This window comes from Podarcis liolepis (assembly GCF_965112155.1).
Source record: "Podarcis liolepis genome assembly, chromosome: 1".
Classification (NCBI taxonomy): domain Eukaryota; kingdom Metazoa; phylum Chordata; class Lepidosauria; order Squamata; family Lacertidae; genus Podarcis; species Podarcis liolepis.
The window spans coordinates 135,636,616-135,761,113 of record NC_139554.1 but is presented as its reverse complement, the minus strand read 5'-3'; the positions used below and the strand labels follow the sequence as shown (position 1 = coordinate 135,761,113).

Sequence of the window (124,498 nt, the reverse complement as noted above, 5' to 3'; positions counted from 1 at the left end):
GTTTTTTGAGGTCATGCTTGCTGGACTGTATAAGATTATTGCATTTTCACTATATGTAATGTTTGTTTATACTACAATTACTAGCAGCCCTATGCATTTTACCCAGAAGTCCCACTATGCTCAGTGGGTTTACTCTTAACGTGAATCTCTGTAGCCTTGCACCTTGCAGTGTTCTTGCCTATTGTTATTCCTGCCTAGCCTTCTTTGGGATGCTGTCTCCGTCCCTGCTCCCTCTAGCTGGTGATCACCAGCAGCCACTGTGTTGAATGATTTGGCTGAGGTGTGTGTAAATCTAAACTAAATATGGGCAGGGCCCATGGCTCAGTGGTAGGGCATTTGCTTTGCCTGCAGAAGGTGCCAGTTCAATCCCTGACATCTCCAGGTAGGAATGGGAATTTTCCTTGCTTGAAATCTTTGAGAACATAATCATGTTCAAATGAATGAATGGTTTTAGAAAGCCATTCCTTTCATTAAGCCTGACCTTTCCCTCTCTACCCTCTCTTTGTCAGACAGACCTCTTCAACCCTCAAAAGTACTTCACTGTTGCATCAGTTGACATTTCCTGCAGATGGAGAAGGGGGTCCATGTATGGTTGTCCCTGCCCACTTGCTCCACTGCACAGGAAGAAGTAAATTGAGAAGAGGTCATCTGAGTGGATCAGGAGACCTCTCCCCAGTTTGATACCATCGACCATGACAGCCTTCTGGACCGTCTAGAGGGGCTGGGAGCTGCTCCTTCCTGAAAGTGTCCAGAAAGTGGTGTGGGGGGATGAGTGTTCGGACCCTTGGGCTCTCTCTTGTGGGGTGCCTCGGGGTTCTGTTCTCTCCCCCATGCTTTTTAACATCTATATGAAGCTGCTGGGAGAGACCATCAGGGGGTTTGGGCTCTACCTCTCTTTTAAATCAGAACCAGTGAAGGTGGTGAAGGTCGTGTGTGAGTGTCTGGAGGCGGTTGGAGGATGGATGGCAGCTAACAGATTGAGGTTGAATCCCGACAAGACAGAAGTACTGTTTTGGGGGGATGGGACATGCAGATGTGGAGGACTCCCTGGTCCTGAATGGGGTAACGGTGCCCCTGACCAGGTGTGCAGCCTGGGAGTCAGTTTGGACTCACTGCTGTCCATGGAGACATAGGTCAATTCTGTGTCCAGGGCAGCTGTCAAGGAAATAAACAACTATCTGACTTTTAGAAGACATCTGAAGGCAGCCCTGTTTTGGGAAATTATGAATGTTTGATGTTGTATTGTGCTTTTAATTCTGTTGGGAGCCGCCCAGATTGGCTGGGGAAACCCAGCCTGATGGGCGGGGTATAAATAATAATAATAAAAAATTTTTATTTAGTTCCTTACTTCCTGACCAACTTTACAGCAGGTTGCTCTCTGCATAGCTCTAAGATAGCCTTGAGCTTTGATCCCCGCTCCAAATTTGGCCACCTGGCCTTTCTCCTGCTTCCCACCTTAGGACTGCACTGCAGTGCTTGTGTGTGTGTGTGTGAGAGAGAGAGGGAGAGAGGGAGAGGGAGAGGGAGGGAAGAAAGAAAGAAAGAAAGAAAGAAAGAAAGAAAGAAAGAAAGAGGAAAGAGTGGAGGAGAATGGAAGGGATTGGAGGGCTGAGGCATTGGAAAGCCTGACCTCGCCACCATCTTTGCTAACTCATCTGCTGACATGGAGCGGCCTCAGGTTGCATGCGGAGGGGGCTGTGGGGCTCCCTGCCCAGGTGCGCCTCAGTGGCGGCTCTGGCAACACAACACCTTGCTTTGGTAAGCAGGGAACTTGGGAGAGGGGGTCTGGCCATGGTATCCCTCCCCTCACATAGGAGCCAACTCCTAGGGGCTGAGGGGTCTTTGGTCCTCCCAATAAACTATTGGGGGGCTGCCCCCCAAGTTGATGGTGTTACCATTCAAATGGTGTGTGTGGCTGCATGCGCCGCATCATGTGGTCAATTATGCAGGGTGAGGCTTACCTCCCCCCCTCATTTTATTCAAGTTGGCATCCCTGCTCCCAGAAGAAAAAGGCCTTGTCCTAGAGCTGCTTAGATGTCTCAGCCAGGGCCTTTATGCCCGTGGCTTGGCAAGTGCCCCCTGCTGTAGACAGCAGTACAGGTTGTGGACCCTTCCTGGGCATCCAGGTGTATGTGACCCCTCAGACTGCAGCCCCGTGGATGTTGTGGAGCTGGGAGGTGATGAACAAAATCAAGCCTCCTAGCAAAGTGGGAAAATATCCCCTCACTTACCCGGTTTAGGACATTCGACACCTTTCCTCCGCAGAGTATGTTTTTCTTTGAGAAAAATAAGTGGCTTACTTAAATGTAAACTAAGCTTTAATAATAAAGAAAACTATAACAAAATAACATAATGAGAGAAATTAAATACAGGGTGTTGGACTCGATGGCCCTTGTGGTCTCTTCCAACTCTATGATTCTATGATTCTAAATACAACAACATGAGATAAGTATGAGGCAAGAAACAAGAAGAGGCTGTTGGTCCCTCTTAGCTGAAACTTAACGGAACACCCTGAAGGGAAGGCTGATTCTGGAGCAGAACACACAAGCAGAGCCTACCAGATCCCAAACATTCTACTGATCAGATTAGGCCCCCATGTTTTTCTTACTTTGGCCACCATCTTGGGGGGGGAATGCCCTCTTCTGCTACCTTCTATTTTTCCTCCCCCACTCCAGTGGCAAAGTTCCAGAGGGTGCTGGAAAGTCTTTGAGGTATATAAGTGCCACCATACAAGTGCAGGTCCTCCGTCAAAGCCCCACAAGAGTTGGCTTGGTTTCACATCTCAGGCAAACAGTTTTGGCCTTGAGAGTGAGGCTGACCACACACCTTTCAGGCATGAACCTAAACAACTCTTCCCTTCCTCTTTGCACAGGCTCTCATATCGGAATTTCCAGTGCTATTCCCAGGAATTTCCAGTGCTGTTTTTTCTAGAAAAAGAGGTGCTGGAACTCACCATGAACACCTCCCTCATTCTTTTAGAATGGCAATGGCACCCAACAGAGATGCCGGAACTGAGTTCCTGTGAGTTCCCCCTGGGAAAAAACCCTGGGAATTTCTATATGTGGATACAGTCAAACCTTGGTTGTTGAACATAATCTGTTCTGGAAGCCCATTTGGCTTCCAAAATGTTCAACAACTGAGACGTGGCTTCCGATTGGCTGCAGGAGCTTCCTGCATTCAAGTGGAAGCCGCGTTGGACGTTCAGCTTCTGAAAAACGTTCGAAAACTGGAGCATTTACTTCTGGGTTTTCAGGATCTGAGGTTTGTCTGCACCCACTTACTGCAGGAGCTGTGCAAACGTGCCATACTTCAGTGGATGCACTACCGTCCTTTGTCGGGGCCATAATCATGGATGTAGCTGTGCACAGGCAGCTATGACTAAATAATTGGAAAGCAAAGGTAAAGGCCTAGAGAAGTTTTCCAGTGACCCCTTAAATGAGGGCACACTTTTTGGGGATGGGCTTGGTTATGTCTTGGTGGAAGCTAGTCACAAGAAGAAAGCATTGCTCCAGGGACCAAAGAGATGATTGGAGGGGAAGCAAGGGCACCCTTTCCTCCTTTCATTCTGTTAAGATTTGCTATGCTCCCAGGGATGGCAGAGGTTCTAGGCCCTTCTAGGGTGGACAGGGCTTTGCTGCATGACAGCAGTGGTAGAGCTAGACTACCTTCTCCAAAGCTGGTCAGGCAGGCAGGCTGGCAGTTTGGCAGGGAAGGCAACAATAGTAACAGCAATAGGCATGACCAGGCACCCGTACCAGTGGTTGGCTTCCACCATGGAGCAATGGATTCTGAGCATCATCAGATGGATACTTCACCACTTTGCTTCTTGCTCCAAGGCCTGCAAGTGTCAAAAACATCAATTGACGCTACAGGTCATCAAGCATATTCAGGACATCAAGGCAACAGAAGCTGTGCCATATTCTCAGATTCTATTCACTATTCCCAGTAAGTTGGGGGACCAGAGTACCATATTGAATTTGAAGTGGGTCATTGGATTGTTGATAAGAAAGTTCTGGATGGAGACTCTCCAGACATTACTGGAGAACGTTGAGTCTGGGGACTTCATGTACTTCCAGGACTTGACAGATTCACCCATTGCATTTCCAGAAGGTGTGCTCTGTCTACCCGAGTAGATGCTACCAATTCAGCTCTCTCATTTGGTTTAATCATTGCTCCAAGCATGTTTACAAAGGTATAGGTGGCAGTGGTACTACATTTGAGAAGGCAGGGTATCCACATGTTCCTTTACCTGGTTGGCATTCTTGTGTGCTCAGACTCTCTCCCACATGCCCACAATCAGGATGTCACAACAACACAGGATTGCCAGCATGATTTCAGATAAATATGGAAAGGAGTTAGCTAGGAGCTTTACAGGAGATGACACATCTAGCAGCAGTGATCAGCACCCAGATGGCGTGGTGAGTCTGCCAAGGAAGCACATCTCCATACTGCATAAGGTGGTGGGAGTAGTTCTTGTTTCACAAAGGCTAGACATCTTCCATTTAGCCCAGGGAGCAATAATTGCTTCCATAGGGTGCATCCCATGGGTGCGGTTCCATTCAAGTCTGCTCCAGTCGGCTTTCCTCCCTTTATCAATAAGAGATTGTAGACCACCACTATGTTAAAAGTTCAACTGAGCAAAAGGGTGAGGTGTTCTCTCCTCTGGTAGCTCTCTGCAGCTCTCTACAGGGAAGTCTCCTTCCAGGAGGTGCTCCAGATCACTGTGGATGTGTGGCTCTCAGACTAAGGGGCACATACATATGGGCAGTGAAAATCATTTGGGGGGAAATCCATTAAACTTTGGGCCTGGAAGAGGCAGAAAGACTGATAAACTATCTGGAGCTGCAAGCAGGAAGGTTGGTCCGTCTCCATTTCTTACCTCTGGTAATCCACAGATGTCCATGTTCTCATGGGCAATATGACCACTAAGGCCCCAGAGATAAATAGACAGGGGTCCAGATATTACTCTCTTCTCTGGATTAGACAGAGAAGCATCTAGAATCCCTGTCAGCCAACCACATCCTCCAATGTGTAAGTAGAATGGAGTCTACATCAACAGGTGTGTCTACAGATCACAGACATGTTCTGAATGCCTGTGGTGAACCTGTTTATAAGTCTGGAAAATAGGAAGCTGAGCATGTTCTTTTCTCTCCTCAGGACCCAAGGGGCCTTGGCCATGGATGCCCTGATGTCAGAATTGCCGTATAGTTGTATGCCATTCTTTTCTTGCCTCTTATCCAAAGGGTACTTAGGAGGAACAGGACAGCAGAGAGGGAGGAGGGGATTGCTGTGGCCTCCTGCTGGGTTTAAAGGGCCTGGTTCTTAGACCTAAGCACCATAATATATATGGGGAGGCTAAGGAGAAAACACCTACACCAGAGCTTTCCAAACTTTTCATGTTGATGACAAACTCCCCCCATTTTATAATTTTATTTTGCCAAAGTAATAATAATAAATAAGAATAAAAATGTGCACCCCACCGCCAAGACCATTCCATTGTAACTATCCAACCTCCGAAAAATTTAACACCTCTTGCGATAGTTTGATCCCTTTCTATTTTAACAGTACAGATTCTACAAACACCTTCCATATCTCTTCAAAATAATTTCTCCTGCATATTCCCCGTCTTACCTTAATAGCACATGTTCATTTATCATTAATATTTATATCCCACACTTCTTTATACCATTCTTCCATTTTATATTCACCTTGCCCCTTCCACTTCCTAGCTATAATAACTTGTGCAGCTGTCAATAAATTTGTAAGCAAGTCCTTCTTAGCCTGCGAACCTTCCACCCCATCATAAATTGATAATAATGCTACCTCTGGACTTTTGGTCAGCTTTAAACCAGTGATTTCTGTTATCTCTTTAAACACCCTTTGCCCCAAAATTTGTAAATATTTACACACACCCCCCACATGTGAACATAAGTCCTGGTTTCCTGGCATCCCCTCCATCATAACACCAAATAGTCATTGTTTATTTGATTTAATCTGACTGGTGTTAAATACCATCTCCAAACTACCGTAAGTCTATCTGCCCTGTTGTCTCCTTTTCCCACACCTCTTTTAATTGATCTTGCTGATCCTCCATTTCTACTTACATTGTATACATTTCACTGGTTTCATCTTTTATAACTATATTTCTTCTTTATCTCCCCTTTTTATAATCATTTTTTTTCAAATTTTGTCTATTCTTTGCAGTTCCTGTTTTTGCTTAACCACTTCCTTGACCATTGCTCCAGTTGTATACAGCTAAACCAAGTTATTTTACTTCATGCAGTTAGAGCTTCTCTCAATTGTTCTTTGCTTCTCATTTTCTCCACCCATTCTTTTATTTTAAATTTTCTCTTTTGCTTCTTTTTCAACTTCCTTTTTAAAAATTTCCTGGGAAATCTTCTATCATCACCACCAGAGTTAGTGGGGAATTTGCTGGTATCAGTTTTCCTTTATATTTCACCCATATCCCAATGATGTTTCTTAATAAGGGATTTTCAATATTCTGCTACCATTGCCTATTTGGTTTGAAATATATTCACAAACTTCTCTGTCACATTTCTGTGTACCACTCTCTAACCATTCTAACTCTCCTTGTTCTGCTATCCCATCTATGATATATCTTAGCTGATTTGCTATATAATATAACTTTATGTTGGAGACGCCCATTAAACCTGTTTTCTGGGGTTTATACCATCTTCCATTCTAGTTTTCTTATCCTCATTGAAAAATTTATTAATTATACTTTGCCAACCCTTTATCTCTGTCCCCGATATCTTAATTGGTAACGTTCTGAATAAAAAATTTATTGTAGACAAAATTTTCATTGTAATTATCACTATTCTTCCAAACCATGAAAGCTTAATTTTTTAATGAAATCATTTTTATTTGGTTTTACAATACAAAATTATATTTTAAAAAAATTCAGATGCATATCCATATACAGAGATTTCTCTGAATATCAGGACTTTCCCCCTCTCCCTCCCTGGAGTCCCATTTTAAACATTAAAACTGCATCTTCTTCCATACTCTATTACATGGGTAGGCAAACGAAGGCCCGGGGGCCGGATCCGGCCTAATCGCCTTCTAAATCTGGCCTGCAGATGGTCTGGGAATCAGCGTGTTTTTACATGAGTAGAATGTGTGCTTTTATTTAAAATGCGTCTCTGGGTTATTTGTGGGGCATAGGAATTCGTTCATTTCCTCCCCCCCTCCCCAAAAATATAGTCTGCCCCCCACAATGTCTGAGAGACAGTGGACTGGCCCCCTGCTGGAAAAGTTTGCTGACCCTTTATTATATCAATCCATATTTTCCATGGTAATTATTACACTACAAGTGGAATCAAAATCCTGCTAGTATTTCTATCTGCTCACAGTGGTCTTTTAAGTAACAAAAATTTCCCTCCATACTTTTGTAAAGTTTTTGTCCTCTTGGTTCCTGAGTTTTCCAGTCTGCTTTGCCATTTCGGCATAGCCCATCAGCTTGGTTTGCCATTCTTCTCTGGTAGGGACTTTGTCTTGTTTCCATCTCTGGGCTAGTAGCATCCGCCCGGCTGTTGTTCCATACATAAAAAGTCTTTTCTGGTCCTTTGGGATGTCAGTACCTATAATTTTTAATAAAAAAGCTTCTGGTTTTTAAACAAAATGTATTTTAAACATTTTTTAACTTGCATTATATATCATCTCCCAGAAAGCTTTTACCACCTTACAAGTCTACCACATATGTTAAAAGGTACCCTCTTTTTCTTTACATTTCCAGAAGGTATTTGTATATGTCCTATATATTTTTGCCAACTTAAGTCAGAGTCAAATACCACCGGTACATCATTTTCATGCAATTCTCTTTCAAGTACAACAGGCTGTAAATTTCAGGTCTGTTTTCCATAACCTTTCCCAATCTGCCATCTGAATATGTCTCAAGTCTCTCGCCCAGTGTATCATTACCGACTTGACCTGTTCATCTTTTTGTTAATTGTTAATAGCTTAATTTTCGTATATTCCTCCAGCTTTTCCTTAATTTCCCTCTTTAATTTGCTAAGATTCTCTTTAAATTTTCTAAATTTAATGTTATATTTATTCCCAAGTACTTTATTACATTTCTTAACTTTAAAACTATTTTTATTTCTTTCAAAAATTTTCGTTTTTCATCTTCATTGTAGTTAAATATTATCATCTCTGATTTGGACCAATTAATTCACAACCCTGTTATTCCTTCAATTTTTTTCAAATGTGCCTCTATTACCTGCATGTTTTCCAATGGATTTTCGATTGTTAGTGAGGTGTCATTTGCAAATAACACCTTGGTGACACACTTGTAAGACATTCATCATTTTGTGACACAGTACTTCTGTTTTACTAGCAAACTGGAGGTTAAACTCACCTTTTTCCAGCCCCAAGAGGAGCATGGGCAGCAATCGCGTGAAACACAGACACCTTGCAGCTGACATACTATTGTGTCACGACACCCAGTTTGGAAAGCTCTTCCCAACAGAAATCCAGAGTGGAGTCTTGTATGCAGTACATGTGAAAAGGATCTAGGAGTCTTGGTTGACCACAAACTTGACATGAGCCAACAGTGTGATTAGGCAGCTAAAAAAGCCAATGCAATTCTGGGCTGCATCAATAGGAGTATAGCATCTAGATCAAGGGAAGTAATAGTGCCACTGTATTCTGCTCTGGTCAGACCTCACCTGGAGTACTGTGTCCAGTTCTGGGCACCACAGTTCAGGAAGGACACTGACAAACTGGAACGTGTCCAGAGGAGGGCAACCAAAATGGTCAAAGGCCTGGAAACGATGCCTTATGAGGAACGGCTAAGGGAGCTGGGCATGTTTAGCCTGGAGAAGAGGAGGTTAAGGGGTGATATGATAGCCATGTTCAAATATATAAAAGGATGTCACATAGAGGAGGGAGAAAGGTTGTTTTCTGCTGCTCCAGAGAAGCGGACACGGAGCAATGGATCCAAACTACAAGAAAGAAGATTCCACCTAAACATTAGGAAGAACTTCCTGACAGTAAGAGCTGTTCGACAGTGGAATTTGCTGCCAAGGAGTGTGGTGGCGTCTCCTACTTTGGAAGTCTTTAAGCAGAGGCTTGACAACCATATGTCAGGAGTGCTCTGATGGTGTTTCCTGCTTGGCAGGGGGTTGGACTCGATGGCCCTTGTGGTCTCTTCCAACTCTAGGATTCTATGATTCTATGCCTCCTTCCAGTTTGGCCAAGCTGGTGCCAAACCTATTGCTCTGCTTTCCTTTGGACCACCTCAGTGAGGCTGAGAGCGTGGTCTTGTCTTCTGGGCACCCCAGGACTTCAAAACACTCTGTCGAGACTTGCACCCCAGGGAGGTCACTTTGGTGCTGCTAACACAGCAGTTTGACTTCACCCCCAGAGGCGCACTCCGTCTCTTGAGACAGATGGATGCTAACAAGCCTATCAATGGCTGCTTTCCACAGTGGCTATCTCCATGCTTGGAGGCCATATGTTCTGAATACTAGTTGCTGAAAACTGCAAAAGAGGATAGTGCTCTTGTGCTCAAGGCCTGCTTGCTTGCTTCCCATAAGTTGGCCACTATGAGGAGGAGGAGGAGGAGGAGGAGAAGAAGAAGAAGAAGAAGAAGAAGAATTTGGATTTGATATCCCGCTTTATCACTACCCCAAGGTGTCTCAAAGCAGCTAACAATCTCCTTTTCCCTTCCTCCCCCACAACAAACACTCTGTGAGGCTGTGTGGAGGAGCAGGGAATCGAACCCGGTTCACCAGATTACAAGTCCACTGCTCTTAACCACTACACCATTAGCCATTGGCCTAATCCTACAGGCTCTTATTCCTCCCCACCCGCGTGCCAGTTGATGGTTTGCTTCCATGGCAAGGGTTTGAGGGTGCTTGTGCTGCAAGCTTCATCATTTGCTTTTTTAAATATTGGATGACACGTGTGTCTTCAGGTATCTAGCAGAACAAAGTGTTGGATATTTGGAGTGGACTTCAGGCGTTGTTACAGTCTTTCAAGTTCACAGTGGTTTAGTTAGCAAAGCTTCCTAATTTCACTACAATTGTAACTCGGCTTCCGAACACCTTGGGAGTCTAATGTTCCGGCTCCTGAACGATCGAAAACCAGAAGTGAGTGTTCCAGTTTTCAAACGTTCTTCTGAATTCCGAATGTCTGACGGGACTTCCGCGGCTTCCTGCAGCCAATCAGAGGCTGCGCTTTGGAAGTCAGAATGGATTCTGTTTGACTTCCGAGGTACAACTGTAATTCTCTCTATCATCTGGTATATCATCTGTCATGGTTGTTCCCATTTTGCAGATGTAGAATGGAGTTCAAATCAGGATTTGTAAAGATTTATTGTACACATTAAATGTAAACTGTACTAATACATTGATAGCCACCTTCAAAGGTGTATTAATAGTAAAGCTTCTGTAGCTTCTGCTGATCTTTGTTCAGAGTAAATAACCTACACAAAGCTTGTACTTCAAGCTGTTCTGACTGAAAACCCTGCTTAAAATGCAATGCATGATTTCTGAAACACACATCTTATTTCTTGTTTCAATACATATTCTAAGGGTTGGTTGGTGCAAGGAAACAGATTGCTTTTCTATCTGTACTGCATACCAGACCATGGGAGTGTGTATCAATGCCTGGTTGTCACAATCTCTCTACTTTCGTAAAGGGGGTGGGAAAGGAACACGTAAGAAGTGCATGTGTCTGCTTCTTGCCACATGTTACACAGGGTGTGCTGTGGTGTGTGCATACCTGATTGTATACAGTGGTACCTCAGGATGCGAACGGGATTCGTCACTTCTGCGCATGCGCGTGACATCATTTTGACTGTCTGCACATGCGCGAGCTGCGAAACCCAGAAGTAACGCGCTCTGTTACTGCCAGGTCGCCGTGGAGCGCAACCCGAAAGCGCTCATCCTGAAGCATATTCAACCCAAGCTATGACTGTACAATACACAGCTTTCCAAGCTTTTCAAGTTGGCGACACACTTTTTGGACATGCATAATTTTGTGACACAGTAATTCAGTTTTACTAGCAAACTGGAGGTTAAAGCTAACCCTTTCCAGCCCCAGGAAGCGTGTGGGGAGCATTCATGTGACACACCTACACACTGCAGCTGACACACAGTTTGGAATACTCTGCTTTAGGATATCAGATGGAGGACAGTTCACCCAGTCTTCTAAAACTTTGTCAGTTTTTCTAAGTAGCTAGCTGTAATTTGCAGACAAACATTTTAACTATAGTAATAGTAAGGTATTTGTATCGTGAGTTTGGTTATTTCCCCTGTTTTGTAGAATATCATGATAGATTGTTTCAACAACCCCCCCCATCAAATAAGAACAATAGTAAACCCATTGACATTAACGAGCCTATGTAACTTAGTTCTCTTCATTAATTTCAACAAATTATGAGTAAAATGCAGTTGAATACATTCTACACTGCTATGTATCCATATATATGCCTCCCAGAGTGGCTGGGGCAACTCAGTCTGATGTGCTGGGTACAAATAATCAGTGTTAGAAACTGAGATAGGAAAGCTAGGAGCTAAATGGCACCTTAAACCTGGGTAATGGGCGCAACAACGGAATATCTAGGCACACATTTTTTTTACAAGAATACAAAGCTGAAAATGTATATAGCAGTGATCTATAATAGAATAGCTCAAGTTGGAATACCTGCTACTCTGCCATTTTCCATGTTATTCTTGCAACACTACGAAGTTTGTTAGTCTGAGAAAAAGTAACTGGGCCATATTCGCTCAGTGGAGCTTTAAGGCTGGATGGAGATTTGCATCCAACTCGCCCAGTCCTCACTGACTGCTGCACCACAGTACTTGCCTGAGACCGTTCTTTCCCCTGTTTGTTTTACTATGTTTTGAAATTAATATTTTGTGCAGTGAGGGTGTGCAGTCTGCTTGCTTTTAGTCTGTGGCAATCTTGTAAGAAATTTCTATGTCTGGATTTTATCTGGATAGCACTTTAAGCTAGTTTCTGAGTGTTAATACTCTGCGATGCACTACAGGAAGACATGTGGTAGCATTTGGAAGAGTGTGAGCCTCATTAGTTTATAAACTACGAAAAGTAAAGCTCTGTCACTAACAGTAATAGAGCTGCATGATTTGAAATTATCTGTAAGTTTTGTGTTGGAATTTGTCAGCAGAGATTACGTGTAACCCTTTGTATAAAGTTTTGCATGAATATGCTTTTAAAATTTCATTCTGAAGTTACATCATGACTGTTTGGATGTCCTCCTAATCTGACATTGGATGGATTTGCCTTAAATTTGCAGCTATTCAGCAGAACCAATGGGTGTTTATTTGGGGCTTGTTACCATCAGAATTATTGATCACCTTTTCTTGTTCGGTTATGAATGAGGCATACTTGATTACTAGTTTTTCAATAAACAGCTCCACAGGGGAGAGTGATGGTTCTGTAAGGTACTTGATTTGCATTTATTCTGTCAAGAAACACTTCACTACTGTGGCAGCAACCGTCACGGTACCCTTTTGTCTGGTGTCTTCTATAAGTCACAGAAAAATATATCACCAAAGTGGCCCCAATAAGGTGTATAGATATAGAAATATAGGTGTAGTCTTTTTCTCTACAATCACTTGAATTTGATAGGAGTAACATCAATTCATAAGTCAACACCCAGACATTGTTCTGGTAAACTCAGTGTTTCTTCCCACAAAGGGGCTTAATCATTGAGCTGATAAGATAGAACAAGATATATCGTCAACATCTGTTTCCGTGTGGAATGGTTACATTTCAGTGAGAATACATACATTATCTATTACCTGTACAATGAAGTCTAAGTAGTAAGCAAGCAATAGCTTAGGAAACAGGACATTATAATGAGTGAAATAAGTATTTGATCCCTTTGCAAAAGATGACTTAGTACTTGGTGGCAAAACCCTTGTTGGCAATTACAGAGGTCAGATGTTTATTGTAGGTGACCACCAGGTTTGCATACATCTCAGGAGGTATTTTGTCCCACTCCTCTTTGCAGATCCTCTCCAAGTCAGTAAGACCGAGGGAGGTTGACAGTTATTTTGTGTTTCTTCCATTTGCGAATTATTGCACTAACTGTTGTCACTGTCTCACCAAGCTGCTTGGCAATAGTCTTGTAGCCCAGTCCAGCCTTGTGCAGGTCTACAGTCTTGTCCCTGACATCCTTGGACAGCTCTTTGGTCTTGGTCATGGTGGCTACTTTGGAATCTGCTGGATTGATTGCTTCTGTCGACAGGTGTCTTTTGTACAGGTACTGTAATGAGCTGGGATTACAGGTAAGATGTCTCCCTTACAGCAGGTTCTTCTAATCTCAGCTCATTACATACAGTGAAGACACCAAGTAGCCTGACATCTGGCTGGTTGATAGGGGATCAAATACTTATTTCACTCATTATAATGCACATCCACCTCTGACTTTTGTCTTCTGGGTTTCTGGGGGTTTTCCTGTTGTTATTCTGTCTCTCACAGCTACAATAAACCTACCATTAAAATTATGGACTGATCATTTTTTGGTCAGAGGGCAAACAGGCAAATTTGGCAGGGGATCAAATACTTTCCCCCCTCACTGTATTTACAGTTTTTGAGTCACTCAGAAAAGTAGATGGCAGCCACTGCCTTTGATATGTGGTTCCATTTTTTTAGTGACCAAAATTCATAATTCCATTGTGGAAGGATTCTTGGCCAGGTGGTGGAGTCCCGTTGCTGCTATTAGTATTGGTTTTGGGGGTGCTAATGGAGGACCCCCTCCCATATTCTCCAGTGTCTTTGGTTCCTTGTATCTCCCTTCCCTGGATTTTGGATCTTAAGTGCCATTGCTCCTTTTATGTTTACTGTGCAATCCTATACACCTCTTTTTGGAAGTATCGTAATTTCTTATGACTTCAATGGAGCTTACTCCCAGGTACATGGGTGTAGTGTGGCCTGGTTTCTGGGATGAATGAGTGCGCCATTCTTTGCTCTGCATTTATTTACATTGGTAACACACTTTGTTGAGGGAGCTTCTGCTACGAAAAAACTGGGGAGAAAAACCCAGGATCAAAAACAGGTTGCTGTTTTTGAGTCTTAAAAGGGTGGTGAATTAAGTAAGCTCAGCTGCTTGTATACAGGCATCAAGCCATTGCAAGGCAGTAGTTATTGTAGAATTCCACTGTAGCTATGGCAACGTTCACTGTGCTACATTTGGAAATCCAAAATGCCACCCAGCAAGAAGAGATTAAGTTTTAGCTGGATTTTGGTGCAGTCAAAATTAGTGCAAGGCAACCTTCTAGATTTGCATAGTCTTTTTAATTTTTATATTTTGAGTCTGAGATTGCTATGGGAAAAAGAAAGTATACCCTTGTTGAATTCTGTGGTTTTACAGGACATAATAACAATCACCTGTTTCTTAACAAGTCTTACAATACAACCTCAGATGAACAACAACACAGGACATATTACACTGTGTCAAGATTAATTTAACAAAAATAAAACCAAGATGGAGAAGCCATGTGTGAAAAACTAAGTACACCTTATGATTCAATAGAACCACCTTTAGCAGCAATAACTAGAAGTAATCGTTTTCTGATGACTTTATCAGTCTCTCCCATTGTGGTGGAGGATTTTTGGCCCACTCTTCTTTACACCATTGCTTCAGTTTGTTGGGTTTGCTGGCATTTGTTTATGCACGGCTCTCTGGTCTGGATTTTGACTGGGTCATTGCAAAACCTTGATTCTTTTCTGTTTCAGCCATTCTGTTGCAGATTTGCTGATGTTCTTGGGACCATTGTCCTATTGCATGACCCAGTCTCAGCCAAGCTGCAGCCTTTGGGCAGATGGCCTCGAGTTTGACCCTAGAATACTTCTCTGTACAGAGGAGTTCATAGTCGACTCAATGACTGCAAGATTCCCAGGTCCTGTGGCTGCAGAGCAAGCCCAACTCATCACCGCTTTGCCACCCTGCTTAACAGTTGGTATGAGGTGTTTGTGCTGATATGCTGTGCTTGGCTTTGGCCAAATGTGGTGCTGTGCATTTTGGCCAGACAACTCCACTTTGGTCTTGTCTGTCCAAAGCACATTGTTCCAGAAGTCTTGTAGTTTCTTCAGATGCAACTTTGCAAACCTAAGCCGTGCTGACATGAAGAACTCCAGGCATGCCTGGAGGATGCGGACCATTTGGATCCCTTCCAATCAGAATTCAGGCCTCATCATGGGACTGAAACTGCCTTGGTCACGTTGGTTGAAGTTCTCCGGTGGGCTAGGGACAAAGGTGAAATCTGTCTCCTAGTTCTTCTGGAACTCTCAGCAGCCTTTGATACCATTGACCATGGAGTAGGTCAGTTCTGTGTCCAGGGCAGTTGTCTACCAGCTCCATCTGGTACGCAGGCTGAGACCCTACCTGCCCACAGACTGTCTTGCCAGAGTGGTGCATGCTCTAGTTATCTCCTGCTTGGACTACTGCAATGCACTCTATGTGGGGCTACCTTTGAAGGTGACCCGGAAACTACAGAAGTACTGTTTTTGGGGGGCGGGGGCAGGGGGGCAGGCAGGTTGGGGGGCTCCCTGGTCCTGAATGGGGCAACTGTGCCCCTGAAGGAGCAGGTGTGCAGCCTGCGAGTCATTTTGGATTCACAGCTGTCCATGGAGGCGCAGGTCAATTCTGTGTCCAGGGCAGCTGTCTACCAGCTCCATCTGGTACGCAGGCTGAGACCCTACCAGCCCGAAGACTGTCTTGCCAGAGTGGTGCATGCTCTAGTTATCTCCTGCTTGGACTACTGCCATGTGCTCTATGTGGGGCTACCTTTGAAGGTGACCCGGAAACTACAACTAATCCAGAATGTGGCAGCTGGACTGGTGACTGGGAGTGGCCCCCGAGACCATATAACGCCAGAAAGACCTACACTGGCTCCCAGTTTGTTTCCGAGCACAGTTCAAAGCATTGGTGCTGACCTTTAAAGCCCTAAATGGCCTCGGCCCAGTATACCTGGAAGGAGCATCTCCACCCCCATTGTTCGGCCCAGACACTGAGGTCCAGCTCCGAGGGCCTTCTGGCGGTTCCCTCACTGCAAGAAGTGAGGTTACAGGGAACCAGGCAGAGGGCCTTCTCAGTGGTAGCATCTGCCCTGTGGAACGCCCTCCCATCAGATGACAAGGAAATGAATAACTATCTGACTTTTAGAAGACGTCTTGAAAGCAGCCCGGTTTAGGGAAGTTTTTAAAGTTTGATATTTTATCATGATTTTAATATTCTGTTGGGAGAAGGGATAAGATAAAAGTTAACTGAAAAGAGAAGGGGAGGAGAAATTACAGGTGATGAGTAACGATAGTTTGAGAGGCACCAGGGTGGGGTGGAGGAGGGTTGAAGGGAAAACATAAAATAGGCCTTCTGCTTAGAGTGTCTGGAGCAGCAGATTCTCCCTAAATTGGGAGGCCGAGTCAGCATATGTGCACAATTAATATCTGAATTTAGCTAAAAACCTGTATTTCAACCAGTGCTGCTTGATAGGCGAACAGCTGAGACTTTCTGTTTGATGCATTTATTAAAAAACCCTTTCCTGTTGCCCTGAAAAATGACTGCGCAGTGTGAGTGAGATAAGGCAAAAGGAGAAATTCTGGGAGAGGTGCATAGGGGTATATCATGATCTGTTGTGTCTTAAAATGTAAGATGATAACAAGCAGTAAAGTATGGGAGCATGAGCACTGTATGCAAGAAACCAAATTCATTTGACATTTTTTTCTTTACAGGATTACGTTTTGAAAACAACTTGAATAGTCTACCGTCTTGCTGGATTGCATTGCTTCACAACATAGAATGTCTTTCTGATCTGGAATTTATCTGGTGGCTATGAATGTGTTTCCTCCTGAATTTACGTTCTATGTTCCATTGGAACACTGAAGCTCTCCAGGACTGTTGTCTGCTCAGAAGCTAGCCTCTTTTTCTCACACTTGTTTAAATTCTGCTAGCAATGAGTTCTCAAAGCCATCCAGGTAAGGTCAAAAATCCTTTCTATCTAGAACAAATTGTTACCATGGGAAACCAGAAGTGATAGATGATGTGAGTTTTAAGGCTACTTACACAATATGGAGCAAGTTAGGAAACCTACCGTCTCTGAATTTTAATCAGGATCTTGCAAAGAACGAGGGATGTTAGACATGTAGCAGGATCTGGGACCAGGTATGAATAGAGAAATCTAACAGGGTACTCTGGGTGAAAATGACAAATGGAAGAATTTGAGGAATTATGAAGAGTTTTAAAGTAGTGGGGGTAGATGGTGGTGGAAGCTGAAGCAGTGGGTCATTGTAGTTGTCCCTGGTAAATTGCAAGATCTGCCCCATTCCCTTCTGATACCAGCTTCTGCCAACCTAGCAGTTTGAAAGCATATCAGTGCAACTGTAGATAAATAGGTACTGCTGCGGCAGGAAGGTAAACAGCATTTCCATGTGCTCTGGCACTTGTCACAGTGTCCCATTGTGCCAGAAGTGGTTTATTTATTTATTGTAAATGTATTTATTAAATTTCATAAACAAATTTTAAACAAGTTTTAAACATAAAATACATAGCACAAAATTTTTCAGGAATAAGAAAAAATACAAAGCAGAACACATATTCAACAGAAAGACAGTTACAAAAAAAAGAAGTCATAACAAACGCCAACCCACCCCGAAAAAGAAGAAAAATTATACCTCCAGATATTATATCTTATTCACTAGTTTCTTGACCTCCTCACACCTCCCTTTTTGTATTCCAATTCAAATATTTAGTTCAGCAAGTTCTTACCCTCTGTCATTTAACCTTATTCAACATCTTAAACTATGATAAAAATATAATTTCCGTCATTATCAATCCAAATTTACATATTCTTATTAATCTTATTACTAACACCACTTAATTTCAATCCAATGTCCTTTTAACATTCATTAATTTTACAGTATTTCTGTAAATAGTCTTTAAATAGTCCTGCTGGCCACATGACCCGGAAAGCTGTCTGTGGACAAACGCCGGCTCCCTTGGCCTGAAAGCGAGATGAGCGCCACAACCCCAGAGTCGCCTTTGAATGGGACTTAACTGTCCCGTTATCATTACCTTTTACCCTTGGAGAAGTATGACTAAGTGTTCTGTAAGGATTCATAAAGCTTCCACAAACAGAAACTTAGGAAGATGCCTAGAATTAAAGGAGCCGTGTCTTCAAAACTTCCTGCAGGGGCTGGATAGGCTTTGTCTAGCTGACTTACAGAATCTGCTGCCCCCAAAGTATTGGGACACTGGAGTGCCTCTTGTATTACAGCCTTCAATGTGCTTCAACTGGGCCAGCTTGGCCAGCTGTTGCTCTAGCTTTGTGCATACCAGCTAGACTTGGGGTGGCATCTCATACCTCCAGCCCCTGTGCCTTCTACTTACTGTGATCTGAGGGCTGGGAAGTAAACATGAACACTGTCTTCCCCAAAACTTTGCTTTGTGCTGATTCTGTGTATGTCGGGTCTCTTTTTACTGATGTTCCTGTTCTTTGAGCCTGTGCCAGCTTCAGTCTCTCAAGTTTCTCAGCACATCCCTCAGCTTGGGCCTTTCCAGGCTTTCATCATGTGGGTACATGCTCTTTTCAAAACCTGGACTTTTCAAAACTTGGAGTTCTGAACTCCCAATTTTTGATATAATTGCTCCTTTAATAGCTAGGAAGTTACCACATATTGACAGGCTTATGTATATCTTGGTCTGTGACATTTTTGCTAACCCCCCCCCCCCGGTAGTGTATCTTCTGTGCTTTAATTAACACAAATTGCTGTGTGTTTAGCTACTCAATGCAGTCTTGTGGAGATGACACGTTATGAATAAGATGTTGGCATGAAAGAGGCCTCTACATTTTGTCCTGCATAGATGAGACCAAGAAACACCACCCATGTAGTAGTATTGGGTTCAGAAACAGGATATAGTGATTTTTATGTGCTAATGTGCTAGCCACCAGTAATAACAGATGAAAATGTTAATAGTTTTGTGAATGCTATCATAAAATAATGAATTATTTTATTCTCTGTATTTTGATAGTGTGGAGGAGTTAACTTTTCCTCCACTTACTTTGACTGCCGTGTTGCTATTTTGAACCTTAGATATCCTCAAGGGCTATTCATATACCGTATTTTTCGCTCTATAACACGCACCCGACCATAACACGCACGTAGTTTTTAGAGGAGGAAAATCCGTAGCCATGCCACCCGTAGGCATTCCCTCCATAACACGCACAGACATTTCCCCTTACTTTTTAGGAGGAAAAAAGTGAGTGTTATGGTGCAAAAAATACGGTACTTTTTATTTTTATTGAAGTGCCATGCAGTAAAATATAATTTTCACATTTGGGAAGTAAATATAAATTAGTAGTAGCTGGTTGTTTTGTCCTGAAATGAATTCAAGTTGAAGTAAAAGTTGAATTATTGCACTTTTCTTGCTGCTTTTAAAATAACCTCAAATATTGGTGCTCTTTGTTCATTCTAATGTCAGAGGTCACCACACTGAGGGTGCCATACTTCCATTTTATCTTAACTACAAAAGCTTTTTTATTCCAGAGAAACATTATTAGAGATTGCAAGTTAATATGCTTTCATAAAGGTTACGACTGATTTTTTTAACTTGAAAATTTGGGGCACAAAGTATTGTGCGCCATTGAAGTATGTATTTTTTTTTTTTAAAATACGCTGTTTCTGTCAGTACTTAGCATCCTGAGATACTTTCCTTACTGGACCTATACCATCATGTTTTATTTGTGGTGTTCTAATAAACCACTATGGGACGCGGGTGGCGTTGTGGGTTAAACCACAGAGCCTAGGACTTGCCAATCGAAAGGTTGGCGGTTCGAATCCCTACGACGGGGTGAGCTCCCGTTGCTCGGTCCCTGCTCCTGCCAACCTAGCAGTTTGAAAGCATGCCAAAGTGCAAGTAGATAAATAGGTACTGCTCTGGTGGGAAGGTAAACGGTGTTTCCGTGCGCTGCTCTGGTTCGCCAGAAGCAGCTTAGTCATGCTGGCCACATGACCTGGAAGCTGTACACCGGCTCCCTCGGCCAATAAAGTGAGATGAGCGCAGCAACCCCAGAGTCGGCCACGACTGGACCTAATGGTCAGGGGTCCCTTTACTTAATTGAGCCTCAAACTCCATCATAGTTCCAAGGCACCATGCATTTAAGTGAAATCACATATATTTGAAAATCTATTGTAAAAGCCTGCAAAAACCCCACTCCTGCCCTGCCCCACCCCATTTTGTGACTTTTGGGTCACTTCTGGGTTCAGTGCGCCTGCTTGGTCATACACATATAAAGGTAAAGGGACCCCTGGCCAGCATGACTAAGCCGCTTCTGGCAAACCAGAGCAGTGCACAGAAACACCGTTTACCTTCCCGCCGGAGTGGTACCTATTTATCTACTTGCACTTTGACGTGCTTTCAAACTGCTAGGTTGGCAGGAGCAGGGACTGAGCAACGGGAGCTCACCCCGTCACGGGGATTTGAACCGCTGACCTTCTGATCAGCAAGTCCTAGGCTCTGTGGTTTAACCCACAGCGCCACCCACATCCCCATACACACATATAGGACACGCCTAAAACAGTCACTGCTTGTAGTGCATTTTAGAGTGTAATTTACCACGCTTGCTTTGGCAGCATATATACTAAAATATAATAAAGTGTTATTTACCTTAGACTCTCACAGTGGTGCTTAAAAACAAAACAGATGTTGGAGTGGGGGGATTGAGGGACACCAAACTGGACTCTCAAGGTGGGTGTCTCTGCCATCAGTTGTGCAGGCTTGTAATATGTGTTGGCAGGGGCACCAGCTACAGTAGACGGAAGGGGCTTCAGCCCCCTCAATATTTGTAGGCAGGGAGCTGAGCCCCTCCAACAATCCCAAGCTGCCCCCAGGCAAGCACTCGAGCCCAGCCTCAGCTCTGCTCCTGAGTCAGGTCTGGCCCAGTGGAGGAGAGGCTGCGGCAGTAGCGTTGCCGGGCCACCCCCCCTCGTCTGTACAGGGCTGCAGGTGCAAGGGAGCTCCTGGGTCAGGTCAGCTGGGCAGCGCCGTGAGACGGTGCTGCTGAGGCCGCATTCTCGGGCAAGCGCTGGCCCGCCAGGTGGGTGCAGGAGGCGTGGAGGGCGTTTTTCACCCTCCCCGCACACTGCGGTGATCACCAGAGCGCTTTCTGGGAAGGCGCTCTGGCGCTCCTCAAAGGGACGCCCATGCGTCCCAGCAGGCCTGGCTGGACTGGGGCGGGGGTGAGGCATGTGACGTCATGCACATGTGACGGCCTCCCTAATGTTGGGCCCAACTCAACACGCCGGTGTGTGTGCTGTTGTTAGTACGGAATCAGGAAATGGTAGTTACTCTGGATTAATTTGCCCAAAATACAATGGTATGGTTTGGGATACTTTTGATGCTTTCTTTTTGGAAATATTAATTGCTTCTGTTTTTCAAAAGGCCACAAAATACACCTGAAATAACCAATGGGAATCAAAACAGAAGCTAAAAAAGTGGGAAAACCACATTACGCTTTTTGAATTTTATTGTGTTAACAATATATACAATTCATTTTCAGCTTTGCAGTAGCTGTAACCTAGGTTTAAGGGGCAATTTGGGAAGTAGCTTAGGTATCTGAGTTTCTCACACTGCTCACCTCCTTATTCTCGAACTATGAGGGAAGAGTGAGGGCATTGCTGGTTGCATGGCATTTTGGAAATGTCTCGCAAGTCCAGAGCAACGGGTGGTGATATTCTGCTTCTCGCCATCCACCTGCTGTGTTTGTGATGCATTTGGCTGGCCACTTTGGTAGGCCGGATGCTGGGCAAATTGAGGGCATGGAAGAGACCATTACTCTTCAAAAGATTTGAAGCATTTCAGGATTTGGACCAAAGACTCATAAATGATTTCTCTAACTGTGCAGAGCACCACGCCAAGAGGGTATATTCAAACCTTTACATTACTAAGATGTGCTTCCAAACTGTGTCATCTTCACATGTTTGCTTTGGAAACTGATCTGGAAGCCTTGCTTGTAGAAAAGCAGCTGTATCTTTGGCATTTGTTAGGGATGTTTCATGGGGATAAGCATCCTTTTCATTTAATATCGCTCCCAAATTGCTGCCTCCCAATGTACATTTGCGGTACAAAAATATTTATCAATGTTTGGGATTGTGATTCGGCTGTATAATGTCTTCCAGCCCCTGACAAACAGTTGAATTATTTTGAGTAAAGCTAGTACTTCAAACTTTTTCATAATGGCTGGTGACTTTTGTCATTCAACATGCATGGGTTGTCTGTGATATTGTGCTCTTCAGGAATCTGCTGAAGGAACAATTTCTTTACATTTTAGTGTATTGCACGTATTTCAACAAAAATGTATTACAATTTTTCACTTACTCTGTCTATCAGGCAAGTAGGCAAGTTTTTAAAAGGCATAGAGCACTGGGAAATGTTCTGGCATGAATAGAAAATGGATCTTGTTCTCTCAGACAAGGGCATCTGCTCTACATGCCTGGATGCGCTTTCCCTCACATTTAATTGCCTTTAGAAAGCCACTGTTCCAATGTCTGCTCAGCAGTTGAGCTGAAAGGCAATGAGTATCTTGGATAAAGAAAGCACACTCCTTCTGTTTTGAGGCAACATGCCCACCACATCCATGAATTACTTTGTATTTTTATATTGTGATCTTCGGATGAAGGGCAGTATACAAATTTAATAAATAGTAATAGTAAATGAAGCCATCACTTTCAGGACAGAGGAAGGAAAGGATAACAGAAGTAATCATGCAGTCTGGCATGGATGTGATGAAAACAAGTTCTTTGTGTGTATTAGTGGTGTTGCAAGTACAGATCTGGGGCAGGTGTACTGTTAAGTATTGCTTATAGAAAAGTAGTACTTCTTAATTATTATCAAGGCTTCTATTCTTCCTTACTCAACCTCAGTCCCACGGAGCAGGATTCAGATGACTTCTGCTTCCACAATGGAGGCTTCCCACCTCATGTGCCCTTGAGAACAGTGTATGGGGGAAGGAGGGGGGGGGGTTGTTCTGTCTGGGAAGCTGATATGCTTTCCTGGATTGAAGGATCAACATAGTACAGTACCGTTTTTAATTCCTCACATGACTTTTTGGCTGCATTCACAACTGTGTGGCTTTTTACATTTCTGCGTTCACAAGAGATGACCTGCTACAAGCCAGTTCTCATTGTTTTCTGTAAATGGCACCCCTCCCGCAGGACTAAATATTTGTTGCACACACACAGCAAGTCAACATGAACAAACACACATACAAAATTCTCCCATTCTCCTGTCCAGGCAGATTAGATTGCTGGGGTTTCTGGCCTTTTGGGGGGAATGTGGTGGTGTTCACCCAGACCACATAGTCCTCAGGCTTCGAGTAAAATTGATGTTCAATAGGGAATCATGCCCACAATCAAGTGGTGGGGGGGAGTGAGTTATTATTTTTGTTTGTTACTGTAGTATGTATTTTTGTGTCTTTAAATTTTAAACCGCCTTGTGATCCTCAGATGAAGGGAGGTATCGAAATTTAATTTATAATTATAATAGAGGGGTGGTCACATCCACATCCTCTTACAGGACATATGTAGAGTGGCCTTGTGATTTCACCCCACCACATTTAATGAATTCTCCAAGGTGGATAAACATGTTTTCATAGAAAACATAAAGGAGAAGGCAAAAAGGCAGGAGAAAGCAAACAGCTTCCTCTTTTCAGTTAACCCATCCATTCAGTCTGAAAAGTGGAGAGGCTGGAACTTTAGATATCCTGAGATCGCCATCCACGTGAATCCTAGTCTTCCTTGGGATGGGGGGGGGGAGAGAATAAACAACTAGAAATGAATGAATGAATGATAGGTAGATAGATAGATAGATAGATAGATAGATAGATAGAAATAATTTTAAAAGTAAGGTGCACTTAAAGGAGAACTGGGGAGCCCAATACAAAGACTCCTCCTCATAGTCAGGCCCTGCCTCCTACTGGTGGGAGATGACAATCCAAAATGACTGAAAATGCTCTCTCAGAGAAAAATAGGAAACTTTTGCCTGGTTATAATTTGTGATGATTTCACACTCAATCACTGCAAAATACACAGTGCTCAAAAGCAAGGTACAGAAAATCATAGAATTGTACAGTTGGAAGGGACCCAAGGGTCATCTAGTCCAACCAGCAATGCAGGAATTTCGGCTAAAGCGCCCATGGCAGATGGCCACCCAATCTCTGCTTTGGTGAAAGTATCCTTTGGCAGGAGGATCTTGCAACAAGTTCTGTGAATATGGGTTCTCCTGCCCTCAGTGGACATTGTCGACATGCAGAGGGCTGGGAGGCCAGCTGGCTAGCCCCAGCTCGGCCGACTCCTTCCAGCCGTGAAGACCATTGCCTTTGCTCTGACATAAATCAGTGACCCGGGCTTCTGAGCCACGGCACACTATCAGCAGATCGAACTACGCATACAGAATAGGCATGTGGCTTGTGGAAGCATACTACAACTACAGATTTATTAATCATAAATCAGGACAAAGAAACATCGTCTCTCTCTCATGTCGTCTCAGAGAGAACAGGTAAAAGCAAAAGCTATACACACAACGGAAGTTCCCAGCATATTGTGTTGGAATGTAAACAGACACGTGACACGTAACAATTCCATGTCCGTTCCTTAAGGTGGAATGGAAATGTATGCTCTGCTGAAGGAGGACCAGAAAGTTCAGCTAACCATAAACAGAAAGTTTGACTTGTGAGGTTCCCTTCTATATAAGAAGCATAGCCTCAGTGAACCCCCATTTTATCCTGTCCTCTTTGCCTTTTACTTCAGTTTTCCTTGTTCCGTTCTTCCGAATTATTCTTTGTCGTTGGGAATTGTAGGTGGTTGCCGTGTAATGTTTTGTATCTTGCTGGCCAAGTCTAGCGACTGGAGGAAGGTTCCCTTCTCTTCTGGCTGGCCACTAGCAGAGTTCTTTTTTCTTTAGTGGGTCATTGAAGCCATTAGTAATATGAGATAGTCAAATCTTTTTCAAAGAGAGCACAGCATAATAGCTACTGAATAAGAACTATTCTGACATTTTACCTCACAATTGCCAAATTTATATCTCGATGTTCTATGACCTGCACTGTTCTAGTCTGCACTGTACACTCCTGGCCAATGACTGTAGAAATAGAAATGTGATTTGCCTTCAGAATGTTGTATTTGCTGTCTTTTTCTCTACTTTTTTAGTTGGGGAGTATCATTTTCAGCTACAATGATATAACTTATTCCTCTCTAGTTAGACCCAATGTGTTGTTTTTCTTTACTAAATTATATGTGAGATGTGGTAAAATGGGGTTCTGAACTGGTGCTTCAAGGTTCTCATTGTGAAGCTCAGTACAAGACAGATGTATTCCTGGTCAGGAGGGAGGGAGACTGTGGATTAGGAGTTGAAGGGAGATGTACTCAACTTGAAAAATCAGCTTAGGGGTCAGCTTTATATCTGGATGATCAGATAGTGGTAGCAGCTGGAAATGACTTTCTGTTCCTGAGGAAATCGCGTATGGCTATGGCCACACATTGTAGGTGGGAACTTCTGGCCTGTGGGCCAGTCTGGGCCCACTTGGGGGGGGGGTCCAGTTTGGCCTGTAAAGCCATTCCTCCAAACCATGCCCACCTGCCCATCTGCTTATGTTACTAGTGATGCCAGCTGATGGGCAGGACCTTCTTGGAAAGCCGCCTTTACACTGATCTCTTCAGCATCCCGAAAAGATCAGCAAGACGTGGGTCAATGGCGTAGTGTGTGGGGGAGCTGTGGGCACTGTGGTCTCGGGCATATTTTTTTTTGAGGGGGCATGACCAGGTGCCTCCAACAACAGGCTCCCTCATCGGCCCTACACTGCCAGCTGTGTCCAGCCTGACCCCCCGGGGGCAGAGAGAGGAGAGTTGCAGCAGTGCTGCCCTCCACTTTTCTCCGCTGTGGTGGCCGGCCGTGGCAGCTCCTGACCCAGGGGCACAGTGGGCTCCCTTCACAGTGGCCCAGAAAAATTATAACCAGGAAAGTGCTTTGACAGCATGAATTTCTGCTTATACCATTTAAAGTAAACCTTTCTTAAAACATTGTCTTCTTCACATCTCAGTTGTGTGTTGAAAAACTTATTTTGTCTTTTTTTACAATTGAATTTAATTTAATTGCTGTATTGGACTGTTTAATATACAATAAGGATTTATAAGAAATATATATATTTCTCATAATATAATAATTCTTATAATACAATCCGTATTTTGTATTATAACAGCAGTGAAAAGCCCCCAGACAGTTCCAGATTGTAGTTTCATTTCATGCACTTAATAAAAAGGAACCCAAAATTCTCAGAATTGTTCATTACTTTGCGCAGTGTGTTTTTATTACCGGTAACTCTATAATAGCTTCTTTTGCAACTTGCTATTAAGTATGAACTTAATAAAGTTTCTACAAATCATTTACCAATAACTTAACCAAACTGTTAGAATGATCAATTTGTATTGTATTAGGTATCATAGGCTACAACAGTTGCTTACAATTTAAATGCAAGGTACAAAATGCCAGTAATATAAACACACTGTGTAAAAACAACCATGTTCTTACATAAAATTTAGTTCAATACAGTTGAATACTGAAACAAAATATATTGTAATGTAAATTGTACTTATACCTGAAAACTATATATATATATTTTGAGAACCGTAGCTCAGTTTCTTTGCCTCTATTTTTTCATCAGGTCATGTCTTCAGAACCTCTGGTGAACTTTAACCTGCTGGAGCTACTAACACTAGGTGGGTTTCTCTCTTTTTTTCAGATGGACTTTCTGGCAGGGACCAGCCAGTAGAATTGTTAAATCCAGCCAGAGTAAACCATATGCCAAGTTCTGGTAAGAGATAAAGCTGTTTAATATTATGCCATATGTGAGAAGTATATGGTACATAACATTCTGTAAGGGGTGGGAGATCTGTAACTTGATACTTTTGGAATCATTTGGAGCATAGATTATTTGTAATATTTAATGTCAACTATGGAAAAATAATACTTAACAATGGAAACGGGAAGGATATTGAAGGAAGTAAACAAAGCAAAGCTGCGGCCAAATAGTTTTACTAATTTTTATATCAACCTTTGAGTTTTATGTTGATGCCTCATCTGTGTAAATATGGTCTGTTAGGGCTGATTTCTTTATATGCCTGTCCCTGGGTTTATGAAATGGTGATTATTCTTTGGAATGAGTAGATATGACAGAAATTACCTTTTTTTGGAAAAAGGTTAACTATCCATTATAGGTAATATTAAGTTATATAATATCATTAGATCTATTTGTGGTGTTAGGTTATGTCAGGGAACTGACATCGGAGCCAGAGGCGGAGGGAAGGCTCTCAAATGATGCTGGAGAAGGGCCCAGCAGGGAGAGAGGCAGCTCAGCGGGGGAAGGAAATCAGCGCAACACCAGGGACAAAGGGGGGCAGATGGGGGAATCGGCGAGAGGGCTCCAGGACTCTTCGCTGGACACCAGCGGGGAGAGCACGGGTCCTCTGCTACCCACACCCTCCCTGCGCAGAAGACTTCCGCGCAGGGAGAGTAGGAGGAGACTTGGCGTCAAACAGCTTTTATGCTGGAAAAGGTTTAAGAAACGCCCACTGACGGATTCTGCTAGCGACTGAGGCAGCCACGAAGTGAAGGGCTGTCCAGACAGAAAAGGTTTAACAAGGCAATATAGCAGGAGTGGCGGCAACTTACGCATGAGCAACCCCTATATTCTTTACAGGTTATTTGAATAACATGGTAAAGAAAGAATATTATGAGCTAGAATGGAATAGATATGGGTTAGATATTAATTGCAGAATTTATTCAAGCTAATTAAAATAGTATTGAGATAATGTTTGTATTTATAATCTTGGCCTATGCTGCAATTGTTATATATATGTTATCATTGTAATCTGCTTGATTATATGTGATGCTATTGATTGGTACTAACCTATAATTAATTTGTATAGGAAAATAGGATGGAATGATATTTGGTAACTAAAAGGATGGCCAGGTTTTTGAATATTGAGTTGATTGTAGAAATATTATCAATCTCCATCACTCTGTCACATGCACACACATATACAACTCTCATACTCGGTATACAGATTTATTGAACAATTCTTTGTGTTTGCACATCTGTGGGGAAAGGAAGCATAATTACATATGTATGTTAAGGGGAATTTTGTATGTATGTTAAGTTGCTAATGTGTATGACAAGTGGTCGCTGCAAATTCTTGCCTTATAGAGAATGTGTTCATAACCCGGGGAATTGTGTACATCTCCTGGTCATTATTTTCTGGTCATTTCCTGGTCTTCATCAGGCATTGGGGAATGTGCATATATTGACTAACGTTTCTGCATTCTCCAGCCATTATTAATAATCTCCCACAGGCCTTGGAAATGTACATACCTTGACTGCATTCCATTGGTTCTCCAGGTAGTATGCACATATTCTGATCTGTACACGTAGTCTCCAAGATACATGACATTTTTTTTCTATTTCTCATTCAGAAGTGTGCAGTCCACCCCACTCCCCTGGCCAACACTGGCCCACTGTTTAATGTTACATGGCCCACAAAATACCCTCCCACTAATCAACAGGAAATGGGGGGGGGGGGCTCCAGATACAAATTAATTTATTTTTGTAGTCCAGCCTCGTTTTCACTATGCTTACCTGTTCCCCAGTCAACTCAGCAGCAAAAGAGGAATTGCAGAGAGGGAAATGGTAGACCTTTCCTTCCACTCTCACAACTCTAATGGAAATTCTCACCACTCCTGCCACTGCTGTTAGCTTAGGAAAAAGGTCAATAGCAGCATAGGGTCAATCATAATGAGAAACACGTGGCGGGGGGGGGGGGGAAGAGATTTAACCAGATTAGGAAAGGTTACTCAGAAGGGAGAAGAGGGCTAAGAAGAGGAATCCACAACTGGGGTAACACCACTGAGAACGCTCAGCTGGAATCCTTATGCCCTCCCCAATCTCCCTGTGCAAGTCACCCTCCAAGTCAATTTGAGTTCTGAAAGCCGGCCGTAAGGGATCTAGATAGGGAGAGGCAACCTAGGGCCTTCCAGATATTCTGAAGCACAATTCCCATCATCATGGCCAAAGGTTAGCAATGATGGAAGTTGTAGTCCAGAACATATGGAAGGCAGTATATTGCTTACCACTGCTCTAGATAATCAATTCATGGAACTAGCTAGAATTTATATGCCTCTCCATGTTTTTAAATGTTGTCCCCAAAGGGCACATTTGATACTATTTTGTGTCTGGTATTGGCGGATGGGCAGTAGTACATACCGAGTAGCCAAAGAAGGAAAAGATAAGCTTTGGGTCAGGAACATCTCCCCACCTGAACACTGTTACTCTAAAGGCCTTTGTGGCCTGATGCCTGTTCTGGCTTATCCTTCATTTACTGTGTGCCAATAGCTGAGAGCCTTCTCTAGCTTTATTATAAAGCACACTCTGGTTTGTTTCACAGCAAGTCATTGCTAAACCATGGGTTATGAAGCTTGTATAATCAAGCATCCAGTTTGTTTTTAAAGTGTGATCTAAGAGGTGGTGGAAATTGAATGAAATTCCAGAAGTCACTTTCCCAGTTGTGCAGCAAAAGAAGGGGAAGCAAACAAGCCTGAGGCTTTGCTCAGGTTCATTCTAAACTGCGTGTTGTGCTAAACATTGGTTTATATTTATTCATGAACCAGCTCTTGGTTGTGCTTTGGGTTTTTGGATTCCTCTTTGTGTGTAGCTGGAGGTAGTGTGGGAGTGATAAATTGGTTAATGTTCACCAGGCTTTGCTTAAAGGAAGCAACTTCAAACCATTCCATTCATTGTAGTTAATTTTAAGCACAGTTCTGGGTCTGGATGGCATGGCAAGCTGTGGTTAACCAAAACTGAAAGTAAAAGCTTCCGAAAGCATCCTGACTTGGGTGAGGGAATGTGGCAGCCTAAGGGTTGCTGAGGCTCATTCCTGTTCATTCATTGTGCTAAACCACATTTTTGCATGACATGTGAATGAAGCATAGTGCTCCCAATCTTGTAACCCTGATTGGAAGTGTTGTAAACAAAAATCTGCCCTTTTTCCCTTATGGGGTATCCAAGAGCCCATATAGAGTCCTTACATAGGTTCCCTTTTGGTAGGAGAAAATAACAGAGGCCAACCCGAGAATATTGAGAAGCAAAGCAGCTAGTAAGCTTGATCTTTATTGATCTGTTGCAACAGGGTTCTCCCCTCACACGCAGGAGAGAGGATGAACCCAGAAAAATGGCGTGCAAGGCCTTATAAAGACTTTTGAAATTGCCACCCTCTAGATCAAGACCACCCCCAGAAACATCATACATACATCACAGAAGGGGTGTAACCTAAGACCACCCCCCAGATACATCATACCTACATCACAGAAAAGGTGGTCTAAAACAGAAATTTGAATGTTGTTTTTCTCCTGTCATTGTTTATCTCCTGTCTGGCAGGTTACTTGATTGGATTGCCTGGGGAGCCTGGCCAGTCTTTTGTAATGATAAATACTTAGTTCCTGGGCACAGGCTCACACCCTATTCAAACACAGACATACCCTTAAGACAGGATTTGTGAAGGAAAAGACAATGGGGAGGCTTTTCCATTTTCCTTTGACCTTGCAGAGAAAACATTTGGTCAGTTTGGGACAGTTTGGGATTCAAAATGGTTCCAGGTCAGGCTTCCTGTGCTGATCTATGTACGTGCTTGGTTGGTACACTTATGAACATTTAACATATACCTATGATGCTGGAAGATGAGCCCCTCAGGTCGGAAGGCATCCAACATGCTACTGAGGAAGAGCGGAGGACATGTACAAGTAGATTCAGAGCTGATGAAGCGGCTGGGCCAAAGCCGAAAGGACGCTCAGTTGCGGATATGCCTGGAAGCGAAAGGAAAGTCCAATGCTGTAAAGAAAAATATTGCATAGGAACCTGGAATGTAAGAACCATGAACCTTGATAAGTTGGATGTGGTCAAAAATGAGATGGCAAGAATAAATATTGACATCCTGGGCATCAGTGAACTAAAATGGACGGGAATGGGCGAATTCAGTTCGGATGACCATCACATCTACTACTGTGGGCAAGAATCCCGTAAAAGAAATGGAGTGGCCCTCATAGTCAACAAAAGAGTGGCAAAAGCTGTACTGGGATGCAAACTCAAAAATGATAGAATGATCTCGATACGAATCCAAGGCAGACCTTTTAACATCTCAGTAATCCAAGTTTATGCACCAACCACTGGTGCTGAAGAAACTGAAATTGACCAATTCTATGAAGACTTACAACACCTTATAGAAATGACACCAAAGAAGGATGTTCTTCTCATTATAGGGGATTGGAATGCTAAAGTAGGGAGTCAAGAGATAAAAGGAACAACTGGAACAACAGGGCAAAGGCTAATAGACTTTTGTCAAGAGAACAAGCTGTTCATCACAAACACTCTTTTCCAACAACACAAGAGACGACTCTACACATGGACATCACCAGATGGGCAGCATCGAAATCAGATTGATTATATTCTCTGCAGCCAAAGATGGAGAAGCTCTATACAGTCAGCAAAAACAAGTCCTGGAGCTGACTGTGGCTCACATCATCAGCTTCTTATAGCAAAATTCAAGCTTAAACTGAAGAAAGTAGGAAAAACCACTGGGCCGGTAAGATACAATCTAAGTCAAATCCCTTATGAATACACAGTGGAAGTGAGGAACAGGTTTAAGGATTTAGATTTGGTGGACAGAGTGCCTGAAGAACTATGGATGGAGGCTCGTAACATTATACAAGAGGCAGCAACTAAAACCATCCCAATGAAAAGGAAATGCAAGAAAGCAAAGTGGCTGTCCAACGAGGCCTTACAAATAGCGGAGGAGAGAAGGCAAGCAAAATGCGAGGGAGATAGTGAAAGATACAGGAAATTGAATGCAGATTTCCAAAAAATAGCAAGGAGAGACAAGAAGGCCTTCTTAAACGAGCAATGCAAAAAAATAGAGGAAAACAATAGAATGGGAAAAACCAGAGATCTGTTCAAGAAAATTGGAGATATGAAAGGAACATTTCGTACAAAGATTTCCATAATAAAAGACAAAAGTGGAAAGGACCTAACAGAAGCAGAAGACATCAAGAAGAGGTGGCAAGAATACACAGAGGAACTATACCAGAAAGAAATGCATGTCTTGTATACCCCAGGTAGTCTGGTTGCTGACCTTGAGCCAGACATCCTGGAGAGTGAAGTCAAATGGGCCTTAGAAAGCACTGCTAATAACAAGGCCAGTGGAAGTGATGATATTCCAGCTGAACTATTTAAATTTTTTAAAGATGATGCTGTTAAGGTGTTACACTCAATATGCCAGCAAATTTGGAAAACTCAGCAGTGGCCAGAGGATTGGAGAAGATCAGTCTACATCCCAATCCCAAAGAAGGGCAGTGCCAAAGAATGCCCCAACTACCGCACAATTGCACTCATTTCACACGCTAGCAAGGTTATGCTTAAAATTCTACAAGGCAGGCTTAAGCAGTATGTGGACCGAGAACTCCCAGAAGTGCAAGCTGGATTTAGAAGAGGCAGAGGAACCAGAGACCAAATTGCAAACATGCACTGGATTATGGAGAAAGCTAGAGAGTTCCAGAAAGGCATCTACTTCTGCTTCATTGACTATGCAAAAGCCTTTGACTGTGTCAACCACAGCAAACTATGGCAAGTTCTTAAAGAAATGGGAGTGCTTGATCACCTCATCTGTCTCCTGAGAAATCTCTATGTGGGACAAGAAGCTACAGTTAGAACTGGATATGGAACAACTGATTGGTTCAAAATTGGGAAAGGAGTATGGCAAGGCTGTATATTGTCCCCCTGCTTATTTAACTTATATGCAGAATTCATCAAGCGAAAGGCTGGGCTGGATGAATCCCAAGCCGGAATTAAGATTGCCGGAAGAAATATCAACAACCTCAGATATGCAGAGGACACAACATTGATGGCAGAAAGTGAGGAGGAATTAAAGAACCTTTTAATGAGGGTGAAAGAGGAGAGCGCAAAATATGGTCTGAAGCTCAACATCAAAAAAACGAAGCTCATGGCCACTGGTCCCATCACCTCCTGGCAAATAGAAGGGGAAGAAATGGAAGCAGTGAGAGATTTTACTTTCTTGGGCTCCATGATCACTGCAGATGGTGACAGCAGTCATGAAATTAAAAGACGCCTGCTCCTTGGGAGAAAGGTGATGGCACATCTAGACAACATCTTAAAAAGTAGAGACATCATCTTACCAACAAAGGTACGTATAGTTAAAGCTATGGTTTTCCCAGTAGTGATGTATGGAAGTGAGAGCTGGACCATCAAGAAGGCTGGTCGCCAAAGAATTGATGCTTTTGAATTATGGTGCTGGAGGAGACTCTGGAGAGTCCCATGGACTGCAAGAAGATGAACCCTATCCATTCTTAAGGAAATCAACCCTGAGGGCTCACTGGAAGGACAGATCGTGAAGCTGAGGCTCCAATACTTTGGCCACCTCATGAGAAGAGAAGACTCCCTGGAAAAGACCCTGATGCTGGGAAAGATGGAGGGCACAAGGAGAAGGGGATGACAGAGGACGAGATGGTGGGACAGTGTTCTCGAAGCTACAAACATGAGTCTGACCAAACTGCGGGAGGCAGGGGAAGACAGGAGTGCCTGGTGTGCTCTGGTCCATGGGGTCACGAAGAGTTGAAAACGACTAAACAACAACAAGACCTCAGAATTCCTATTACAGAAGGCAGGAACTGTATTGTGTTTCCCTTTTAGGACTTGGATTTCTCCATCTGATTCTGTTTTTGGAGATAAATTTGGTGCACATGTAATCCTGACCATGGTTACCTCTCTGCCTATCCCACCCCCACCCACCCCCCAAAAAACACAGGGAAAATTCTCATAGTTTGGAGAAAGGACTGAATTTTCTGACATTAAGACCTGTTCAACTGTGAAACAGACTCACACAAGAGGTGGCAGACATTGGAGGTTTTTAAGCAGAGATTAGATGGCCCTCTGTCATGGATGCTTATTTGAGATTCCTACATTGATACTGGGGTCCCTTCCAACGCTACAATTCTGTAGTTCTATTATTCTAACATGGGAGCATGTTCCAGATCGCCTTATCAGCGTTGAGAGACTAGCACATATTGTCTGTGCTGAGCTCATCCTAGTGTCTTACTGTGAAGGACTTCCAGTTTGAATATGGTTTGCAATATATAAACCATATTACTTACATGTTATGCTTTAAAGTTCTGCTTGATTTTTATCTTCTGGTTTGAATCCTTAGTCTAGCTTCATAGTGTTCAGCATATTATATTATTTGTGACTAAAAAGGCTTTTAAAACAGAATGGACAAATATCTGGTGATATATGCTATAGCTTGCTATTATTCCATGTTGAGGTATGTTCTACTACAGCTTCAATAAAAATATCATTCCTGTATCTTGGCACTGCAGTCAGATACTGCAGAAGCTTGTTTCTATAAATAGCTATGATCTCACTGTCTCTTAGTGTTTCAGCAAATTTTGACATTTACTGAAGTGTGGACTGTGAATAGAGTGCCATGCATATACAGTGCAATCTTCTAAGCAATAATACTGTTAAGCGTGTATTTGTGACAAATATTGAGCAGAAGAAAAATGATGCTCAGTGAACAATTTTAGAGATAATTTTTAAATGGATTCTGGGGGGGTTTATCCTCTAAGTGAGTTGCTAGTCTGCTTAAGTGGCTTTGTGTTAATATATTCTTGAGAATTAACAGCATTTGTTTGAATGTTCCTTTGAATTTATTATAATTTCCATTTGATATATGTTGCACATACCCAAATCACATGCTACATTTTTCTCAGATGAAAATATTGTTTGGCAGCCATTAACTTGATCTAAAATTCTGAAGGACTTGTAAAATATATGTTGAGTTCTTGTGCAAGGATTTTAGTGTCTGAAATAGTTTAAGATACTCAAGATGATCATTGCACATTGATACACACAGGAAATAAGGTGAGAAACTATGTTGGTGGGTTCAAGTTCAGAGACTAGGTTTCTGGTAGACTAAAATAGCAATAAATTCAAAATGTTGGTTAGATAGTTGTGTTCCTCATATATTGTGTGTTGAATTAACTGTGGGGCAGTGGAGTGCTGAATCTTTCATGTGTTGCCACCATTAGCAAGGAGAAAGCACTTTCACTCGCCTAGAGAGGGAGGGGCAAAGTTTCCTTCCAGCAAGAGTCCCCTGTACTTTATGGGTTGCTAGCTAAGAGGGTCTTATTGGGAGGAGGCTTGTCGAGAGACGGCTGTTTGGAAGGTGGATTTTAAAAGCCCCTTTGCCCAAGCAGAGCATCTGCAAGTGTTGCCTTGATTTCTTTGGCGGGGATTTTAATGTGTTTTTTAAGCACCTTTTTAAGGGTGGAAAATATATATTGTGAATTCACACACACATACTTACTTGCAGACAGTGGGTTGCAGGTATGATGGAATATATTTTATTTGACCATAATTTTAAAACTTTAGATTTAAAAAATGTATGAGCATTGTCAGAGTGAAGTGTGTGTGTGTGTGTGTGTGTGTGTGTGTGTGTGTGTAAAACAAATTCACTATAAATACATTTTCATTTTACACTTTATAAGTAAAATGTCTTGGAGGTTCGTTTTTTACATAGGCAATCTTTGGAAAAATTTAATTTCTCAGTATACATGTTTTAACTTGGTGTTAAAATGATAACTAAGACAGTGATCTATCTATAATAAAAGTAGCATAATCATTGAAAATCTGTATTATATTCTTTTGTGGTGTTGAAAAGACTGGACTCCAAGAATACAACCTATTCATAATTTAAACCTAATTTGTGCCTTTGGCATTTCTCATTAAAACTCTGAATATAGCCTTTGTATACTTTTTTGTAGACGTCATGAATCTGATCATACTAATATGTTGTGAAGACATAGCTGTTAAAAGCAATTTTCTAGTTCACCATAAAATATTCATGACAATACGGGCTTTTTCTGTTTGGCTGACATGTTCATTAAGCAGAGAAGGTTTTATTGTTTCCCGAAGAGTCCTGTGGGTCAGAGGCACTCATTGCTTCTGTTTGGAAGTTGTGGCATGTCTGATAGTTTTTTGTGACTGAAGTAGTATGAGTCATGTTTGACGCACCAGTCTGTGAATACAATGAATGGGAATGATGTTGATGAGCTCTGCAGCTGGCACGCTGGTCTAATACCGAAGGCATTTGAGGTAGGTATTATTTGTAGCAACTAAATAGGTAAAATGTGTAGGTTTTCTTCAGAAGTGGCTCTGCCACAGTGTAATAAAGCTCATTCTACAGGGCAAATTTGAGACACTTGCTAATGGAGAAGCACTGAGTTGCTGATTCTTTATATCAGTATAGAAATTCGGAAATGACAAAATGCAGTTTCATGTTGAATGAACTACACATCTGTTTTCAAATTGGGGAGCTTTCGTGGCACTTCTGGGCTCTAATCTAGAGAAGGTGAGTGAAGCGTGAGTCCAAGGGAAATCAATAGGATATGGGCTCTCATTCTCTTCAGTGGGCTGGGGCCATGATACAAAAATACTCTGGTTTCATAGTTTTAAAGTGTACAGTGGTACCTCCGGTTGCAGACGGGATCTGTTCCAGAGCTCCAGTTGGATCCTGAGGTTTCCGCACCTGGAAGGACCGCTTCTGCGCATGCGCATGCGGCGAAACACTTCTGGGTTTGCCGCTTTTGCAACCCGAAGTGTACGTTACCCGAGGGTAACGTAAGCCGAGGTGCTACAGTTTCTAAGGAAACCGGTGTGGCCGTAAAAGGAGCTTTACAGATGAGCTGAGAGTTAAGAAGGGCATGTATAAGAAATGGAAGAAAGGGGAAATCACAGAGTAGCCAACAGTTGCAGGGGGAAAGTCAGGCTGGCTAAAGCTCAGAATGAGCTCAGGCTTGCAAGAGAGGTTGAAAATAATAATAAAAAAAGGTTCTTTGGCTGTGTCCGAAGGAAGAGAAAGAACAAGCAAGTGGTAGGTCCTCTGTGTGGAAAAGATGGAGAAATGCCGTTGAGTGACAAAGAGAAGGCGGAGCTACTCAACATCTACTTTGCCTTTGTCTTCACTCAAAATAAAGGTGATGCACAGCCTGGTGATAACAGAATAAATGATGTAAGGAGGGAGCTGCAGCTCAATATAGGAAAAGAGGTAGTAAGGGAACACCTAGCTACTCTAAAGGAATTCAAATCTACAGGGCCTGGAGAGCTGTCTCCAAGGGTTCTAAAGGAGCTTGCGGATGCAATGTCAGAGCCTTTGTCTATGATCTTTGAGAATTCTTGGAGAACAGGTGAGGTCCCTGCAGACTGGAGGTGAGCAAATGTCCCCATTTTCAAAAAGGGGGGAAATGAAGACCCAGGGAACTACTGACAAGTGAACTTGACATCAGTACCAGGAAAGGTCCCAGAACAGATAATTCCACAGTCATCCCTTGCTAACGCTGCCTTGGTCAGCTCTTCCCTGCCAGCTGGCTGCTGCAGAAATCACCACATCTTTGAGAACAGGTTAGCTCTCCCCACCATCACTAGAAATACAGTGGTACCTCAGGATGCAAACGGGATCCGTTCCGGAGCCCCGTTTGCATCCCGAAGCGAACGTAACCTGTGTCTGCGCATGTCATGTTTCGGCGCTTTGCACATGCACGTGACATAATTTTGACTGTCTGCGCATGCGGCAAAACCCAGAAGTAACGCGCTCTGTTACTTCCAGGGTCGCCGCGGAGTGCAACCCGAATTTGCCTAACCCGAAGCGTATTCATCATGAGGTATGACTGTAGCTACAATAGGCTGAGCAAAAACAGCTGCCTGTAAAAATTTCTGCCTCTTTGAGAACTGGTGAGCTCTCCCCTGCCATTGCTACAAATAGCTACAGGTTGAGAAAAGATGACCCTCTAAAAATCTCTGTCTCTTTGAGAACAGGTTATTGCTACAAATAGCTACAAAAGGTTGAGCAAAAACTGCAGCCTGATGGAGAATCAGATCTTTCAGAAACCATCTCTAGAGTCTCCCCTGCCTCCTCTGTGTTAACCCTTTCCCTTCCTTGCTCCAGTGATGAGCTTCTCTGTTAGTACTACCCTTCCAAGGAACTTCTTTTTTAGCTGTGCTCTCTCTCTCTTTCCCTTCCAAGTTGCTTGCACTATGTTGCTGCAAGGGGGAGGGATACCAAGTTGGCTTGCAAGTCGTCTCAGAATAAAAGGGGGGACCCCCTGTGTTTTTTGTGTGCGCCTTTCTTTTGGGGCAGAAGCAACCCACAGACTATATGGCGATGCCAACAGAGGACATTGATGAATGCCCTCTGATATGGGACATGAGGCATCCTTCCCAAAGTTGAAAGAGCTTGCAAAGAAATATTTGGCTATCCAAAAAACGGAACAAGTGTGCCATCTGAAAATGTGTTCAGCACTGCTGGCAATGTTCTTCAAAGGCAAATGACATCTCTATTGCCAGAGAGTGCAGAAATGCAGATTTTCATTGCAAAAAAAATATAAATTTCATTTAATATTTTTTTGTTCTGTAAAATTTTATCCATTCTTTCTGGTTTGGCCTGGTTTATAAAAGAAATGCAATTTTTCCTGGCAAAATATATATATAAATTTGTTTAAAAATATTTTGTTCTGTTAAAATTTATCCATTCCATTCTTTCTACTTTGGCTTGGTTTAGAAAAGAAAATTAACTATCAATCAAATAACTTGAGTTGTGGGATGTAGTGTAAACCACTGAGCCTCTTGGGCTTGCCGATTGTAAGGTTGGCAGTTCAAATCCGTGTGACGGTGTGAGCTCCCATTGCTCTGTCCCAGCTTCTGCCAACCTAGCAGTTCGAAAACATACCAGTGCAAGTAGATAAATAGGTACTGCGGCAGCAAGGTAAACAGCGTTTCTGTGCACTCTGGTTTCTGTCACGGTGTTCTGTTGCACCAGAAGCGGTTTAGTCATGCTGACCACATGACTCAGAAAGCTGTCTGTGGACAAACGCTGGCTTCTTTGGCCTGAAGTGAGATGACCGCTGCACCCCATAGTTGCCTTTGACTGGACTTAACTGTCCAGGGGTCATTTACCTTTTACCTTTTATACTCAATACTTGAATAACTAAAAGTGACACTGAATTGGCCTTTTACTTGTTTTGTAACGTAATTAATTTTTTAGGGAACATTCTCTCACCTTACCTTTGATATCTATGTTACTGATTAAATTTTACAGCTTAAATTTTAGAGAAAATGTGATAATTTAAACATTATCAGTACAGTAATACTGTAACATAGCAGTTGTAACAATATGTTAAGAGTAAGTAAAAATTTATCAGTTTTAGAATTAGACCGATAGGTTTTAGCAGTTGCCAGGACATTCCCACATTCACTTCTATATAGCTTCAGCCTTATTTCAGATATCGTGATATATCAAAATATTGTGATGTTTAGATGGTGATATATCACAATGTTGAAAATCAGATATTAACCAGCCCTTGTGATTATTAAGACCCAGCATAGGTTTCTCAAAAATAAGCCATGACAAACCAGTCTGATCTCTTTTTTTGTTTGTTTTTGGATGGAGTAACAAGCTTGGCGAATCAGGGGAATGGTGTGGACGTAGTGTATCTTGATTTCAGTAAGGCTTTTGACAAAGTCCCCCATGATAATCTTGTGAGGAAGCTGGTAAAATGTGGGTTAAATGAGGTAACTGTAAGGTGGATTTGTAGCTGGTTGGTGGACCAAACCCAAAGAGCGGTCATTAGTGGTTCCTCACAATCCTAGGAAAAAGTGACAAGTGGGGTGCCACAAGTTTCTGTCCTGGCCCCGTTGTTGTTCAATGTCTTTATAAACTACTTGGATGAAGGAATTGAGGGGATGCTCATCAAATTTGCAGATGATACCAAACTGGGAGGGGTAGCTAATTCAGTAGAAGACAGAATCAGAATTCAAAATGACTTTAACAGATTGGAGAACAGGGCCCAAGCTAACAAAATGAATTTCAATAGGGACAAATGTAAAGTTCTGCACTTAGGCAGGAAGAACTAGATGCAGAAATATAGGATTGGGGACACCTGGCTTACTAGCAGTACATGTGAAAAGGATCTAGAAGTCTTGGTAGACCACAAGCTTATCATGAGTCAACTGTGTGATGCAGCAGCAAAAAAAGTCACTGCTGTTCTAGGCTGTGTCAACCGAAGTCTAGTGTCCAGATCAAGGGAAGTAATAGTCCCACTCTCTTCTGCCTTGGTCAGACTACACCTGGAATATGGTGTCCAATTCTGGGCACCACAATCTCAGAAGGACGTTGACAAGCTGGAATGTGTGCAGAGGAGGAATCAAGGGTCCGGAAACCAAGCCTTATGAGGAACAGTTGAAGGAGCTGGGTATGTTTAGCTAGGAAAAGAGGAGACTGAGAGGAGATATGATAGCCATCTTCAAATACAGGGGTCAGCAACCTGTTTCAGCTGTGGGCCGGTCCACCGTCCCTCAGACCATGTGGTGGGCTGGACTATATTTGGGGGGGGGGGAATGAACGAATTCCTATGCCCCACAAATAACCCAGAGATGCATTTTAAATAAAAGCTCACATTCTGCTCATGTAAAAACACCAGGCAGGCCCCACAAACAACCCAGAGATGCATTTTAAATAAAAGGACACATTCTACTCGTGTAAAAACACGCTGATTCCCAGACCATCCGCAGGCTGGATTGAGAAGGCAATTGGGCCGGATCCGGCCCCTGGGCCTTAGTTTGCCTACCCATGAACAAGATGACCCATGGGTCTCATTGAACTCTATGATTCTATGATTTCATTTCTGTATTTTAAAGAAATAATAAATTTTAAGAAATTGTGTAATTTAAAGAAATATTTTTATTATTATTCATTTCATTTCTGTATTTTAAAGAAAAGATCTCAAAGCGGTTTACAATACATTAAACATCAAATAAAAAAACCCAGAATAAAATAGGTACAAGCTTCAAGGAAAATGGCTGGGAGGTCGCTTGCTCTTGATGGGGTTACACTTCCTCTGAAGGAGCAGGTTCGTAGCCTGGGGTTTCTCCTGGATCCTTTGCTGTCGCTCGAGGCTCAGGTGGCCTCAGTGGCCCGGAGTGCCTTCCATCAGCTTCGGCTGGTGGCCCACCTATGTCCCTTTCTGGACATGGATAGCCTAACTGCGTCTATGCTCTGGTAGCCTCAGGGTTAGAATACTGCAATGCGTTATACCTAGGGCTGCCTCTGAAGATGGTTTGGAAATTTCAGCTGATGGAGAATTCAGCAGCCAGGTTGCTCACCGGAGGAAGGCGGTTTGAGCATATTACACCGATCCTGGTCCAACTGCAGTGGCTACCAGTTAGTTTCCGGGCCCAATTCAAAGTGCTGGTTTTGACCTGTAAAGCCTTAAATGGCTCAGGACCACAATACTTCAAGGATCTCCTATTTCCATATCAACCTACCCAGACCCTGAGATCATCTTCTGAGGCCCTCCTTCGTGTCCCTCCACGAAAGGTCCGGAGGGTGGCAACACAAGAACGGGGCCTTCTCTGCAGTGGCTCCCCGTCTGTGGAATGCTCTCCCCAGGGAAGTTCGCCTGGCGTCTTCATTATACACCTTTAAGCACCAGGCAAAAATGTTTTTTTTAATCAGGTCTTTGGTTGATTTGATTTACATCCTATACCCTTTTAAAATGTGGCTCTTTTGTGCTGTTTTGTGAACTGCCCTGAGACCTTCGGGTATAGGGCGGCATATAAATTCAATAAATAATAAAAATAAAGTATTTCAGATCCTTATATGCAGACATGTCCAACTTCTTGTTTCTTGTGCATCCTGCTTCTTGACTAGCGCTGACTTAGGGGTAGAGATTTCAGGAATCAAAGCTTCTTTCTGTCCATTGTCTTGTTGCAAATCAGTTCTTATTTATTTATTTACATCCTGCTTTTCAGACAAATATTGTTTCCTAAAACAGCTAACATCAGTAAAAAATACAGTATATGCAACACTCCCAAAGGAAGGCTTGTAAATTAATTTAATATCATAATTTGATTATCTACCTTCTAAATGATTAATTCATTCACATTTAATCTGCATATGTTAAAAATATCTGTATAGTTATATATTGAAGTTATCATGAGAGCTTTTGTTAAATTGTAAGTTACTAGTCATTGTAGGAAGGAAAGACTAATATATTTTGCTTTTCTGAAACTGAAATATGGTAGCACCAAAATAGCTTCCAAAAGTGTTTTTGTTTTAAACTTACTAACTTAAATGGTTCTTTGTGGTTAACTGACTTGAGCAAGGGTAGTTAACATTCAGTTGTTTTTGAAGTGCAACGCCCATCCTCCTTGCCATTGTTCATGTGGCTGATCAGAGTTAGATTTTAAGGACAGCTGTGGCTATTGGAATTACATTTTGATCCAAATATGATGTTATAAATCTAAGTGGCCTTAGTGATACGGATGCTGGCATCTGTCTTTGCCTGCCTTACCAGCTACAACAACAACAATAATAATTTTTATTTATTATTTCTACCCCGCCTATCTGGATGGGTTTCCCCAGCCACTCTGGGGGCTTTCAACAGAACATTAAAAACAGAATAAAACTTCAAACATTAAAAACTTCCCTAAACAGGGCTGCCTTCAGATGTCTTGTTGTTCATTTCCTTGACATCTGACGGGAGGGTGTTCCACAGGGCGGGTGCCACTCCCGCAGGGCTGCCTAGGCTGCAGATGTCTTCCTGATGCCTGGAGAGCGAGAGGGGTCGGTGCGCACCGACCCCTCTCGCTCTCCAGGCTTCAGCGAAAGCCTGCATTCGCCCCATAGGACACACCCAGATTTCCCCTTCGTTTTTGGAGGGGGAAAAGTGCGTCCTATAAAAATACGGTATATTTTAATTGTTCAGATTTTCTATTTCTAACATAGATTATGTAAGTTTGCCCTTGGGTCATTTAGAAGGACAAGTGGGATAAAAAAAAACCCTAATAAATACTGCGTAAAAATCGTAATAAGAATTGGAGATGAGCTAACCTTGCCTTTTGGCTTTTGCAGTTGATGTGACCACAACACTACCTTTGCAAGTGGCACCATCTGTAGTCCCTATGGATCTCCGTTTGGACCATCAGTTCTCCATGCCAGTTGCAGAACCTACATTACGTGAGCAGCAGCTTCAACAGGAATTGTTGGCCCTCAAACAAAAGCAACAGATCCAGAGACAGATCCTCATAGCAGAATTTCAGAGACAGCATGAACAGCTCTCTCGTCAGCATGAAGCTCAACTACATGAACACATAAAGGTGAGTGGTGAGAATTCAGTTTGAGTTGGAACAAAGTCTCCCAAGCAGTGGCTGATGTGTGTTAAACAGTTGTCTTTATATAATCACTTTAGATGCTCTAGAAGGAAAGAAACATAACATGTGTACCTAGATATATATTGGATCAGTGGCAAACCATAGCCTAAGATGAGCCATGGCTTCCCACGAGCTTCCTGCGGGCTCATGTCTGCTGCTCCTTCACTCCCACCACTCTCCTCCCTGTGTCTTGCTGGAAGGATACAGACCTGATCACTGGCTTAGCTTTATGTGTGAACTTGTGGTTTGTTTCTCTACAAATTCAACACCAGCAGCAAACCAAGAACAAACTCTGGTTGTTTGTTCTCTGCATGACACGGAGGAGGAGATGGGTGTGTGTGAATGAGCAGCATACACCAGCACCCTGCATGCTCACAGGAAGCCATGGCTTATAGTTTATGGTTATGTGTGAATTGGGTCATTGTATCTCTCATGTAATGGCCATGTATGTGTGTATTTAAAACCAAACAAAAGACAAGAGTATCTTTTGTTGATTTTCTGTACACTGCTAGTCAAAACACTAACAGTCCTTGATCCTTGTTGGCAATTCACAAAATTATGTACGGTTGTAGTTTGTAGTTATTTCCACTGTTAAAATCTGGTGAACTCCAGGAGTGATGCTTTGGCTTGGGAACAGACTGTCGCCAGCACCTAACACCAGCACTTTTAATTTTTTACTTAAAAACAACAACCAGCAAGCATTTTAACTCAGTTCTGATTTTATATTTTTAACTGTTTTTAATCTTTATTGTATTGAATTACCAGTAAACCCCTTAGAGCCAACGATAATTAAGTGGCATATAAATTGTCATCAATCAATCAATCAATCAATCAATCAATCCCTCTTACAGTTCTAGTCATAGGCCTGTTTCACATGTAACAGTCAGCCGGAATGTGACTTACCATGACAGTTGGAATGTGCTGGTTCATTTGAGGAGTTTATATCCAGTGTGGACAAACAGCTAAGCCAAGGTGTGATTTAACGTGTTCTCTGAACTTCGTTAGGGAACCTCTTCCTTACTATCTGTAGCCAAGCTTTGTCCTATTGTTACAGATTGTGGTGAAAAAGGAGAAATCTTAACTGCAGTTCTGAGCTCAAACAACACATTAAGCCAAGCTTTGGCTGAGCTGCTGCGCTGTGCTCTGTGGGGCAGGCAATGGCAGGGCGTGATCTAAAAGGGCAGTGCATGCAAAGCCCTGTTGCACAGCTCTTCCCAAGCACCGGCAATTAGCTGCTTAATGAGCATGTGGGAAGCACTGTGCTTTGCAAGCCTCTGGGCTCAGTGTTTCCACAGTTGATTCTTAGGTGTTTGGGAAGCTCTGTGGAAAGAACTTTGACACATATTAATCACTTGATGTCATTATGATACCGGGTGATTGGCAGGTGAGTTGTTCTGCCCAACTGTCAAAGTTGACCCGCAGGGTTTGTGTGACAATAAATATATGGCCTACCAGACCAGAAAGGTTTTCTACCCCTGATCTAGTGCACAATTGCAAAACTCAAAATTATTGCTATGCTGCCTCCTCTGTTTCCTTGTGTGGTATTGGAACGTTCTTTTCTCACTTTTAACAGTTTTATTCTGACTGCTGCTTAGGAGATGGCAACTTTAAAGGGCAAAGATTGTGACCGAAAGGGCAAAGATTGTGTGCATTTACTTTACATACACCTCTTTTCTTTTTTTTTGCCCAACAGCAGCAACAGGAGATTCTGGCAATGAAACATCAGCAGGAGCTCTTGGAACACCAGAGAAAGTTGGAAAAGCATCGGCAGGAACAAGAGTTAGAGAAGCAGCATAGAGAACAGAAGCTGCAGCAACTTAAAAACAAAGAGAAAGGAAAAGAAAGTAAGTGACAGCCGGACAGATGATGTCAGTGATGCATCTAGTGACACATGAATAATGAGGAAGGCAACTTTGATCAGGTTACTGTGAAGATTACTGTAAATTGCAAAGTTTAAGTAATTCAGGTGTTTTTCCCTGAGTAAGGCTCATCCTATCTTTTATGTTGACCTCTACTATGCTTTAAACCTAAGGAGAGAAAGAAAGGCATTTAAAGAAGTGAATATAACATTGTAAATGTTAATGGAGATCACATTTGGAAGATTTCCTTTTTAGGGTTGATGTCCTAATTTATCCAAAGAATACTTGTCCATGTGAAGTTTCTCTTCTTACAGACCACCTTTTTGTGAATATTTGTCCACTTCTTTACAAAATTAGATGGTGATTTTATACATTTGTATAAATGAATTGTTGCGTTATGAGTGTATCTGTGTGCATACGGCTGTTGTGGGGATGGAGAGGTTAATGCATACCTGGAGCGGCCAGCATTGCTACCTCATACTAGGATGGGGCAGGACAGCAGTAAGGCCTGGACATGGCTAGGGCACTGGTGGGAGTAGCTCTGCTGGACCTTGCTGCCACCCGACCTCAGTATGCAGTAGAGGAGGGGTCCGCAAAGTTTTTGTGGCTTGGGCCGGTTCAGGGTCCCGCAGATGCCGCGGTGGGCTGGAGTGTGTGTGTGCGCGCGCACATGCACAAATGGTATTTCCAATGTGGAGGAGGCGTGCACCGCTTCCCATTGGCTGCAGGAGCTTCCTGCAGCCAATGGGAAGCCTGCCAGCATCGCGGAAGGTGGTCCCTGCTCTGCTCTGCGCCAGTTTAGTGCAGTGCACGGGAGCCGACTGAGCGGGTGGTGGCGGCGGCGGTGGGGGGGTGTCCATGGGCTGCTTAAACGACCCCCATGGGTCGCCTGTGGCCTATGGGCCTTAGGTTACCGACCCTTGCAGTAGAGACACTGTTGCTGGGAGGCCAGGTCTCTGCTTCTGCCCCTCCCTGATGGCAGACTCTCTCTCCCCTTCTGCTTAATCCAAGTAACTCGGGCTTAAAGCTCAATTACAGTGGTGCCCCGCAAGACGAATGCCTTTTCGCAAGACGGAAAACCCGCTAGATGAAAGGGTTTTCCATTTTTGAGCTGCTTCGCAAGACGATTTTCCCTATGGGCTTGCTTTGCAAGACGAAAACGTCTTGCGAGTGTTCTGATTTTCCCCCGCTCCCCCCCTTTTTCTAAGCCGCTAATAGCCTTTTAGCCGCTAATCCGCTAAGCCTTTAATAGCCGCTAAGCCTTTAATAGGCGCTAAACCGCTAAGCCGCTAATAGGGTTGCTTCGCAAGATGAAAAAACCGCTAGACGAAGAGACTCACGGAACGGATTAATTTCGTCTTATTCCATTCTTATTCACAGTTACTTCTACACCTGCCTTATTTGCTCCTTTAATGATTACACTAGGATTGGTGGCTAAATCCTGTAGGGTATCCTTCTCAACATCACTCATTGTTTGAAAACAAGGAGGCTTTTCTTCCAATTTCTCAAGTTTCTTTCAAGATTAATTATAGAAATAGTTGAGTGGGTGAAGGAACAGGATCTGAAGGGGGGAAAGCTGAACTTGTTACATAAAGCATTGCTTTTAGGATCAAAAGCCTGCTTTTTAACAAGCCTTAATTCAAGAGTTCAAATAAAGTGGGGGGAAATTCATTGTTGTATCTGGAAGACAACCCTCTATTTACACATTCTTCCTTATCTGTGAGTCATCTGTTAGCTGGATTATATACTAAACTCTTCTGCTTTGATTTACATCTGTGTCCTTTCCACCATTCTTCTCCTTTTGAAGCAAGAGTCTCTTATGGGGAAAGAAAATGCTGATGCCCATCTAAAAATTATCAGAATGGTACTATATAAAGATAATTAGATCTAAGGGATCTATGTATGTCCCTTTGAGTGCCAAAGAAAGCAGGTGGTGCATAAATATATGAAATGTTTTCTGGAATTGGAGACCCAATATATAGTGTAGGTTTTGTTTGTGACCTTGCACTCTCTGCACACAGTCACCTGCCTCTGACATGTCTTCACTTCCTAGGTTTATTGTACTTGTCACATTCAACACGCACGCTAGTGGTAATCATTGCCATTTCACAAATGATGATTATTTCAGCGCAGCAGGCAGCAGTAGCCTTGTGTTTCTCACATGACTAGAAATAATAATAATAATAATAATAATAATAATAATAATAATAATAATAATAATATTTATACCCCGCCCTCCCCGGCCAGAGCCGGGCTCAGGCGGCTAACACCAATAAAATCACAGTAAAAACCATAATAGGGGGAAAAGAAAGGGGGGGGGAAACAAATTTAAAATACAGGTTAAAATGCAATTTAAAATGCAGCCTCATTTTAAAATAGTTGATAAATCAAGACCATAAAGGGAGGGAAACATAAGGGTCAGACTGAATCCAAGCCAAAGGCCAGGCGGAACAGTGCTGTCTTGCAGGCCCTGCGGAAAGATGTCAAGTCCCGCAGGGCCCTAGTTTCTTGTGACAGAGCGTTCCACCACGTCGGGGCCAGTGCTGAAAAGGACCTGGCCCTAGTTGAAACCAATCTAATCTCCTTGATGCTCGGGACCTCCAAAGTGTTGTTATTTGTGGACCTTAAGGTCCCCCGCAGGGCATACCAGGAGAGGCGGTCCCATAGGTACATGGGTCCTAGGCCGCATAGGGCTTTAAAGGTCAAAACCAGCACCTTAAACCTGACCCTGTACTCCACTGGGAGCCACTGCAGTTGGTAAAGCACTGGATGAATGTGATCCCATGGCAAGGACCCCGTAAGGAGCCCCGCCGCGGCATTCTGCACCCGCTGGAGTTTCAAGGGCAGCCTAGAAACAGGCATTTGCATTATTGGGTATGCTAAGAAGACAGATTTTATGGACATAAACAGTGGCTTCATGAATGAGATCTTTGTTTATAAAAGCACGTAGGTCAGTGACTAGAGGTATAACAAGAGTTCATCTTAGGTTTTGTAGCTTAAGAGAGCTTCCACTTCCCCATCGTAACCAGTTATCCATTTAAAGGTATATACAGAGAGTACACACATAATTAATAAGCTACTCCTTTTTAAAATAAAGTGCAGGTGGGGTTGGAAATGAAAAAATTGAAACATATTTTATTGTAAGAAGAATAAGTAAATAGCTTGTTAGTCATGTGACAAGAACAAAAGGAAGGAGTAGTTCTGGCTGTGTTGAAAGAAGATGCCCACGAGGCTGTTCATGAAGAACCATCTTTTGCTCCAGGTGATCTTGGTAGCTACCAGACGGTTTGAAATATTTCAGTTGATGTTCTGGTCTGGTTTGTGGGCTGCCTTCCGCACTGTGATGGGATGTCTGCTTCAAGAGACTGAAAATGGAAGGGCAGCTCTGAATCTCTTTGACTTCACAATATCCTATCAGCCTATCAGTTCCTTGAGCCATTGTATCTTTCTGGAATGACTTTGTGAAATTGGAATTGGGGCACAACAATTTGCACAACTGCAAATTTGGACAAAGCCTCCAGAAAACCTGCTTAACTACTACTACTACTACTACTACTACTACTACTACTAATGGTGGTTGAACTTCCACCAAAGCTACCTAAAAATACTCAGCAGACTTTCAGTTCATGTCATATATAAGTCCCATTCTTGTTCCCTGCAGTACTTTTGAAAATTGGTTGTTTTTGTTTCTATTTTGATTTTGTATTTTGTGTTTTTATATTGTGATTTTATCCTGTAGGTGTATACAAATTTAATAATAAATAATGTGGAAAGTTGCTATTCCACATTAGAATTAAAGCTACATAAAGTCAGGACCCAGAGACTGAAAAGAGTCTTGCTGATGGCAAGTTGTAAAGTTTCAATATGTTGCTCTTCCGAAGTCTCACTGCACAAGAATTTGTCTGTGCATTGATGGACTGGTATCTTGTGAAGTAAATAGTGATGAGAAATTATGCTGCTAGAAATGCAATTCTAGACTTTGAAAACATGTAACTTTCTTAGATGCCAGATTTTCTGTTTGACAAAACAGATGATTGACTGTGAATGGAAATATTTATGCAGATATAGTGAACAAAGATCCTTATTTGGAAGGTTTTCCTAGACAGTTTCTGTACATGAGCCATTCATCTTCAACCTTTGCCTGCAGATGTAACTTTAAAAAAAAACCCTGAGTATGTACAACACTTCTGTTCTTAAATGGTTTTAATTCAGAGCCGCTGGAAAAGCTTCTACAAGTGCTTTAGTTTAGGCATAATTTTGTGCGTAAAATCCTATTCAGCTGCACCTCCCTTCATAGGAAAAAGAGAAATCTCTGATTAAATTTACATTTCCAAACATCAGTTGTAATTGTGTACCACTCCTCATTGCACAGAATAATTCTTTATTGATAGCTTAAAATATTGAAAGAGTTTGATTGAAATCTTTAGACAACCTTTTGTAAGTTCATGAAGTAGGTCTCAAATTAATGTTGTGGGTGCTAGTTCAGTCTATTTACTTTGGGTTTGGTATTTCAGGTGCAGTGGCAAGCACAGAAGTAAAAATGAAGCTACAAGAGTTTGTCTTAAATAAAAAAAAAGCTTTGGCCCAGCGGAATCTCAACCATTGCATTTCTAATGACCCGCGCTTCTGGTATGGGTAAGTGGCCCCATCCTATTTCTAACAACTTTTTGACTGCTTATTAGATAGCATCCTCCCCTTTCTGCTTGAAAAAATACTCTGCTCCAAATTGGAACTCAAAAGGGATAGCCTTTGGAGTAAACCATGGGTAGCATGTTCTAAAACAGCTGTAACCTGCCTTTGAATATGATGGAAAATAAGTCCACTTGCCTGCCTCGTGCCTACGAAAGGTACAGTGGTACCTCTGGTTACAAACTTAATTCGTTCCGGAGGTCCGTTCTTGATTGCATGTCCCCATCTCGGACACCGATTCTGGGCCGGAGGAGCTAGGACAGCTGTTACAGACTTCAGAATACACCAAAATGGCTGTGGGAGGTACAGTGCACAGAACAAGTGCTGCTATTCCCCAGAGAAGGAAGAGACATCATGTGATGGTAGGTGATTCCCTACTGAGGGGGACAGAGGCAGCAGTGTGCAGAGGATGTCCCAGGAAGTGTGCTGCCTTCACAGGTGCAAAGATTCATGATGTAACAGAGAAGTTGCCAAGACTTAGAAAGCCCACTGACCACAACCCCATCCTTCTGATTCATGTGGGTCATGATATTGCCAGACACAGCCTTTGACATATAGCAAGCGACTGAAACTCTGGACAGGAAGCTAAAGGGCCTTGGGGTTTTTCCATCACTCCTTCCTGTTGAAGGTTGTGGTCTAGGAAGAAAGAGGAAAATACTAGAAATAATAATAATAATAATAATAATAATAATAATAAGAAGAAGAAGAAGAAGAAGAAGCAACAGCAGCACTGCTGTGCTTTTGAACTGCTAGGTTGGCAGGAGCTGGGACAGATCAACGGGAGCTCACCCCATTGTGCAGATTTGAACCGCCAACCTTCCAGGCGGCAAGGCCAAGAGGCTCAGTGGTTTAAACCACAGCGCTACCCACATCTTTTTAAAATAAAGTGTCTTTGGCTATGTTTGATGCAAGAAGAATAAGAAGAAGCAAGTGGCAGGTGCTCTGCCTGGAGAAGGCAGAGAAATGCTATTGGGTGACTGAGAGAAGGTACCAACTGTTCAACACCTACTTTGCCTCTTGTCTTCACCCAAAAGAAAAGTGATGCCCAACCTGGTGATAACAAAATAAATGATGTGAGGAGGAAGCTGCAGCCCAAGATAGGAAAAGAGATGGTATTTTAAATGAATTCAGATCTCCATGACCTTAAGCGTGGTACCCAAGATGTTTGAGAATGTAATCTCAGAGGCTATGTCTACAATTATGAGAATTCTTGGGAACTGGGAAGTTGTAATTTAGGGGAGGGGGGCAACAGTACAAAGTAAGTAATACATTATATCAACCATATTGTGAAATATCAAGTTAGAAATTTGGAAGCATAAAACTGAAAACACTCATGTGGATGAAGGCACACTAACACAAACAATGGATCAATGTTCATATTAATCTCCTGGTAAGGACACAGTCTCATAGAGAAAGAAGAGCAGCTCTCTAGGGAGAAGAGGAACAAACTGAGCAGCTGTTGAACAAGCTTTTTCAGACTGAATTCTCAGTCTGGCTGGGTTTCCCCAACCACTGAGCGGCTTCCACGAAAAAAAAAAACTTAATAAAATGTCAAACACAAAGAACTTCCCAATACCCTTTATCAGATGGTGGGGACAGAGAGTGGAGATGGGGAAGCTCCAACACTGCCCAAAGGGGACGATGAAGTTTCCCTCTGGAGCACAGCAAAACCCTTCCCTGAGTCTTTTAGTAGGATCCTTTGCCAAAAGTGGCTCACCCTAACCAGACCAATGTCTATACATTAGCTCATCAGCAAACTAAATGTCCTCTCTGAGCATCTCCATGAAGTGCCTCTGTCATCACCAGCAGTCCCTCCCACAGTAGGAGGGTGGAGCTCTAAAGATGCAGTCAAATAATGTATTGAGTTGGTCCTTGAGAGCTTTGAGGCTTCCTCCTCGTGCCTTCAGGCATCTCTTACCAAATTGATTTTTGCAAGAGCTGCTTACTTATAGATGGATGAGGTGACAACCTCGAGCCTGGACTTGCCAACGCCCTTAAAGGACATTCTTCATCAACTCTCTCATGGCATCCCTAATTGCAGATTTGTAACTGGGCGCCTGTCACCAGTAGGAACTCAATCTGGGATTGCAATCAGGGCTGGTTGGTACAGCCATTGGGGGAACTAAGCTTTTCGGTGAAGCCCATGTTAACTATCAGTAATCTTGCTTATTGCTTAAGGGAAAAGTAGTGTAAACTGCAAGGCTGGTAATGCCTCACTTTTTCTGTAGGAAAACACAGCATAGTTCTCTTGACCAGAGCTCTCCACCACAAAGCGGAGTATCAGGCACTTATAATCATCCTGTGCTAGGGATGTATGATTCCAAAGATGATTTTCCACTCAGGAAAACAGGTAAGTCCTACCTTTCACTGTTCACATAGCATTCTAAAACATTTCTTTTAAAAAGTTACATAAATAATTTGATCTTTGTTCATTCATGTGCTTTTGCTTGTATATTTGCCTTTATTTTTTCCTAATATTTATAGCCATTCTTTTCACACCAAAGGTGGCTAAGATTAAAAACACAATGGTAAGATATTAAATCTTAAAAGAAAACAGCAAATAGCAGTCAGAAGTTAACAGGACACAGCAGAAGAACACGGAAGTCAGCAAAACATTGGTAGATATAGTACTATAGAATAATCAGCCTCAGGTAACCATGCTGTCCCTACATGCGTAAAGGCAATGTTTTGGAGCAATTGGGTTTCCCGCAGGAAGGCACTCCTGTTGTGCCCTGAGCAAAAAAGCCATGTATTGTGTACCTGCTTACCGCAGCTCAGGCCATATGGGTGGGGGTGGAAGGGTATGGAGGAATGCCTCTGCTTTGAAACAAATACTCAGGTAAATATGTATTTCATCCCCTTGTCCTATATGAAGCTGCTCACTTAAAATAGTAATACAGTGGTACTTCGGGTTACATATGCTTCAGGTTACAGACACTTCAGGTTACAGACTCCGCTAACCCAGAAATAGTACCTCAGGTTAAGAACTTTGCTAACCCAGAAATGGTACCTTGGGTTAAGAACTTTGCTTCAGATGAGAACAGAAATCATGCTCAGGTGGCGTGGCGGCAGCAGTGGGAGGCCCCATTAGCTAAAGTGGTACCTCAGGTTAAGAACAGTTTCAGGTTAAGAACAGACCTCCGGAACGAATTAAGTACTTAGCACGAGGTACCACTGTAGTCACTTTAGCTCCATTTTGCAGTGACCAGAAATAGAAGGAAAAAAATTCCAAAGAACCAACTAATCAAATTGAACCATCCCCCACAACCAAAACTCAAAACATAAGAGTAAAAAAAAGGAAGTATAGTCATGCAAATTCACCTTATTGCATAACTTTAAATGTGAAAATTTGACAGCAGAACTGGAAGATTAAATTTTTTAAAACTGATATAAAAACATACAGAGTACAATTCTCATATTACTGGTATCACCTTGGAGAGCAGTGCACAGGTTAGTTATATCTAAGGTGGTTGAATGACTAGTGGCTGAAGTAATCGCCATTGTCTATTAACAAAAGTTATAATGGGCACCCAAGATATTTCGAAATAATCTCTTCTTGCAACACCTCTCACAGCTATTGTGCTGAGTCAACCTTTCTGGTACTGCTAAATTCCAAGCTATCCAGCTGTGTGTTAAAAAGTGGGCAGTTTTCCATTGTGTCACTATTTCCGTATGTGTCACTGTCAACAAAAACTTCACCTATTTTAAACCCATCAACAAGATTGATATTGACAATAATGCCAGCACTGGATCAGGTATACTAGTTGACCCACTTTTGCAGGCATTCAGACAAAAATCTCATCCGCAAACCTGCAGCATACTCCTCCCACCGTATCTAAACACGTACTACAGGCACCTGCCCATTTACATGGGGGCTATGTTACGAGGCACGACAGGTTTAAGTGAAATTGCATATATGAGGGCAAGCATTGAAAATGCCTGCAAACACCCTCCAAACCTCCTTGCTCAAACTCTAACCCTCTGCAGGCCTCAAAGGTGCACGTACTCCTGGGATTGCACTTGTAAAGGCTTGTGGGATTGCCAGGTGCTGTTTCTGTGCCATTTTTGTCGTTTCCACACTCTTTTGTGTGAAATCGAAACATTTTTGCCCCATTCTGTACCACTTCTGGGTTTGCTGTGATGCACACGTGTTTGGTCATGTGTGCCTTGAACTCGTGTAAATGGGGAGTTCCCTGTGCGTAGCTTCTCAGTTGAAGCAGTTGGTTCACATAATCAGAGGAAACACAGAAGTGTTGTGGGTAGATGGGGAAATGGGACAGAGTCCCTCCAGTTTCTGGGCCTGGCCATTTCAAAACATTAAGAAGCAGGATATTGATGACATAGAATCTGTTTGTGAAAATGGCAAAAATGGATTGGAGCTCTGGCTCTAAGGAAGTCTCCACTATGTCCAGTTAGTAAAGACAGGTTTGACCAATTTGGGATCTGGGAATCAAAGGTCACATATAAAGGACCTCTCTGAGAAAGTTGGGCACTGTCTGAAGGAGAAATTAGACATAAACTGGGTTTGGTAAGACTGATGTGGATCAGTCTCTCTCTCTCTCTCTCTCTCTCTCTCTCTCTCTCTCTCTCTCTCTCTCTCACACACACACACACACACACACACACACACACACACGGCCCAGTCATTTTCTTGCAAACTGTTGAGGGAAAGAGTTGGTACGATGTTGTCTAATGTTGTACAAAAGTCTTTGCAATAGAGTGATGTGTACAAAATTGGTTGAAAAAGTCACAGGGGAGTAAGGTAAAGGTAAAGGGACCCCTGACCATTAGGTCCAGTCGTGGCCGACTCTGGGGTTGCGGAACTCATCTTGCTTTATTGGCTGAGGGAGCCAGCGTACAGCTTCCGGGTCATGTGGCCAGCAGGACTAAGCCACTTCTGGCGAACCAGAGCAGCGCACGGAAACGCTGTTTCCCTTCCCGCCGGAGCGGTTCCTATTTTTCTACTTGCACTTTGTGCTTCTGAACTGCTAGGTTGGCAGGAGCAGGGACCGAGCAACGGGAGCTCACCCCGTCGCGGGGATTCGAACCGCCGACCTTTCGATCAGCAAGTCCTAGGCTCTGTGGTTTAACCCACAGCGCCACCCGCGTCCCTTTCACAGGGGCGTACCCAAGGCTAAAAATGGTCTGTGAAATTGTCCTTGAGTCTACCACCGATGGCAGTGTTGCAGGAGAAGGCTCTTCTCCAGACATTTTCTGCGAAAGTCCAGGAAGTGCTGCTCAACATTCTGTACTGCTGATATATAATTTATTAATCATGGGGTTTTTTGGGGGGGGCTCAGACTCGCACATTTTGTGGTTCAAAGTGCAGCTTATGATTTTCCCTTTCTCTAGCTGATAATGCAGAGCATAGTTATCAGGCTGGATTGTGATTAGGTTCCAGGTGCTGGTGATCCAAGTTTCTTTTCCTTTGTTACTAGCCGTTTCTCTGTTGAAGTCTTCAAGATTTGCCCTGCTTATTTTCTATTAGTCAGTTTATAGATCTCATCGTGAAGATTCTGAGATCTTGTCATGGAGCAGCTGGATGTTTGTATACTTACTTACTAATTGTATTATTTACAAAGAGGAAGCTTTTATTGCAAAGAGCTGTGGTTCCAGAAAACAGGAAAATAGGGCTATTATTTCTAATATGCAAAGTGTACAGCATGCTGTTTTATTTTTGCAAAAATGTGGGGAAAGTGTTGTTGCTATGCTGATCAAATTACTGTGACTTTAACACTTCTGTTAAAAACAAACTTGTTTGGGTTGTAAACTAGCAGTATGTTTTACCAATAAATATTCCTCTGCAAGCTGATGCTGAGCTTATGAATGCACTAAGTGACATATTAGAAAAATTGCATGGCAACCTTAAGTGCATAATGCAGTGTGGATGTGCAATTCGGTGAGAGCCTCCACTCCTTGTGGTGCGCAAAACACCATGACAATATCTCTGCCCACCCTGTACTTCGTGCTGTGGTCATGGTCCCAAGTCTGGTTCTGCTGAGCGTTATGCCACATCTTGTCATATTCCTAAATATAGGAGGAAATTACTTCCGACATTGTTCCCTGTAGCAGGTACTAACAAGCTTCTAGTTCAATAGCTTAGCTGGCTAGTGAAGGTTTAAGAACATACCTTTTTGTCCAGGCCTTTCTTGACTCCTAAGGTTCAATTTTTTTAGCTCTGCTGTTTTTATACGTTTACTGTTTTTATGACATGTTTCTATTACACTATGTTTGTGGTGTTGTACTTAAGCCACTCCATAGGATGGTTATAATTTGTGTGATTTAAAAGCTTGATTCTCATCTAAACCAATATACATAAATATAAGTTCTGTCTATTTCAGTGGAGCTTAACTATTCTAATGCACTTAGAATTGCAGCCCTATCATTTTAAAGTTTTAAAATGGTAAGTGTCCTTGTGAGTTATTTTTGAGCAAAAAGGTGACTCCCAAATAATTTTATAAATAAAATGAATAATAGTGGTAGGGCATTCTCTTTTTCTTTAAATAATTAACTTTAAATAATTAACTCTAGTGAATTGTCTATTTGGACTTGTTTCTCTATCATCAAATTTACCCCCCCCCCCCCAGTTCTTCTACTTTATCACTGAGTCATCATTGACTATGGTCAAGTATAATATATTCGTATATGGTCGAGTATCAAAGGAAACTGCAATTTAGGGTCAAAGCAATATATTGTAGATTCATAAGTGGGGCTGGAGTTATTTAGCTCCTTTTTATAAATGTATTTAAATTTAGCTAGATCTTTTAGCATGCCTAATCCTGGATTTTGGACATGTAAAAATGTTTTTAAACATACTTTAAAATAGAACCTAAATTAAGAGCTGGTAACTAAGAGACTGAGCTTGGAATCTGGAAATTTTTTCTTCAGATCTTGGAACTAAGTTGCCTTAGACAAGTCTCACTCGGTCCTAATTCCTTCCACCTGCAACATGGAGGATGCAAATACTGGGTGATATCCAATGGCGTAGTTTTGTTAGCATAACTTCCCCTCGCTCTCCTCTCCCTGCTCACCCACTGTGATCTCCTTAGATCTGCTCTGGAGGATTGGGGGAAAACCCATAACAGATTTTGGGAGGTTGCAGGGAGAGGAGGGGAATGTGAAATTCCATTGTGCAGCTAGAAGTTTCTGTTCCTTGCATTAATGGAACTACATTGGGAACTACATTGGGTACTACTCCCTGACTTAACCTTACATGTTGTTTAAGGATTACAGTTGGATAACATGTAAAGTGCTTTGAACACTACAATACCAAATTTGTTAATAATAATTAGCATTTTAAATTCATAGTCCAATTAATTAATAGTCCAATTAATTAATAATTAGCATTTTAAATTAATAGTCCAACAAGCAACAGCAGTGCTATTGCCAGGAGAATGACTATGCCCCATTGCACTGGCAATGTTTAACATCAAGTTCATACTTGATCATAACAAAAGTATGCTACCAAGAAAATATGTTCATTCCAGTACACATAGACAATCACCTAACAATGATTTAAGGAACGATACTTGGGAACTAGCTCGGAGGAGGAGGCAACAGGAGAGTGCAAACTTTCCCTTTAGAACAGACAGCAATTCCATTATTATATGTGCATACTTGGGAAACTATAATTTATTTTAACTTTGGTTAGAAGATTGTGTTTTCAGACATTGATTTGTGAACTGGCCTTCTCAAGTGAACAAAGAAACTTCCAAGTTTCTTGCACTGACGGGCAGAGGAAGTGAGGGCATAGGATTGCAATATAATGGCTGAGGGTGTCGTTTTTTGCTTTCTTAACCACTCTGGACCGCTTATCTAATTACATGAGAGGGCTTCAGCAATATTTGAAATACATTTAATAGATTACTAGCTGCTCAGATTTAACCCTTTGGTCCATAATGTCTTCCTGAAATGTTGTCTAAATCCATGCTTTCAGATGCTGTTCTAATTCAGTGGTAAGTATGCCCTGTGTTAGATGTTATGTTTTTGGTATAGCAAGTGTTAGGGTTGTTTAAATAAGATATTTTTACTGGAAAACTGTTATGCATATGATAAGCTTATATTCTACCTTGTCGCTCTCTTTATTCCAGCATCTGAACCCAATCTTAAATTGCGATCCAGGTTAAAGCAGAAGGTTGCAGAAAGGCGGAGTAGCCCATTATTACGAAGAAAAGATGGACCTGTAGTTACAGCTCTTAAAAAGCGCCCATTAGATGTCACAGGTAGGTTGCTGACCATGAGCTAATTTAATTTAAATTACAAAATACGTAAATAAGTTGTATAAATATTATGTCTTTTTTATATAATTGCAATAATCACTATATGTTTTGCATTCCTATTCCATTATTCAGTGAGCAATGACTCTCTTTCAGTAAATTTGTTGTATTTTTCTGCCCTTACCCTCCCAGAGTTAGTCCATTTGAGGTTTGTGGCTATTCAAATTCTGAGATGTCAGTATATATAGGATATGGGAATGGTGTCTTTTCTTCTAGTAGGCTACAATAATTTTGGTAGTGGTTAAAAAAAACTGAACTCCAAAGCTGTAATTTCTACTGATGCTTCTAAATAGCCCAGATAAAACAGTAACTGAATTATAGACCATAAGAGAACATGTTTTTCTTGATTTTTTGTTAATATATTCTCCTATAATTTTAGAATAAGTGAACAGTTATACCAGAAGTGAAAATATTCATTTTTAATGCCTTGCAGCTCTATCAGTTATTATAATTAGAGCTGTGGAATTGAATCCAGAGTGTCCATCACACAAGTTTGTGGAAGGGAGAGAGATTTATTTAGGAAAAGGTGGTTTTCATCCATTGTCCTCTTCCCATGCAGCCCCCATACTGCTTCCCACATTATTTATTTACTAGAAAATAATAAATGCTAGGCAAATTATGTAACCGTAGGTAAAACATTTTTTAGTTGTCACCTCTTGGATTGTATATCTTGACATGCCATTGTTTACTATGAACTCTTTTCGTAGCTTTTCGATATAATGATAATTCTTACCATAAATTGTCAATTACTTTATTGACTTGTAATTGTATAATTAATTCTGTACAATATTGTGTGTATTTGGAATACTTGCAGAGTTATGTTGAAAAAAATCCAGTTAATTTGATAAGTTTGTTGAATTTTAGTGGAAATGCTGAGAAAATCCTGTTATTTTGTAATATGATTGCATGACAGTGACATTAATAAATGGGTTTCAATGTGTTTTAGACTCTGCGTGCAACAGCGCTCCTGGATCTGGCCCTAGTTCTCCAAATAATAGTTCCAGTAACATAAGCACTGAGAATGGAATTACTGGATCAGTTGCAAATCTTCAGGCAGAGGTAAAATACATTGCTTTGCACATTTGTGTTTCTTTCTACAGTACACCAACTTGCATTATAGATTATGGAGAGCAAAGTACTTTACTTCAGATGTTACAAATTTTTAAGAATATACTGTAATTAGAAAATGTGAAAAACCTAAGTATGCTTCCATTTTTGTCACAGTGAGTCAATATTTACAGATTTTGACTGTGAAAGGAAAGTTGTATAATCACCAAAGTTCTGAAAAGTATGTTTAAAAAAAGAAGATTGAATACAAAAGCTGGTAAAAAATGCACTGTTTGCAGTGTTATTTAAACTGTGCATACAGCTTATACTGTGCATACCCATTTTTATTATTGGGTATTTCCATTTTTCAAATATTTGTCACCTTTCCAGATAAATATTCACAGTATGACTTGTTCAATCACCTTACTTCATGTCATGCTCAACCAGTTATGGGGAACCTTTGGCCCTACAGATATTGCTGAAGTGCAACTGCCATCCTCGCTAGGCTGCTGGATATGCTTGCCAGGGCTGATGGCAGTTGTAGTTGAGCAACATCTGGAAGACCAGATGTTCTCCACGCTCCCCAAGCTGAAATGAGTCCAAATTAGATACGGGTTGCATGCCCCTCCCCATTCTCCCGTGCAGCTAAGGGAAACTCTTCAATAGCCTTTACTTGGCTTTCTAGTCTTGGCTGTTTGCAAACTTGGGCTCATAGTTTATCACTAACTGTTCAGTTTCAAAACAAGCTATCTTTAAGCCCTTGGTCATGAAGCTGACTTGCTTTGAACTAAGGAGTTTAAACCATGAACCAAGGTTCACATGCAACAGAAGAGCCAAAATTAGTGGAAGCAAAGTAAAGGCACCCAGAGAAGGCTCTCAGGATGATCGTGGTAAATGGCAAACTAATCTGGAGATGGACACATTCCACAGGTGGTATTTTTAAAATAGTATTTGTTTTGTTTATGTACTGCCTTTCTGCCAAGGCACCAAAGGGGCTTTACAGTTTTAAAATACTAAAACAAATGTTATAAAATGTGGAATTTGTATGCATTTCCTGGCCCTGGATGCTAGGTGGAGATAATAGTCTTCTTTATGGACCACCATCCAGGAGAAATACTCTTCAGGTGAGACCCAGTGGTCCCACTGCCACCAGCCTAAACCAGTCTTGTCAGGGATTATTTTCCACAAAGTCTTTTAGAGATAAAATTCACTATAAGAAACAGAAGGATAGGATGATGAGTATCATAGTTCATCAGTATCTGAAGAACCACAGGTTATCTGCCCCTTCCATAATCAATAGTATCAAGACCACTGAGATGTTCAGGATGGTGAGCCAGGTTGCACTTGCCCTGTCACTCTTCCAACATAGATTATCAAGCAGGAGAACCAAAACAGATTGTGTGCCAAAACCAGACCTGAACCCAGATTGCAATGTATCCAGGTAAGGATTCTCATTCAAAAGTGGGCACAACACCCTTGCCCAAGAAGGGGATATTAGAGACCTCATGGCCCAGGGATGACACTTCCAGGAGTAGCCTCACAGTCACCTCTTGAAAGGCAGCTGGTCCTGTTCCCTCTTCCCATTCACCACTTCCTGGACTCAACCAGTCAACCTCTTCCTGTCAGCTGTAAGATGTAAATAGTGAGCAATATAAATAGTGGGCTGTGTGCCTCGCAACACCTTTACTACACTGCTATTATATCCAACTCCTCGAAAGATTCCATCAACGGTGTCTCTGAAAATTTTTACACATCACTTGGGAAGACAGGCAAACTAATATCGGTGTACTGGAAGAAGCAAAGATCACCAGTGTTGAAGCAATGATTCTTCAACATCAACTTCGTTGGACTGAACGTGTTGTACAGATGCCTGATTATTGTCTTCCAAAGCAACTACTCTATTCCGAACTTAAAAATGGAAAGTGTAATGCTGATGGTCAACAAAAGCGGTTTAAAGACTGTCTCAAGGCAAATTTTTTAAAATGTAGTATAAACACCAACAATTGGGAAACAATTGCCTGTGAGCGCTCCAGTTGGAGAATAGCCTTTACCAAAGGTGTCATGGGCTTTGAAGACACTCAAACTCAGGACGCAAGGGCTAAGAGGATGGCACGCTTGGCAAATCCACACCATGATCAACTCCTGCACGGAAACCAATGTCCCCACTGTGGAAGGACATGTGGATCCAGAATTGGCCTCCACAGTCACTTACGGACTCACTGTTAAGACCATATTCATGGAAGACAATTTTACTCGGCTACGAGTGATCGCCAAAGATTGTTGTTGACATTTATATACCGCCCTTCCTCTGAGAATCACGGAGCGGTCAAAAACAGATATGCTTTATTTTATCAAAATATTTAGCAGACATGTTACATCATGTCTATGAGGGTTCTTTCACTTTTCTCTGTGGGCCAAACAGGCCTTGAAGAGCTTGGAAGCACTCCATTAGGTGGCATCCTTAGGAGAGAATAGTAAAGGTGAGGTCTTCTTCTTTGCCATTACTGCCACTGAGTACTCTTGATAATGGACTTTTACGTATGTTTGTTCTAAGTTGTATGTAACAAATAGGTATTGTCTGTGAACTACAATATATTAAAAACCATAGCTATGTTTTTACAGAAACTGAAGCTTTTATCTTTAAAATATAACATTCCATCAATGTTTTTTTACTAGTATTCTGACACAGAAATTAATGAACATGAAGCAGATCATACACATGAAGTTGCTTTTGGCATCAATTACAGATTGTGTTTCAGCTTCCCCAACACATTAAAATTGGTGCTATTAGACTTACATTTCACACAGTACTTCATAAAATTGCAATTACTGTGAAAAGTGTTAAGGTTGTAACACCTGCTGGTTATGCTGGGAGCCAATCATTAAAGCATTTTTCATGAGAAATAGTATTAAGCTTCTGGTCAGAAGAGCACTGAGATGAAAATGGTCTGAAATACACACAAATGTAATTACAAAAGTGTTCAAGTGATGTATTGTTGAATAGATGATAGTAAAGTAAAGATGATGACTTGCTACTGGGTGAAATTAACAAATTTGTTTAGAAACTCTTTCGCCATACTCAGTGCTGCAAAGGTTGGCATTTCTCCCCCTATAATTATCTTTTTACAGTGCACTGAGAGCAGGCTTATACATATCTGTTTGTTTGAAATGTATGATTAGTAATCAAATGTCACAAATTTATTTCATATTCTCCATTAATCAAGCCCACATCTCTTTAGTGATGCTTCAAGGCCAGTGGAATTCTATGATTTTAAAATTAAATCCAATAGATTTAGTTTAGTAATATAACCTAGCATTATAATATAATAATATGAATAAAAATCAAGGCTGGCTTCAGTGAATGATATGGATCTTCACCCCTTTTCCTACCCCAGCACTTGAGTACTTCTAAATGCACCAGGGTTTTCTTCCTCAGCTTCCTTGATACCTGACAAGCTGCTCTGGATGGCTTACCGTTAGGTAAACTTTTTGCAGTGTGGTAACAAAGATTGCCTCCACAAAGAGGGAGCAGAAAAGCCTCTTTGTGCACACAGGCAACCTTTTGCTAACTTCAGATTCTAATTAGTAGGTGATTAATATTAAAATTCCTTCTAATAATTTTTTTACAGTGTATTTGTGTAAATCTATTAATTTGTAATCAACAACTGTTCCCCCCCTAAAGTTTAGTAGCTGCTATTGCAAACAGTGGCTAGTTATATGAAAACAAGCTAATGTCACATGTCTATGTGTTGTTGTGTTCCTACGTATTTGGGATAAAAATCACTGACTTGAGTGATGAGTATATTGGTGCAACCTGCAAGGTCTGGCATATACAGTACAGTCGTACCTTGGAAGTCAAACAGCTTAGTTCTCAAACGTTTTGGCTCCCGAATGCCGGAAACCTGGAAGTGACTGTTCTGGTTTGTGAACTGTTTTTGGAAGCCAAACGTCTGATGGGGCTTCCACGACTTCCGAATGGCTGCAAGAGCTTCCTGCAGCCAAACAGAAGCCATGCTTTGGTTTCTGGATTCTGTTCGACTTCCAAGGTACAACTGTAGTTGATTTTGCCTACAGTTAGATAAACTGGACATTCATTCAGTGTCATGCAGCAATTTTGTCTTAAAATGTATATTTAGCCTTATGATTATAATCCTATTCCCTCTAGGTGCACTGGGCTTTGAGGAAGATTCAGCACAGTTTGATCACCAGTAATTCCAATTCCAATTCAGTTGCCCTTGTATTTAATGTTACGTTCCTTTACAGACTGATAATGATGATGATGAAGTGTGTGGTTCTTGTGTTGTCCTTTCTTCTGAGGCAACCATTTCTCTCCCCCCCCCCTTTTCAGACCAACCTGGCTCATAGACTTGTGAATCGTGAAGGCTCAGTAACGCAGCTTCCTTTGTACACATCTCCCTCCTTGCCAAATATAACGTTAGGACTACCTGCAACTGCCCCATCCAGTGTAAGTGATGTTTAATGCAAAGTTTTTGGGGGGGCTTGGTTTGTTACATTAACTGTTCATAAGCTCAATGTATTACCAGTTATATGCTTGCAGGGGGGATCAGGACAGCAGGATGCTGAAAGACTTGCTATTCCACCCTTACAACAACGAATCTCCTTGTTTCCTGGCACCCACCTCACTCCTTATTTGAGCAGTTCTGCAGTGGAAAGGGATGGGGGAACTGCACACAACCCTCTTCTTCAACACATGGTCTTACTGGAACAACCAACTGCACAAAACCCCTTAGTCCCAGGTGAGCACAACCAGAGTTTTACTGATAAAGCGTGTGTGTGTTCCTCAGAGTCCGTGCCAAAAGCCAAAGGCTAGCTTCAGATATACATATCCCAACTTAATAAACTGAGATATGTACAAACCTTGTTCCGGTGTGCGCTGACCTCTCACTGCCCCTTTCTTTTCTCACTGTGCTGTGATTGAAGTTTCCCTGGGTTAATTAATCATAGTTTCCCATTGCATCTAAATTTGGGGCCTATGATTACAGAATCTGAAACCACAGTTTGGAGTTGATTTCTGATCCTAGTTTATCCAATCCTGACTACAGTTCCTTGATTTGGATGCAGTGAGAAAATCTGTAGTTAGCACATTCATGAAGACTTCAGTTACAGCGTGTCAGGAAAGAAGGAGACAAGGGCTTCTACAAGGATGGAGTGCCCATTTTTTGCCTCTCGGCATATTATCTCAGACCAAAGTGTGATAAGTTAAGAGAATACAGATAATGAATACACAAAGGAAATAATTTGTGTCCATGGTGGATGTGGAAAGGAGAGATTAGGGTGGACACAAAGTGGCTTGAAAGAGGAGCATAAAAGTGCCAGGAGTTCCCTCTGCCAAGGGTTGATGGGATCCTGCCGCTGATGGGCTATGCAAGTGATGAAGTGAGCACTGACTGCAGTGATAGCTGTGTTAAGGCACACCAGACAACATCAGTGAGCAAGTGCCATTTTAATTTCTTCCAGTGCCCCAGATGCAGCATCACTCTGAAGTGACACTGTGTCCAGGAGGATTGGGGAGGAATTAAAATGATAACTTACTGCGTGGGTATGGTGCTTGGTGCTTCTCTCAGTACTTTGAAGCATTGGAAATACTGAAGGACTCAACTTGGCTCAGTGAAGGCAGACTACCTGCACCGGAGCAGGTTGACCCCATTCTGTATATCTACATCTATTTCTGTATCCATATCCTGCCTGCTGCTAAGAGGAATATCACGGAGGAGCAGTGAGCAAGCAAACCACTATTTTACTGCCATCACCCACTGATGTAATGTTGCACCAGAGTGTGCTATATCAGGAACAGATCAAAATGAAAGCTTACTGTAGGTGTGCAGTGCTCCTTTCAGTCACCAGCCAGCCAGGTGCCCAGGCCTTGGGGCTCCGGCATTTGCTTGAGAATGCCACATGCTGACAATGGACCATTTTGCTGTTGGTCAATTGCACTGAGTTACGTTGAGTTCTAGTGCTGTAAAGGATGGCAAGAACTTTCTCTCTCCCCACTATCTGCATACAGTCAAACATTGTTCTGCATCCTCCTCCGCCCACTTAGGCGATCGTCCGCGGCAAACCCAGAAGTACTGGGAATGGGTTACTTCTGGGTTCGCCACTTGTGCATGCTCAGGAGTGCTAAATTGCGCCACATGCTTGCGCAGATGCGGCGCTTCGACGTGCGTCATTTTTGGCTTGCGGACAGGCCTCCGGAACGGATCCCGTCTGCAAAATGAGGTTTGACTGTACTGTTTTATCAATTGGCCATTTTTCATGTTCTCCCCACACTAATAAAAATGTTGAGCTTCCTGCTCTGGAATTCAGTGCCCATTCTGTACAGTACACAAATAGTAAACTGTGTGAATAGAAGCCGGACACATTGGGGTGTCTGCAGGTTGGAAATATGCTGATTAACGACACTTGTGATGGAGTGTGACAGCACTTGTCTTTAGGGGAAAAAGGTCTCCAGGACAGCTCTCACTTATTCCTCATATTGCTGTCTAGCTAATCTTGACTCTGAGTCAACATCAAACTGTGTCTCATTGTTTATCTTCATCTCTGTTGTTTTAAAAACCTTTCAGCAGCATGACATAACACGGTGGCTGGCTTAATAGCACATGTTCTTACCGTGTGAGTTACTCAAAAGCTATTTTCTCCCTTCCTCTTTTCTTCTTTCTTCTTCTCCGCTGTTTTCCTCCATATTATCTTCAGACTGGTATCTTTCAGGGCTTGGGGCACTGCCTCTCCATGCGCAGTCCCTGGTGGGCACAGATCGACTCTCTCCCTCCATACACAAACTGCGGCAACACCGCCCTTTGGGGCGCACACAGTCTGCTCCTCTTCCCCAGAATGCACAGGCCCTCCAGCAATTAGTGATCCAGCAACAACATCAGCAGTTCCTGGAAAAACACAAACAGCAATTTCAGCAGCAGCAGCTGCACATTAACAAGGTAGGTATGCTGGTTGCTGGCTCTTACTCATGCAATTTTAATGCCCCCGTTTTGAAATTTTTTTTTGCTCTAATATGTACTGCTTATAATTATGTAATGTCAATTTGTCTTCATCCTTGGGATTGCTTACTGTTAGGATCAACGTAGAAAACACAGGGGGAAATTAGACATTAGAAATGTGTACAAAATTGGCTTCCTAAAACTAAGTAGTTGGAGATAAAAAGGATTCTATTGAAAGTCACTTATTTGAGTGAAGTGTGTATGTTTCCTTAATTCATTCACCAGAATACCATTGTTCTGAATACTGAATTAGCACCAGGGAACCTTGAATTCTATTCACAGCTGAAAGCCTGACAGACTCCTTCTTCTTAAGGCCATTCGCTGCTCACTTTCTTTCCCTCTCCTCCTAAAAGGATTCTGTATATTGACTATTAATATTTATGAGGTATGTGAAGGCTGAAAGAATTATGTGTTTAATGTCTAAAATTCCAAGAACCTTTTGAGAGAGTAAGCTGATAAGCTTATTTCCAAATGGACATATAATTCATGAACATCCTGATTTTAGGTGTGTGTTTATTCCCCATCCCACCTGTCTCCCCATGCCTTACTATAGGCATCTTACAGTTGGAGTGAAATCAGTAACCAGATTGGCTTTCAAACTGTTGTGGTTTCATTTATGGTAGATAGATTATTGCTGTTCTTTGACTAAAACCACCACAAGAATGAGTTATATTGGCCTAAAGCTTTGGCTGCTCGTGTAAATTTTTTCCCAGTGAGAAAAAGAGAGACAATTGGGGGGGGGAGCACTTTGTTTATAGAACAGAGCAAGACAAGATGATTACACAAGCCACTGACGTCATTTTTGTACTTCTGGAAATATGCCACTGCTATGCATGTGCCAGACCTGGACTTCATTCAAATTAGCATACTGATGTAGTTTGGAGCTATTATTTCCATGGAGATTTCATTTGCTGTTCTACAAACATACTTTGTGAAGCAAAGCTTAAAATTAGGGTTATTAGAAGACATGGGTGATGCAATCTCTTTGAAAGTAAATATACTGCAGTTCATTTGTGTCAGTTTTAAAGATCCTATAGCTAGTATTGCAACAAAATATGTGTTAAAAGATTTCATTTATTCAAGCTTGAATGCAGACCTTCCTGGAATCAGATTTATTATTTCTAGGCAGACTATCTCCCCCCCCCCCCTTTCAGTAGCTTAAAACCTGGATTTAGACTGTCGATTATCTCAATTTCAGGCTTCAACGGACAGTTCCCAGTGTTTCAATCTCATACAATAGCAGAAATCTCTCAGTCTGCTAGTTTTGTCTTATAGCAGAGAACCTTAACACTGTACCATCATAGCTGTGTGCAGTTGCTTGCTGTGTGGGTTAGGTCCTGTCCCATAATTATGCTGAAAATAACTAAGAACCCATTTAAAACAAATGTTCAAAGGGAAGAGTAGAAATGCATATGAAGCTGACCAAGGTCCTTTGGCGATGGAATTCAGGCATCTCGTTATCTGTGATACTATGGCCAGAGGAAAAGGCTGCTGGCCTGCTTTCTCTTACGCTTTAATGTCACAGTTGAAATGACCAAAGGGTAGCATTGAAGTTACTGGGTCAGAGGGATCGGGTGACACACGAGCCAAAAATGTTACACCTGGCACTCATTCCCTTAAATCTTCTGTCTCTGGCCTGACTCCTTGGTGTGAACAAATGGTCACATAGATGGTCACTAACTGCCCTCCCTGCTTAATAATCTGGCTGCCCTGCCACTTGACTGTTTGTCGGTTCAGCCGTTTCACATGTTGGTACCATCTTGCTTCCAGATAATGTCAGGGAATAACGAGTGGGCTGTGAAAAGCTTAACAGAGGCAGCATGCTAATTTAGGCTACAACCCTAACCTCACTTACCTGAATTCAATGTGACTTACTTCTGAGTAGAAACTTTTAGGATTGCCTTGTTAATTACCGTATTTTTCTGTGTATAAGACGAGCTTTTTTGACTCAAAAATAAGCTTCAAAATTTAGGCTCTTCTTATACACCGGTAGTGCTGAGGCGGGATGCGCGAATGGTTTTTTGCCCGAGTCCGAGATTGTAAGTTGATCGGTTGGGGGGGGGGGAATGCCATAAATCGCTCACCCGCCAGAACGCAGCACACAACCGCTCGCTTCGCTTACAATTGCCGCTTACAATCTCGGGCTCACACTTTGTTCCGATGGATGAGAAGATGAAGAAGAGTTTGGATTTGATATCCCGGTTTATCACTACCCGAAGGAGTCTCAAAGCGGCTAACAATCTCCTTTCCCTTCCTCCCCCACAACAAACACTCTGTGAGGTGAGTGGGGCTGAGAGACTTCAGAGAAGTGTGACTAGCCCAAGGTCACCCAGCAGCTGCAGGTGGAGGAGCGGAGACGCGAACCCGGTTCATCAGATTACGAGTCCACCACTCTAACCACTACACCACACTGGCTCTCAAAAAACTCAGGCTTGCGCTTCGTTTCAGTGGGTGAGCGCTTTTTGGCATCTCTCCCCCCCACCCCAACAATCAAGTGGCCAGTCGCCGCTTAAAAACTCGCAGAACCACCTATCAGCTCCCCAATCGCCACCAGCAGCCGCCAGTCACGTTCCCGCTTGCTGCGACAAGGGCAGCTGTCTATTGGCTGTTGCATAGGCAAGCAGGAGGGCTAATGGTGGTGATCAGGCAGCTGCGACGCAAGCGGTTGTGTGCTGCGTTCCGGCGGGTGAGCGATTTTCGGGATTCCCCCCCCCCCCAACAATCAAGTGGCCAATGCCGAAAATTGCTCACCAACTGAAACAAAGCGGCGATTGGCCGCTTGATTGGGGGGGGGGGGAGAGGCCAAAAATCGATCACCCGTCGGAACGAAGTGCGAGCCCAATATTGTAAGTGGCAATTGTAAGCGACACGAGCGGTTGTGTGCTGCGTTCTGGCTGGTGAGCAATTTTCGGCATTCCCCCCAAATAATCCTCCCCCAAAGCTCAAGCGCCCTATTTTCTACATTTTGAGGCCCCCAAAATAGGGGGCGTCTTATAGACGGAAAAATACTGTAGTTTTAAAAATACATAGTTTCCTTTTTCAATGCCCACATTTTCTGCCAAATAAGTTGTCTAGGATACACAGTGGTTTGGATGCAAAGCGTCCAACATAGTGGAAAGGTAGGAGAGATCTGCAACTCACCCAGGGAGCCTGTTTGGGCCATGGCAAGATCTGTGTCCATGTGCTAAATCTGATTGTATGGTGTAGAGCTGGGCACCAGATGTGACCTAATCACAAACCAAATCAAGCCAACTTGGTTTGACCCTGGATTTGGCTGGATCAAGTCCTGGGTCCGATCAGCTATACCTGAAGCAATGCAGGAAGGGGGAGTCTGGTGGCAAGCGGGGAGGGGGGAGAAGACATGCTAAGAGCACGTCTGTGTCTCTTTCTCAGTGTCGCCTGAACACAGGCGTTTACACCCTAATTAAAGGCTGTGAAATCATTTGAGGGCCTGAGTGGTTAAATGAAACAATTGTGAAAATGAGCAACCTATCGTGTTATTCCTTTGCTTAAAATATATCACATGCATCTGGTTTAGGAATTTAGAGTTTGTTATAAGAAGTAAGCTGGTTATAAATGGCAGGAAAACTTACTTTTCTCCCATACTTTACAATTGCAAATGGTTTCTTTGATTAGACTTTGCTTTGACTCTTGAGGTCACACTTTCAGTGGTAAAATTTGAGGAATGTTTTCAGATTATGCCAAAATCCAATGAGTCTTCCCGCCAGCATGAAAGCCATCCTGAAGAGACCGAAGAAGAACTGCGAGAACACCAGGCATTTTTAGAAGACCCATATATTGAGCGGATATCAAACCAAAAGGAAGTCCAAGGGTTGGCCAGTATGGTCCAGGTGAAGCAAGAACCTGTTGAGAGCGATGAAGATGGAGAGTTGCCACAAGAACTGGAACCAGGGCAGAGGCAAGCTGAGCAGGAGTTGCTATTCAGACAGGTAAGACATAGTGCAATAAATGGCAGCATGCTAATATTACTTGATGAAAATTTTCTGGAGGTTTGTATGTTTGTTTGCTGTTCTGAATGGAGATAAACCACATAAAAGACATTTAATAATTGAAACAAAGGTGATTTTGTTTAGACGTTTTAAAAAGAGGCAGGAGCACTGCTTGTGCAATTGACTTCATCTGGTTTCATCTGAGAAATGTAGGAAAAGGAAGTGATGGACACATTTTCTTTCTCCTTCCTCTGTATTTGCATCATATACAGGCACTCATATTTAATATTTACCGTATTCAGGAAGTGTGACCCCTCATGACTGAATCATTTTTATGAAAAGGTAAAGGATGTGCATGGGCTGTCAACCTGTAGTTCATGCCCATTGAGACAAATCTCTGCCCTAATATGAATCATTATTGCGTATAATTGAGTTTATAGTGACTAAACGGCTCTGAATCTTCTCAGTGTTCGAAGCGGTGTCACAGGAAAGAACTCTGCCTTACACTGAAATGCAAGTTTATTTAGCAGAGTGATCATTCACCTTTCCATGCACAGGATTATTCTTAAGCCCAACAAGCAGTTGGGACTCATTTCAATTTCTTGGACCTTACGCTTTTTACTTTTTCTCTTTCTTGCTATCTGTCGAGATCTGTTCTTCTCTGTCACATCTCTTTCCCATACTCCTTATTTTGCCATTTTTCTCCACTTGCTGTACTTTCTCCTTCTCCTTCTCCACTCAAAAAATGAGTGGGATTTGCTGCTTGTGTCCCACCAGTCTTGGACTATTTATCTTTATTATTATCTGAGATGTTCTTTTTCTGCTGCTTCTTCCTCTTCCCCCTCCTCTTTAGAAAGGTTGGTGAGAAGGTAATTAATTCAACTGCCATTTAAAAACAAGACCGCATTCATAAACAAAATGTTAACAGGATATATGAGTGGTACCCATTTGTCTGAATACTCTTTTTAAGGGAACACTGGTAAAAGGCTTAACATGTGAAGTGGTGCAGCAATAAAACTGCTAGCACATTTGCAAAGCTAAGCAGGATCTGGTATGGTTTCAGATTGGATGGTGGGCCACATGTTGCGATTCCTGCATTGGACTAGATCAGCCTTTCTCAACCGTGGGTCCCCAGATGTTGTTGAACTACAACTCCCATCACCCCTGACCATTGGCCCTGCTAGCTAGGAATGATGGAAGTTGCAGGCCCAAAACACCTGGGGACCCAAGGTTGAGAAAGCCTGGACTAGACGGGTCCCTTCCAATTCTACAATTCTGATTCTCTGTAGCTGCACCAGTGATTTTATTCATTGTATCATTTTAATTTGTGTTTGCAATAACAATTCATCCTCCCTAACAGCAAGCACTTCTACTGGAACAGCAACGGATTCTTCAGCTGAGGAACTACCAGGCATCAGTGGAAGCTGCTGGCATCCCAGTGTCTTTTGGAGGACATAGGCCACTTTCTCGTGCCCAGTCTTCACCTGCCTCTGCCAACTTTCCCATGTCTGTACAGGAACCACCCTGCAAGCCACAATTCACAACAGGTAATGGGCAGAACTATTCTCACAGTATTAAATTTCACCGTAAGTTCAGTTTGTTACAGTTAGCCTTCTAAATGTATTTGCCAGCAGTTGTGTAGGTCAAGATTTGCTTCATTGAGTCAAAGTTGCCATAAGCAGTTTAGTATCATCCTTTGCACAGAACCCCCCCCCCAAAAAAAAAACCACAACAACAGCCTTATCTTGGTATGGTGCAGAATTTCCTGATAAGAACCAGGTGGTAAGGAAGAAGAGAGTCAAAGGCAGTAGTATGAAAAACCCCCAACAAGTTGTCTCTGGAAGTCCTATTTCACCCCTGTGTCTTTTGAGCCAGTCAGCAAAATTATAACAAATCATCATATTTGAAACCTTTTTGGAAGAAAGCATCAAAACCCGTGGGAGCTGTGGTTCTTATAAAACTACATTCAGCATGACCATTGCTCATCCTTTGATTAAAACAAACTTTTAAAAGCTGCTCTTCTTGGAAAACTGTTTAGTGGCGTAGCCCTCCTTCACCCCCCACCTCCGACTTCAAAACCTTTTGAATTTTGCAAACGTTTTGGCCAAATACTAAGAAAAAAACCAAACAAAAAACCTTGAGAGCTTTTGCAAGCATCCTCTACAAATATTTTCAAAATGTGGAGGGTTGTATGCAGCCCTCACATCCCCTGCCTGTTCCCCCATCAGTTCTCTCTTCCCCCACCTCCTTTGTGAAGAGGAATGAGTAACCAGTAATGGGAGGGCTCACTTGGCCAACAGAATCCAGAATTAAAAATAATATATTTTGAATATTCTCAGGAACACTGTTTCCTTCCAGCATGGTGAGATTTGTATTTTTCAGTGGTCAGATGTAAGAAAAGAAAAGATGTGGATGGGTGGGCAGCGGGGAGAGGGGTTTGGAGGCTTCTGGTAGGGTTAGGGCTGGGGTCCTTCTTGCACCAAGACACAGACACAACCTTGCTATATCTTCACACGATGGTAACGATGATGAAGTTAGTATTTATATGCTGCCCATCTGGCTGGGTTACCCCAGTCACTCTGGACAGTTTCCAACAAAGTATTAAAATACAAAAAAAAACTTCAAACATAAAAACCTCCCTGTACTGCCTTCAGATGTCTTCTATAAGTCTGATAGATGTTTATTTCTTGGACATCTGATGGGATGGTGTTCCATGGGGTGAGCATGACTACCAAGAAGGCCCTCTGAATGGTTCCCTGTAATCTCCCTTCTCTCAATGCCCCCCCCCCCCGGTTGGATTTAATTAGAACTGTTGTCTCTTCTCACTGGATGCCAGTAGAAGAGAGAAGAAACCTCGACACTAGCACCAGAATATGCCAAAAATATGCCCATCCTTTTTCTGTTGCCCAGGTTATTTTTTGTGTTTTTGGTTAAAGGTAAAGGGACCCCTGACCATTAGGTCCAGTTGTGACCGACTCTGGGGTTGTGGCACTCATCTCGCTTTATTGGCCAAGGGAGCCGGCGTACAGCTTCTGGGTCATGTGGCCAGCAGGACTAAGCCGCTTCTGGCGAACCACAGCAGCGCACGGAAACGCCGTTTACCTTCCCGCCAGAGCGGTACCAATTTATCTACTTGCACTTCGTGCTTTCAAACTGCTAGGTTGGCAGGAGCAGGGACCGAGCAACGGGAGCTCACCCCGTCGCGGGGATTTGAACCACCAACCTTCTGATCAGCAACTCCTAGGCTCCTGTGGTTTAACCCACAGCGCCACCCGCGTCCCATGTTTTTGGTAAAGCTGTGTCCAAAAATCAATTCAAAATACTCTACTTCAACGAATACATTCTATGCACATATAATAAGAGTGCATTTAATAATGTAGTTCTGTACACATCTACTCAGAAGTGTTTATCTCCCAGGTAAATAAGTACAGGATTGCAGCCTGAGTTACTTTGTATCCTCTAATGCAGGCCTTGTGTATGATACTCTGATGCTGAAACACCAGTGCACTTGCGGCAACACAAACAGTCATCCAGAACATGCAGGGAGAATCCAGAGCATTTGGTCCCGGCTTCAGGAGACAGGTCTTCGTAGCAAGTGTGAGGTAATGGATGGCCTAATGGAATCGGGGAAAGGCAAACAGACTTGTGATACTGGGGAAATGAGGCCTGCCCATATATATAATTTATATATGCAGCATGCTGATAGAACCTTCCTGTCTGATGTGCTAGTGTTGTGGAGTTCTGCTGTTGTTTTTACACGGTCAGGCCTTCAGAAATAGAGCTGTGGTCAAAGGTTACCCAACCCTCTACAACACAGGGATTCTCCAACTTCATTTTGTTGCATGTGTACACCAACCTCATAGTACATACATGGGAAAACTCTGCAATTTCATGTGACTTATTCTAAGCCTATTAGGTTTTATTTTAAAGATGCACAGGTTGAAATTTCTGACTAGTTTGTTAATACATGATTTACTTGCATTTGCATAATTGGTTTGCATTTCACACTAAGCCAAGCCATGTCTTCTTGTGACTGTGGGGGCTCCCAGAGAAGAGATTGTGGCTGCTGTGCTTCTCTCCCCTAACTCCCACATTGATTTGCTCTAGCATTGTGATAAGCTAAATTATGGTTTGACTTTGTGTGTCATCTGAATTCAGGCTGGTGGTTTAGCTCTCGAGATTAACCATTAAGTGTAACCAAGGTTTGGCCTATGACTTAGGGCTTGTGGTTTATCTGGAAAAGCTAAACATAAGCACACTAAACCAAACCATGGTTTAGCTCAACACAGTGCAGCAACCAAACTAGGGAGGCATGCAGTGACCACAATTTTTTCTACTGGAGCCCAATTGCTTGTGCATTGCACTAAGCCATGATTTCACGTAGTGCGATGTGCATACCAGACCATTATTGTAGATTTTATTGCCTGATCCGAGTGTGAGTTGGTCATAGTCTGGGTCCAGTGGTTTATCTCTGCGCAGTTACTGCAAACAATCTAAGATACAATATTCATTCATTCATCCATTTCTGTTATCTCAGATCAGAGGCCTTGAATATGTGGGAAAGGAACTCCAGGGAAAACTTGCAGTGCAAGTCCTTTTTAAACTTCATTTAGTTATTATCTGAGTGAATTTGGAGAAAAGAGAAAAGAGTCCACAAGATCAAACTGTTGTTAAATACAAATATGTTGGGTATTAAGACCCACTCCAATCCTCTCATATTAGCTGGTATCAAAAGGCTACATATTGTTTTTCCTGTGTGCACTAGATGAGTAATAGTCAAGCAATATTTTATTTGATGTGTCTTAGTTATTTCAAGTTTTACCACATTATTTCAACACAATGAGTCCTGCTGAGACAGTTTAATTGCTCATGAATTGTTTTTGTTATTTTCAGTAGCCAGAATAACAAAAACCTGTTTTCATAAAACATCCTAAATTTCTTCGCTTAGTTTGAGAAGAAGAAATTCAAAAATTTAAGAATAAAAATGTGGAAATGAAACATAAGCTTAGAAAATAAACCTATGTTTAACTTCAGTTATATTTCCCCCTGTTTGCTGCTTTTTTAGAGTAAATGTAATTCATTGTTTTCTTTTCTTTTGCAGTGTATCCGTGGAAGAAAAGCTACCCTAGAAGAACTACAGACTGTTCATTCAGAAGCCCACACCCTGCTTTATGGTACCAACCCTCTGAATAGGCAGAAATTGGACAGCAAGAAACTGTTAGGTACAGCAGGGCGTTTAGTCTTCTCTACATCCTTGAGCATCAATCTATACATCCTGACTCTAGTAATCTCTGCATATAGAGATATGCAAGGGACATGATGATGGTCTATTCCTTTGTATCTGGGTTTCAATCCAAAGTTCTGTGATCTTCATTTGCATTCAAGTCTATATAAGCTGTTGTAGGAGAATGCTTCTTTCCAGGGACCTTTCTCACAGATATACACGTAGGCATACACACACACACACACACACACACACACACACAGCACATCCTCCTCCAATGAGGTGAATTGATAAGCTGTTGTATGTTTATCAAGCCTTGTTCATTTGCAAGGGATCTCTGTATGTGTCTTGTGTGTTGCCTAGAAAATCATAGCCAGATTTTAAATAGTGCTACCGACATTTAAAACAGAAACAAAAAACTTACAGTGGCAGGCTAAGAACAAAGCAAGCAAATGGGATGTTGAAGGCGCGACTGTGTACCACATTTTAAGAACAAATAGAAATCTTAAGTTATGTTTTAAGAAATGTAAACTAAAACAACTACAATAATTGCTAATAAAACCCTGATCAGATTCCATATTTCCATGCTACCCCAACAAATAATTTAATAATCCTGGAATATCAGGGAAATTAGGCAAATGGTGTGCAAAAAGGCAATTAGAGCACCCTCAAAATGTGATCTGATAATATTTGAAACTTCAAGGTTTATAGCTGGTTGGGCTCCTGGATGCAATTTTGGAAAACCTTACAGAGCCCAGTTGTATGCATGTGAACTTGGAAGTAAGTAGTCCCACTGAGTACAATGGGCTTACTCCTAAGTAAGTATGCGGTATTGGACAATAACAATTTTTTACAAGAATAAAAAATAATTAGGATCAGATAATATAATTTTAGAGACAGTTGGCCTTGTCATAGTAACCTCATTCAGGTTTGTTTGTTTTTAAGTGATGTGACACACTTGGCTAGTAAGTTAGCCCATTTACACTTCAACCTGTGAGGTATTTGAATTAGTTGTTGTTTAGTCATTTAGTTGTGTCCGACTCTTCGTGACCCCATGGACCAGAGCACGCCAGGCACTTCTGTCTTCCACTGCCTCCCGCAGTTTGGTCAAATTCATGTTCGTAGCTTCGAGAACACCATCCAACCATCTCGTCCTCTGTCATCCCCTTCTCCTTGTGCCCTCCATCTTTCCCAACATCAGGGTCTTTTCCAGGGAGTCTTCTCTTCTCATGAGTCTTCTCTTCTCAAAGTATTGGAGTCTCAGCTTCAGGATCTGTCCTTCCAGTGAGCCCTCAGGGCTGATTTCCTTAAGAATGGATAGGTTTCATCTTCTTGCAGTCCATGGGACTCTCAAGAGTCTCCTCCAGCACCAGAATTCAAAAGCATCAATTCTTTGGCGACCATCCTTCTTTATGGTCCAGCTCTCACTTCCATACATCACTACTGGGAAAACCATAGCTTTTACTATATGGACCTTTGTTGGCAAGGCAATGTCTCTGCTTTCTAAGATGCTGTCTAGGTTTGTCATTGCTTTTCTCTTAAGAAGCAGGCATCTTTTAATTTCGTGACTGCTGTCACCATCTGCAGTGATCATGGAGCCCAAGAAAGTAAAGTCTCTCACTGCCTCCATTTCTTCCCCTTCTATTTGCCAGGAGGTGATGGGACCAGTGGCCATGATCCTAGGTTTTTTGATGTTGAGCTTCAGACCATATTTTGCACTCCCTTTTTTTCATTTGAATTAGCACTCCGGGCCAAAAAATAGCACACTGTGATTTTTTAAAATAGCAACATAGTGCATTTGTTAACAATAGATTGACATTTCAGCAATTATTTAGGAACAGGAAGTGATTTTTTTCTGGTGTGATCATAATGGATTTGGAAAAATGGTATAAGGTTTTCTGAACAAGTTGAAAGTAAACACACAATTGCTGCTGCTACACCTGGGGAAAGGTACACATTAGTGGAGTGGCAAATGATAGAATAATTGACAATTCTCATTTAAATACCACGATTTTTAACATTTAGCCAATTTTGAGAACAAAGCAATCAGGCCATATCCTCATGGAGATTATTATCTTGGAAATCAAGAAATGTGTGATAATCATTCTTCTTCATAGGAATTCCTGCATTAGTTCCCCCCACCCCATAAAATAGATGTTTCCTATATATGTGCCCTGACATTTTTCCTACATATATTTCCCAATATGCATTGGTTTGCCATTTTCTGATTAGAGGCTGATAGAGAAACAATTCTGATGCCACTAGTGGTGTGCTTTTCATTGAAAACTGCATGTTTGGTGCATTTGCACATCAAGGTAAGTCATGATTTATGGTTTACCATGAATCCAGAGATTGTTTCTACTTTGCTCCTCTCCATTAGTGAGCAGGAGCCATAAACCACAATGCTTGGCTTATTGTTGCAGGGAACCCAGGGATTGGGTTTGTTTCACTCCAAAGAAACCACAATGTAAAGTCAAATGTCCTTGGCTTTATCGGTCATGATTTATTTGAGCAAAGACAAACCATGATTTCCAGTTCAGATATAACAAGCTGAGGATTATGGTTGGTTGCTCATGCTTGCTCATGTGGAGGAGTAAATTAGGCATGTTCTGTGTTTGTGGTACATTTGGTGTGTTTCCAATAAACCATTAACCATGGCTTACCATTATATTCAGTTGGAGCCAGAATGATCTGACTATCACATTGGATTTTTGTTTCTGTTTAATTGCTGGTAACATTTTAATACCCTCAGACAGAATGATACGGATATGATTTTCTTTTTCTGAAGTGTCTTCAGAGAATGTGGATGTACTTGAAATTTTTTAGGAGCCCTGTTCAGAATCGTATATACTTTGAGATGTGTGTGGTTCTTTAAAAAACAGATTGAAAATGCATTAAGATGTATATAAATCAGAGAAAGGTTTTGTAACCATTCCAGGGCACTATTATGCCCTTTGAATAAATACTGCAACCCATAACAAGTCACTAGGATGACATAGAATATATTGGAAGTTAGTTTAGGAGAATCTATTCTAGACTGAAGGTTTATGGAAAACAAAAGTCGACAGGTGTAAGAAAGAGGCAAATGAAGGTAGATGTATACATGCCACACTTAATATTCTGTGAATGGGTAGGTTTCTCCTGCAGCTGACATCAGGTGCATGTTCATAAAATGCTTAGTCTAAAAGCCTGAGAATTGTGCAGTTTCAACAGTTTTTTGCTCTCCTCTTAACTCCCCCAGGCTCTTTGACATCAATGTTTGTCAGGCTCCCTTGTGGTGGCGTTGGGGTAAGTACTCCCTCCCCCATGAAAATAATGTGTGTATCTCGTAGGTTAGAGTTCCACTGTGTATAGCTAAAATGATTGAATAACATAGTATTCATCTGTACCACAGACTGCTGCTGTAAGATCTAAAGCAGGGAGAATATCTTTACATGAAATAATTGTGTTGCATCCAGTGGTGTTCCTCCACTGACAGAATGCTCTTTGATCCTATGAGGCCTGTCACCAGTAGAATCAGCAGAATGGGGAGGTGATTTTTCACCTAGGCCCCTTTCACTACCCCCTTTGCTCTTTGGAACATTTTCCTGAAGCCTCTGGAACCCGTGTTGGAGGGTAGGGAACTTAGCTGTGAGGGGGAATCATAAAAAATCTGCTCCCTCTCCATTCCTTGGATGGAAACCCCTCCTGCATCAAAGAGACTTTTATCAACACAAAAGTCACCATTGGATGCAACACGGAATGACTATTTTCACTAAATAAACACTGATTATTGTAACTAACAGTATAATCGGTTTGAAATTGCTTTGTATTGGTGACACTGCTTCTCCTTGGCTCTTACCTATTGCACAAAGCCTCCTTCATGGCAGGTTCAGCAGTTTATTTATCTCTGTATATGTTGGCTGTTCCCTCATCTCTTCCAACTACTGCAGTTATTTGAGACTTTGCGGGAGTGCTTGACATTCTCTCAATGCAGTTTTGTGTAATTATAAACTAAATGCAGGTTAATATTTAATAATATAATAATTTTATTATTTATGCCCCTCCCATCTGACTGAGTTTCCCCAGTCACTCTGGGTGGCTTACAGCATATATGAAAACTTTCTAGACATGGCCCAGGAGGAAGGAGCCGAACCGCAACATAACAGTGCCCCCAGCTCCTAACTCCTCTAGACGGTCCAGAAGGATACCGTGTTCCTGTTACATAACTAGTATACCTTTTACTTGCCTCATTTAAGATAAACCACACAGACACTTTTTTATACCAGATTTTGTACCCAAAATATTGTAAAATACAACAGTGTTGATGATATGTAAAGAGTTCAGATTAGAAAAGAAATTTCTGGTTCACCATATGAAAGACGATTATAACGATTAGGGGCATTCCTAAAGCAGCACAACATAGCCAAGTACAAAATCTCACACGCCGTTCCAATTATACTCCAATTGGGAAAATCAGTTTATATCATAGACGGAAGGCCTCTGACCAGAAAACACCTCCCAATAATAACAGACAAATGCCCAGCTTCATTGTGACACAGCACAGAGCCTTTTCTATTATGGTGTCCCAGTTGTGGAACTCCTTTTCACTGGAATTATGACCGTCCTTGTTGCCAGCACCTTTTAAACCTTTAAATTTATATTTGTTCCTTTTGTGGACAAATGTGTCTGTTAGCTGTTCTGTTAACATGTCCTGTGAAATTTGCTGACGTTTTATTATGTTGAGATTTTATGGTTTTATTGTTCTATTTTATGGGAATATTTGTGCAGTTAAAACACAACTAGAATGTAGCTAATAATGCTTATTACTAATGATGGTGGTGGTAATGCTATTTGATAACTACAGTATGCTTTAATATATAAGGCATTTAAATCATTCATTGATTGGGCTAGTTATAAAATACAGAATGAACTGCACTATTTCCAGTTCCAAGAAAGTGCTGGATAACTAACGCACCTGATCATTTGCCATTTCTCTTACTTGTGAAGAAAAGAAAACTGGGTCCTGCCCTTTGTCTCATCTAGGATGGTAGCAGCCCACCAAACAGTGCCTAAGGAGTGTCCTTGTAGTCATCATCTTAAAACAGTTCCCTAATGGATCTCTCTAGACAACAACAAGCAAACAGAGATAGAATGGTGATGTCAGTGTTGCAATCCGTCATAAGTCAGGTTGCGATCCACTTCTGGGTCCTAGCATTGTGGTTTGTTTGATCTCACTTGACAAAAATGCAATAATTGTGCCATCAGATATTGATGATTAGCACAATTATGATTAAGCAGCTTACACAAGTAACATAACCACAGAATTTAGTACACAAGTCTGTGACTTTGAAAAATAGCTTTACTGATGTGAATCTGTTTTATGTAGGTTGACAGTGATACAATTTGGAATGAGGTCCATTCCTTCAGTGCTGCTCGCCTTGCTGTTGGTTGTGTTATAGAGCTTGTTTTTAAAGTGGCTACAGGGGAGCTAAAGGTTAGTATGATGCTAATGATTATTTGCTTATTACTTTGTAGATTTGAGAATAACTTGGTCACGAGGACTGTATTTTATAAATCGTGTGCAAATGTAAACTGTAATCCTTACTGAAATAGTCCCAGATTTCAGCAGCATGCCTAAGATTTAAGAAGCAGCTAAAACATTTTTTCTGTATTTTAAAAGGTAGAAGAATTTGGTTTTGGTTGGTTGGTTTTCTACCCTTTCCCCCCAGAATCTGTGTACTGGGGGTGGGGAAGAACCCAGCAGAATATGTCACAAACTACATAGCGACTTAGCTACAATTATTTAAATATGGTTGAAATTTATGTGGTTTTGTTTTGGTAGAATGGATTTGCCGTAGTTCGACCTCCTGGTCACCATGCTGAAGAAAGCACACCCATGTGAGTATGTGTTTGTGCTTTGGCTACGTTTACTAGTGTTTTCACAGAACTTAGAGCTGAAAGTTTCAGGGGTGTCTTTTTCACCTGAAAAAACCTCCAAGTCAATACTGAGCTTGTTTTTTTGTTTTGCAGTTTGCATGTATGCTTGTCCTTTTGCATCAGTTCATAGTGTTTCCCATGCGACTTTTTCATACACAATGGGTAAAACCCAACACCATTCTGTTAACAGAACATCAGGAGCATGCATTTAAATAGAAGAATAAAAGTTCCTTTTTGCTGATTCCTACTTCCTTCAGTAGCTCCCTGTAGCTTCTGAAAATCTGTTCCAAAGGTTTAGGAAAACTCTGTAGACTAGCAAGGAAGGTAGTGTTGGGGGACCAATTAAGTTTGTAGCGTTCTCTGTGGCAGCAAAAACATTTCACAAGTGGAATGGTACATTGGAATTCACCCAGGTATACCCCAGTCAGAAGTTCAGTGTTCCATTCAGCAGCTCACTAGGCTGGGCGATATCTGGTTTTCAACATTGCAATATATCACAAGCTAAACACCATGACATATTGATATACAGTGGTGCCCCGCAAGACGAAATTAATTCGTTCCGCAATTTTTGCCGTCTAGCGAATTTTTCTTCTTGCGAAGCACGGTTTAAACGGTTTAACAAAGTCGCAAGACGTTTTCGTCTTGCGAAGCAAGCCCATAGGGGAATTCGTCTTGCGAGGCAAATTGCGAATGAAAAAACCTTTCGTCTAGCGAGTTTTTTGTCTTGCGAGGCATTCGTCTTGCGGGGCACCACTGTACCACGATGTCTGAAATAAGGATGGAGCCATGTAGAGGAATTGGCTGGCTTCATGGTTTTTCCTGCATTGTGATTTTTGCCAGCACCTGTTCTTTTGATTCGTTGTGCCCTGCATGAGGCAGGGGAGAGCTGAGCTGGCAGAATTAACAGGCGCAGTAGGAATTGAGAGAAGCATTAACTGGTTTCACAGTTTTCCCCACATTGTGATCTTTGCATAGTACCCACCCACTCCTCATGATTCCCAGTATATTGCCAGGTCAAAAATTATGAAACTGATAACACAATGTAGACTTCAGACTGGTTTTGGATGCCCACCCCTAGTAAGCACCCCATGCCATCTGCAAGGGGGAGACTCTCCAAACTGGGGAGAACTGGAGAAGCGGGAGGACTTTCCTACCTTCTACAACTGCCTCCTAAAGTCATTTATGATTGTCAGAGAGCTTGAAGGAGAGGCAGGCTTTAAATAATTAAAAAGTATTTTTATCCAGCTCTTCAGCCAAATAAGGCTCCCAGAGCAGCTTACAAATGTCATTGATTAGACCGACTTACAACCAACATTGCAATTTAGAAGACATGACAGAAAAGGGAGGGAGGAGAAAAATGGTATCTCAGACACTATGGTAAGCCCGCAACTTACATGGGGGTTACATTCTGGGGATTGTGCTTAAAGTTAAATCACATATAGTCAAAATCCATTGGGTTCAGTGGCTGGTGGGATTGCCAGTGTCATTTTCCCCAGAACCCCACCCCCTTTCCGCTCCTTTTTATTTATTTTATTTAATTTTTGCCGAGCCTGTAAAGCTGAATGCGCACAAATTAAATGCGCGTAAGTTGCGGCCTTACTGTATTTCTTTGTTGCAGAGTTCTTGTAATGACCATCTGAAATGGAAATATTTCAAGGAGAAAAGGAGTCAGAAGTTGCTAACCTTTTAGAATCCTGATGGAGAGGCCCTGCAGTCCCTGCTTACTCCTTGTCCCACAGCGTGATAGAATGGACTTGTTTCACCTCAGAGTCACTACTAGAAAGTATCATTGGGTGAAGCCAGATTGACCCCTTGGTTTTGGGGTGCCACAGGGTTCTATTCTGTTTCCAGTGTTATTTACAATCTATATGAAGCCATTGGAAAGCAGTGTCACCTGATGATGACACCAAGCTCTGTTTCATTGTACCAACTGAGTCAGGCAAGGCTTTGCACATCTTGGACCAGTTCTTGGATGTAGTGGTGGAGAGGATGAGGAACAGTAAGTTGAAACTGATTCCTGGCAAGATGGAGGTCCTGTGGGTACGTGGTTCTCAGGTCCAAGAATTGGTGGTGTCTGTCTTTAATGGGCCTGAATCGCACTGTTGACTGATGTTAAGCTTGTGCTCTAAGACCCCTAGGTCCTTTTCACATGTTATGGCAAACCAGGTGCCTCCATCTTATATTTGTGCAGCAGGTTTTTCCTGCTGAAGTGTAGAACCTTACATTTATCCTTATTGAAATGGGTCTAGTTCTCCAATCTGTCAAGGTCATCTTGGAACCCAGTTCTGTCTTCTGCGGCATTAGCTGCTCCTCACAGTTTGGTGTCATCTGCAAATTTGATGAGCATCCCCTCAATTCCTTCATCCAAGTCATTTATAAAGATGTTGAACAACAACAGGCCCAGGACAGAACCCTGCAGCACCCCACTTGTCACTTTTCCCCAGGATATCTGTTCTAGGACCTTAATGTATATTATTGTTGTAAGCCATGCTGTGCTCTGATCTGGAGGAAGTGTGGGGCATAGAAACTCTCAAATAAATAAATAAATAAATAAATAAATAAATAAATAAATAAAATAAAAGAGGTAAATAAATAAAACAAAAGAGAAATTGAAAAGAAGAATCCAACTAAATATCAAGAAGAACTTTATGATAGTAAGAGCTCCTTCGGAGGGTGGTGGACTCTCCTTCCTTGAAGGTTTTTAAGCAGAGGTTGGGTGGCTGTCTATCTTGGATGCTTTCGTTAAAATTCCTGCATTGCAGGGGATTGGACTAAATGGCCCTTGGGGTCCCTTCCAAGATTTTATGAGGTGACATCCATTTGGAGTCAGAAGATTATGGTTTTTTGGTTTGGGGTTTTTTCTTTTTCTTTTTGTTCCACTACCAATAATCCCTGAAAGATTACATAACATCATCACCTGACCAAGGGTAATTTCTTTGATGTAGGCCTTATCTACATTGAAGCTATTTGAGTGTGTTTATAAATTTTTTGAATTGGATTACTGTAGTTTGCTAAACCAAAGCTGGTCAGCACTATTTCAAAATCATGCAAGTTTTACACCAAGGAAAAAATAGTTTTCTGCAATAAAACTCCTTTGGGTACGTCTGTAATGCTGTCACCATCGTGTTTAAGTAGCGCCCAGTTGCTAGTGATCACTCTGAAGGACAACAAGGGAACAAAATGGCAGCAAGCAGGGGCAAGTAAAGTACTAAACATCTCCTCCAGTATTTTTTTTAACAAGCCCCCCCCCCCCAATCTGAATGCAGTGCTTTAAACCTGAAAGTTGAACATGGAGAGTGTTTGGCACAGATCTAACTAATAGTCTGTGCATTAAATAGTTGGCATTGCCATCTTCATATACATTTCAGTGTCTTATTTTATCTCCTCATTTTGAAGCAACAGCATATGTCATTTTCCTTGGAAAGTGTTTGGTGCTGAAGTTGTCAAGTGTACTTTCCACATATACGTCTATAATAATCTATTATCTTTCAGGGGTTTTTGCTATTTTAATTCTGTGGCAATTTCAGCCAAGCTTCTCCAGCAAAGACTGAATGTGAACAAAATACTTATAGTGGATTGGGTGAGTGAAACAGCACTTTTTTTTACACCCCCACCCCCTTTCCAATACAGGTACAAAATGCAAGAACTCTGTCAGCAAAAGTGCAGTCATTAAATCTCAATTAAATGTGGGTTCGAATCCTCAAAACGTTTGAGCTCAATTTTCTCCTTTGTTGACAGGAGAGCAAGGCCAACCAAATGTGCATTCCAAGTTGAAGAGCCCTTTGCTCTCAGTCAGCACAGGGCTTAATGTCTGGAGTATTTGCAAAATGCTAATAATTATGGGGATGCCCCCTTCTTTCCAGAGCATTATAAGCTTTGGAGGCAAGTTAGGTATCTAGCCCCACCAGGGAACATCTACCTGAAAGTCTCCTCTGTATTTTGCTTTTGTTGTGGAGATATTCAGCTTGTTACAAGCAGGACTGGACCAAAAATTTCAGTACAGCACCCTAAAAGGCAGTCTGTTACCCCAGGGAAACCAGGGCCAAAGAAAGCATTCACACATCACATGCTTTCTTTTCTGGCGCATAGGTTCCTATTGTGAAGCACCTGTCCTTTGGAGGACTTACACTAAGACGTCATTTGAACCTATATATTCTGCTCTTTAAAGGCAGGGGTTGCTGAACTACAGCTCTGATCATTCTAGACCGTAGGCCATGCTGGTTGGGGCTGGCAGGAGTTGGAGTCCAACTACACCTGAAGGGTGTCATGTCTTAAGGGCACTACCCTGAAACGTGGTAGGCAGGCCTGCTTGCCACTGCATCCACATCTGCACAGGAAAGTTGGAGAGAGAGGAGCCCTTTCAGCCAGTAAAGAATTGTGCACGTTTTACCCAGATCTTCACACTAAACTAATCCCCTTGGTTTCTGCCTAGTTGTTACATCCTAAGGAACACCAGTGGCATATGATTGATGTTTGAGGGAGGGAGATGGCAGTGGATGGGTTGAACTTCTCTTTATTACATAGAAGGAGAGAGTGCACAGACTTGCCATTCCTCAAACCACCAGCAGCGATTGTACTGGCTTTGCTACTAGTTTTGCTGCCCCAGGAAGTGCTCTGCAGCAATTTCTGTGGCACTTCATATTTGTTCTCTATCAAGGACATTTGCAGCATGGCAGTTTGGCCCTTCCTGTCTATCTGTTATAAGGCACTATTAGATTGGTGTCTTCTGTAGATTCTATCAGGCAGCATGTTCAGTTGTAAATTAATATGAGGGCCAGGTCTCCCTATGGCCCTGTTCCCATCCTGCCTGCCACGCCACCACTAAACAAGAAAGTGAGACAGCAGTCAAAACACAGGGGGCAGGGCAGGGCAGGGCGGTGGAGGGCCCTGCTAGCAGAGCACATCCAGCATCCCAGTTCAGGTGTTCCCTGGATTTCCCTTGCAGTGTTTTTCAGTCATTTCCAATCTGTTTTCTTGGACTCTTCTCTCAGAGATGCAGAGACCCTTGTCTGAAGGGTACTCACACAAGCAAGGAGTAGCATGGCCATACTTCCACCTGGCCCCATGTTTGTGTGTAGGCTTTACATCCTTTATCACTGGAAGAATCAATTCTTACTAGTTTTGATGATGTTACTATACATAGTTGAAATTATTGCAGGGCAGTTCTCTATGTTCAGAAATGCTTACTTGCCAGTCCACCTTTTGCATCTTCTATTTATAGGACTGAAAGTGAGTCCCTTCGCAGTATGCATCTCATGTGACAACCAAGCATAATGCAACAAGCATTGTCACAGTCATTTAACCATACATTAGTGTTACTAAAATTGGTGGTATGAAATTGTGCCTTGCTGAGCCTTCCCCCTGCAGGGCTTTGGTAGCATGAACATGAAACGTTGCATTACAGTTAGTGTTAATGTAGACAGCCTATCATGTTATAAACCTTCTCATATGATATCATCTTTATCCCTGAAGGATGTGCACCATGGAAATGGTACCCAGCAGGCTTTCTACAATGATCCTAATGTTCTTTATATTTCACTACATCGCTATGATGATGGAAACTTCTTCCCGGGCAGTGGAGCTCCTGATGAGGTAATAATAATAATATTGATATGTGTTCTTACAGCATTTGTTTATAATAATGGTATTGCAATCTTAGAGGTCACTCAAGCAATAATAGATTAGGACTTCCACTACAATTCGTATGGGGGTGTGGCAAATATGAATGTGTTGATGCCCTATTCAGACATGTTGTTTGCTTTTTAAGGCACACCAAACATCACATCTATGCATGCTGCTGTCCTTGAGGCGGGGTGCAAAGCCTTCTGCTTGTGAAGGCTCCCAATGTGATATAGAATCCCTCAGAACTGTGTTTCTGAATAATGCAGGCAGCTTCCATGAGTAGAGGAGGCTCCCTGCTTTGAACTCAAGGAGAGTGGCAGTCAGTCTTGGTGAAATGAGCACATGAACCTAGTGCGCTCGTCTCCCTACTTGCACCCAGCCTTTACACACAAGCAGCACTCTCAGATTTTTGTCTTCAGTCTTTGCAAATATCATTTAGTCTCCCTCCCCACCTCCTACCCCAGCCTCTAGTCCAGGCTTCCTCAACCTCCACCTTCCAGATGTTTTGAGACTACAATTCCCAGCATCCCTGACCACTGGTCCTGCTAGCTAGGAATCACGGGAGTTGTAGGCCAAAACCATCTGGAGTGCCGAGGTTGAGGAAGCCTGCTCTAGTCACTACAACAACTAGAGACAAGTATTGCTAATATAGGTAGGCAGGCAAGAGTCACTTTTTTGAACTTTGGTTGGCATTCCTAAAAATAATAGTTGGCATTTAGTATCAATATTTATTTAGCTTTGATTTGTCAGAAGGCCTTGCTTTTTTCTACCAGTAGAGGACACCCATCACCTGAGTTCTTAGATCTGGAAAAGGACAATTCTTACAACACATACATTGTTTCTAATGAAAGTGAATTATGAACATTTCACAATCCACTCTCTACAAGGTTTTGTTATTTGTACTTACAGGAGGGAGCAGCCTTTCTTGCCCTGTCCTCTCTTTGGCCATTTGCTGATAAAAGCTGCGAATGGAGCTAGTAGTGATGGTTACGAAAAGCATGGAGTTCTTTGATAGTTATACACCTCTGGGATTGGGAAGATCTATTACTCATTGCATTATTTAAGAAGTGGAAGTAAGAGGTTGCCCTGTAATATCCTAGTGGTCAAATAAATTATGTACTAAAGAAAAGTAAAACATTGACTCTTATATAACCATGGTCAATTGTATATTCTATCTAGGTAGAGAAAAAAATTAAAGTTTTGCAGAAATTTGCCCAACCCCCACTCCTATAGTGTAAGTTGACAAAGGGAGGTATGGGAAGGCGACCATAAGAATGCGTGGTCAGGGTAAAATATGAATGCTCTTTTGGCAGAATATGAAAGGTTCATGACTGACCATTTGAGGCTTCAGCAGAGTAGACTGTACATGTGCAAAACAATGAGAATTGGTACACAGTTTACTTTTTTCTTACACGCAAGAAGTCCTGACAATCTTTGAGCCCATGCTTGCATTAAGAAATGTGACATGAACTGAAAGATCACTGATGTGATGAGTAGTGGTTTGTTTGGCTGGAGCAGTATCTTTTCCAGCAGTTATAGTAGCGTGAATCACTGTTGTCTATATACCTTTGATTGCCCAGCTGGTATGCAACATTTGTCCATGACAGTGTGTACCTGATAATGGTTGAGACTGCTTGTGTGTGTGCTGCATGAACAGACCTGGGAATTAGGAACCTGCATGCTTTGATAACATGAAGTGGAACTCATTCCCCCATCCACCAGCCTGCAAAAATCCTGTGCATATTTGGAAATTCATGCTGTCTCACGTTCTAAGGTAGAAGGTATTTCACTAATTTCCACAATGACCCCCCTCTGGTCTTGCTGCTGCTGTGATACTCAGGGCTAAGCTTAATGTTGTGTCTGAACAGACAAACCACAGGCCCAGGTTAAGCCATAGGCATAGGCAGCATGATGGCAGCAGGACCACCAAAAGAGTGCAGCAGTTTTCATCTCTCCAGGAACCCATGCACGATGTGCACACTGGGCCTCTGTCTCGCTGATGCCATTCCTTACCCTTCACAGTGCACTACTGTATTTTTGTCATCTCCCGCCAACCAAGTTCAGTCAACCTAAATAGTGCCAAATGCTTGGCTGTACAGCATGAGCTGCAGCTTCATCCTTAGGTTTTGCTGAAGGTGTCCTATTTGTGGAACCACTGTGCACTTAGTCCTAGAGTTGGAAGTCTCTTTGTAATTAAGAACACTGAATGTTTCTGGTACCCCCAAGGTGCACATGTCATGTAAGTACCCAGGAGGCGAGGAACTCGGCTTCTACTCTTAAGGCTTCAGTGACTACGTTAAAGGCATAGAGAGGTAGCCTCCTAGGTGTCGTGCGGCACACAGTCTCCACAGTGCTCACATAGCTTATTTTTCTCCCAATGAACCCAACATATCCAACTGTGAAGTTGAATTTTTTAAACCTTCTGTACTTGAGTTTGACCAAACTGCAGGAGGCAGTAGAAGACAGGAGTGCCTGGCGTGCTCTGGTCCAGGGGGTCACGAAGAGTCGGACACGACTAAACAACAACACAAGCTGAAGTGCAAGTTGAACTTGAGGACATTTTGTAAGAGAAGTGAAACTAAAAGCAAATAGCACCAGAATAAACAATGAGGAAATAGACTAACATTTTGAGAAAAATCATGGTACTGTTATACTTTGTAACATACAGGAATTGATTGTTGAATTGGTGCTGCTTATGGACACCATTTTTTGCAGTGTTCTTATGACGCCAATTCCTTTTCTTTTCTATTTACATTTAAATCAGAAATTTCCTTAACACCACAAATAATTTAAGTAAAAATAGTACATTATAGATCTGTAGTCTTTGCTGGTGTTGTAGCTTGTTAGTGCAATTTTGGTGGGCAGGTTATGTGTGGTGAAGTTTCACTGGGTGGCCTTTTACACTGCACCCCTGTTTCCATTGGCTCCTCACCTGAGTGCACAACCTTGCTGTTTTATTTCTGGTAGCCAAAACTTATAAGAAAGTGCCTATTTCTAGCAGTTGCTGTATGCTGAAGGTATACTTGAATTTCCACAACCCATTTAAGAGAAGCTGTTCTCTCTCAATCTCCACACAGTACTTATAAGGGATTAGCTTGGAGACTATAATCAAAATACACACACAATAAAGGAGACTCTTGCAGAAGATCTTATCATTCTTGTGTGATCTTTAGGTAAAAATCTAAAACAAAAAAGCACACGGCTCCATTGTGCAATTTTATAATAATTGCTTTTGCACACTTTGGGGTTTGTTTAAGTTGTATAGATGCAGAAATACTTGCACACGTGCCCAGAATAGAAAGGACCAGTGAAGAGAGATTGAGGGAAGGGACAAACGCCCCCCCCCCCGATACATCCACTGATATGGATGGCAAGCCGCAGAATAGCAATGAAAAAACATGAAAAAGTGGCCCTGTGGAAGTCAATGTACCAAATAGGCACACAGAAAAATTAGATCTTAGCGACCCTTTGTGATAAAAGGCCTTGACCTGGATGCACCCATAGACAGAGCACATCATGCCAAGGTCATAGGAACTCAGGCAACTGGGATTGGGGGGGGGCAGGAAAAAACCCTGCTCCAAGGCCCAGCTCTCCCACATTCACTTAAGAATGACAGCTCTTAAGATACAGTCTTTGTATTTTTAGCTGGAGACCAGGAGGCATGGTTTCCTCTGATACATGCTTGTGCTATTTTGTTGATTATAAGAGAGTCTTTTGTTATTGCAAATAATCTCAGCCAGTGGCTTCTGGCCCAAAGCAGCAGTGGTGATACTGAGCTCACGGAATCCAGTAAGGAAAATGGGTGCACTTGGATATTAGAACTCCAGGAAACATTTTTGGAAAAGAAGCTGATTCTGCATTTACAATATTTGCGGCAGTTAAGAAGCTACTTCAGTGTACCAATTCCAGAGTCCCCAGCAATTCTGTGTGAACGGCTTTAAAATATGACTGGAACTTTAAACAATTTGGTGGTGTGTTTTTGTTTTTGTAAATGTAATAATATTTTAAAGCTACGAGCATGAGCATATGTTTTTCTTTTAAATGCTAACTAAGGATTAAGGCTGTTTCTGCCTTTCATCCCACTCATTGATCTGGAGAAGAAGAGGTTAAGGGGTGATATGATAGCCATGTTCAAATATATAAAAGGATGTCACATAGAGGAGGGAGAAAGGTTGTTTTCTGCTGCTCCAGAGAAGCGGACACGGAGGAATGGATCCAAACTACAAGAAAGAAGATTCCACCTAAACATTAGGAAGAACTTCCTGACAGTAAGAGCTGTTCGACAGTGGAATTTGCTGCCAAGGAGTTTGGTGGAGTCTCCTACTTTGGAGGTCTTTAAGCAGAGGCTTGACAACCATATGTCAGGAGTGCTCTGGTGGTGTTTCCTGCTTGGCAGGGGGTTGGACTCGATGGCCCTTGTGGTCTCTTCCAACTCTATGATTCTATGATGGCGCAGGAAGCAGTGGATTTTTAAGCAAAATAGAATACCTTCTCAACAACAACTGTTGTGTTACCACACTTTGAATTGTAGGAGCAACATAAAATTATTTGAGATATTGCTGCGGTGATATGGGCAGCCCCCCATGCATGGCAATATTTGCCAGAGGCGTAACCTGCTGCTTTCTTTTCCTCTCCACCCCTTTCTTAGGTTGGCATAGGACCAGGTGCCGGTTTCAATGTTAACATGGCATTTACTGGTGGTCTTGATCCACCCATGGGAGATACAGAATACTTGACGGCTTTCAGGTAATCCTCTCTGATTTTCCTGCCTATATTTCTCCCTAAATGTGCCCTTTGAGTTGTTATATGTGTGTTTGTGTACACACACACACACACCTCTCTTTCTGTGTGTGTTGAGTACCTTGCTGTTCTGAGACCAAGGAATTGAAGCTGACTGCAAGTGGCAAGGTGCTGATGCAATGTGGAAAGACTGGCACATGGACACAGTTCACCAGCACAATATTGATAACCCTCATGCATGCATTCATGTTATAATAATGAATAGGATTCTCTCTCAGACATGAAACACAGTGAAATTGCCATTGTGCATAACTTTGTATAGAAAAGCCATTTTGTACATTTTGCCATTTTATGACACAATTTCCCAAAGTTGTGACCCAGTTCAGATGATCATTCAAGACTTCATAGGCCATGGTTTATGAAACAACCTCAGGTCATTGGCCATTCCAGGCTAGTTGCTGCATGTTGTCTGCTTTAATAGTGCTAATAATAAAAATTGATTTCAGTTGATCTGGATTTACAAGCAAAGCAAATTTCTACCTTATTGTTAGAAGAACAGGAGACAGAGGGTGGTATTCCATGCTAGTCCTCCTCATATGAGACCCATTGAAGTTAATGGGCATGATTAGCTTAGGTTCATTAATTTCAGTGGGTCTACTCTGAGAAGGACTTAATTAAACACAACCAAGAGTAGTAACCAAGAAGGTAGGGAAGCAGAATAGAAAGAATGTCCCCTGCCAGCACAGAACTAATTGCATTTTCATCCATATTTAAATAACTTGTTAATACCTATCTAAATTTGGTTCCACAATGCGTATGTATTCTTTACTTGTTATTCCATCACCTCTGATGGGCCACTTTGGTCTTATTCTGCTGTTTCAGTGAATTCAAGTAAGTAGAGCATTGCTTAATCAAAGAGTTTATAGCCTGATTGGAAGAAGATATTGATGGAATCACAGTTCTCGGTATCATAATTCTATGTATATCCTTTCAAATCTCGTCAAAGGAAATCATAATACACAGCACAGTCTGGAATACATAATTCTTTTACTGAAGTTTTAACTAAGGTCTCTAAAGTAAGAGCTTTCAAGTATCCATGAGCTAAGTAGCTTGCACTATTCAGGTGTCTTTTGTTTTTAAAATGGAGGGTCATAATGTATCGGTTCACTTGAGATACGTGGAATTTTGCTGTACGTCTGTGCTCCGTACATCGTTTAAGTGCTACTCCAGTTTACCTAGATGTGAGCACATCATGCTAAATGGGCAAAGATTGCAGTTAAGCTCATCCTCCTGTGTACTATTGTGCTACATAGTGAACCTATTGCCTGATATGGGGAGCGTTTTAGGAAAGTACTTTCCATGATGTATAGGTATAGATAATACCAGAGGAGTGAATACATTCCCTACCTCTGATTTATAGCATCATATGAGCATTGCAGATCTATGCTTCCCTGTCAGATGGCTGTGATTGTCATGCTCATCTCGAGTCACATGTTAAATGAAGAAGTGTGCAACACTAAATCAAGGTACTGCCATTACTTTCCCTTCAGCAACAAACAGTTGTAAAGACCAGTGGTCGAGTACATGTCTTCACAGCAAACTGTTATGGATCACTTACACAGTGAGTTTTGTTTAGATTATTGTCACTTGAAAAAAATATATTTTAAGCTAGCAATATCCCTCTGTACACAGGGACACATTATTAAAAGATTGCATTTTTATTCTGCATTTTCTCCAAGGATCTCCAGAGAAGAGATATGAACTTGCATCTCCCCAGTCCTTGCTTGGCTTTCTAACCAGCTTTAAACCTCTTTCCATTTGATGGGGCACATATTTGGAAAACAAAGTGAAAAGGGGCATGTCCTGCACATTTCTAGATCATGCTCTGTTGTCTTCTAATTAAGCACTTTTTATTTACTGATGCCTGTAGTTGTTTTGCAGTTTGCATGAGATGCAAGCTTTTACAAGAAGTAAAACTTTTTTGACAACAACTGTGGCATTTACCAGTAGGTAGACTTGCCAACTTTTATTGTTCCCAGGTTTTGTTTTACAGTCGTACCTTGGATCCCAAACGCCTTGTGAATTGAATGTTCTGGCTCCCGTACGCTGCAAACCAGGAAGTGAATGTTCCGGTTTGTGAACGTTCTTTGGAACCCGAATGTCTGACGTGACTTCTGCAGCTTCTGATTGGCGGCAGGAGCTTCCTGCAGTCAATTGGAAGCTTCACTTTGGTTTTGGAAGTCAAATGGACTTCCGGAATGGATTCCGTTCGACATCCGAGGTACCACTGTATTTTGCTAAAACTTATATGAAAAGCTTTACAATTACTTTGAATAACTCTCATCTGTTCCCTTTCTTTTATGGTGATCCCCCACAAAGCATTACTGTGGGGTACTCAAGCCTGCTATACCTGAAAGCTTAGTTCCTGCTTACCGCAAAGCACCACAGAATACAAGCAGTACATAGGAAGTTGTCATATACTGGGTCAGGCCATTGGGTCATCTAGTTCAGCTTTGAGTTTTGAGTTCTGTCCCAGCCCTACCTGAAGATGATGTGGGTTGAGCCTGGGACCTTCTACATGCAAACCAGGTGCTCTGCCTCTGAGTTGAGGCCTTTCTTTAAGAGCTTAATCAATTGCACTAATAGTTCCAGTCTGTTCCTGAGAGCAGATTTTATTGTCCACAACAGGTGACCACTGTCTTCTCAAAAATGTTCAGTACAGATGTCTGTGATGCTCGTGTATTGAATGATGCTGCCACTGGTCCTTGCCACAAAAGAACCCAATGCATTGCCAGTATCCTTTGGGCAATCTCCACCTTTTCTGGTCTCTTTGAATACCTCTAGAGCTTCACCTTACCCTGGTTAAGGAATGAGTTATTCGTAAAAGCCTTCCTGTGGATTTTACTATTGGTGAAGGTGAAGAACTTAAGTACCATCTTGGATAGAGGTGTCGCTGTTGAAGGGCAGACACTCTTGCCCTGTGACTGGCCGTCCACTTCAGCTGGAAAAACCAGGACAGCCCTGAGTTTGGACCAGGGCACTTGCTGGATGCAACTAGCTACTTGTCTCTCAGCTAGATGTGTCCAGTGGCTTCAAAATATTTGGACCTTGTGCCATATTGAATACAGATAACTAGGTGTCAGCATTGCTATATAAAGCATAAGCATGGGAACGCTGCATTCCCATCCAGTTCCCAGCTTCTCCTCCTCGCTTTGCTACAGCTTCCACTTCAGGTGATGAATACAGCCACTCACTGCTGCCCCCTGAACCACCTGGATTGAACTTCTTTTGAAATGTGGATTTACATAGATGTTTTAAAATACATTTTTTCTCCTGGGCTTATAGCTTCTGCTTCTGCTTTGTGGCAGACAGAACTTGCCACTGCATCTCTCTCTCTTCCCAGCTGAAAGAGCAGCTGGGTTAAGGCAAGTGTTGATGCCCCAGATGACAGTGGTACTGGAATGGAGGTGGATGGGGGTGAAGGAGGTGAGAGATGACAGATATGTAAAATGGGAGGGGGGTAAAGATCTAGGAGGTATTTGTATGCTAGAGTCCTCCCCACTTCCACATGATGATAAGAATACACCTTTTGTTCTCCCTGCTGCTCTTGACTGTTGCCAGGGCCTCTCACATTTCCAATTCCACTGCAATTCTAAGTATTTGAATGCAAATATTCCCTGAGAAGAGGCAACAGCTTCAGTCCTCTTAAATGGGCCATAGGCAAACCCAGAGTGAACGGTTGCCTTCTTATCTGTGTTGCCTAGCCTTGACTTTTGCACCACTGCATGAAGCCAGCCTTGAAGAAGGCCACACACTCTGGGCACCCACTGCCCAGCCTGGAATGTCAGCCAGGTGGGCCAGATCACCACTGGCCAAGCTGTCATCCCCCACTCCCTGTGGGGCACAAACCTGGGTCTGCTAGAAAAACGTATGATTGCACACCACATCCATAGAAAACAATTCCAACAGTCCATGCCTATGTGCACACACCTTCAGCCTGGAGGTTATGTTGGAAACCTGTTTAATCTTGTGCCAAGTCCCCCTGCCCCATGATAATAGATTGTCAAGTGGCCTTTGAGGTTCATAACCGGCTGCTTTGAAAAACCTTTTCCTGATTCATTTTAATGTAAAAAGGTTCTTTGAAGTTTACAATTCATAGTCCCCAGAGAGGCAGAAAAGTGAAGGGAATGGGCTGTATCCCCCTCCCCAATCTTATGAGGCAATGCATGCCTTAAAAGCAGCACCTTGCTACTCTGGCCCATTGAATGCCACGTTGCATTTCCAAGGGATCAAACCAAAAGTTGAAGAAAAGATAAGAAAATTAGCCCTAATGAAATCCAGAAGCTACAGGCAGTTTCACTGTGAACTTAGAAACTCAGAATGCAGAACTGAGCTGTAATTCAAACCAGTCCAAATGCAAAATTCAGATGCTTTGAAGTCTTCAGATGAATCAGTGGAGATCCTTTTGAGCTAGGCAAAGATACACATGCCTTCTCTTTAACTCCTAGTATACTTTGTTCATGAAAAGGTAGCTGCCGTCTGTGAAAAATATAAGAAAGAAAATATTCTCTTCAGCTGCAGAATGTCAGAGGAATTACTATATATTCTAATGAAACCAGACACTGTTATGAAACTAGAGGCCTTTGGCTGAAATACTAATGGGTGTCAGTGTGAGAATTCCACTCTCTGCCACTTTACCCATTGTTTCTGGGCAGCAATGAAGTGTAGTCCAGCAACTGTCTGTAAAACTGAAAACATAGACATCATTGCCAGAAGAGCTATTGTATAATAATAACAATAATAATAATAATAATAATAATAATAATAATAATAATAGTTTATTTATACCCCGCCCATCTGGCTGGGTTTCCCCAGCCACTCTGGGTGGCTTCAAACAAAAGATTAAAAATGCATTAAAACTTCAGTCATTAACAACTTCCCTAAACAGGGCTGCCTTCAGATGTCTTATAAATGTCATGTGGTTGTTTATTTCTTTGACATCTGATGGGAGGGCATTCCACAGGGCAGGTACTGTTCCCTGTAACTTCACTTCTTGCAGTGAGGGAACCACTAGAAGGCCCTCAGCGCTAGATCTCAGTGTCCGGGCAGAATGATGGGGGTGGAGACGCTCCTTCAAGTATACTGGGGCGAGGCTGTTTAGGGCTTTAGCACACTTTGAATTGTGCTCAGAAACATACTGGGAACCAATGTAGGTCTTTCAAGACCGGTGTTATGTGGTCTTGGCAGCCACTCCCAGTTACCAGTCTAGCTGCCACATTCTAGATTAGTTGTAGTTTCTGGGTCACCTTCAAAGGAAGCCCCATGTGGAGCATATTGCAGTAGTCCAAGCAAGATAATCCGTGGGCAGGTAGGGTCTCAGCCTGCGTACCAGGTGGAGTTGGCAGACAGCTGCCCTGGACACAGAATTGAACTGCACCTCCATGGACAGCTGTGAGTCCAAAATGACTCCCAGGCTGCGCACCTGGTCGTTCAGGGGCACACTTACCCCATTCAGTACCAGGGAGTCCTCTACACCCGCCCACCCCCTGTCCCCCAAGAACAGTACTTCTGTCTTGTCAGGATTCAACCTCAATTCGTTAACCACCATCCATTCTCCAACCACTTAATCATTGATGTCTCTAAATGGTGTACACGGAATTCCAAACTATAAAAATAAATCCTATAAAAATTAAGCACCATAAAAATTCTTCATAAAACTGAACACTACAGGAATGCTAGCATTCCTCTCAAGATAGGGCAAGTGCCTAATATCTGCATTTTCTGGGGGGGAAATTGACATTTTTGTTCTGACAGCCTGGATAAATGGGTCTTCACCACAATAATCTACTTTGTATGCTTTTAGTTTTCTTTTAAATACATTTGCTGTTTTTGTGTTTTTAAATGTTCTTAATTTTCTTTAGTGTACATCACCTTGAGATGGTTGTTTAGAAGGCTATTACTAAGTCAGTGATGTTGATGATAATCCTCCACCATAGGCAAAGTATCCTTGTTCAAGAACAGCTGTAGTTAGTGCACCAGCTGTAGCTGGTCCAAGGCACTCCTAGCTGCTGAGCCTCAAGTGACAAAGATGGATTGAGGAGCACTCCCAACAAGGAGCCTGTTATTTCAGAGGGAGAGTAGTCCAATCAGGAATAGGCAAATGACTGAACCCCTCATCCACACCACTTCTGTCTTCCTAGGGTTCAAGCTCAGTTTATTAGCCCTCATCCATTACACAACTGTATCCAGAAATGTTCTAGCATACTAATAATACTTTGCCTCAAAACTCCTAATCACCATCCCAGTGGCATTCATTGGCAACAGGATTGTGCCTAGTAGCACACCATAGCACAAGGACCGTGACTCCTTCTCGGAACATGGCCCTGCAGGCAGGACTGGAGCCCCTGTAAAACAGTGCCCCCAATACCCATCCTACAGAAGTGGTCTATCTTAGTGGTATCAAAAGCCACAGGCAGACTGAGAAGCAGCGTCCCATTCTTGATACAAGCTGTCTATCAGGACCGAAATTTAAAATATCTATTTGAAGCTGCAGATTCTTTGTAATGTTTGTTATTTGATACAACAGTGCTTTTCTAAAAGTGTATCACAATTTGAGATGCTTGTCCTTCAGTCTATTCAGATTTGTGTGAATGAAACATGCATTAATTCTCTCCCCACCTTTATGTTACTATATCAAGATTGAAATCACAGAGATTTAACCATGCAGTTAAGTTCTTAAAACCCATAAAATCAATGGGACTCAGGCACTCCCACCTGGTGATTTGGATTACCATCATTAGCCGCAACCTAAAGAAATGTGATGGAACTGTATCATTTTCTATGCAACTGCTCACAGATCTGAAGAACAAGCTACCTTTTACATTGTGGCCCAAACAACTCCAGAAATGCCCTTGTGCACTGTCTGGTTCCCTTTCTAGTCCTTTCTTCCATATTTTGTTCTATATTTTGTGCTAAAAAGCACCCTTGAACAAGATTCTGTCTCGTTGTAGCTGTCCATTCAAGAGCAAGGCATAGTAATGTGCTTTCTATTGTTCCTTTTTTTGTTACAGAACAGTAGTAATGCCTATTGCTAATGAGTTTGCTCCAGATGTTGTGCTGGTATCATCTGGTTTTGATGCAGTGGAAGGTCATCCTGCACCACTTGGAGGATATAATCTGTCAGCAAAATGTAAGTCCCCACAGGCTTAAATTTCAGTGATCTCATTTTCTTTGCAAATTTACCCTGTTATCTATTTGAGTTGTCTGTTTAATAATAACTCACTGTACCTAGACTCTTCCTACACTTGTTAGTTTGGGGAGGGTTTTTTTATAGGCAATATAATATAATTCAATCCAATCACAAACAATGCAAAAACACACTTCCCTGTTATACATAGAATTCAGATTCCTCCTTCTATTTATCTAAACATTATTATCCTACCTCATCAATAGCTGGCAGTAGGTTACAAATGCAATATAAAAAAGACCTCGAAATAGCATAATTAAAAACAGTAAAATGAAATCAGGAACAAAATGCAGTAAAAACAGCTTTAAACCCAAAGACCTATCTAAAAAGGTAGATAGATATGGAATCAGTGCCTTTTTCTAGACCAGGCATAGGCAAACTCCAGCCCTCCAGATGTTTGGGACTACAATGCCCATTATCCCTGACCACTGGTCCTGTTAGCTAGGGATGGTGGGAATTGTAGTCCCAAACATCTGGAGGGCCAGAGTTTGACTATGCCTGTTACAGACCAAAAGGTGCCAGAATGTATCTCCCTCAGAAGACCCACCCCAGAGCCCAAAGAGGATATATATTTGGGGGGTGGTGTCTCCTCACAAGCCAGAGGCAACTTCTGTCAGGCTTCACTTGTGGGGCTACCTCATGGAGGTACGCATGGAGGGTGGGGGTGGGACTTCCTCTTCCTCCCAGGAGAAAGTGGTGGCTTGCCTGCCTGTGAGCCAGAGCAGCCTGGGGGCTTGTTCAGCTGAGGCGTGCCTTTTCTGTGTGTCAGTTTGCAGAAGAGCCTCAGCAAAGCCGTCCTGCACCTCCATCTTGCCTGCCCCTCAGGAGCCGGAAGTGCCAGCGGGGTTTTGCTGAGGCTGGTCAGGTCTCTCTTCTCCTCCCCCCCCCCCAGCTGAGAGGTGCCAGATGCAGTTCCGGTGAGTTCCAGTGGGGGGAAAGCCCTTCTTGTGGTGAATGTGCAAACCATAAGGGCTGAGTGTGCAAACCATAAATTCTTTGGAGGTGTAAAAAGTTTTGGTTGAATCACAAAACACGTTAACAAATAATGGGTTGCAGCCAACAAAAGGATCTCTGGCGGGGAACACTCCTTCTGGGTGGTTTGTCCTACTTTGGTCCTCACCCTACACTCCGCTCTCATCTGTGGCTCCTAGAAGCTGTCAGCTTGTGACGGTGGCCGTAGCCCAGGTAACGGCTTTGACCGGTTGACTAAACCAGGTGAAGGGTAGCCAGTGGGTCTTTAACCCACGTTGAGTTAAGGACCTGTCTTGTGAGGAAGACTTCTGGAGTAAACCCTGAAGAAAAATCTGTACCTGCGGCCTTGTGGGATATCTTCAGGAGAAGAAAAGGCTAAGGAGTAAACCCTACACAGTTCTGGAGTGGAGTCCCTAGAATGTCTGGATGGCATCTTGAATGGCAACTCCAGTAGCCAAGCTGGTGTCCAATATTTTGCTTTGCTTTGCACCACATCAGTGAGACTGGGACGGGAGGTCTTGTACACGCTGGCCAAGCTTGCACCCTGGAGAGGCCACTTTGGTTTTGCAAATGCAGAAGCCAGCAAAGTTGCCCCATTTGCACATGGACTTATGCAGTGGAGGTCCCCCCCCACATCTGTTTTGGCAGTTCCCCCAACCCTCTGGAACAAATTTGGAGTGGGGGGGGGCGTGTTCCATTGTGTAAGTCCTTGTGCACACATGACAACTTAGTTGAATGCAATGCAATATGATTAAATAAGTTTGGTTCTACCAAATACCTTTATAAATAATTTTATTCATTTTTATAATGTTTCCAACTTTATAGAATAAATTAAATCTGTTAATTGTTACCCTTTCTTGCATTCCTTGCATCACAGGCTTTGGGTACCTGACAAAACAGCTCATGGGTCTTGCTGGAGGACGAATCATTTTAGCTCTTGAAGGAGGCCATGACCTAACAGCCATTTGTGATGCGTCTGAAGCGTGCGTTTCTGCTTTGCTAGGAATTGAGGTATTAAAAAAAACCAAAGCAAAGTTGTTATTTATTTTTTATTTATTTTTACACACATACTGTGATATACCATCAGTAGTAGCATCAGTGGTTATAATCTCAATTTGAAACCTATCAGTTTTGTATTGTTATGTATTGGGCAATATTTTCTGTATAAGAACAATAATAAATCATGCTAAAATCCTCAAGTCACTCGCACTACACTTGTCCTATTAAAATCTCGATAATGAGAAGTCTGGAAAATCTAGTTGATTTCTGCAGTCGAGAAATACGTTTGGACACTGGAGTTGCCCTGACATTTTCCTCTCCTTTTACTGGCCCCCTACTACTGTTTCCTGCTGCATGGGCGTAGCCAGGATTTCTGTTGGGGTGGGGCAGCTGAGCTTATTTTTTAGGGGAGCCACAGAAGGTATTCAGCTTTTTTAGCAAATAAAAGTTCAGATAGCATAGCTTCTGCCGGGGAGTTGGGGGTTGGGAGAGGCTTCTGCTGGGAGGGCAGAACCTCAAATAATTAAGTACTTTCAATGCTTTTCCATAATGTTTGTGGATCTAGGGGGCGCAGCTGCCCTCCTGCCGCTCCTCGGCTACACCCATGTCCGGCTGCAGTTCTTTGCTCTTTTCCCTATTGGAGTGTACGGCAGCTATATGAGAGAAGCTCAAGGGATACCCTCAGAGACCCAAATAAACAACCTATTTGGGAATAACTGTGGAAGAATGACTTTGTATTTATCCTACAGATGATTATGTCAACCATGATCGGCTCCAGAGTTGAGGATGCCCTTGGCAAGGTCCAGTGGGCCCCTGGGGGACATACTTATAACTACACTCATATTTTTCATACGTCCCAAAATGCCGCGCTCCCAAACCTCCGGGTCATCACATTCTGGGGAAATAATGACGGCCACAATGGCAGTCATGATCAGTAATGGGCCTCAACAGCTGCTTGAGCAGGCTTCCTCAACCTCGGCCCACCAGATGTTTTGAGACTACAATTCCCATCATCCCTGACCACTGGTCCTGCTAGCTAGGGATCATGGGATTTGAAGGCCAAAAACATCTGGAGGGCTGATGAGGTTGAGGAAGCCTGTGCTTGAGGATACCAAATGGTGCTGTTAGGTCTCTTTGGCTGAAAAGCCAAATAAATATATATTATAAAGAGATCACATTTTGTTACCTTTAGAGACTATAATCAGTTATAATTTCTGTTTTAATTCAACCAAAATTGAAAACTGAGCTATATTTCAACATATATATCCCTGACCACTGGGATACACACACACACACACACACACACACACACACACACACACACATGTACACATATGTCTGAAACCTGATGCTTGAGGTCCCAACAACTGAGATGCAGGAGCATGTTCTAGTCCTAATATTTTCCTTTTTAACTGTCAAAATTTAAACTGAAAATTAAAGTATCAGAAATTCTCACATACTTTTATGCAGCTTTACAGTGGTGCCCCGCAAGACGAAATTAATTCGTTCCGCAAGTTTTGGCGTCTAGCGAATTTTTCGTCTTGCGAATCACGAAATCCCATAGGAATGCATTGAAAATCAATTAATGCGTTCCTATGGTCAAAAAAAGTCCAAACAAAGCCAAATTTGGTACAACAACAGTTTATTAACTGCTCTTTAAAGTCACACATACTGTAAAGAGCAGTTCAAAAATTGAAGGGAAAATAAATTAACTTTATAAACAAAACATGTCTTTGTTTTTAGACAAAGGAAACAAAGTCGCGAGATGTTTTCGTCTTGCGAAACAAGCCCATAGGGAAATTCGTCTTGCGAGGCAAATCGAAAACGGAAAAACCTTTCGTCTAGCGAGTTTTTTGTCTTGCGAGGCATTCGTCTTGCGAGGTACCACTGTAGTTACTTATGTTGTCAAAAGGTTGGCAACAGCAAACGGGCTTTACGTACATGTCTAAGTTTTTGTATTTGAACTGCATTTTGAACTGCAAAGTGGAGAAATGAGTAATTAGGTATGCTTTATTTTCCTAGTCACATTTCTGGCTAACTTCTACCACACAGCAGCATACTCTGATTGGTGCGAAGAACAAGTAATCTAATATACTTGTAGAAGATTTCACTGAAAGCACCACAGTCTATCTTAGTATTGCTGCCTTATGGTGTGCATGCTACCTTAGCTTTTTGTAGCTTCGTGAAAATTCCATTTTCAGTTTAACATATTTAAGCCATAAAAGGTTGATGGTCAGGGAAGTAACAGTCACTTCAGATTACAAACAAGTACAAGATATTATGAAGTTGCCCATGCGTTGGTAAAATTATGTGCAAATCTACATCTTGTCCGCAGACAATTCTGCATGCTTGAGATAAACTCTGAGCACATGGATCTCACTTGGGAAAGAAATGAATGTCACTAATTCATATTATTGTGAAAATATGTAGCAGAGGTATGAGGACACCATGCAACGACAATTATTGTCTGCACCAGTGGTGAAAATATGTACATTTATGTAATTCTAAGCAACTATAAAACCCATTCATTGAGGGTTCTCCAAAAACTAAACAAAGGTCAAGGCTTCAATCAATACTTGGAACTGAAAAAAGAATTTTCTCTTTGATCTGAATGGCTGACCCAGTTTGGCTGTGACCAAGTTGCAATGGAGAAATTGTGTACGCGCCTCAGTCCTCATAGAGCATGGGACAACTCTCACATTTGAATTTTTTCCTAGACATACTATTTTCGGTGACTTCTCTAAATCTGAGAATAGTCATGACAGACAAATTAGTTCAAGATATATCATTTTTTCAGGGATATAAGAGAAATTCATCTACCACAAACAAAATACCATATTTGTTTTAAAATATTTAAATGACTATATTTATATGTTAAATAAAGAGACCACCTTAACATCATCCAAACATGGGCAAAGAGCAAAGAATTTAGCTCAGTAGGAGTCAATATTTGAATTTTAGAAGCCTTAAAATGTGCTGAAGAGTCAGAGTGTCATACTTAAAGTTCTTAAATCCTTCACTTTGGGAAAGTTATTTGTCCCTAGAGTATGCCATTTTCGAATATGGTCGGGTTCATTCATTTGTGATAGAAGACTGTCAAAATAAGGTCCCATTTGGAAAATTTCAAAGAATATTAAGACATTAGAAGTGCCAAGTGAAAGGCTGCTTCACGTTGCCAAATATAAATGAGAAGCCACCACTACTAGACTGCTGAAGGTGGCCGCAGAACTGCATTTAAAAACAAGCAGATAATTAGAACATCTTTTCTTTCAGAGTTCTTTTCTGTAAAGGGTTAGAGGCAACAGCATTTTTTGAGGGAATGGGAAAGAAGCAGCAATTATAGATTATAGATTATAGTGAGGCAGCAAAGGGCAGGGCACTGCCCCTCTCGAACGTTGTGTCCTGCTTTCAGAAAGAAACTAGGAATGGAAGAACTGCATTTTATCCTTGTAGGACTTGGTAGGACAGGCTTGTAGGAAGTGGTGAGTAGTCAGTAGTGTTAATGGCCAGACAGTAAGCATAACTGGTTATGTAGAAGTCTATAACAACTGTTGAAATAATACTTATTTTTTAAAATTCAGTTAATCTAAAGTGCACGTTTTTAATCATTTCAGCTTGATCCTATTCCTGAAAAGGTATTACAGCAGAGAGCAAATGCTAATGCAGTACATTCCATTGAGAAAGTCATTGAAATACACAGTGAGTACCTGGGAGCAGTCACGGCTATTCCACAGTTAAACAGAGTTCCTGATTTCATCTGTTTAAAGTGAAGCTATGTAGTTCCATTAACTCAAATAATAAACCACAACTTCAACTTGCTTGCAGACTGCTTTACACTAAGAAAATCTATGGAGATGTAAAATAATTCTGAAAGAAATTATATTAAATGTTTCATCATATAAAATCAGAAGGGTTATTCTACAAGCACCCAAAGGCAAAGAGTAAACTATTAGAACTAACAAAATCAATTAAAAACATAATATACACAAGTAAGAATCAAAATGCATATTATAATAGAAAGGCCCCAAAGTTTCAATTCTAAAAAATGCAAATAGCAAAGATAGCTGGAGAATGAAACTGTAATGAGGCAAATAAATTGTCAGGAGTTCAGTATCTGATCTTGGAAAAAGGAAACATGGTGGAAAAATGAGGTGGAGAGTGCAGATTATTTTGAATTTGTCTCATAAATCACTTCTTTTGGAATGGGCTAACTGGTTACTTGCCAGCCACTTCACTTTATGTTACTTATGCATATGGTTGCACGGTTAAAGTGCATCTTGCGCATGCTGCCTCACAGCCATATTGATTATAATTTTTGATAGATGGTGAGCTTTTAATTGTATTTTGTATGGATGGATGTGTTTTGTATTGTAAATTGTAATCTACGATAAGATCACTTGTGATTAGGAGTGGGATATAAGTTGTAGAAATAAATATTTTAAAACTTTAAGCCTATTGATTTTTTTTGCCTTTGACCAGCTTTCAACATGTGGGCAGGACAATCACCTGGCATCATGATGTCAGGTGGTGGGCAGGTGTGTTGTCTGGCCCACCTGTCCACTTGCAGCACTTCCCAAGCACCTGGCAGCCAGCTTGTTGAGCGCCTGGGAACCCCAGCACAAAAGACTGTCCAGCAAAACACCAAACGCAGGGCTGACAAAGCTGTTTTCCGCAAGCCAGCTGTGTGCTTGAGTTCTCCCAAGGGAAGCTGTAGCCAGTGCTACAGGGTTGACTCACTTCCCAAGTGGTGATGGGCAGGGATTTCAGTCATTCCATTCTGCAAAAAAATTCCGCAAGGGAAGCTCAGTGGTGCAGCTGATCCAGCCATGTCTGTCCCTGCCCCACATGTGCCCGGATCTCACATATCAGGTTGAATGTGGGACAGCCGGGTGAAGTCTAAGGAAAACAGTCTCACAGCATGGGTGTAGCCAGAATTTTTGTTAGGGGGGCAGGCTTTTGTTAGGGGGGGCATAACCTCAGATTTGTATTGCTTTTTATTGATTTAGGGGGGCAGCTGCCCTCCCTGCCCCCCCCCCCCGGCTACACCCATGTTTCACAGGCCAAATCAGGACCCTTGGCATGCCAAATCTGGCCTGCAGGCCAGAGGTTCCCCACCCTACTCCAGTCCCAACATCCTATTGTTTCCCCTGTGTGAGCCTCTTTGGGTAGGACCTGTTAAACCTTTGTAAAATGGTATGTACATTGATGGTGCTATGTCAGTAGTAGTGATAATGGTTGGGCTTTTTCTGTAGCTGTACTAAAAGCAGTGGGCAGTAGTGGATTGCCTAATGGCATATCATTTTTTATTTCCTCTAGGTAAGTACTGGCACTCACTCCAGCGCTATTCCTCAACAGTCAGCTATTCTTTGATAGACGCACAGAAGTGTGAGAACGAAGAAGCAGAAACTGTAACAGCTATGGCATCATTATCAGTGGGGGTCAAGCCACCACATGACAAAAAGTGAGCTTTCCATCTGCTTATATCTAAAACTGGTATTTTAGGCAAAAAGTGGGAAATTAGGTAGCTGCAGGTGAAGCACATTAGGCTTCAGCATAGTGTCCTGATTTGAAGAAAAACAAAAAAGGGTTGGGTTCAGCAAGGAGAAAAATAAAATTCAGTGCAATACTTTGAAAAGACTTGTTTGCTGGTAAAATGTATTAGCTTCAAGCTGCAGCAGGATTGATTTATGTTTAATACTAGAAGTACATCAATTGATCATTGCCTGTACAACTGCATGAGTGCACATCACCACAACCCGGAAGTGGTCAGAAAATGGGGCAGGATTATGCGTGCTCACCGACATGCGTGGGGGTCCGGAACACAACGGTTTTGAATAATTGAACAGTGAAACCAACTGCTTATCATAATGTGAAATATTCCTCTATAGATTCTAAAGCTGCTCTCAGGTCTTCCATCAAGTGGGTCTAGAAAATTGTATTTATCCGGGAAGTCCTTTCTAATATTAAAGTACTTTTATTTTGTGGCCTTCAAAATTTGAAGAACCACCATGCATTTTTCAAGGCTGAGTGCTTTGTAGCTTAATAATGTTGAATGGAGGTGGAAAGCAAACATCACCCTGATTCTTTATTAAAGTTGGGAAGCCAGATTTATCTCCAGAAGTTCCCAACTGATTATTATAAATATAACAGAGTAATCCAAAGGGGATGGAGAGGGTTTGAAGGAAGGTGGATCTGCCCAATCCAAAGCTGTTCTAGACTCAGTCATGGCGAAAGTAGGAGCAACATTTTCCTCTTCATTTTGCTTAGGTTTTTGGGCTAACTGCGGGTTGGTTTTTTAAAATTGTCCTTCTCATTAAGACCGCTGAGAAGGAAAATTGCTATGCCAGGAAAGCTCCAGAATGCCTCATTTTTGCCCTCTGTTGTTGAATGATTAGTGGCAGAGGAGGAGCAAGCAGTGGACATTTTCATGTCAAGAACTCCTGCTCTACTCATGAATATCCCCCTCTACCTACAGAGACACAGCGTGATGGCCTAAAGAAACCCTGATGGCAGTGCCAAATTTACATACAGACTGAGTGGGCTGCAGCCCAGGGCCTCATAATCTAGGGGGCCTTGTCCTCTTTCCAGTTATTTTAAAAAAAAAAAAATCAGGCAGATTTTACTAACTAGGCCCTGATGCTTAGTAACATTAAACGCATGACGTATGAGTCTATGACTGCTTAACACAGGTGGATACATGCTGTTTAGTAAAGTTCATGGAGGCTAAAGCTACTCAGAATCAAATTACAAAGTCAGCTGTGAAGTATTTCAAGTGTTCAGATCACTGTCGATCATTATAGTGTGAAAACACAAGTGTCTTTTATATCATTGTGCATCACAAAAAAAATTTAATTTGACTTCTTGTGAAAGTAATGAGTAAGCAATTCGAAAGTGATACAGATGTAACTGATTCCCCAATGAATGTTCTGTGTGAATTTCTTCATTCCCTACTTTTGTAAACTTATTAAAAGTTATAAATTTATAAACTATCATTTTATCAGGGCTAAAATTTCAGTAATACTCTACTTTCATTGAGTAGATAAAGAAGAGAATGAGGTTTTGTTTCTTATGATCAGATGCTATTAAGTTTGACCTCCCCAAGTCCTGCCTAGGTCTTTAAGCTGAAGAAGGTAAATCTGCAAACAGTCTATCCCGTCACAAGGAGCCTTGTGGACGCTTGCTTGCTCTGTACCTCCGCCTGCTTCCTTCTTTTTGACTCCTCTCAATGCGTTTCTTTCCAGGCCAGACGAGGAGCCCATGGAAGAAGACCCTCCCCTGTAGCAGGCATCTTTGAGGCTGGAGTTCTCCTGTTTGTTCGTCTTGTCCTGAAGCTCTGCCAAGAAGCTTTCTCTTGTTACTCCTGCATCCTGTCATGGTTTTCTTCCAGACTACAGAAAGGCAGCCATGCGTAAAAGAAAGCTAAATCTCTCTGTATCTGTACAGAATATGCTTGCGGAAAAGAAAAAGTGCAGGTGAAGAGCAGGAATATTAAAGACATATGCGCTGAGCGTTCTTCCTCTTTTCCTAAATGGAAGTTTGAGAGGCAAGAAGCCAGTGAAGTATTTGGCAAAGTTGCCAACTTTTTAAAAAGAAAGAAATCAAAGATTAAACACAGATATGACAACTTTCATTTAAAACTGGTGCTTAAAGTTTGATTATCCTCTGTTCAGACCACTCAGACCATATTGTAGTTTTGTGTTTTATGTTTTATTTTTGTGGCTCTTGCCTACCTGTGATCCAGACACTCTCTTCAAAACCCAAACAATATGAGAAGTCTTTTTTTTTCCTTTATATGAAGGGTGAAAAGAGAACTAAGCTTTTTTTATACCTAATATACATGCAGACAGACTATATATGTGTGGCGAGGAAGAACGTAAACCAAGGAAGAAAGCCCAGAAAGGGGATTGGCTTTAGCATCTCCAAAGCCATCTGAAGAGTTTGTGCCTTTAAAAAAAAGATTGGATTGATTTTGGGCAGCTGGTTTTTTCTGACGTTTTGATGAACAATGCCTTAAAGAAAAGAACTCTGCAGTGATTCTTCTGGAAGGGCGGGCAGCTGAGAACTGCAATCAGCAAGAAAGGCTCTAGGATTTCTGCTGGCAAGTAATGGCCGGAGCTTCTCCCAAACAGTTGACAAGTTTGGATTTTGTTTTGTTTTCTTTTCTTTTATTGCTGTTTAAAATGAAAATTAAGGTAGTTGCCAGTAATGTGGCAAATACTGTTGGGTTTCTAAAATTCAATGATTGATTAAAAAATCCCAACATCTTCTCCTACACATTATGTATAACCATTTTAACTATCAATTTGGTTGTAAAAGCATGCGTCAGATACAACTGCAAATTTTAAAAAATTGGAATGCTTTTTATTAAAAGCAACTAGCATGATATACTGCTTAATATTTTAGGTATAATTATATAAATGTATATGTATAATGTATATTCCAAATGTATTCCAAGCTTAGAAATGCGACTCTTACAAATTATTGATAAAATATTTATAATGCATTTATACAAAATATATAAATAAATGCAGATTACAATGGTAGCCATTGGAAGTTCCCTTGCAAAAGATTTATTTGTGAATTGGAGTGTAAGGGTTTTTAGAAAAGGGATCTTGTTTGAAACTTGACCATTTTCAAACTGTAGTTTGGAATGCTTTCAGAATGCCAACATTTTAGCCGCTAGGCAACTACCCTAACATCACTATTTTAATTTAAGATTTTTAATTTTGATCTTCTTTTAACAAAATGAGTTTTTTAGTAAATATGTATTTGCTGTTGCTTTATTTTATATTGGTTTTTCCAAAAATCCTTAAAACAGCCTTATTGCATGAATTTTCATTTTATTTTCCATTGGACAGCTGTGTTTCTAAACAGTAACCATTTTCTTGACCTGTGTCACTTTCCACACTGGAGTTTTATTTGTGTTTGGCCTTTCGCACCATCAAGAGTTTTCATGGTCATGTGGGACAGTTGCAAATGGTTAGGCTTTGTTTTTAGAAAGCCCTTTTCACAAAAGGAAGGATCCCAAGGTCTTTTTTATATCAGGAAACTGATTGTATATTTTATCAGTTCTGCAGTCATAGTTGCTATGCTACATTTAAAAAAATAAGGAGCTTTCTTAACCTTAAAAATATATTAATATTACAAAGAGCGATGTATCCTATATCCTCAGTATAGAGTGTGACAAGGATTATTAAAGGCATTAATAAATTTAGTGACCATGTTGAAGGTCTGCCAAACTCTCATGCAGTTAATGCTAACACATACACACAGAACTTTTCTTAAACCACTCTGGTTGAGTTAGTCCTCTAAAAGACTATTTCACAGTGAATCGTAATATTAATATCTTCTTTTTGGCTGGGAGACTGCTAATCTTGGTCACTATTTCCTATCCCCCCAATTGCCTTTTGAGGTGAAGGGAGTTGACCCTCAGAATAAGTAACTAAACTTTTAGTGGTGAAATTAGATATCTGGAGGAGACTGAATTCATGTGTTCTTTTTCAAGCAGTGTAGGATATTACATGCCCCTCATCCGAATAACCAGTGGTATTTTCCTTTTTTAATATTTTTGTTATGATAACTGACAGGTTCACTTTGTAGTAACTTATTTTCTGGTTCTGAAAAGTTTTGGTTTTCTTCATTCCATTAAAATCAGAATTGTGAGAATTTAATTATAAATCCGACTGAGTGCTGGAGAGAGTTTGAGGTTTTTATTTAATGCTTGATATGCAATTTTTAAGACACACTACAATATTTGAGTTATTGCTAACCCAAATACGTGCAAATTGATGAATACTTTTTGGCATTAGAATTGCCGAGAGCATACTCTAAGAGTAAAGTTTGACAGTAAAGATAAAATGTATATTTTATAAAATGACTACCTTGCTGCTGTGATCTTTAAAGATTTTTGCTGTGGAATCATCTGATTTCATATTTTGTTAGTTTAGCCCTTTATGACTGTTGATAAAAGTGATGCATCCACAATTACTTCAGTCTAAAATACATTTTATTTTCAACACCACTCTACATGTTTTCAAAATACTTACTGTATTTACATGAGTCTAATGCGCCATGAAATTTAACGCGCACCTCAATTTTCAAAACCTTGCAACCAAAAAAGTATTTGCTGGCGACTGTAAATGCAGCATCAAATCTAATACGCGCCCTAATTTTCGCAATGTAATTTGGCCAGAAAAGGTGCACATTACATTCGAGTAAATACGGTACTTTTTCATTGCAAGAAATTGCTGGTACACACAACTCAACGGTGTTGACATGTTGGCCTGGAGTATTTGGTAACTGCTCTCAATGTTGTTAATTTTAGGACTCTTACTTTGTTTCTTACAAACAAGTGTTGCTACATCATTGCCTTTCTAAAGTCACAAACTATTTTGTTATACTTCAGTCTGTTCCATAATCCAGAATTCTGAGATCTTTTTAAAATTGCCGTTGCCTAACCTTGCTCCAGTAGCACAAGGCAAACAATGAGCATCGTGGCTGTTGGGAAGGTACCACCGTAGCCTTGTTCCCCCCACTTAACATGGACCTGCTTGTGAGCCCTGTGGCTAAACTAAGAATCCAAGCTGATTTGGGCAACATGCCTATGCTTCCCACATTTTTATAGACTATGAACATATGAGGTACCTGAGTTCCACCAGCAAGATACTCGAGGCTTTTGCTAACTCAGCCTCCAAGGTATTGGGTGGCTTATTACAACTCTTCTCTTGTAGCAATTTAGAAACAAAGGAATATCTTGAAGCTGTATTACCCAGAAGCAAGACCCAGGTTGTAGTACAAAGTACTAATCGTTGAGTATTTGGGGTTTATTTTACTTTCAGTACACAAACATTCCTTTTTATTAGTCATGTACTCATTCCATTCTTCCTTTTGTAAACTTTTGGGCCCACATTTTATGGGCATTGATATATATATATAAATATATATATATATACATAAAAATATATATATGAATATATTTTTTTAAGTTTCCTACACCTTGAGGTTGCATGGTCTGTTAGGTTGGCATGTCTTTATATTGTATACAGATTTTGCACGCCACCCGTGGCAGCTTTGGAAAGAGAAATCCCCTCTAATGGCATTAGCAACAGATAAACTGTTGGGGTGTTTTCTGTCATGCAAATTAAAGTGAGGAGCATGAAGGGGGAGAAGTTTGTCTTACTGAACTTATTAAGGACCTGTGCTTTTTATTGTAAAATTTTAAAAATACAAAGGACTACTTAAACATTTGTCATTTTAAGAGAAAAAAATATCTAGCACTTGTGACAAACCAATAATAGAGTTTATTGTATTTATGTGGAAATAATGTTCTAGGGGAAACTGTACAGAACACACAAGTAACTGCCTGTGTCATTTTTCTTTAAGGGGGGAGGAGTTTTTTGTTTTTGTTTTTCATTTAGGCAGGAAAGGGATAAGGCAGGCACAAACATATGCCAACTTCTTTTTATATTAATGCTCAGATAAAAATGTCAAGAACTTTTAAGAGTTAACTCTTCAGCACAGCTGTGTTAACATTTTTATTTTGAAAGATGTATCAATAGATTTCACTTTTAAGCAGTGATGTGCAAACACTGTGGTTTCAAACAAACTTTATATCAGCAGGAAATGAAGTTTCTTCATAGTGATAGTTGAGCTTCACCGTGTATTTGATATTGATGAAAAATCCTATTGATAGAAAGAAAAAATAGGAAAAACAAAGAATCTAACACTTCTGGTGCTCTACATTGGAGATGCTATGTATATGGGATGGAAATCTATTCACCCAAGAGCTTATTACAAATATGTAGTACCAAAAGTTGTAACTCTTATTATATTCTGCTTTATACCTATACATGCTCAGTATGTTGTCACCATTGGTAGCAGCTACCAGTTTATTCTGTAATTTAGACACAGTTTCACTCTTAACTGTATGAACCCTTTAAGTGATGGTAGCATATTCTTTGTACTTCAATTTTCTTACCACCTTTTTCCTTTACTTGGTGGGGTTGAAGGTTTTGGGTTATTTTTCCTAGCTCTATATATCTCTCTCTCATTCCTGTTTTTGTTGTTTTGTTTCACTTGTTTTTTACTGGCCAATGGTGTCTTTCTCTGACAATACCAACTTCACTTTCAACTTTAATAGAAGTCCAGTATTTTGTACCACATTATGACAACTTGTTATTCTTGTGGTGTAAATAAAAAGATAAAGTGAATTATAGTACCATCTCTGTTGCAGTTGCTGATCTTCATATCTCTTGTCTTCCGTTGTTTGACTCATTCTTGTACTCCTACACTAGCGTTGCCGTCTCCTGACTATGACTTGGAGATCTGGCATATGTTGCCTTCAGAGCTCTGGAGCAGAAAAGCTTCTGCAGATACGTCTCTCTAAAGAAGCAAGCCTATGTCAAGGCTTTGTTCTAGTGAGGGGAAGACTTGTTTCTGGATTGCACAATTTCAGACAGCAAGTTGGGGCTCACATGACTGAATACACCTAACAAACCTACCACCACCCAAAAACACATGCAAAACTAGATGTTGCAGATAAGTGTTTTGTCTTCGTTTTTCCTTCTAGTTTTCTGTGTAGAGGGTTTGTATTTGTTTGTATGGAATAGCACTCCATCATCACCTAAGGTCTGAAGTCGTGCAGCCCAGACGCAAGTAGACTCCTTCAGTGATGACGAGACTTCTGTTGAAACACTGGAACTCACTATTATTCATTAGCATTTCCCAAACTATCCCTCGGGCTAACAAAATGGTCTCTGCTAGGGCAGTAGCATTTCAGTCCAAATGCATGCAAAACCAGATTATTAGAGAGGTGGATAAAGCATACATTACATTCTAAGCACAATGTATAAAATGTGCTAATCAGGCCAAAATCAAGAGATTTGCGTCACTGAATCTGCACACATAGAGCAACTTTTCAATTTTGCCCTCATAGCAGCCCCCCCCCCAACCTGGCATAGAAAACCTGTGGCCCTTGCAATGTTGTTGGACACCCATCAGCCCCAGACAACATGACCAGTGGTCAGGGATGGGGATGGAAGTTGCAAATGGGAGGGCCAGAGTTTAGCCACCCCTGATCTAAAAGCTTTAGTGGTGGTGGTGTTTAGCCGTGTCCAACTCTTCGTGACCCCCTGGACCAGAGCATGCCAGGCACTCCTGTCTTCCACTGCCTCCCGCAGTTTGGTCAAACTCATGTTAGTAGCTATGAGAACACTGTTCCCATTTAAAGTAACATTCCAAATTCATCTCCTGTATTTCTTTTTGAGTATAAAATGGCGAGTTTAAGGATTGAAGACTAGCCAAGCCTCCACTTTTTTAGGCAGGAAGTGGGAAGGGTGGCAGCAACAGTGCATCTCTAGATTTCACAAGGCCTTAATCCATATTATCCAGAGTGACCTTGACATGCGGTCACAGGACTGTGCGTTGTCCATTAGCTTTCAAATCCCTTAAAACTCACACACATTACAGAGAAACCAGGAAAATCAAAAGTATAAGGAAATGACTTGCTCATAATACCCCTTTTCTACTGTATAATTTACCTCACCTGTAATGTGATTTATGACCTCCAAGCATCACCTGGAGCTCACAAGCCTCAGAGCAGTTGAGCTGCAAAAGCTGCCCCTTTCCCAAATGACAGCAAAAATGGAAGAGTAGATGTCCAGATCACTCCTCCTTCAGCAACTGTCTCTTAGGTCTTGAGATTTTCCAATGTTTCACTATTAAAAACACTTTTAGTTACAAATAGACCAGCACCCTTTTCTACAAACACAAGTGGGAGCAACATTTATGTGTCTAGAACCTTGTAACTGTGCTCTTTGTTTCTTGAATTCACCTCTGTTGGTGTTAGCAGATAGAAAGTTGATTCCCAAAACCTTCTATAAAACAGTGCTGGTGCTTTCAGCCCAAGACATGAGGAAATTGATAGGACATCAGCACTTGCTCAGCACTAGCCAAGAAGGTGGGGTGGGGATTGTGGGAGAGTTTGCTGGTATCATAATTTCATGGTGACAAATGGCCATCATGTGAATAGATCCTTTGGGAAAAGAATGAGAGTTTCCTCTGAAAAAGCCCAGCTGGATCGCACCAGCCTCTTCTCCTGGTTGAGTAGTTTGTTTCCAACAAGGGGAATAGTCAGATGCTTCCAGGAAGGTCCCATACGGAACGTGAGCCCAGGGGTCCTGTCCGGCTGTGTTTCTCCTAGCAACTGATCTTTGCAGGTCCACTGCCTCGGCAGATAGAGGCTCTGTTTAACCATTCATGGCTATTGGCTATTGACAGACCATCCTCCATGAATTTGCGTCATGCCTCCTAGGAGAGGCAGTGCCATGACAGCACTGTGTTTGGGCCTTAGCTTTATGGCAAAGGTGTCTGAGACAACATGGCCCTATAGGTACAGGTGGCTATTGTTCCACCTGCACTTCCATCAGCGCAAGCCCATCTGGCCTGTGGTGGACCTTCAGGTCCTCTGGGGATGGTCCTCAAGAACTGTGTTCTCCTTACATGGGGCTTGCCTCGCAACTGTTTGAAGCTACAGGGTCTGTGCATAGTATAAGTTTGTTGCCTTGCAAAATAGGCAGTTGGAGTCTGGAGTGGCTCGCTTGGAGGGTAGGCATATGGCCATCTAAGGCAGGTGAGGTGGATTTGGAAGTCATGTCTCTGGGGTGGGAGTGGACTGAAAGAATATGATGAGGGTCTTGCTTGTTTTTTGAAAATGTTGGGAAACGTCAGCTGGGCTTTCCCCTGTGTGTTCAATTTAGGAGTGTTTGGGGTGATGTGGAAAGAGTAGGAGCTAAGACACTAAAAAGGGTGGTGGTGCCTTCAGAATTTATTTTTCTTTGTGTTTGTCTCCTGTGATTTTATATCAATCTGTGTAAACCTTTGGAATAGGAAAATCGTATGTTTTATATTAGTGGGACATGGCTACCCATCTCAGGCCCTGGGATACACAAGTAGAAGATAACTTGACTTTTTAGGTAACCACCCTCTCCAGAAATGGGTATCCCTAACCCTAGATCTATGGAAGGTAGCTGAAGTTGTACTCTGCACCAGCACTCTGATGTTCAGATAATGACCACATACTCAGTTGCTGCTTATTAGCTCCTTTATTGTTTTATATACAGTGGTACCCCGCAAGACGAACGCCTCGCAAGACGGAAAACCCGCTAGACGAAAGGTTTTTCCGTTTTGGAGACGCTTCGCAAAACGAATTTCCCTATGGGCTTCCTTCGCAAGACGAAAGCCCATAGGGAAATCTCCGGGACAGGGCGTCTTGCCCACTGTCCTCGGACCTCCTCCCGCCGCCAGGCTTCGGAAGGCTGCTCTGAAGCCTGGCGGGGGGCGGAGAGGTTTTTTAAAAACCCCGGGACAGCGGAGGACTTCTCCACTGTCCGGGGCGATTTTAAAATGCTGGCGGGCGGCAGCGCTACCGCCCAGCAACATTTAAAAAAACCCTGGGACAGCGGGGGACTTCTCCTTTGTCCCGAGGTTTTTTAAAATGCTGGCGGGCGGCAGCGAAGGCTTCGCTGCCGCCCGCCAGCATTTTAAATTCGCCCCGGACAGCGGAGAAGTCCCCCGCTGTCCGGGGCGATTTTAAAATGCTGCCGTGGGGGGGGGGAGCAAAGACTTTCGCCCCCCAGCCTTCTGAAGGCTGTCGGGGGGCGAAAATCTTTGTCCCCCCTGCCTGCCTGCCTGCCTGCCTGCCTTTAAAAGCCCTCCCGGGGGAGCGGAGAAACGCGCTGCGTTTCTCCGCTCTCCCGGGAGGGCTTTTAAAGGCAGGCAGGCAGGGGGGACAAAGATTTTCGCCCCCCGACAGCCTTCAGAAGAGGTCCTGGACCTCTTCTGAAGGCTGTCGGGGGGCGAAAATCTTTGTCCCCCCTGGCTGCCTTCCCGGGAGGGCTTTTAAATCGCCCCGGACAGCGGAGAAGTCCTCCGCTGTCCGGGGCGATTTTAAAATGCTGCCGTGGGGGGGGGGAGCAAAGACTTTCGCCCCCCAGCCTTCTGAAGGCTGGCGGGGGGCGAAAATCTTTGTCCCCCCTGCCTGCCTGCCTGCCTGCCTGCCTTTAAAAGCCCTCCCGGGGGAGCGGAGAAACGCGCTGCGTTTCTCCGCTCTCCCGGGAGGGCTTTTAAAGGCAGGCAGGCAGGGGGGACAAAGATTTTCGCCCCCCGACAGCCTTCAGAAGAGGTCCTGGACCTCTTCTGAAGGCTGTCGGGGGGCGAAAATCTTTGTCCCCCCTGGCTGCCTTCCCGGGAGGGCTTTTAAATCGCCCCGGACAGCGGAGAAGTCCTCCGCTGTCCGGGGCGATTTTAAAATGCTGCCGTGGGGGGGGGGAGCAAAGACTTTCGCCCCCCAGCCTTCTGAAGGCTGGCGGGGGGCGAAAATCTTTGTCCCCCCTGCCTGCCTGCCTGCCTGCCTGCCTTTAAAAGCCCTCCCGGGGGAGCGGAGAAACGCGCTGCGTTTCTCCGCTCTCCCGGGAGGGCTTTTAAAGGCAGGCAGGCAGGGGGGACAAAGATTTTCGCCCCCCGACAGCCTTCAGAAGAAGTCCTGGACCTCTTCTGAAGGCTGTCCGGGGGCGAAAATCTTTGTCCCCCCTGGCTGCCTTCCCGGGAGGGCTTTTAAATCGCCCCGGACAGCGGAGAAGTCCTCCGCTGTCCGGGGCGATTTTAAAATGCTGCCGTGGGGGGGGGGAGCAAAGACTTTGGCCCCCCCCCCCAGCCTTCAGAAGAGGTCGGGGGACAGATTGTCCCCGGACCTGGTCTGAAGTCGGTTTCCATAGGAACGCATTAATTGATTTTCAATGCATTCCTATGGGAAACCGTGCATCGCAAGACGAAAAACTCGCAAGAAGAAAAAACTTGCGGAACGAATTAATTTTGTCTTGCGAGGCACCACTGTATATATATTTGTTGTCACTTGATTTCTGGGAGCCCCAGACAACTGGAAGAAAAGTAATCTGGTACAATGTAAATAAATATCTAAATAGCCACCTCCACAGGGATGTTTACCCTGAAGCACAGTCACCACTCTAGATCAGAGGATAAAGAGTGCTCTGAAATTTAGACAGAATGTCCTTGAAGCACTTTGTTTTTTAAATGATACTTATCATGGTGATCTTTATTGAGTCTTCTGGGTACTATCACTTTTCAGATAAATAATGAATCTTCTAATGCAAATTCCATGTTGCTGAGAACTTTTTAGAAATGCAGGGTGTCCTGTGTTAAAATGCCCATATTATTTATCACACTTTATCACAATTATTGGGTGACAAGTAACTCTAGCTCCCCCTAGTGGATAGAATTTGAAATCCCTGAAAAGAGATCACAGTATTTAATTTGGAAGTTAAAGTAGGCAGCCTTTTCAAAATGGGACACTTTTATAGCTGCCAGGGGCTGCTCTGCCTTTTCCTGCAATGCTGAGGGTGGAGCCTCCCATAGGAAACTGGGGCTTAAATGTTTCACATGAATGAGTTAATAAATCTTATAATTGACAGGTGTGTGTCTGCTGTTGGTTCCTCCTGATGACCTTTCAGGACGGCATTTTGCAATATATGTCAGTTCCCTGCTCACGCCAACTGGCTTGTTGAAGCTGCCAGGCACAGGGTGACAGTTTGGGGAGATGAATGCTTTAAAATGGCACCCAAAAGCTTAATCTGGCCTGGTGCAGGGGGTGCATGTCACTCGCAACCAGTTTGTGCAGCTTTTCAAGAAGTCGCCCTGCGCCAAGTGGTGATGTGGATCATCCTCTCTGGCAGCCTGGATTCTCCTTGACCTCCCCTTGCAGTGTGGCATCTGCCAGTCTATCATCCAATGAGCCTTGGGATGTTCTGGTCAGCCAAGGGTGCCTTCCTGCTGCAACTTCTCTCTGCTCTGGGAAGAGGAGAAGCTCATCACGGTCTGAAGAAAAGCAAAAGCTGCAGAGAAAAATATTTGCCTGGGACTGGTATAACAGGCCCACCATGTATGTTTTACATTTGATGTCATGTAGCGGATTCTCTTGCTTGTCCTTTGAAGAACACACACACACATTTGCATGGGTCCAAGAGCTCAAAAGGTGTATCCGTGGTGCTTTGATCAGATGCCATGCATAATTTGTTGAAAACTGGACATTTTAATGCACAATACTATGTTTTTTCATACACCTTGCTCACAATCTATGTAAGATGTTTTGTTAGCATTGGGTTCTTCATGGTAGCATTCTTTATTGCCCTGGGATGGATCTAAACACAGGAACACAACACTGTAAACTGGTCAGAAATTAGATTCTTTTTACCAGACAAACAAATTCCAATGAGAAAGCCCGTTTTAAACAATTTTTGCTCTCTGATGCCATCTAATGTTGCATGTTTAAAATGCATTCAAATTGTGTTATTGTGACGAGTGTAGCTGAGTCCCTAGTCATCTTTTTCTCTTTTCTTTTTGCCTCAATAGCACCCTCTGCTCACCAAAAGCAAATGGCAAAGCAGAATTATATTCTTCATTGCCACTCCCAAATTTCCCAACAGTCATGCACTAGATGTTTGCACAAGCAAAGGGGACTTGGGGATAGGTGGGGAAGGTGTTGTGCTTGCTGTTTTATATACCAAATTACATTTGTCTGTAAAAAGGTTGCAGTGCACCCTGACCCTTAAGAGAAAGGGTGGAGTGGAAATATAATTGAAATCCTCCTAACAGATGTATTACCACACCTCCCAGGCCCAGCCATGCCTATATAACCCTGACTCCCTCGCTATACACACACACACACACACACACACACACACACTTTCACCACATGCCCCAAGGTCATCTCTGCTTGGAGTGTTTTCAATTCCTTGAATTCTGATCCTCCTCTTGTCAATGCTGGTCTGCTTCCAATATGAGGTCACTGTCCACCTCTTCTTATTAATTAGCACACTGGGACTCAGAAGCATAGCTTTAGTGTAGATCACTAAAATTAATCCAAGTATATTCTACACATTTCAAGGCAGGAAAAACTAACATCTGGACAATTTGAGCCCCTCTCTACTGTTCTTTCCTCCCTAACCTGCACCCTGCCAGTCACACTCCAGTTTATAATGTTATATAAAGCCATCTCATCCCTTCCTTGGTCTCTTTAAAAAGGGTGGTGGCTCTGTGTTCATGGCAAAGTTCATTTATTCCAGAGTCAAAAAGACAAAAATGCCCTGTGCCTGAAGACAGGCCTGCTGCCAAAATTTCATCTGAACTGAAATTCGTCGTCATCAACAACTTTTATTCTATAGTCACAGACCTGGTAATATTAAACTTTGAATTGAAGGGTTTCTCATGGGACCAAACATATGAGGAATTTTGAGGGAAGCCAAGATATTTCAATAAGAGTAATGCAGTTTCTCAGATGGGGTTTTGTGCCTCTTAAGGTTGTCATTGGATTTGGCCCAAGCAAATGTGGAGATCTTCTCAGGAGCCAAAGGAAATGCATTAGGCATGAAATTTTTCGGGGTGGGGGTGGATGGGTTTGCACACCAGCTAGAACCTTCTACATCCATTTGCCTTGATCCAGCAAGGGCGGCCATAGCACAGAGGTTGCATGCAGTTGCCCTTGCTGGTTTGAGAGCTGCTTATGCATCCTGGAGAAGAGTGACTAGTGGGGTGCCACAGGGTTCTGTCTTGGGCCCGGTCTTATTCAACATCTTTATCAACGACTTGGATGATGGACTCAAGGGCATCCTGATCAAATTTGCAGATGACACCAAACTGGAAGGGGTGGCTAACACCCCAGAGGACAGGATCACACTTCAAAATGACCTTGACAGATTAGAGAACTGGGCCAAAACAAACAAGATGAACTTTAACAGGGTAAAAAAAAATAACTTGGGCAAAAAAAATGAGAGGCACAAATACAAGATGGGGGACACCTGGCTTGAGAGCAGTACATGTGAAAAGGATCTAGGAGTCTTGGTTGACCACAAACTTGACATGAGCCAACAGTGTGACGCGGCAGCTAAAAAAGCCAATGCAATTCTGGGCTGCATCAATAGGAGTATAGCATCTAGATCAAGGGAAGTAATAGTGCCACTGTATTCTGCTCTGGTCAGACCTCACCTGGAGTACTGTGTCCAGTTCTGGGCACCACAATTCAAGAAGGACACTGACAAACTGGAACGTGTCCAGAGGAGGGCAACCAAAATGGTCAAAGGCCTGGAAACGATGCCTTATGAGGAACGGCTAAGGGAGCTGGGCATGTTTAGCCTGGAGAAGAGGAGGTTAAGGGGTGATATGATAGCCATGTTCAAATATATAAAAGGATGTCACATAGAGGAGGGAGAAAGGTTGTTTTCTGCTGCTCCAGAGAAGCGGACACGGAGCAATGGATCCAAACTACAAGAAAGAAGATTCCACCTAAACATTAGGAAGAACTTCCGGACAGTAAGAGCTGTTCGACAGTGGAATTTGCTGCCAAGGAGTGTGGTGGAGTCTCCTACTTTGGAGGTCTTTAAGCAGAGGCTTGACAACCATATGTCAGGAGTGCTCTGATGGTGTTTCCTGCTTGGCAGGGGGTTGGACTCGATGGCCCTTGTGGTCTATTCCAACTCTATGATTCTATGATTCTATGCACATAGCATCTGGGCTGACCTTAATGATGCTAAGCCAGGATAACTTAATAATACACCAATAATCGACTTTTGTTTTGTGTATGTTGTAATGCTCTGTTGTTGCTATGGCCGATGGCTAACATAAATAAAGTTCATTCATTCATTCCCCAAGGCAGTGCACCTTCTGAACCCTACATTCAAGGGAGGGATAGGAGGAGCTGGTGCCTCAGGACCTGTTCCTGGAGCTCCTGGAGGCAACACACTAGTCGTCATGGGAAACGGGAGGCTAAAACAGAGATGGGAATACTATAACTCACCCCAACCAGCATGGCTGGCAGGGGATTTGTAGCGCACTGGGTACCTCATTCATTGTACTTAAAATCAGAGAAAAATGATGACCATTTTTTCATTTCCTCACTCTCTCTGCAATAATGGCCAAAGTGAAGTAAGCTCTATTTGTCATATCATGGGAGAAACCCAAGTTATACCAGGCATTTATACTGGGCTGTAATTTGATGGGCCAGAGGACTGCTCTCCTTCCCTTTGCCTGGAAGGAACAAAATATCTCCAACACTTGACCAACTCAGGAAGATAGGAAGTTGAGGCAAGCAGGCCAGTGCTCTTCTGACTTCAGCACTAGATAAGGTTCACAGCCTGGCCCTGAGCACCCAGCAGTGTGGGGTAAATACTGCAGCATGTGCTGTATTGAATGGTTGTGATACAGAATCCCTTTCTTCACACAACATCACTGTTCTTCCTGAAAAACTGAGATTATGGTTAGGTCTCCATGGAGGTATCAATTCAAAGCCCCTCAAAATGACAACATGGTTAGAATACTAAATGTGTTCCCATTCCAACTCCTTTTCTTCTTTTGATAGAAATACAATAAAAATGCAGAAGAAATTTGGAAATGGAAAGGCTTAGAATCAAACCCTCTTAATTTGAAAAATTCCTGAGCAATTGGGAGCCAAGTTTCCACCTTCATCCCTCTGAATTTCACTTCAATTCGCCATGGCTTTGTGCCCCCAACCCTCTGAGCTGCTGCTTCCCCTTTGCTCCTCCTCCTCCTCCTCTTCTCACACTTCCACAAACTTCCTTGGCCATGTTCAGGCCTTCAGAAAAACGCACACAGCGCTAACTGTGTAGTGCAGGATGGGGACTTCAGGCCTGGAGGCCAAATGTGGACCTCCTGTCATCTCTACTTGGCTCTTTGGATTCTCCCAGGACCACACCCCTCCGCAGCCACGCTCTGTGTCCTCCTTGAGCGCTTAAGCCTGGCCGGAATAGGCCCTTGAACTAGGACAATGCCTCTTGCTTGCTTGGATGGATGGAGATGCATTTTCTGTGGCCAGAATGTGGCCCACTGTGCACAGAGAAGAGCTCCTTCAGGTTCATCCTGTCTACAACAATATTTAGAAACCTTCTTCCAGCTGAGGAAACCTGGTTGTGGGGAGGATTCTGTGCGTATTCTGCTGAACATGCTTCAAATCTCTCTTCAGACGATTGTGCTCAGTGTATGGGAAGTGGGCGAAAGAGGGGATGTGAGCAGCCTACAGAGTGGTGGTGGGGAAGGGCCTGTATTCCTCATGTACACAGTGTCTGTCCTCCTCACATGTTCTTTTGAAGGCCTGGATTGAGGCTGTTGTGGTTGTTAACCCTTGAAAAGTGAAGCTCCCAACCTCAGGGAAGGAACTCTACACATTCACAGTTGCCCAAATCCCGACTCCATGCTGACATTAGGGATGGTGGAGCATTTCAATGCAGATCCCATTTGAAGCTGAAGCAATCAATTTTGCAGTTTCTGAAACAATATGAGAACTGAAACAATATGAGAACATATACAGTCAAAACTGTATATGAAAATATGTTTCGTATGAGACATTTGCACTAAAATGCTGGAGAATTTTCATAGGGATGTTTTTTTTAAAAAAGGAAAAAAATCATAAATTGCTGCAGAAATGTGGAGAACTGAATTTAAGACTGGAAAAGTGAGAAACTTAGATAAGTGAAATTGACAGACCCTTCCATTCCTAGCAGACATTCAGCTGAACATCCCATGCCCAGCCATGATGGTTTTGAATACACAGTTTAACTCTCCTGATAGGGCTAATAAATCCCACTTAACACCATTTGGTAAAGATTTAAATACAATTAATTTTGCTTCTTAAATGCCCAAAGTAGACAATTTGCATTCTGAGGGTTCAAACTAAAACAAACTTCCCCTCTTTTGCTGTGAACTTGAGAACTGATGCTTAGTGTTCACGACACCATTTAATATGAGCCGGCTCTTTCCAGAAATTGCACTTGGGTGGCCCCTGAGTTACAAGCTTACAAACATCTCTGGGCAATTGCCAGCCCCCCCTCCTCCAGCTCCCTTCTCTGTCAGCAGCATTCCCCAGCTGTTCCAAAGGGACTCAAGCTGGCTGGGAGACCGAAATATATTTCTTGAAAGAGAAAAGGCTTGGACTTGGACATGAACTTTTCCTAGAGCAGACTTTTGTTATAGTCAAATTATATTGCAATTCTTCTTCCGTTTAGCCTTGCAACAACCCTGGACCTTTTAGGTGTGCATATTATGTTTGGGGACTGCCATCTGCCGCAGATGTTTTAGCTGAGATTCCTGCATTGCAGGGGGCTGGACTAGATGACCCCGGGGGTCCCTTCTAGCTCCAAGATTCTATGATTCTAACTGGGGCAGAGAGAATGGGTTGCTTCTCCAAAGCCACCCAAAAGGCCATGACTGGTACAAGAGACTTGGCAATGGCCAATGTTCTTTATTACACTGCTTCTAAAAATAGTGTTGTGAGTTTGGTGGGTGATGCCTGAGTCCATCGTAATTATTGGGTTATTACTGGATCTAATGGAGGATTCAATTGTTGAAGTATCCAGGCCAGCTTATTGGTGAGTTAATGGGCCTAAGCCTGCTCCTTAGTATAACATAACAAAGGAAGTGGCTTTGTGCCAGACACCAAATGGGTAGGCCTCCCTCACCTGGCTGGTAGTCATGAAATCATAGAATTGTAGGGTTGGAAGATATC

General features: G+C 42.2%; 1 protein-coding gene across 6 annotated transcripts; it reads left to right on the top strand.

Annotated features, from left to right (window-relative positions):
- The first annotated feature begins 16,823 nt into the window (after nt 1-16,823).
- On the top strand, nt 16,824-113,128 carry HDAC4 (histone deacetylase 4). 6 transcript variants are annotated; one of them, XM_083472599.1, is made up of 26 exons: nt 16,824-16,968; nt 26,784-26,855; nt 43,063-43,307; nt 45,055-45,205; nt 49,735-49,855; nt 52,138-52,259; nt 58,000-58,131; nt 59,132-59,244; nt 63,581-63,697; nt 63,791-63,989; nt 65,959-66,182; nt 69,938-70,192; nt 71,553-71,739; nt 73,661-73,794; nt 75,294-75,414; nt 78,658-78,704; nt 80,785-80,892; nt 81,241-81,296; nt 84,828-84,915; nt 86,808-86,927; nt 91,606-91,703; nt 98,768-98,886; nt 100,793-100,926; nt 104,529-104,613; nt 106,231-106,375; nt 108,156-113,128. In XM_083472599.1, exons 1-26 carry the CDS (start codon nt 16,947-16,949, stop codon nt 108,193-108,195), a joined length of 3,255 nt encoding a protein of 1,084 aa, XP_083328725.1. In that variant the 5' UTR covers nt 16,824-16,946; the 3' UTR covers nt 108,196-113,128. The 6 variants fall into 6 exon arrangements, with proteins under 6 accessions (XP_083328725.1, XP_083328724.1, XP_083328729.1 ...); XM_083472598.1 differs by having other exon boundaries at nt 65,944-66,182; XM_083472601.1 differs by lacking the exon at nt 26,784-26,855 and adding an exon at nt 26,706-26,760 and having other exon boundaries at nt 16,839-16,968.
- Nucleotides 113,129-124,498: the final 11,370 nt, after the last annotated feature.

Coding starts and splice junctions, on each gene's coding strand:
- HDAC4 (XM_083472598.1), top strand. CDS start 16,947: ATGAGTTCTCAAAGCCATCCAG. Junction 78,705..80,784: donor TCCCTTGTGGTGGCGTTGGG/GTAAGTACTCCC, acceptor TGTTTTATGTAG/GTTGACAGTGATACAATTTG. Junction 86,928..91,605: donor GCAGTGGAGCTCCTGATGAG/GTAATAATAATA, acceptor CCCCTTTCTTAG/GTTGGCATAGGACCAGGTGC.